Source organism: Peromyscus californicus, unplaced genomic scaffold (genome assembly GCF_007827085.1).
Source record: "Peromyscus californicus insignis strain IS unplaced genomic scaffold, ASM782708v3 Scaffold_13__1_contigs__length_99412109, whole genome shotgun sequence".
Classification (NCBI taxonomy): domain Eukaryota; kingdom Metazoa; phylum Chordata; class Mammalia; order Rodentia; family Cricetidae; genus Peromyscus; species Peromyscus californicus.
In genome coordinates, this window is record NW_026294424.1 from 39,376,445 (window position 1) to 39,520,623 (window position 144,179).

The 144,179-nt window shown below is 42.2% G+C and overlaps 1 protein-coding gene and 1 pseudogene across 1 annotated transcript; one reads left to right on the top strand and one right to left on the bottom strand.

Moving 5' to 3' along the window:
• Positions 1 to 19,755: 19,755 nt before the first annotated feature.
• Tapt1 (transmembrane anterior posterior transformation 1) lies at positions 19,756 to 71,605 on the bottom strand. The gene is made up of 14 exons (XM_052734868.1): positions 71,401 to 71,605; positions 63,074 to 63,204; positions 49,572 to 49,690; positions 40,493 to 40,655; positions 39,627 to 39,762; positions 38,446 to 38,543; positions 38,207 to 38,276; positions 33,852 to 33,932; positions 31,122 to 31,231; positions 29,429 to 29,488; positions 29,016 to 29,084; positions 27,054 to 27,130; positions 23,421 to 23,581; positions 19,756 to 21,834 (listed from the first exon to the last, which is right to left on the bottom strand). Exons 1-14 carry the CDS (start codon positions 71,588 to 71,590, stop codon positions 21,605 to 21,607), a joined length of 1,695 nt encoding a protein of 564 aa, XP_052590828.1. The 5' UTR covers positions 71,591 to 71,605; the 3' UTR covers positions 19,756 to 21,604.
• Positions 71,606 to 71,870: 265 nt separating this feature from the next.
• Positions 71,871 to 94,625, top strand: LOC128108390 (peptidyl-prolyl cis-trans isomerase A-like; annotated as a pseudogene).
• The last annotated feature ends 49,554 nt before the right edge of the window (positions 94,626 to 144,179 follow it).

Here is a 144,179-nt window from a genome sequence, read left to right on the forward strand (position 1 = left end):
AATCCAGCCTTAGCTTGGCTTGTAGCTAGCCAGCTTTACTTAATTTATCCCACCTATCTTTGGCCTCAGGACTTTTATCTTTCTCTATTCTTTATACTTTTTCTTTCTTTCTTATTCTGTGTCTGGCTATATAGCTGGGTGGCTGGGTGGCTGGGTGGCTGGGCGGCTGGGTGGCTGGGTGGCTGGGTGGCTGGGCGGCTGGGTGGCTGGGCGGCTGGGTGGCTGGGTGGCTGGGTGGCTGGGCGGCTGGGTGGCTGGGCGGCTGGGTGGCTGGGCGGCTGGCACCTAGCATCCTCTTCCTTCCTCTCTTGCTCCTACTTCTTTTCCCAGATTGCTCCTTCTACTTATCTTCTCTCTCTCTTGCCAGCCCCACCTATCCTTTCTCCTGCCTCACCATTGGCCATTCAGCGCTTTATTAGACCATCAGGTGTTTTAGACAGGCACAGTAACACAGCTTCACAGAGTTAAATAAATGCAACCTAAACAAAAGTAACACGCCTTAAAATAATATTCCCCAACAGTGATGGTACATGCCTTTAATCCCAGCACTCAGGTGACAGAAGGAAATAGATCTCTGAGTTCAAGGCCAGCCTGGTCTAGAAAGCAAGTTCCTGGACAGCCAAGGTTAGGCAGTGGAGGAAACCACTGAAAACAGAAAGCTGGTGAAGACGTAATTAAACACGGGGCCCATATTCCATCCCCAGCAACTTGGCAGCTTTGACCACATGGTTCTAGCTTTAGAGTCAAGGATAGAGGAAAGGAGTGGTGGAATCTCCTTCCTTGACTAAGGGAAGCCGCTGAGGCCAGGTGTGTGGCAGGGGTGTCCCTGTGTGGAGGCCTAGAGAGGCCACTGTGTGAAGCTGTGAAGGAGGCATGGATTGCCTTGGAGACCCCAAGATGTTAGAGATGCCAGAGACATGGGATACCTGCCAAGAAAATTTGCTAACAGGAAGTGGAACCCGCCTAAGAGAAAGAAGTATGATGCAGTCAACAAAGCTGAAAAGAGTTGAAGATCTGAAGAGTGTTTTGACATCAGACATGGAGATGCAGAGTTTGCAGTTTGCCCAGCTGGTTTTCAGCTTTGCTAAGGTCCATATTTCCTCACTATGCCCTTTTCCCTCCATTTTGGAACATTAATATATATCCTGTGCCATTATATGTTGGAAGTATGTGATCTGTTTTCTGATTTTGATTTTATAGGGGATTACAGTTAAGAAATTTCATGAATCTGAGAAGAGACTTTGAATTTTGGACTTTTAAACATTTTTGAGATTGTGATAGCCTATGGGGACTTTTGAAGTTGGACTAAATTCATTTTGTATTATGTTATGGCTACAAGCCTATGGGTGTCAGGAAGTGGAATGTGGTAGTTTGAATAAGTACGGCCCCCATAGACTCATGTGTTTGAATGCTTGACCCTTAGGGAGTGGTACTATTAGGAAATGTGGCCTTTTGGGGGGAAGTGTGTTACCAAGGGTGCAGGCTTTGAGATCTCATATGCTCATGCTACACTCAGTATGGCACATGGTCTCTTTCTCTGCCTGCAGATCAAGATGTAGAACTCCCAGCTCCTTCTCCAGCACCATGTCTGCCTGCAGGCCACCAGCCACCATGGTTCCTGCCATGATGTTAATGAACTAAACCTCTGAAACTGTAAGCCATCCCAACTAAATGTTTTCCTTAATAAGAGTTGCTATGGCCATCATGTTTCTTCACAGCAACAGAAATCCTAACTAAGACACAGAGTGTAGATACAATAGCAGCACCCTACAAACACAAAGCAATATTGTCTGCTGGGACCTCAGTGACCATCCTGGCTATGCAATGAGATCATGGGATGGGGCTCTTGGTCAACTGTAAGTGGCTAATTAAAAAGATATCTTAATGTCCTTGAATCAAAACAACAGAGAGGGGATGTATAGCTGAAGTTTTCCTGGTCCTGCCTGGCCCACAGTCAGGACAAATCTCTCCCACTCTCATCCCCCAAGTAAACACACAGAGACTTATATTACTTATAAACTGTATGGCCGTGGAAGGCTGCTTGCTATCTGTTCTTATATTTTAAATTAACCCATTTCTATAAATCTATACCTTGCCACGTGGCTCGTGGCTTACCGGTATCTTACATCATGCTTCTCCTTGTGGTGGCTGGTAGCGTCTCCCTGCCTCAGCCTTCTACCTCCCAAAATTCTCCTTCTCCTTGTCCCGCCTACACTATCCTTCCTTTCTGGCTACTGGCCAATCAATGTTTTATTTATCAATCAATCATAGCAACATATATTTACAGCATACAGGACTTCCCACAGTAGGGATGTGATGTGCTCTAAGAAAAAATCCAAGGGTTAGGAGGCTATATATAAGAGCCAAGTCTGAGATTCTAGTCCCCAGTTAGGAACCACTTCTGCAATAAACACTGACTCAGTTTCCCAACAGGGATCAGGAGCTTCTTTGTGGGGAGGGGTGATTATCTTGTAGCCTAATTAGTAGGAAGTTACACAGCCTCTGCAAAGTGGAGGCAAAGACTACTTGAGGATCATTTATCTATGTTAAATTGACAGAACTAATTACTTCTATTTTAATTGGGAAGTCTCTGAAATTTAATTTACAGTGACAGCAGAGTGCTCTTCTCAGGGCAATGAGGTGAGACTAACCCAGGGTTGTAGATCAGGGGCCTGCATCTGGGTGAGCCTTTTGCCACTAGTGTGAGATGTGACCTAGGATGGGCCATCTAACCTTTCCAGGCCTTACCTGGCCTTAAAAGTGAGAATAACTAAACCTATTTTATCTACTAAATAACATAATCAATAAAAACTGAGTCAGAAAGTATTAGGCCACATAAAAATGCCAAGGTTTGATCACCATTGCTCTCCAGAGGCCCTACCTTCCAGGAGACAGGTGATTATTTACTGATTACTGTTTCCTACAAGTCTTTGAGTGAACACAGAGAAACAAACAGACTTGCATTTCCATAAATGAGCTGCAATTTTTTTTTTTTCTTGAGACAAGGTCTCACGGTGTTTCTCAGGCTGGCCTTGAACCCCTGGCCTCAAGGCATCCTCCAGCTTTGGCCTTGTAGATTGCAGGGCATATAGGTGCATGCCACTTCATTTAGTTCAATTAGAGCAGTTTCTTTTTTGTGAGATTTATTTAATTTCATTTTATGTACAAAAGTGTTTTGTCTGCATGTAACCCACATGAATGCCTTGTGCCTAAGGAGAACAGAAAAGGGCATTAGACCATTTTGGCAGGATGCTTGATCCCACTGTGAAACTCCAAGATTGTGTTAATAAAATTGACTTTGGATCAGGGGGTGGAGCCAGTGAGTAGTTGACAAGAATTAGCCATAGAGAGTATGGAGGACCCAGTGATATGGATAGAAAGACACAGGAAGGAGTGGGGAGGGACTTAGAGACTTGGGGTCTTTTGGGTTTGGACAGTGTGGAGAGGCTCACTCTCTTGTTGCATCTGTGGCTGAAAAGCAAGTTCAGCTGACTGCTTCTCAGCTTCTCTGATCTAGCAGGTTTTTACCCCAACATCTGACTCCTGAATCTTTATTGGTAAGTAGAACAACTTAGATAAAAAACAATATTTGACCTTGTGGCAGTGGCGCATACCTTTAATCCCAGCACTCGAGAGGTAGAGTCAGGCAGAGGCCAGCCTGGTCTACAGCGTGAGATCCAGGACAGGCACCAAAACTATACATAGAAACCCTGTCTTGAAAAATCAAGCCAAAACAAAACAAAACAAAACAAAAACCAAAAACAACAACAACAAAAACCCAACCAACCAAACAAAAACAAAAACAATATTTGGCAGCCATGGCTATGGCCTCACTGTTGATGGTGGGTCAGAAATTCTACCAGGCCAGGTCTGTGTAGCTGGGTGCTAACTATGGGCCACAGGGTGCAGAAGGTAGTTAAAATATCATAGTGTCAGGTATGGCTGCTAAACAGACATAAAAGCAACATTTGGCATCCCAATATGGGGCACAACCACAAAATCAGAGAAGCCACACCAGCCAGCTACAGCTCTTGCTACTATCTGTTTCAGGTACCAATGTGGGGGTGCTCTTCCTAAGGACTGAGGAGGATGGGCTAGTACTTGGGAACTGTGGAAGAGACCTTGAGCTCATTGCTGCAGAGAAACTGAGAAGTCAGCAGATCTGGAGAGACACCTGGGAAATTTTTAAGCAGAGATATAAATAATATTAAAAAGAAAAATCTTCCCCACATTAAGAATGGGAAATATCACAATGCAGGAAGTTAGGACTTTGTATAGTACCACTGTGGGTGACCTGAAAATGGAAAAAAATATGCAAAATGAGATTCGACTTAACTGGGATTGACATAATGTTGAGTATAATCACAGTTTGGTAAATCACATTTTATCCTTAAAAAGGTGATTTTAACTGTGCCAAATACGAAAAAAAAATTGACTTATAAGATACTGAATTTTTAAAAAGATTGACTTCAGCTCTGAATAGAATAGCATCAGATCCAGATGTCAGACAGACAAATATTAATCGAATCTTTGGCTTTTGAAAATGTTAATTCAGAATGTAAAAGGGTGATTAGGCCTTTAAAGGCAAAATTCACAGCAATAGATGAATGGATTAGAAATACAGTTGATATTGGATCTAATGCTTACGATGCTACTTTGATAGGAGAAGTGATTTCTAAAAATCAAAATGTCAGATGTTTTAATGGTGGTAAGCAAGGTCATCTGAAAGGGGAGTTTAGGCAAGGCACACTTAAAAACATTTTTTTTTCTAGAGATATTCCAAACAGAAGGCCCCAACCTTCTGAAGTGTGCAGAAGCCGTGGCAAAGGCCATCATTGAACTAATGAATGCAGATCAACAAAGGGCAAGCAAGGTAACCCTTTGCCATTGGGAAATGCCTTAGGGGGCCTTCCACAGGGCCCAATATCAAATTTGGTAGAATCATTCTCTGTCATCATGGGAGAAACTCATCTACAGAGCAATTAAAAGACTTAATGACTGTTGTTAAAACCACACTGATCTCCACGTGATCAAAGACAGAACAGCTTCAACAGATACAACAAAAAATTTAGGAGATGCCATAAAACAAGTATTTGGGCAAACTGCTATAAATGATCAGAGACCAAAACTAAAAATACAAATAAATGGCATTGAAATTATAGGTTTATTGGACATAGGTGCAGATGTAATAATAATTTTACCCAAATCTTGGCATCTGGATTGGCCTCTTCAGGAGGTAAATATTCAACTTCTAGAGATTGAAACTCTATCTCAGATAAAGTATGAGAAAGATTGAGTGTATGGGGCTAGAAGGACAGACAGGAAAATTAAAGCTATACCTGTCTGACATAGCAATGAACTTATGGGGACGTGATTTGTTGCAGCAATGGAAAATACAGATTAACATTCCTCCAGCCTCAGAAACAAACTATAAAATAAAGAATACTGCTGAGAAAATTATTAAAAAGTATCATCAACAACAGTCACAGACTGATTTTTTACAAAGATTGACTTCAGCTCTAAATAGAATAGTATCAGATCCAGATGTCAGACAGACAAATACTAATTGAATCTTTGGCTTTTGAAAATGTTTATTAGGGTACACAATATTTTGGGGAACACAATACCACCACAATGAAATTATAAGGAAATGTGCTACTTGTTTTTTGTATAACCAAACTCCATTACCTGTAGGAAGTAACCCAAAAGGTACTCAAAGAAATTAAATTTGGCAAATGGGTGTGTTTCATTTTGCAGAGTTTGGAAAATTAAAATACATGCACCATACCATAGATACATATTCAGGATTTCAATGGCCAACTGCTTTCAGTTCTGAAAAGGTTGATTCTACAATTACACGTTTATTAGAAGTCATGGTTACTATGAGGATAACCCCACAAATTAAGACTAACAATGCTCTACCATGTGTCTCTAGTAAAATGAAACAGGTTTTTTTTTTTTGCATATTACAGGTATACCACACAATCCTACAGGATAAGTAGTTATAGAAAGATCTAATTGAATTTTAAAAGTTATGATTAATAAACAGAAAGGGGTAATAAAGAACTCAAAAGATAGATTACATAGTGCTTTATAAACTTTAAAAATTTTAAATGCTAATGAAAAAAGAATGACAGCTGCAGAGAGACATTGGATAGTAGAAAAAAAACTGCTGAATTAAATCAGTCTGTATATTTAAAGTTGTGTTGACCTCAGAATGGAAACCATGATCTGTGTTATATTGGGGAAGAAGTTTTGCTTTTGTTTCCACAGAAGAAAAGTCATGGAGACCATCAACATTGATAAAGATTAGATTTGAACAGGAGAAACCTCCTGATTAAGGAGAGGTGATAGTTCATCAAACATCTTGGTCATTCTAATCCAAATTAACTTATAAGACTAACAAATGACTTTCATTTGATCAGGTATGAAAAAAAAAGGAACTCTCCAAAGTTAGGTTTGGGGCAGGGTTTTGTTTTTGTTTTTCCAGAGAATAAAAGCATCCAGTTAAAGGAATCCAAAGACCACTGGATAAATGAGACATCTGAAGAAGAAGGATGACTCATCAAGAGAAAATGTCCCAAGAAAAAGAGGAAATTGGCCTAATGGTTTAGCCCACCTCTAACAGTAGCATTTCATAAATCTTCCCAAATGCTTGTTTTTGTTGTTTTCTACAAACATAAAAAGGCAACTGTTTTTTTATGGTCCCAATTCAGTTAAAAATCAAAGTTGACTTTGGAGTTGGAGCATGGCTATCTCCTTCTCTAAATCCAAGCATGCTTATTAAAGAAAAACCCAAAATCTCTGTCTCATGTCAGAAGAGCTGGTATGGGACAGAAGAAAATCAAAATTAAGGGATTATTCTATTGCCACTAATCTCATAATTCTTTGGTTTTATTTTGACTCTTTAAAACTTTTCTTAAAAATAGAAATATTATCTCAAAATCTATAAAATTATTACATATGTATATACACATATATATGTATATATGTATACACACATGCACACACACACACACACACACACACACACATATATATATATATATTTACACTACTTTCTGTCAGGATACTAGTAGTCATACAGAGTACTAACTAATTCTAGAAATAAGCTTTATCTAGCTTCCTGTACATGTTTTGGGTTTGAGTCTGAAGCAGGTAACTAGGAACTAAGTTTGTGTGCTCTGGATGTACTTAATAGATTGTGGTCCTTTAACCTTTCAGAGATCTGCTCTATATGGCATTTAAAATGTTTAAGTTTTCTGCAGTGACCTGTGACCATTCCTAACAGCTACCTTTGAAGTCTCTGAAAAGAAGATGGGCCTCTGCAACAACAAATCCACCCAGACTGTGATAATGCCATTAAACTGACAAATACCACCCAAAGATCAATTTCAGACTATAAACTGCTCAAGACAACTTCAAAGTGGTTAGCTAAGATGGTTCAGCCTCATAGACTACTCCAGCCAGGACTTCAGAAAAGCCCTGCATTTTCCATCATACAAAGACGGGACAACAAATGATACAGCTAGCTCTCCCAGAACTTGACCATTATCCCAATTTTCTCAGGGTCTTCTAAAGATACTATCACCCCCAGACAACAGGAAGTAATTTTAAGAACACAACACCCACTTTCCCAAGAGGTGGGATGGGTTGTTTAGTGGGTTATGGATACTTGTCACTGTTAGGGGAGTTAGTTGCAAGTTGTTATTGGTCATGGTCACAGAGGAAACTGAACAAAGGAGGTTGTATTACAGGATTTCTTTCTTTCTTCCCTTTCCTTTCCTCTATCCTTCTTTCTCTCCTATACAAAAAAAAGGGGGGGTGGGGATGAAATATAGGAATGATAGGATAAAAGGGTAAATTATTAAATCTATTAAAAAGCAACTACTAGTCTCAAAAATTTTACATTGGTATGGATTTTTGTATATTGATACAAATTTAAGGTTATTTTTTGTTGTTGTTGGTTTTTCCAGACAGGGTTTCTCTGTAGTTTTGCGCCTTTCCTGGAACTCACTTTGTAGACCAGGCTGGCCTCGAACTCACAGAGATCCTCCTGCCTCTGCCTCCCGAGGGCTGGGATTAAAGGCGTGCGCCACCACCGCCCGGCGAAGGTTATTTTTGATACAACATACTATATGTATGTTTCTACTCTTGTTTAAGGTATTGTACTTACTGGGTTCATTTAAAATTATAAAGTTCTAGTCCTTGGAAGCTATTATTACAAACTGTTTAGTATAATTAAGAAATGCAAGCTAGTAGTTAGTCATCTATAACAATCAAACTTGTAGTCATGTTAGGTATGTTTTCAAGGTTTAACAGATATATTTTAGATAGGTGAGCTTCAAACACTTCAAAGATCTATACAATATGGCATCTAAAATGTTTTAATAACGTAAGGTTTTTCATGACAGTGAGACACATCTGCTCCTGGTAGCACCAATCTGCTTCAGAGATGATGATAGACATCAAATAGCCTCCATATGAAGTTTACTTTCAGTGTGGCAAAGCTAGCCTCTGGGCAAGAAAATGCCATTGCCTCAACTGCTGACAGTATGCTGTCCTAATTGGACAAGCAGGACACAAAAGAAGGAGATGACCAAACTTTGCCAAGACAAGGTAGGCTAGTCCTTCAAAATTCCTGCTTCACAGAAAAGTCTCTCAGATATTCCAGGCCCATAGGCCAAAGGTGGATGCTCCAATGATGCAGAGGAACCTTGGGTGACTATCCAGGCAGCCAGCTGTCTCTGTTATTTCTATGGTTTTGGAAGTTGTTTGCTTTGTACTTCCTATTTCCTCGGGTAATATTTTATCCTTCTCCAGTCTCTGATGGGGGTGAAGACTAAATTAGTTATAGTTTTACAGTTTTCCTTGTTACAAAATTCAGAAAAGAAATTTACAAAAGAGATGTAAAGTTTATAAAGGTTGAGAAACATAAAAGCTTAAGTTATTTATTTATTTATTTATTTATTTATTTATTTATTTATTTATTATTATTATTATTATTTTGAGACAGGGTTTCTCTGTGTAGCTTTACTCCTTTCCTGGATCTCACTCTGTAGACCAGGCTGGCCTCAAACTCACAAAGATCCACCTGCCTCTGCCTCCCGAGTGCTGGGATTAAAGGCGTGCACCACCACTGCCCAGCTTAAGTTATTTATCTGAGAGAATGTTTTGAGGTCTAAAAGGTTATTTTTAGGCTGGTAATACAAGTTATAATAGAAAATTGTTTAGGTGTAAAACTTTGAGCTAACCAAGATAGGATAGAAAATAGAGTACTTTCCCAGAATGTGCCAAATACTAATGGACTCAACATTATAAATGTAATACTTATCTGATAATTGTTCTTATTGTATATAGTTTTACTATATTAGAGTTAAAAGATTTCCTTTTTATTTAGACAAAAAGGAGGAAATGTTGTGGGATATTTGATTGCACTGTGAACCTCCAAGATTGTGTTAATAAAATTAACCTTGGATCAGGGGGCTGAGCCAGTGAGTAGTTGACAAGAATTAGCCTTAGAGAGTATGGAGGATCCAGAAATGTGGATAGAGAGACACAGGAAAGAGTAAGTATTAGAGATTCAGGTTTTATTGTTTGTTTGTTTTTTTTCAAGACTGGGTTTCCTGTGTAGTTTTGGTGACTGTCCTGGATCTCACTCTCAGACTGGCCTTGAACTCACAGAGATCCACCTGGCTCTGCCTCCCGAGTGCTGGGATTAAAGGTGTGTGCCACCACCGCCTGGCCAAGATTCAGGGTTTTTTAGTTTTAGCAGTATGGTGAGGCTTGCTCTCTTGTTGCATCTTTGGTTGAAAAGGAAGGTCAGCTGGTCGCTTCTCAGCTTCTCTGATCTGACTCTTGAATCTTTATTGTTAAGTAGCACAACTTAGATAAAAACAATATTTGGCGACCACGGCCATGGCCTGGCTGGTGATGGCTCCAGGACTGTCATTAGAACCATTGTGAGGATGGGACACAGAAACCTGGTGGAGTACTGCTCCAAAGGACTCTGGAAGATGCTGGCAAAGACAGAAGTTTCTCTACTCACGGGAGACTAAGCAAAGTCCCTCTTGGGGTGAGGAGAGATGGCCATTTCACCTAACTCTTGTGTCTCAGGCTTAGTGGGGCAGCAACAGTGGAGGGGAACGAGAGGTGAGTACAACATTCAATGAGGCTGGGTTCAGGTCACTAAAGTCTCAGTGAACTGTGGTCATATTTTGGGAGTGTCATCAAAGTGATCCAGTTTCTACATGGCACAGCTGCTCTGAGCAATGTGGGGACACAGGCAGGTGGATGACTTTCAACAGAACCTTAGGGAGCAGGTTTGGTGACTGTGTTTAGGTAGACACCAGTACAACTCATCCTACCAAGAAAAAGAAAGCCAGTGAGCTGCAGTGGAATGTATCTGAAGAAACCTGTGAGTCCTGGTAGAGAACCTGGAGTGGGCCAGCTTACAACCTGTGGTTAGAAGGCTGAATTCCAGGAGGGTGGGCCTCCAAGGATGGAAAAGCACCCTGTCTCAGGCTAATGCTCCCTGACGGGCCTCTGTCGCTTTGCTCTTGTTTTCTGAAGGTGTGTGTTGGCATATGTGTTCCTATGGGTATGCATGTTCATGAGCACAGAGGTCAGGGGTCAATGCTGGATGTCTTTCTTAATATCTCCTCTTTTTTTTTTTCTTTTTTGGTTTTTCTAGACAAGAGTTTCTCTGTGTAGCTCTGGCTGTCCTGGATCTCACTCTGTAGACTGGCCTCAAATTCATAAAGATCCACCTGCCTCTGCCTCCTTGAGTGCTGGGATTAAAGGCATATGCTACCACTGCCCAGCCCCACCTTACTTTTGAGCCAGGGTCTTTCACAGAATCTGGATCCCATCAATTTATCTAGACTGGCTGGCCAGCAAGTCTAGATTCTCCTGTCTCTACTACCTCCTAAATGCTGAGATTACATGAAAATTCCCATGTCCAGCTTTCATGTGGCTGCTGGGGATGGAACTCAGGTCCCCATGCTTGGGTCACAAGCATTTCAGCAACTGAGTGCTCCCCTTAGCCCCTTCATAGGCCCTGGGTTCGTTTCTGAGACAGGATCTCACGCAGCTCAAGCTGCCCTTGAATTTACTCTGTAAGCAAAGATAGCCTTGAATTCTTCATCCTCCTGCCCCTACCTCCCAGGTGAAGGATTTCAGGGGGATTGACAGGGCTTTCCTGCAGCAGCCCAAGGCCCACTGTGGAGGGCAGGGCCTAACCGGCTTTCCAGTAGCATCTTCAGACACTCCAGAGTGCAGCTGACCTGGCACTGGACATGCAGCTGGCCTTCCTTTCCTCACAGGCACCTTCACACATGCACACACTGCCTTCTTCTGCTGTTCCGTGTCTCTTCCTGATAGTTGCCTCCCTTAGAGTCTTTGCTAATGGTCCCTGGTGACATTTAGGGCCGACATGTTCCAGGTGGGTGATTATGCTTGGGATAAGTGAATGTTTTCTGAACTATGAGATATACTCCATTACCAGAATATGAAATCAATTTAGCATGTTAAGGCCAGCATTGAAAAACTATGACAGAAAACAATAATATTAATCAGAGTAAAGGCAAGTGTTTATTCCTTTCTAGATATAACCACGCATGTATACTCGGGCTTTCAATGAAAATCTTATCTCTTATTATGGATTTCAGTCCACATTTTTGAAAAATGTTGCTTTAGTCAATCATGGGGCTGAGGTCCAATTTCCCAGCTTCACTGATTAAGGTTGCCATAGGATTTCTAGTTAGTGTGAGCAATGTTTCCAGCTGCAGAGAAAGTGTCTGGGGAGCTGCTGCCTTCCTGATTAGGGGACAGACATGGAAGGAGCATGACATCTGCTTCTTCCTGCTTTCCTGTCTTTAACACAAGTGTGATGCTTTGAAATGCAGCAGCCACCTTGAGACCAACAGGGGAAAATGGACTTGACCCTGTCAGCTCTGTACCCAGCATTGCCAGACAGCCACGCTGCTGAAGGGTCTCACTGTGTGAGACACACGGCCCCAACTGGCCCCTTGCTAGAAACTGCTGGTGTTTGCTCACCTACCACTTGTGGTTGTGTGAGAATCCAGTTTTAAATGCCTCCCCACCCACCCAGGGTTTAGCCCAGTGCGTCCCTGCCCTAGACACACCCTCACACTTACTCTCTCTGTGTTTGAAGGTTCTTCTGTCGTGACTCTGTACCCACAGTCATGCCGACATATTTGATTTATCTTTGGAGCCCCTCATCACTTCCCATAAAAACACAGAGTTCAGTGGGAGTCTCTAAACTCTGAGGCAGGTTATTAAGTGGGTGGGGAGGGGCACAGAATGACAAAATGGGAGAATCCTCATGTTAGCTAACTCGTTAAGGCATGGGAGCATCTATGCTCACTGTGGAAACAGAGAAAGCAAGGTTTAATATAGCCAGGGAGTCCTCCAGTACTTTCCATTTTTGCTTCCCCAGAATTCTTTTTTTAATCCCCTGCCTTAATCCAGAGCTCTTGCATATGATTTGCTCTTTTCCACCCAGGCAGTCTGTCTCATAGACATGTCACATGAGAGATGCTTCATGAATCCACTTTGAGGCTTCCTCCCAAAGCCCTTGAATTTAACATGTTAAAACCTTTTCCTTTTTTTTTTTTGTAAATAGCTTATTTCAAGAGTACACATTCAAGAGGGCCTAGCCTATGTTGGGTGGGACAAGGAATTTCTACCTCTGTAAGTTCATTTTGATGCCCTAAGAGATGGGTTGAACCTTCATCATTTTTTTTTTAAATGATCAAGAACAATGTTAACACCAAAAGAAAAATGTACAGTATGAAGACGGGGGCTAGAGAAACGGCTCTACAGTTAAGAGCATTTTGCTGTTTTTATAGAGGACCAGAGTTTGGTTTGCAGCACCCACATTATACCTCCAAATCTGGTTCTGACACCCTCTCCTGCCTCAGCAGACACCTATGTACACATGCTTATTCATGCACACACTCATACACACAAATAAAAATCATAAAAATCTCTTTAAAAAGGTATAATGACACTATTAAGTGAGGTACAAGAAATTAAAAAGTATCTACTATACATATTACATACGTTAAAATATTTAAGCATACTGCTCGAGCCAGGTCTCCTGTTCCCAAGGCTGCTGAGAATGTGGGCTCCAGGCATGCTCAGACCCTTGCTGCTTGTGCGAGGTAGTTAGGCAGCACATGTCGGAACTTCCTGGTAGAAGGAATTCCAGATCCAGGAAAGGACTCCAAGGAAATAATCAGAAAAATGCCCAAAGTAAAGGAACTCTTCAAACAAATTATGATCTGGCCGTACATGGAATTCCACACTTTTGAAATTCCACACAGCTGTTGAAAATATTTTAAATTATTGACAAGGATGAATGCTCACCACATGTAAAATAAGGGGAACATACTCTATGCCGGCATATATGATAAGCTCCTGTTGAGATGTATTTCCATGTGGACACCTGGACCTGTTCGTGATAGTTTAAATGTAATTGCCCCCCATAATCTCATAGGGAGTGGCACTATTAGAAGGTGAGGCTTTGTTGGAGTGGGTATGACCTTGGTGGAGGAAGTGTGTCATTGTGTGGGTGGGCTTTGAGGTTTCCTATGCTCAGGATACTGCCAGTGTCTCAGTTGACTTCTTGTTGCCTGTAAGATGTAGGACTCTTAGCTACGTCCACGTGTATGCTGCCATGCTCCCCACCATGATGATGATGGACTGAACCTCTGAACTGTAAACGAGTCACTTTAATTAAACGTTTTTCCTTTTTAAGAGTTGCCATGGTCATGTTGTCTTTTCACAGCAATAGAAACCCTAATTAAGGCACTGTTCATGTATTACCAGTAGCAGTTGGAAGGAACAGATGCTAAGCTAGATGGTGAAGCTATAGGTATTCTTTTCACTGTCTCCACATTTCTTATGTATTTATTTGTGTGTGTGTGTGTGTGTGTGTGTGTGTGTGTGTGTGTGTGTGTGTGTGTGCAGGTGAGTGCAGGTGCCTACGGAGGCCAGAAGAGGGCATCAGATCCCCCAGAACTGGAGGTACAGATGGTTGTGAGCCACCTGACATGTGTGCTCAGAACCAAACTTGGGTCCTTGGGTCCTCTGGTAGACCAACAGATACTTTTAACAATGGAACTATCTATTCACCCTAATTTTTTTTAACAGTCTTAGGTCTTTTCTATAGTAAATCAGTAATACTTGAGGATCTAAACTAATAACACCTTTAGAATGTTTGATATTTGCTTGAGTTAGAAAGGGGCTTGCTCTCTGCACATCTTCTCAGCATGGAGACAGCAGTGCTGAGCATATTCTGCCCATGAACCCGATGCTCTTGATAGTAAGCAGTACCAGGCTCTTATGGGGCTCCTCCTGCCCAGGTCTGACTTAGCACCTATTGGAAATCCATGACCTCAGCTGATGTGGACATTATTATCATCAGCCCTATGGTACACAGCCTGCAGTGTCAATGAGAAGTCAAGGAGAGACGACTTGAAAAATACTAGACATCACATAAATCCATGCTGTTGCTTAATGATTCCTTCAAGAGAAAAAAAGATACTTCAACTGCATAAGCAAGGTAACCAGAACAATCCATTCCTAATCCAACTCTAAAAATAACACTCTGCAAAGACCGTCTATGGAGAATTTGAATCATGTGAGAATCTGGAAAATGTAAACTGACAGGAGAGTATAAGGAACAGAAAACCACTTATCTGGGCATGCTTTTGTTGGACAATGATTTGTGTGTACTGGGGACAGTTCTCACACAGACTCTTGCCCAGGGCTGTCCTAAGGTGGTCTGAAGCCCACTCTGTAAGCAGACGGACCCTGTGAAATCTTGGCCCCCTACCTCTGTAGCTTAGTTGAGAAAAGTGCTTTCTTTACCTCAGCTTCCACATCTGCAAAATGGGGGCTTTGCAGAGACATAGTGCAGATCGAATGAGGGAATGCATTAAAGGAGCTTTGCATGGTGGCCTGTGGTAGAAGTTCAGTAAGTATTGGTTTAAACATCATTGTTAATACTGCAAGACAAAGCTAGATGGCAACTGATCAGAGGTACTGAGGAGACATTCACTTGGGGGACGAGGTTGAATGCCTTGTTAGAGCCACTTTAATGGTGAACTTCCATCAGCTCAAAGCTCACATCATCTCTAAGCTTATGTTTGAAGGCAAAATGAATCGTGTTTTTATGGCCATTGTGATTGCGAGGGAAGGAAGGCTACATTCTTTTGTGTTCTTCAATTCCATATGGTGCTATACTCTGACTCATAAACATCCCTCAAAGGCCTGTGTGTCAAAGCTTTGGTCCCCAGCTGGTGCTGTTGAGGGGACCTGCAGAATGTGCGGCTTTGTGGGAGGTGCTGAGTATTTTGGAGACAGGCCCCGGAAAGGGACTGTGAGACTCACATACCCTGTTCTCTGGGTTTTTGCTCTCTGGCTGTTAGGTAAGCAACAGGGACAATTGACCATGGACTGGAACATGTATAATTGAAGCCAAAGTAAACCTTTGCATGTATGACTGAGGTAGACAATGATAGCCAGTTGCCCATGCTGGGTGGAATCTGAACTGGCACAGCTTTCTATCATCTCACCAAGGCTTTAGGAACCTGTCCTGCCCCCACAGGAGAGTGCTCAGCTCATTATAGTGCTCTGCATGGGGTTCACAGACCCAGGTCCCCTTCCTTGATCTCATAGAAATGCTTGTCTTCCACCGAGGGCCCATGAGCAAGGCCAGTCTGACTCTGGGAGTCACTCCTGTAGAGTGACAGATTTGAAGAGGGTTCATCACGTGATCATCCAATGAGAAAGAAAATCAGCTTTGCCTACCAGCTGGTGTCAGCACTAAAACAAATGAACCAAGTCTGGGTTCAGAATCCTCTGTCTAGGTCTGGATCACCAAAGGATATTGGAAGGTACCTTCAGGACAGTCTGGAGTCTTGGCACTGCCCTAACGTGACCCCAGGTCTGTGTGAGCCCATTGCATCCCACACAGCTAACTCTCAAGCCTCCCTGATCCCATGGCAGCTGAACTAGGTCCCTGGACCAACCGTATCTTAACTTCTCTGGTTCTTACTCTGGTGTGAATAGCCCCAATGGCCTCCTTACAGGATCTCCTTTCCCCAGTTCTTCTCTTGCTGTTGGCACAGGTCAGGACTGCAGCAAGGGCCTTAATGTTCTGCTCTGCTACCTGTGTGGTGGGCACACATGACTCTTCCTTTCTAGGTTGTTTCTAGTGGTAGGACAGGACAACAGCATGCACTCCATAGGGGGATGAAAATGAATGAAGTGGTGTGGTAACAGCACTGTGCCTTTACACAAAAAACTCCAAAAGCTATTAGGTACCAGTCCTTCAGAAGGCCAGCAGCCTGCCTTGAACAGATTAATCCAATAACAATGCTCTATAATTTACAAAGCAGCCTCTTCACCTATCCTATGTATAACAACCCAGTTTAAAATCCCACACGAGCTCCCCTCTCCCCATCCTGCACCCGGGGTCAGGTGCAGGATCCTCAGCAAGGCATTAAGAGCTCTCAAGTCTTGTCTCCATCTGGAGCCCCCTCTTTGTGCTCTCAGCAGAGGCTGGCTCTCAACAGGCACAGTGTGTGTGTGTGTGTGTGCGTGTGTGTGTGTGTGTGTGTGTGTGTGTGTGTGTGTGTGTGTGTGTGTGTGTGTGTGGAGGGGCTGAGGCTGTCATGCAGACGTACTGTGTGCTCTTCCTCCTCCAGTGACAACTGCCCCATGCCCCCCCTCCTTACCCTAAGTCCTATTCTTTCAAGCACCCTAAGTGCACATCTGGCTCCTTTTTAGTTCTCCCAACAAATACTTCTCGCCACCTCGGTCAGGAGCCAAGTGTGCTAGGGCTGCAGCACTCAATGTGGCCGAGCCTGTCTGAAGAAGGTGGTCTTCTGTGACCAGTGCCTGTGCGACAGGAACACTTGCCACTGTGTGCATTTAGCTGGTACCTCCCACACCCACTAGACAATATCCTCCCATGAGTATACAGCATAACTTTTTCATTTTCGTGCCTCAAAGGGACTGGGAAATGGATGCCTATGTGTTTTCCTGTCTGCATTTCCCTGTTCTGGTTAACTCTAACGTGGCACACATCTCTAATCTTCCCAGTATTTATATTCCTATGTAGACATAGTTAAAACAGGAATATACTTATTCAGAATAATTGCTGTCTACACATTTGCTATCCACTTTGCACCTTGATCACTCTGCAAGTTTGTTTTGCATTCCTAATCTAATTCCTTAAAAAAGATGTCAGCTAGCTGGCTAGCTTAGTGAGAGACCCCACCTCAATGAATTAAGTGGACATCAGCTTCAGCCTTCCACACAGATGCATACCAGCATACATGTGCACTCCTACACAGAACACCCACATGCACATGCATGCACACCACACACAGACACAGCCAGGTGTACCCTCACAAACTGCCTGGTTTCCTTACTGCTAGATGAGATTCTATGTTCAAAGCAAAATTCTACAGATTGATGCCCACTCTTCTTTTTCATGACTTCAGCTACATCTCAAGTGTGGCCTCACCAGACAGCAGAAAGCCCTGCCTCTCACTACCCCGCTCATAGTTCCTTTTCTTATTGAAGTTTAGATGCCTTGCTTGCTCAGTAACCCTGGGCATTCAGTTCCCTACCTGTGAAGCAAATGTTTGGGGATCACTAAAACCTCCTCACTGCACCCATTTCTTCTGAGGAACTCCTCCCCGTCACTGACACTCCTTCCCTGCTTAGGTGTTTTACAGGAAAACACTAAGCCAGTGGCTCTCAACCTGTAGGTCACGACTCCTTTGAGGGTCAAACGACCCTTTCACAGGGGTCACATATCAGATATCCTGCACATCAGATATTTACATTATGATTGATAACAGCAGCAAAATTAGTTATGAAGAAGCAACAAAAATAATTATATGGTTGGAGGTCACCACAACATGAGCTGTATTAAAGGATCGAAGCATTAGGAAGGTTGATAACCACTGCTCTAAACCGTCCTGGATGTCTGAGGCATTTAATGAATACCACATACCACACTGAACTGTACCACAGGGCTAACTTCAACAAACACTGGAATGGTATCCTTGATCTCGAGATTTTCATTGCTCTTTTGGCTCATTAATTTTCTTTCTACTTCTTGCAGTTAGGCTGTACTTCCCAGTAGCTTTTCTGAACTTTATTTTGTGTGCATGGGCATGCTTCTGTGTAAGTAAGTCAGAGAACAACTTGTGCAAATTGTTTCTCTTCTTCCACAATGTGGGTTCTGGGGATCGAACTCATGTTGTCGGACTTGGTGGCAAGTGCCTTTGCTCTCTGAGCCCTCTTGCTGGCTTCTTGTACACACTTTTCTGAGATAAGGGGCAAGAAGTACCTGCTCAATAACAAGGCATGCAAGGCATCATCTCTGAAAATGTGGGGAGTAATGAGCCTTACTGTTTCCCCTACTGACAACTCACAGTGAACAGGGGACCTGCAGGGAGTGTTTCAGGAGCCTGAGTTTCAGAGATAAGTCTGACTCTCACTTCCTGTTACCTAATGCTGTCTTAACAGATCTTCTTGGACTTGTGGCAGCACAGACCTGCCCATCCCAGGCTGAGAACAGAGGCCTTTCCTGAGCATGTTTCCCTTTCAAGACAGCCTGATTTTTCTAAGCTGATCAGCAATTTTGCTTTTCAGAGGCATCCTGGGCCTCAGTTCCTTCATCATGACCCTGCCACTCCGGGGTGTGGTGCAACAAACCGACGGTTGGGGCCAGCCATCCGCTTTGCTGGGTACCAGCTGGCAGGAGGGGACAGACGTGAAGGGGACTCGCAGCACTGTGTGTGTCGACTTGAAAATGGCATATTCCCTTCTCCTGCATCGCATCTGCCTTTGGTGCTTGGGCTCATACCATGAAGCTTGCTAGTCCTCTACACAACATGCAGGAAGGCCAGGTTCTGGCTCTCTCTCTCTCTGGGAAACTGCCATCAGATGACCTTAAGTAGAAGGAACAGGGAAAGAGCAGCTTGATGCCACAACGTCAACTTTGCTATCCTTGGCTGCCATAAGCCTGACTGGGCACTTGGTCACTGGCCAGCTGTAGCCAGCAGACATGTAAAAAAACAAAAAAACAAAACACACACACACACACACACAGATCTGAGACATATGAAAATACAGTAATTTAAAACAAACGTGAACTTATCTCTGCTGAGCTAACGGATGTGGCAGGGCAGCTGCTAACAGATGTGGTAGGACAGATGCTACAGATGTGGCAGGGCAGATGCTGAGGAGTCAGTTCTAACATGCTTCTTTCAAATGCCTGCACAAGACCACACAGGGAGCCAGGGTAAATTCATCAATAGCGTTTGGTACTTTGATCTACAGGAAAAGCTAAAATGGGTCTGACATATGTCGCACCTTAACTAGACTATTTAAAAACCAAAGTACCGTCTTGAATGTGATTCTCATATAAGACAAGTACATACTGACACTGTGACATCAAGATCCCTGTTAAATGCAAACATCTTCATGTAGAAAGATACTAAATGGTCTATGATCAACATGCAGGCTATTCTTCAAAAAATAAAATCGCAACTTTTTTTTAATCATTTAGGACAAGAGTAACTAAACATAATTAACACAGCCCTAGTATTTGTAAACTAGAAATAAGTTTTACACAATGAGACATCCATTCCATCAAATATAATAGTAATTGTTACTAAAAGAAATTCATTGACCTTTTTAAAAAAGATTACAAAATTGAATTTATTGAGTTTCACACAAGATGCACTTATAAAATTAGTACTGAATGCCGTTAGGACAGAAGTGAGTGTTATCCCCACTCCCACTAGCATCTGCAAAGGAAATGCATTCTTCAGAAAACAACACAGAAACAGAAAATTCAAGCGGAACTGAGGAGACATCTAGGCCATGTTCTTGTTCTGAGAGGGCTGAGTTTGGCAGAGCTTTCTCCACACTGCTCCTAGCTGAAATGGACACTTTCTTGTTGGTAAAAAGAATAGTTTAAAAATGGGGCCCCACTGAAACAAACATACACCAAAGAATGAAAATGTTCATTTTAAACTTAAAACTGCTTCCTGGTTTCACAAGGCATATATATCATTTCCAACAGCTATCTTTAGATTCTGTTAGTGCAAATCATTAGAAACTCTCCTTTATTTCAAGTGCATAAGCCAAAGCATCAAAACTAGTTTTACATTTATCCAGGATACAGGAAAACCATCTAAAACTTGCCATCTGTGCCCAAAATGTTTGAATAAGAGCCGAGTTTCATAAGTGGTACAGCAAAGGAAATCAGTTAAGAGTACCATCTTCCAGATAGTTCAGAAATCAGATACGGTCAATTTTCTTTTAAGAGAAGTGCAGAAAAGGTTCTCAGGATAAAAATGGGGTGGTGAGAACTTGCCCCTGGATGCCACCAACTAGTAATGAAGCAGGAACAGCATCTTTATCTCAAAGAAAAACCCCAAAGCACCCTTTGGGTTGCTATTCCCAGTATCCAACTGTAGTATCCTCTTGTATCTGAAACACCCTTTTACAGTCATGGAGGGACTCTCCCAGCAAAGGCACCCACTCTCCCTTTCCCACACAGAACACAGAGCAATGGAAGGACATGTGCAGTCTACAAGCCCGGCAAGGTGACGCTGCTCAACCCGCTGTGAACACTTTAAAACTGCTACTCAAAACAAAACTAAAACCAACAAACCAGCCTGTCGATGGCAACCACTTTGATTTTGTATATCAACAGCTTTTCAACAATTCAACACCAAATCTACTGACTTGTAATAACTGATGCAGCTTTAAAGTGAAACTGGAGAAAATGTCTACAGTTGACATTGCTCTGTGCCCTCACTGTAACTGCCTTTTACTGGGTCACTGCCATTAAGAACCACACAGTTCACACTGCTGAGAGTAACTGAGAGAGCAGGAAGCATTTCTCAGTGACACATGACCTTCATGAAGTAAGAGAATGAAAGGGCCGAGAGCTCTGTTTCCTCTAAGATGCTGTTAGTCATCATGTGTTTAAGTAGCCTTTTATTTTGCTTAGTTTAGATGTATTGCCAAGTATGACTCTGGTGGTAAGAACATTTATCTGGACTTATATTTAATAATTTTTTTTAATGCTTTGGCAGATGGAGTCAAGTTTGGAAAGAGTTTGTGAAAACTGTATGAGACTAGAAAGGTATTCATGGTAAAAGCTTCACAGTTTCCCAGGTATGTCCTTATACTGAAGAGGCTTGGAGGAAAATCCAACATTCTGGAAGCCCAGGCTGACAACGCATAGGAACTCTTGCAGTGCTCTGGCTGGGTGCCGGAAGTGCTGCTGCTGTTGGCCAAGCAGGAGGAAATGTTCACCCTCCACCAGCATCCCAGAGTCAAGGCCAGAGGCCGGCGCTGTCCCGTGGTCTGCCCTTCTGCCAGGCCACAGTACTGGAGGAAAGATACTAAGATTTGCTTGCCATTAATAATTTAAGTTTTTAAATAAATATTTAAGTGCCATTTTTAGCAAGTGTGTCCTGGCAGACCAGCATCTGTGGTCCCAGGGCCCGGCATCTTCACCTCATTGGCTACAAACTCAGTCAATCCGGTTCCCACAGATTGTGAACCTGTCTATCTCTAGCAAATCTTTCTTTGAGGATCTGTGTTTTAATTCAGAATTTTCCTGTGTTATGTCCTTCTCATCGCCATCTGGGGTTGTCAGAAACTGATCAGAATTGCTGGTCACAAGTAAGGGTATGACGTTTTCTTTCTGATGAACAGGCTGGCTGGTGATGGAAGTGGACAGGTTTTCTTCCGTGGAAAGGCCTGTGGGAAAGCAGATCCAATGGATTAGGAAACCATTTCCCTTTGGTTACAGTAAATACTTATCAAACACCATGTTTTCAGGGGTGATGAAAAGTATCCATTCTTTCCTCTTAGATAAAACAAATGAAAACTAAAAGCATACTGTGTACGCTGTAATTTATAATAAAATTCAGGGGCTAGTCATACTCTGTTCATCCAAAATTTTACCCACCCCCATAGGTAACACTACCACTTGATTCTGGAAAGATCCTCTCTCTGTCTTTACAGTTCCCTCTTATGCCCTCAAACCATGGCTTGAGTGGAAAACAGCCCTTGCTCTGCACTCAGGACTCCCTCTGGAAGGGCTAAGTAGACTTGAAGGTGCTCCATCTCCTGTCTGTACACTTCAGCTAGTCTCAGACCACTTGCAGGAAGGCCACTTCTGAAGGAAGGCCCCAGCCCCTCGCCCCAGCCCAGGAATCTAGGAGGCTGGCCTTGGAGGCAGCTGAGTGAGACTGGGACCCACTGACCTCTGAGTTATAAATTCACTCCCTTCCCCTTTCCGTCTCCATTTCCTGCCCCAAGGTGCTGGGGCCTGGACCCAGGGCTTCATGCTTGCTAGGTTAAATGCTCAACCACTCAGCTAACATCCTCAACTCCATTCAACCACCGCCCCCCCAATTTGATCTTTTTAAGGAAGCTTTAAACCAGAGTGAGCTGTACATAAACTGCCACTAACATGCAACCTGATGGTTCTGCCACGTGTGCAGTCCTGCTGAGACCCTGCAGTCTTCTGTGACTCTGAGAAGGTGAAGAGCTAACACTGTCTTCAGTGTTGACTTCTACCCTCTTCAGGGCCTGACTTCAACAACCTCCTGAATCATCTCTAGCTTGCAGTCTCTTGACCTCTAGGGCATCCTTCACAGACACTCCTCTTACATGCATGTAACCTGTGTGTGACCTGACATGACCCTTCATCTGATGGCCATCCTCCATTAGACCGGTTCCACATTTACTAACTTCTTCATGTAAGTCAGAGGACACATGCTGATGCACTTTTGATCTTTCGCATCACGAACAAACAGCACTCACACGTTCTTACAGTGACTACCATCTAAAACCTTAGCTCCCACTTTAGCTTCTGAGAAGACCCACAGGAGAATGACCTGGGTTCATACCCTGGAGCAGCTGGTCTCCTTTGCTCTGTCTGGAACCAGCTTTACCATCTCCAGCATAGCTGGTCCCTGTCTGGATGCACTGGCCTCCTCTCCCTTTCAAGTCTAAGGCAATGACCTCTGGAGAGTGACAGGCCCCTGGGTTCTGGGGAGGGACATCAGTCCCGTTATTCTTCCAACACCAAAGTCCTTTCACTGGCTGTGTGTGCAGCGCTTCCTGTCCCTGACAGCACTCACTGCGGCCTGACACACGCTCTACTTACTGTTCTTCCTCTCCTCCCAACAGTCCAGATGCGGTTCTGTCCTAGAACAGAACTCTTCAAGGACCCAACAGTGAGGTAGAATGAAGCGCATCTCTAAGCATCATTTCACCATGGCTGAGTACTGATTTACTAGGAAGAATTCAGAAGATGAACTCTGGAGCCAACATACCTTGAGAGGACTTGCACTTGCTCTGGGATTTACTGGAGGGTTTCCCGGGAGTGCTGGCTGGGGGAGGATTAAACAGCTTCTCTTCCATTTTGGCTTCCTTCACATATTGACATGACTTCCCCAACAGCACAATGCTATTAAGTATTTTCAGGGAGATCAACCTTAGACAGAGAACAGAGTTGTGGGAATTCATGTAAACCAATGCAAGCCGACCTCTTAGCCTGCTTCTGAGATGCAGGCCAGGGTGAGGGGATAGTCCCAGGAGTCAGAGGACCTGTGCTGGTGGAACCTGAGTTCCCTGCACAAAGCTTGAGTTTCCCAAGGTTCTTTATCACAGAGGAAGACTTCTGATATGTTCTAATTCATGAGAAATTCTATCAGCCAGCAGCTTTCCTAGTATAGATAATCCAACATGTATCCTTTTACCATAAAACAGGTAGATGCAGATGAGCAAGAAATAAAAGACAATTTCTAATTCCCTATGTGGTATCCAGTATATTATCAGCCATTTGCTCTATGTACATCATCTGTATCTTCTTACTGTGTAGAAATGGGGTCTATTTACAAGGTTGTGGTGGAGGCAAAGTGGGAGCAAGAAGAGGAATCTGGGCTCAGTGTGTGAGTAGAGTCCTTTAAGGACCCAGGCAAAATCCTCCACAACTGATCAGAAAGGAGAGGACTGGGAGAGGCTTAGAGCCATGCTCAGCACAAAGGAAAGTTAAGTCTGTTCCTTATTACTCTGCTGTTGTTACATACGTAACCCCCTCCCACACACACACATTATATATATATATATATATATATATATATATATATATATATACACACATATACATATATATATACATATATATATATATGTATATATATATATATATATATATATATATATATATATATATTGTACAAATGTTCTTCCATGTCAGTTAAAGTTCCTATGTGATCTCAAGAATGCTTTGTGGTATGGGCTACAGAACAAAACTCATTTGTAATAGCTCCCATTTCTGGATATCTGGATTATTTCTAACATTTTGCTTCTATTAAAAAGTTTGTAATTGGCAAAATGATTTAGAGATCGCAGCACCCATTCATATCTTCTCACATACTGTGGGCTGTGACTGACAGCTTTAGCATGAGTGAACAAGTAGGTTGCTGTTTTTGTGTCTGAGATGAAACACTGTCAGTAACACGGAATTACAAGCCAGTGAGAATCACCAGCGGCTTAACATGTGAGTCAACATGTAAAATAGACGAGGATTCCTGTCTGGTCCTCAGGCCTTTCACACAGGGTTTCAGAACTCGGCACAGATGGTCCCACAGCCCCACAGGTGCAAATCCACTGCCAGTTGTGGGGCTCCCGGCACCATTCCCTCACTCCTTCCTTCCTTCCTTGCTTCTGTGGTTCTGCCTAAGAGAATCCAAACTCACCAAACTAATCCCTGATTCTAGATTCCAATCACCCTTTTCGCAGGCCCTCATCTCTCCACTCCTAAATGTTCCCTCTGCCACAAGCTTCTATCACGGTAAGTGACTGTTCTATTCCCTTCTCTGCTGAAGCCCAGGTTCTCGAACCACACTTGAAGCCGTTCCTGTGTATTTCCTGTACAAGCCATGTGCATGCAGCTGACAAGTGCAACCCTCCAGTACTAGCACTTGCATTGCAGCCTTGCAGCTTTTCCTGGCAGGGCCACTGCTTCCTGACTCACTGTTCCTGCTACACTCGGCCGGCCCGTCCTCCACACAGGAGTTGAAGGGCTCTTGCAAAAAGCCCTTCTGGGAGAATCTGGAGCTATCTCCCTGTCAGCGACCTTCTTACAGCCCACCCTCTAGGCTTATACCCTGTATTCCCTGGGTCAACCAGGCTTTCTGCTCACAACTGAAGCAGTCTTCCCGTCCCTCTCCAGCTCTCCCCCCACACCCACAGTTTTGCTCACTATGCTTACTACAACTATCTCTTCAGAATGTGTCTCCTGTCAGTCCCTTTGCACACTACAATTCTAGTGACACTGGGGGACAGAACTTGTCTTGTCTTTTTTTTGGCTGACCCTTAGAACAGCATGGACCCTGGCAGCCAAGATTGCTGAATGGATGAGGAAGACGTGCTGGTCACATCTTCCCTCCACAGCTGACAAGCACACATCAAAACTGAGTTCTGATGACTTTGCCCAAAGGGAAATCTGGGAAACCCAGAGCTGAGCTGGCTTATGTGAGTGCATGGGCATAAGTGTTGGAGAATGCCATCTGTGGGACAGTACAGCCCTGAGCACCTCCAGAGGAAAAGGTTGTGGGCAGATAAGCAGAGCAGGAATGATTTTGGCCCTAACTTCCCACAGAGTCTGGTTCCAAAGACATCTGTGATGGCCCAGCTTCATGTTTGAGTGTTCTGTATACCCTCCTGGTCCCATGTAATACCTGGCATGTGACGGGTTTTCAAGTATGCTATATTCAAGGAAGGAGAAACAGGAGTTCACAACCAGCCTTTGGTGAGTAGTGAGCTCAAGGCCAGCCTGGGCTAAGTGAGATCCTATCTCAAGAACAACAAAAAAGTGTGTTCTGGAGACGTAGTTCAGTTAGCAGAGCATATACTTAGCATGCACAAAGCCCTGAACTCAATGTCCAGCACAGCATAAACCAAGTATGGTGGTACACACCTGTAATCACAGCACTCAATCAGAGTTATTTCTGGTGTCACTGCAATTAGTCACCTCACCCAGACACAGCTCTGAAGGAGGAGGGCTAAGACAGGCACTGGGAAGCACTTACAATGAGTGAGGGATCTTAAGTGCAGCCCACAGGAGTGACCATGTCTGAGCTGTTTGGACAGTCTTGGGTACCTGTCATGTTCCAGGCAGTATGTGGATACCCATCACATGCCAGGTATTACATGGGACCAGGAGGGTATACAGAACACTCAAACATGAAGCTGGGCCATCACAGATGTCTTTGGAAACCAGACTCTGTGGGAAGTTAGGGCTGAAATCATTCCTGCTCTGCTTATCTGCCCACAACCTTTTCCTCTGGAGGTGCTCAGGGCTGTACTGTCCCACAGATGGCATTCTCCAACACTTATGCCCATGCACTCACATAAGCCAGCTCAGCTCTGGGTTTCCCAGATTTCCCTTTGGGCAAAGTCATCAGAACTCAGGAGGGCTATTTTAGTTCACTTCTTGAAAAATCAAACAGTGGCAAAATAACATTTGACAACATCATTCTCTTATTACCATTTATGATTAGTATAAACTCAACTGTTTACCTCCTGCCTGTGTTTCCCAACCAGAAATGTAAGCTAGTTGGGATCAACAAATTCACAGAAGATTCAGTTGGCATTATTAGGTGGATATGACACATGCCCAGTGTGCTGAATATTAAGCTTGGCAAGCACACAGGAAAATTAAAGGTGTTTCTAAATATGAAAAAAATGAATGCGATGAAAGACTTTCCTCCCAAAATAAAGTATGGGTGGAATATAAATCTTGAACAAAAAGACCTTATTGAGAACTTTTGGTTAACAATTCAAACTTAAGCACATAGAAGAGGAGAAATATTTTTGGGTGCAATTAGCTTCTATTACATCTTGCAGTTATACACACTTTACTGTAAAGTCAAAACATAATCAAGAACAGTCAATCTTACCCAAAATAGAAGAGTATGACACAGGCATAGGACAGGATTCCTTGCACTTTAATTGAGCTTGTTACAACTCTGATGAGCTAGCCAGAAACAAACCAAAACACAAAAACACACAGACAAAACACAACCATAGAGTTATTAGTTAATATTCAAAAAATATTTTTTTCTTTCTTACTTTAACATTTTAGAGTATACTTGCATCTAAGTCCAGGAGGCTGGGTCTAGACTTTCCAGTTCATTGCCAATCTGCCTCCTCCGGCATCTCTGCCGGCTTGGGTTTCATAGGCAGCCCCAGCACGCAGGCAGCTGCCACAGACTCTCAGAAGTCTGCTGCGGCCCACTTCACCGATGGAGATTTACTTACATCTAGCAGAGGTGCAGAAACTCAACCTACAAGGTCTGTCTGAGGAAGCTCATCTAGTTGTTGCTAGAGATAATCCTGGTTGGGCATTTTCTTCACTTTTCCTGTCACTGTTCAAATTCTTTAAGAGCCCCCAATAACTTGCAGGGAACATAGAGCAAAGGCAGACTTACGTTGTTTAAGAAACTAAGCACACAATTAATCACTCAAAAGCCATGTGGCTCTGTCTCTTTGGTTAGTCAGGGCTAACACCTAGCTTCTTATGAAAGAGAAACCTAGACACAGAAGTATTATCCCTGGAAGCCTGTGGAATGAATCTGGTGGGAGCAGCTGAGAGAAAACATTTACACATTACAGGTCCAGGTCCTGGGAGCAGCTATGAAAACGAAGCAGCGATAACTGGCCTCACCCAGTGATGTTAAGATTCTATCGTGATGCCTTCAATAGAATTAAAATGCTACACACGAAAAGAACAACAGAAATGGGACATGGGATGGGCTGTCACATGTCCAATCTGGTTTCACTGTGAGAAAAGCACCATGGAGCCCTCACCTGTGCCACGGCTTCTAGCAGAGAAAGGGTTGCTACTACCATTCAACTAACCCTTTAATTAAAAAACAGCTGCACAATCTAGATTTACCCTCAGGACTGAATATATCATGTTTCTAATACCAGGAAATACACATAGAAAAATTCAACATGCTATTTTTTTCAATTTCTTTAACTTTTACTAAATAACCTTTAGAATCTAAGTTTCTCCGAAATTTGTTTTTCTGAAGTAAAAGAAATTTGTATTACTATATCATAAGCAATTAAAACCATAACATGTTTAGGGTATGGTTATCTGTTAAGTTGTTGAAATTTAACATGAAACCTATCATCACCCACCATCTAAAAACGTGGGGTAAAATCTAAATACAGCTGCTACGACTTCCAGCTTTCTTGTACATTTGTCAGCTGACCTGCACACAGCTGCTTTCAGGTCACGTTCAGATGCTGGATCCAGGAGGGTAGAAGGTGTAAGCACACTGCAGGGCTCAGACCTGCTCACCACTCACTATGCATTCTGCGTTTATTTCCTCAGCATATGTTCCCAGCACTGGATTGATGGCACCTAGCACCTCACTATCAAAGTGCCCGCTAGAAACAGGACGAGCTATGCAGCCACCTCCATGCTCCAGTAGACACAGCAATGCCCACCTCCGGGTGTATCCATTAGAGAGAAAATTCTTTACTCAATGGATAAGCAAAAGAATAACCTCATTGTTAGGAAAGCTATTTGGATAAGCAGTCTCCATGATGTCACTTTTCTGCTGATAGCTCAAAATCCAAAGGAATAATGAATTTAGAATTTAAGACAAACTTCTTTTGGGTTACTTACCATTTTTTGAAATACAAAGACCTGTTGAAACAGACTTACTGATAATACATACTGATGTTTTATGATGATGGCCATCTCATTATGAAAACAGACTTACTGATAACACATACTGATGTTTTATGATGATGGCCATCTCATTATGAAAACAGACTTACTGATAACACATACTGATGTTTTATGATGATGGTCATTTCATTATGAAAACAGAAAAGCATAAACTTACTAAGACAGCTAGCGGGAGAGGAATAAATCCCATTCTCCGTGCTACCGAGTCACTGTAGTCTGTATATGCCTGCAGAGAATGGAGAAAAGGACTCACTCAGTTTAATTAGCATCTAGAAAGTACCATTCACTCATCAGCAGAAGCTCTGAACAGGTGTGGTACAAACTGAAGAGAACGCAGCACCTGCCCCATAACTGAGCAGAAGGATGCAGGAACCTAAGTGGTCACCACACATTTCAAATAAGAAGTTATATCATTGCTAAAATGTTGCAGAAACATACAGCATTTAATGTTATTGCTGTATAAATATTTAATGTCTAGAAAAAGACAAGTTCAAGTCTATAGTTTTATCTGTAGTACATTTAACCACTAGGGAGATAATTTCAGACAACACCTTTAAATGAAATGCTCACATTTTTCTGTCGGCTGCTGACAAGGTCAAATGCAAGGCTGGCTCTATACTCACTGTAGACCTGAAGGCAAAAAAAAAAAAAAAAAAAAAAAAAAGGTAAGATGCAGTCTACAACATACACACAGTGGAAAGGTTTAGGCTTTGTAGATAAAAATGCTTCCTACCTGCGGGGCAGCTACCCACCAACCCCACAGTTCCCCAGAGTTTTCTTGAGTGAGAGTAGCAGGAAATATTAGATAGAAGGATTTAGAATATGAAGATAAACAAATAGAAAATACAGGATAGCCTCCAAGAAGGCCTGGAACCTATTCCAACGAGCCCTGACTGTCTCTGCCCTAAGGTATTTATAGAAACGCCAAGTGGTAGAGCAAAAGACCTCCCCGCAGCATAGCCAAGTGCAGACCACCTCAGACACCAGCACTCAGGCCCGTGGTCCAATCATCCTCTCTATGAAGACCTGCTGAGTAAAGCCACTAAGAACCTGAAAATGGGCTTCCACACCTACCTACTCAGGGAAAGATGCTAATGAGCAACCAGACATCTACAGCTTGAGGAAAACGGTTAGCTTCCCTGAGCTGCTACATTTTTTTTTTTTTTTTTTGGTTTTCGAGACAGGGTTTCTCTGTGTAGCTTTGCGCCTTTCCTGGTACTCGCTTTGGAGACCAGGCTGGCCTCGAACTCACAGAAATCCGCCTGCCTCTGCCTCCCGAGTGCTGGGATTAAAGGCGTGCGCCACCACCGCCCGGCCTGAGCTGCTACATTTTAAAGGCTTTGCTCTAAAGAGGAATAACAGCCAATGACTACAGTTCCCAGAGTTTGGACTTTAGGGAGAAGTGGCCATTTTAAGCAGTGCTATATCGAAAAAATAATTCTGGAATTTTGAGTGCACAGTTAAGTATTATAACCGTGTATTTAACCACAACAATAACACCCTTCCAAAAAAGGATGCTGATAGTGAGTGAGACAGAAATGGGCTGGACCTTATCAGAGCCATTGTAGCAGCCTCTAGGGAGCATGACAATTGTATTCCCACTAAAAATGGCATGAACTACCTGAATCAAACCTTTAATTTCAGGTACTGAGAAAATACCCTACAAAAAAGAAAATCATCTGTATTGACAAAGCCAAGAGAGAAAATGGTGAATTCAGTTTTGATTTCTGCTTTGCTGAAAGGACAGAAACATGCTTCAAGCATTTAGAAAACCAGAAACAGGATTTTGCAACTGGTACTGCATTCACTTTTGCGCTGAACAATAAATAAGTTGTCAAATATGATTGTCAAAAATATAACTCAAGAAAATCAAGGAAGCTGCTGAGCTAACTGTCTCTGTTTGGAACTAAGGCTGAGGCTCTGACAATGACACTCTCCACCTCCATGTACCTGTATACTGATTTATAGCCGAGGAGCTAGTTCTAAAGGTACTAGAGAAAATGGTTACAACATAAAGAAAATCCCCCAAAGCTTCCTCAAGTGAGTTCACAAGTAAAATGTACAGCTTGTCTCCTAGGACTTAGGTACCTGATTATATTCACAGAAAAAAACAAAACCCAATTTCTAAATAGGAAATATTTTGATGGTTCTATTTTAAAATAGATCCAGTATGATTTTAATAATAAATACAATAAACCAAAGGTTACCTTATGATAATAATGAGTCAAGGAAACATTAAATAGGAATTGCTAGAAATACATACATCTGCAGTGATGTCATTGAATTTGGTGATAAAGGCGTGCTTTACAATATCCACAGCAATTTCTGACGCGATCACCATACAGACATCGGGAAACAACACCCAGAGATGATCTATAAAGCAGGTAAGAAACAGACAATTAGACCTCTTCATAGAAATAGAACCTGTACCTCAAGCTCCTAGCAGCCTGGAACCTCCAACAGGGCACACTCTAGTATTTTCAATGAATAACGGAGAACTAGCATTTTATTAATTAGAACCTTCATGGCCAGAGTAACGTTTTACCAAGTTAAAGGATAATTAATGTTTATCCGGTGTCCTAGCACCACTTCACATGCAGGCCAGCATCCAGAGGCCTTTCCTATGAGGAAACCACACACTGGAGAGATGACTAGGTAAGTGGGTCCTTAGAACACCTAGCAGATGTGTTGAAGCCCTTTCCTCCCTGATCACCATGGCTTAAAGAGCTGGTTGTTTTATTTCACAGCACATAGACATAACTTACTATATCTGCTTATTTTAGTAAGACTTCAATTCAGTACTACATAACTGATAAACCCATCCACAGGCATCCTCCCCAGGTCCCAAACAAGAACCGAAGAAGTGCAAAGCAAAGATGTTTAGAGATGCTGGTTGGGGCTTACAGAAACTCAGCATGGACTACTGGAGGGCAGGGTTGCCTACATGGACAACAGAGGGAAGCTTTTCTGAGTCTAGCAACTCGCTGAAGCTAATAGGCTCCTAGGACTCTTAATAGCAAATGCTGCCATCTCCTGCTATGCTCCTGGGAAAATTTTCTAAGCATCTAAAGCCTAGTTTCCTCATCTACAAAATGAGACTAATAGAATGTTTACATTTCATTACTGTAAGATTTAACTGAGATACTGGAATGCAGCAATGTGCTTTCCATACAAAATAGTACTTTTGCTGTTAGGTACCTTGGGCACAAAGGGAAAGCAATTATAAAACAAAACCGAAGTATGAAAGCACGATGTCCAAACCAGTGAAAGCATCAATGCATGGTGTTCCCTTGTCACTGCACAGTGGAGGTAAAGGAGGTTTAAGGTATGATTACGGGAATTCACACATCCAGTTCTCAGATCGATCGGGCCTTCCTCTGGCATAACAATTCTGTTCCTTTGGGACTAATTCCGTCTGGGCTCCATTTCTGGGGCCAGTCACACATGCCCACTCTGTCTTTTGTGGAAACTGTTAGCTGATCTTGTCAACACTATGCACCAAAAGCATCCAGGTAGAGGCCAGAGAAATGGCTCAGTGGGTAAAGGAACTTGCTGCCAAGCCTGACCACTTTGAGTTCGTGCCCCAGAGCTACCACTGTGGAAGGAGTTAAGTGATTGTCACAAGTTGTTATCTAACCTCTGCATGAGTGTGCAAGTGAGCATGTGTATCCACAGGCATGAGTTAGGACATGTGCACACACACATGAGTGTAAAGCTAATATTTTTGAAAGCATGTAGATAACACAAAGTCAGGTGTGTAGCATGAGGGGCTTTCCCACCAGAGGTCAAGTGGCCTTTGGATCTATTCAGATTAGAGCTGTTAAGATCTACAATTTGACCATACAGGTTCTGTAAGAAAGTAACCCCTGGAAATGTATTTCCAAACTCAATATCACTTTATGTGTGGTTCTAATTCTTCAAATATCCCTGAAAACAAGCCACAAGTCAAGGTAGCAAGAGGCTTCAAATGCTTAGGACATCCACAATGTTGGAAGTCACACAAGAACTATGAAACATTGTCTGTTCCATTAGGAACGAACTGTACATTAAGAAAAAAAGCCTGCAAATGACCTGAGCTATCGGAACAAGTTCTGTGCTGCAGTCACCTCCTACCCCATCAGCCTGCGAGGCCTGTGAACTCCTCAGCACTTTTACAGCTGTCCTGGGCTGAGCCATTTGCCTGGGACGGGGCATAGCAGTGCCTGGCTGCTAACTGAACAGGTGAACATTTGTGGAATTCTGACAACCTCTTGTCAGCCAGATTCAGGAATGAATATAAGCAACACAATTTATTGACTTTAATCTATTTCTAAAATTCACCCTCACTAAAAAAAAAAAAAAGGTAAATGTGAGGAAGAGCGAAGGCTCTAACCTAATGGGACCCAGAGTAACCACAATAGCTACAGCTCCAAGAGGGCCCTGAGCTGCTGCACTTGGAGTATGCTTAGCCACATGAACATCTGCAGAGACACAGGTCTTATGAGAAATGACAGCATCCAACTCCATAGAGTATGAAACATCCATTCCCCTGGAAGAGCCATTTCAAATACACAAACATCAGTACAGACAGGCACTTCAGCACTGACTTTACTTCATGTGAAAGAATGATTTTTTTTTTTAAGTTTTTTGAAAACTAAAAAAGATATGGTTTCTCTGTGTAGTCCTGCTGTCCTAGAACTTGCTCTGTAGACCAGGCTGGCCTCAAACTCGGAGATCTGCCTGCCTCTGTGTCCCAAGTACTGGGATTAAAGGCACGTGGCACCACTACCCAGCCTTGATTTGTCTTAAGAGTAAAATTAGCCAGGCAGTGGTGGCACACGCCTTTAATCCCAGCACTTGGGAGGCAGAGACAAGTGGATCTCTGTGAGTTCAAGGTTAGCCTGGTCTACGAGCCAGTTCCAAACTGTCTCAAAAAATAAAAAACAACAACAAAAACAAAAACAAAAAAAGAGTAAATTTAAAGGACACCATATTTGATCCAAGAGGCACTTACCTGGATTCCAAGAAAACTGTTCCATGTTTCTTAAGCACACTATTAGCAAAAGCACATAATTTGTGAATCGTTCCTTAATATCTTAAAAAAAAGAGAGAGAGTTGAACATTAAGTGCTAAAATGTATTAAATAGGGAAATAATTAAATAATTCTATTAAAACATCTGTAAAAAAAATAGTGATTTTTGGAACCCATGGGGTTCCTTTTTAGATACCAAAATTCACAGTGCTCAGGTCCCTCATACCAAACATTGCACTATCTACCTGTACATAACCTATCACCTTCTGTCATATGCTCCAAGTCATCTTTGTATCTTAAGTTGTATCAAATACAATGTACATAGTTGTTATGATGCATTATGTAGGGAGTGGTGACAAGGAAAGTCTTCACATGTTCAATGAGGATGTGACTTTCGTTTAGAATATTTCCTACAGCCATGGAGGACTCACAGCTAATTGTGTGTGTGTGTGTGTGCGCGCGCGCGCGCATGCACGTGTGTGTGCATGTGTGCGTGCATGCGTGTGCACATATACCCATGCGTGCAAGCCATTACTTTGTTTCCAACATATTACCAGTATGGGATTTAAAAAAATTAAAATGTTCAAACTGGGTCATTAAATGCCTCCAACAGTCTTTGGGAATATATGACAAGTGTTTTCATTTTTATAGAAGAATAAAAATAAAATAGAATCATAGAATAAAATACAAGACTTTGGGTAAAATAAACTTGTGTGCTTCCAGGAAATATCTAACCTGGTAACAAATGTGTATGTAATTTCTTTCTTAAGAGAATACTTGCATTGTAATAGCATTGCTTGGTGGTAGCCAGGGGATTTCTTTTGTGTGTGTGTTTATAAAGAATTAGGTTTCACAGTGGTGTTTGCCCTAAGTTAATAACTGGCTGATTAATTGGAATGAATTTAATGAAAATAAAGAACTGACTTCTTGTCAGAGACAATTTATATATTTAATTTTTTTCAGCTGTTTTCTTCTTAGGAGCCCAAGATACCACATAGTCAAGAAAAAAGTACCTGTGACAATGAGAGTGTACCATATGCGTGTGTCTGTGTAAGCCTGGAAGCTGTGGCTAGAAACTGTCACTCACGTAGCACAGCTTCCATCCCACCTGACTGTGACACTGCCTGATCAGAACCCTGCACCACCACGTCACCTCACTGTCCTCTGTGGGACCGACCATTCTTTTTTTCCATTCCCCACTGTTGTTGCTCCACACCACAACTGGATTTCCCTCCATTGCAAATCCTCTCAGGTGAGCTACCTTTACTGTCTGTGCCTTCCCCAAATTCTTAAACTCTTCCAGTTAGAGCCAGTACCTTTGTTCCAGAGTCACCAAGCTTCTCACTTGTGGGTCTGAACTGTACCTTTAACCCTTGAGCTCAGTGGACACACATGCTGTGCAATCCATGAAACCAGAGTGTGAATTCTTAAACAATACCAGTTGCAAGGTATAGATAGCAATGAATTTTGAGGTTCAGAGTACAGATATACCCCCTGTGAAATGCATGACAGAACTGGAAAAGCATATGCGGGGTTTTCAAGTGCTCATTCTGACAAGCTCACAACACAGTGCATACTCTTTCGGATGATTTCAAAGGGGATGCAATTTAAAGTCTGTCCTAGCATAATTCCTAGCCAAATCAGTTCAAAGAGAGGAAATACTCTCTGTGCTTCCTTAGAGGTGGATCTGAATTCATGGGGGTGCTTTTCTTAATGGACCTTTAACTGGAATTCTATACAGTTATTCACAGATCTGTCTCTGTATGTATGTTAAATTCTTTCTAACTTTCACTAACAAAGTTAACAAAGCAATGTACTCATTTTAACTGTCCCACTAAGAATGGCTGTATAAGACAAACTTGGTTCTTAACCCAATTATCTGGAAGGAAACTGAGCATATCATTTGAAGCAAGCCAAGCAGGCTTCTGAGCAAATGGAGCCTGAGCAAGACCAGTATTTAGGCTTGTATCCACTCTCGCCCATAGAAGCTGCGACACACAACCCCCATAGCCATTTCAGCTGCGAGAGCACCTAGGGGAGCGGAAAACTCTCTTCAGGGGCTCTTGAAGAAAACAGTTCAGAAAACAGGTGATTCAAACTATGAGAAAATGAATAAAAACCAACCATTTGACGGATAAATACAAGTTTATAATATGAAAAATGGAGATTTTAATATTATGTAAAGTTGACAAGATAAAAATTTTTATTACAAAAATCTACCAACGTAAGTATGTAAATGAAACTATGGAATATTAAAATGAAGTTTTATTCTGGTACTTTCTACTTTTTTTACATTTTAATGTTTTACATACATCTTGAAGCCAAGACTTTATTTACTTACTTAAACTGTGAGCTTTACTAAAACATAACTCAAATCTTTAAAAAGTTTTTTTCATAGTAAAGCAAAATCTCATATAAATGATGCTGTGGCTCAGAGCTTTCAGATCCATCATGGACAGCCTCACAGAACTGCCTAGACCTTATTCATTTTCCATTTGTTCTTCTTATTCCTTGAAAAGTTCTCAAATCTACAATTCTAAACCGTTTGCTTTAATTTATTCATGCATCATCATTTTTGTCATGAATTTCCATACAATGAAATGCACAGATCTCGAGTACATAGGTTGGTAATGTCTGGTGCCATTTTAACTAGAAATGGAAGAGTTCTACCATCAACAAAGTTTCTCTGACCCTTTCTCCAGTTATGTTCCATTCCCAACAAGTAACCACTCTCCTTTCTGTCATCATAAATTAATTCTGTCTGATCGCAGACCTCAGACAAACGAAATTCAATCATACTTTCTGAGGCTGGTGTTTGTTTCTGTGATGTACACAGCAGGATAGATCACTAATTCATTTTTCCCCTTCATTTTACCTTGTTTGGTGTTGTGTGAATGTGTTGATGTCTGGACAGTGTATGGGGAGGCAAGAAGTGTTGTTCCTCAGGATCCATACACCTCTCTTTTGACAGGACTTTCATTGTGCTGGGGGTCACTGAGTAGGTCAGGTTGGCTGCTAGCAGCCTCGGGGAGGTGTGTGCCACCACACCCAGTTTTATATGTGTTTTCACAATAAAGCTGGGTATTCAGGCTTGGGCGGCAAAGCACTTTAGCAACCAGGCTACTTCCCCAGCCTCCGTTTTCCTTTATTTGCTGAGCAGTATTACATGGCTTATACGTACAACCATTTATTTATGTTCCTGTTCATCCTGGGTTGTCTCCACTTCGGGGCTACTCTGAGTAGAGCTGCCACAGTAACTCCCAGTGCTGAATTACAGGGTAGTGAACGCCAAAAAAGAGGCTACCCCAAAGCTTTCCAGAGTAGTTGCAATGTTCATAGTCAAACTCACCACCAAAGCACAGAGAGGTAGTTAGTCCCTATCTTCCCAAGTTTGGCATTGTCAGGCTACAAGAGCATTCTGGTGGCCATGCAGTGATGTCTCATTTGATTTTCCTTTGTATTTCCCTAGTGATACTTTCCCTAATGATCCGAGGCACCTGCGTGTGAACGTACTGGCCATTTATATTTCCATTTTCTAGATCCAAGTCTTTTGCTATTCTAAATCAGATCACTCTTTTATAATTAATTGGCAGAATTTGCAACACATAATCAGGGATGATAAAGTCCTTTTTCAGATACATATATAACCTCAACTTTTTTCTTTTAACATAACTCTGCTCTGCCTTTTCATTTTTTAAAAATGCTTTTCCTTCATTTTCATTTTGTGTGTATGAGTGTTTTACCTGCAAGTATGTCTGTGCTCCAGATACTTGCAGTACCCATGGAGACCAGAAGGGGCGTTGGATCTTCTGGGGCTGGAGTTATAGACACAGGTCTTCTCAGAGAGCAGCCAATGCTCTTAAGCTGTGTGAGCCATCTCTCCAGTCCCAGCCTTTTCATTTTTAATCAGCATATATACATTTTTTTAATTCTGAAATTCAACTTATATATTGTCCTTATGGTTAGTAATTTTTTTGTGTAGTCTCTAAAAATGTTCCCCTATACAAAACTTGTGGATATAGTCTCCTATATTTTATTTTAGAAATTTTAAGATGTAGCACTTATGCTAATGGCAACAAACAGTTTTGAATTAACTTTTTTGGAGGAGGATGGGGTCAATGTTCTTTCATTTAATATTTATCCAGATGTTACCACTACTAGGTGAAAAATACCTCAGTAAATACTGATCTGTTTTAGAAAACACAATTTTTAAGCCTTTAAAAAATGTTTTAAAATACAACTACTTCTCATTAAGATGTTATTCAACATTTGTTTATGGTAATGAGTCACCTTCAATGAATGCTAATTAGAGCTACAATCAGAATCTGACTACTTACCACTATTTGACATCTGAAAGAGATTGTTCTTTTCAAACTTCTTGAAAACACTTCCTTTAATTTCAACAAACTGAAAGAGCAACAGAAATACCATCTTCGTCACTTTAACAGTTGTAAAAATCAATCTCTCCACAAAAAGCTTCTTAGGATAAGAGGAAACAAAGACTCTTTTTACATGCACAATATTAGTGTGACCGCCCTTCCTAAACTAACAATACAAAGTACAATTTTGCACTTACATTGTTGGACATCATGATGGTAAGCAGCGACTTGTTGTGAGAGTTAAAAGCCACATTGAGAGTCGTTGCTTGAACCATTATGAGAATTGCATGTAGAACTAAGAGTAAGTCAAGGAAAAAACTTGTTTTCAGAAAATTATTAACACAATATCAAAAATGGGAGAAATGATCTCATTTTTCTAGATCAAATCTGACTGACAAATATTTTCTTATTGTCACAATTTTCCTATTATCTATTTGATATAGATTTGGTAAGACATATGGACACCACAGGAAACAAGCAGAAGCAGAGGGAAATCTGTACATCCATTATTTAGAACTGAACCCCTGGCACCTAGCACAATGCTTAAGAATTAAGCCCTCAAAAAGGTGCTGAATAAATTGAAGAAATTATGGTGAATGATGAGAGGAAAGAGTAAGATACACACATTCTGCATTATGATAATTCAAAGTTTTAAAAGTGAACACCAAAGTTAGTATAGAGTTGCTTTTCTTTGGTTACTCAAGTGATAGAGAAGATTAAAATGGTAAGAAATGTCTCAGGCTGTTCTTCACGTCATGCAGAATTATATCCTATTGCCCACAGAATAATTCACCTTTGTTCCACTAAAATGGGAGCAAGCTCTGTCCCACTTTGTTCCCAAGTATTAATTTCTTCAATGTATCAGTGACAGTAAGGAAAAGATATGACAGAGTCCTGTGAATGTGTCCTGCTTTCATAGATATGCACATGTATGTAAACCTATGTGAGTGTAAACACAAGTATGCACACATGCACAGGCACACACACACACACACATACATTAGAAAGTACTTGTTCTCCAAAAGAAAAACTTGAAGCAAGAGAAACATATGTGCACACAGACACACAAACACAATCTCCAAAACTGTATCATGCAAATTACAACCTGAAAAAAAAACTTGAGAGTCACACAGCTATGAATATTAACTACAGGCAGACATCAACGTTTCCTTATAATCAGTCAATCACAAGGAAAAGTAGTTGTGCATCCAGAAGGCCTTAAACTAATTTACAATGGATATTAAAACCAATTTTTCAAAAGAAACCAGGGATTTCATTTTAATCTACACACATACAGCATTTCATGCAGGGACAGGTAAACAAATAAAATAGGGTAGAATCACACTGGTGGCTGGAATGTTCACGTCTACAAGGATACAGACATAGAGAACAGCCATAAAAAAGTGAGGGATGACTCCGATGTGTGCTCTTTTTCTTTCTTTAGGCTCGGTGGCTGTCCAGTAGAGAGCATCTAAGATATCTTGTCCAAATGAAGAGAACAGACGATCGGCTACCTGCAGAGGGAAATAGCAGACCCGTTTCCTAACTGCTCAGTTAAGTATTTCACCAGCCACCAGATGAAAAGCAAATATTGAACCTGATTTTACGATTCTGGAAGGGAAGCTGAAGAGGAGCAAAGCTTATAACTTCCTCCACTTACTCCTGGCTTATGCTGAGTACTCCATACATATGTGGAATCACAATTGGCTTAGTCAAATTAGCCATTTGTAAAAAACAAAAACAAACAAACAAAAACCAAAACAAAACAAAAACTTTAAAAAATTGGGAAACTTGAAATAAAAAGTTCAAAACAATTTATGTTTAGTAAAGCAAGAACATAATTAACAGTCACTCAGACTCTTTAAAGTTCTTATAAGAAACAAAAAACCAATAGGTAAGTGGGTTTGCAATAGATTTGCAATTTGATAGTGTATGTTCTCAAAACTGTGCAGGCAGTGGGAAGCTTTCCTCTAATTGGAGGAAACGCCTATCTTTGAGGAGCTGCTCCCTTCAAGCATGATCCAGGACCAGTGGTTCAGGCGTCACCTCAATAAAAGCTTAGCTCCCAAAGCCCACTAAATCTGCACTGTCCCAAGATCCTCCAGTGAATGACGCCCCTTTCCCAGAAGCTACAGCAAACCTTCTTTGCCCACTTCCTCTATACTGTTAGACTTGACGTCTTGAGGACTGGCCAGTCTGCAGGCAGCAGGACCAGAGCGAGCATGCAGGAGCAAGTGGCCTTACCTCTAGCATGTTGTAGATGATATAGAGCTTGATGACAGACTGCCCTCTTATCAGGTGGTACATCATGGAGTAGTCAACATAGTGCATCATAAAATAGCAGATTATCAAAATGACACCCTTCAAAATGTCACACACCTGTGCAGGCTGAAGCAAACGTCTGTCCCTGAAACACACAATGGAAACAGGGCTTTTACTCTTGGTGTTCTCAAAGCAAGTCATCTTTACTGGACAAACAACAGCATCCCAAGGTCACAGTGAAAATCAGCTGACGTTATAAATCTTAACAAAGATGGTCACCCAGAAGACTGTGGAGTAGGACACTTTGTGCTGCATGCACAATATAAAGATGTTAAACTAGAAGTGGATGAGGACTGAAGAGAGCGGGCAGGCACCTGCTGCTGCTGGTACTTTAAAGCAGCAGCTCTCCGGGGGAGGCAACCTCACCGTACTTGTGACCGCTGGATCAGCCTGCACAGTCCAATGGGTGTTTTGTGCAAACCAATCTGCACCTTGTCCACTGTAGTCAGCAACAGCCCTGGCTGGCTACACAGAGAGTCTGAGGCCAGTGCTGGGATTACAGCCATGCCTAGCTAGCTCCGGATTGTTCACAGTGGTTCGAAGGACCTCATATCTTTACCATAATGTAGGCGCCTCCCTGAACACATCCTATAATTTTTCCAGCCCATTCTTGACAAATTTCTACTCTTTTTCAACTACAAGCTGGCACAATGTACATGTCTCCTAAGTAAAAATGTATCTGCTTTATAAATCCTAAAATTTTAGGTGTATAGTTATATCACTTGATATTTTGGAGAGAGACAGTCAATGTGGCCTCTGTAGGGTTGTGTCAATTTACACTTCTGCTAGCAGCATATTGAGAAGCCTGTGGTCTATGAGCTCCAAAACAACTCATGACCAATTTCTGAATTTTTGCCAGTTGCCCTGGTGAAAAACAGAACCCAATATAGTTTCAGTGTTACTTTACCTCAGGAGTAGAGTTGGTACCGGGTGAAGATCAAACCTTGCTCATGCTAACGAAGTGCTCTGCCACTGAACCATACCTCCATTTAAAATAATCTTAAACAATATTTTGAGACAAGTCTCATTAAGGTGCCCTGGAAGGCCTTGAACTTGCAATCTTCCTGCCCTGGTCTCCTAAACAGCTTGGATTATAGGTCTATGCTATCAGGTCTTGCTCTGAATGACTCATTTATATATTTAAGATTTATTTAAATTTCCAGTGAATCCTTTCCTCATCTTCTTTTCTTCTTTCTCTCCCCCTCCTCCTTTTTTGTACTAGTTTGAAGGACAATCTTTTACTGTAGAAGTTAGTTCTTTGTAAGATGACTTGAATTTTTCATAAATAAAAAATGAGTCGATTCTTCCTTCTGAGACCAGATCTTAAAAATTAAGCCTAAATTAAGGAAGGAACAACAAGATGGAGAAAACAAACAGGAAAGAAATTTAGGATTCCCCTTTACTGGACCTAACATTTTTATGACAAGAATGAATACATCTGAGTCTGCTGCAGGCTTACTCCTCTGGATCAAGGTTCAGACTTCTGTTTGGGCAGATTTTACCTGCAGCACACTCAACTGTAAGGACCAAGTGCTTGCTTTAGGAGCTGTGGCCTCTTCATCTTCACCAGCAGTGACGACTCTAAGCAACAGTGTGAGCTGAACTCATTTGCTACTGGGCCCCTGACCTCTGAGCCACACACCAGACCTCTTGGGAGTTTCTTGGCCATCTATTCTGTTCAGCTCTTCTCAGCCTGCCCATATGAGCAGGGCTTTTCCAAAAGAACACGCAAGTCTCTTAAACTGTTTCTATAACTAGGATGAAGTACTGGCTCTGAAAGCAGCTGTCACAGGACTGCATTTCCATGGGTTACCAGTAAGTTTGCATACAATATGGGACACTGCAGGTATGAAACAGACATATCCAGGAAGGGTTCTAAGTAGATGGGAAGACATTCTAGTGATCCTACATGGAGACAGACCTGGCTTTGTTAGTCAGATCACAGGTCCTCCAACAGATGTAGAATTCTGACTGATTTTTCTTTGCAGCTCAGGTTAGAGCTCTGGGCAGAAATACACCGAGCACACAATCACCACCATTACTTCTATCCCAACTTTCCTTTCTCCAATGCTGATCTCCCCTCCTACAAAGATTGTGGCCTCATTCTCATGGGAAGCAGGGTATATTTTATCTTCAGCTTCCCACATACCCAACTTAGAGCACAGTTCTCTGCCAAGGACTAACTGATAATCCAGGAGATTTCATGCCCCACTCCATACAAGGCTAGGACTGGGAGCAGTGATTCTTCTGTCAAGAGCAAACACATTTCTATTTCAAATATCAAGAGGAGACATGATGAATAGTCCTGCCTTCCTGGCCTATGGGTGGTTGTTGCCCCACTGACGGCCAGGGAACATATTGAGAGGCATCAATGCAGGCATGGCTCTTAACAACCACAGACTTTTGAAACTTTAAAAATGATCCTGCAAACTGATACAAATCAGCAATTCATTCCAACTTGTTAGTAAACTTAAATTATATAATTTATCATTTGGAACAGTTATCGTGTTAAGAAACAAACATATCTCTCATTTTATTAATTTATAAAATACACAATAAAAAGAAAACAGGACAAAAGACACTGCACTGGTTCCTCAGCTATCTGTCACTGCCTGCTCTGGGGAAATCTTCCACTGCTAACTTAACTGGCTGCTCTGGTGATTACAGGTTTTCAAAATTAAGGACTGCTATTCAAACACAACATAAAACTTGTTTCTCAGTCCCTGTAAACAAGGATCTTCTTTCCACATGTGCCTGTTAATAAAAAAGGAAAGTAGCAAAAACAAAACAAACCACTCCTCAAGTAGCATCTTAAAAGATGCCTGTATGCATGACAGCTTCTCCAAGATCTAACCTCACAAATGAGTTTATCTAATTAAAACAACTTGAACCAATCACAGCATTTGCTCCTCTCTACCAGTATATTTTTAGACAACTATCAGTAAGCATTACAAACTCCATAAGAAGCTTATCTATAATGCTGCCAATCAATCTGGAACGGGCATCTGAATCTTTCAGGCTGACGATCCAGTTACGATGGCTGTTAAAGAGCAGTTATGGGCAGTTCCTTTAGCAAATGCTGGAAATCTCAAGAGCATGCTGCACAAAGTAAAAAAACAAAACAAAACAAAAAAAAATCACACTAATCTAATTTAGCTTTGAATAATAGTTTGATTACATGTCATGGCATGACAAGATTAAATAAGATACACAATAGAAATTAAAATAAAAATATTTAACACAATTTAAAAGATATTCAAGTTAAAACACCTATACAGAAAGTAGATTCCCTGCATTCTGAAATTTCACCTTTTAATTCCTACAAATAATTCCACTATACTTTTGCAGTTACTACAAATAACAATTTCATGTAATACATTTTACATCTCGGAGCTGTTTAAAGTCTCATAGATCCATGGAAGTAGAATTATATGGCAGAGTATGATGCTCACTGGGAGGCATCCTCACCCTTGATATCTGCTGTGAAAGTGAAACTGGTACCAGCAAGATCAAGAAGGAAGAGGCAATCATAAACCCAGCCCCCGGAGCCGTGCTGCCCAGTTCATTTCACCATGGACACAGGCCAGGTGTTGGCATGACTCACTTCACTGTAAAACACGTGTGTAACTGAAGGGGGAGAAGGACAAGTACTATTGAGATTTAAAACACTATGTATTTCATGTGGCTCACATTTTTTAAAAGAGAAGTCCCTTTATAATCTTAAAGTAAACTAGAATAAAGTACTAAGATCAAGATGCTCTCCTGACCTTGGAAACTGAATATTTTTGAAGTTTGACTGACACACAGCAAAAAAATAATCTCTTAGCATTTTATACTTGATGACTAACATCTTTTCTTGTACCTTGAATTAATTATATTAGAATGAAGTGGCTGATTTATGAAGCTGTTTGTTTGGAACAACACAAAATAAAAGGGTGCTTCTAGGAACAAGCGGCTGGGCTGAGCCCTGGGGCAAGGACTGAGGTGTTTACTGCCACAGAGACCCACAGAGTCATTAGAGATACGTCACAGGTGATTTTCATGGATGACAGTGTGGTCAAACACTGTGAGGATGTGTGGATAAAACTTAAGACCCAGTGAGGACGCTCCTGAAGTTAGGGAATCACATTCCCTCAGTGCTTCCATCCTCAAATGGTTCTGTGGCCTATGCTGGTGCTTTTGCTTTTGTGCGGAGATTAATTTGGCCAAGAGTATAGAAGGAAAATCAGGGTTTACTCACCACAAGGAGTCCCTGTGCCACCACACTCCATCCTATAAAGGAAGTGAAAGTGCTCCTCCCTTCGGTCTGATTTACAAGAGAGAAAGAAAGAGAGAGGTTGTAATGTTGCTACGCTACTTAGAGCGTCATGCTGAAGAACATGGGGCGACAAAACCTGATGCTATGAAAGCTTTCTTGTAACAGTACACTGCTCTCCACTGGTGAACCACACCATCAGCCCTGGTAAGAGGGAATAATGGACGTACTTGTTTCCCCAACAAAGATACCAAGAGCTATCCATACATGCTCTTGTGGTGGCATTAGTTACTCAGGCCAGAGTAAAGGCTTAATTTTGTATGGAAAGAGAAAAGCCTATTTATTGTGCACATATAATGTTATTTTGAGAATAACTATGTTGAATGAGGTAAGGCACATAGAGGAAAGCCAACAGGTGAAGAAACTCAAGAATTTGAAATCCATAGTTCTTTTGGGAGATAAGAACTCTCCTATGGGGTAAACTCTCAAAAGAAAAGATACTCTCCTTTCCTAAAAGAAGAAAAAAAGAAGTCAATGAAGCCTTCAATAAGAGTCATGTCTAAAACAAAGACAAGGGATCAGAAAATTTGTTTGCCTGAATTTTATTTACTCTAATTGTAAAAGAAAAACACCCTCATATTCTTAAATCTAGTCAACTCATTTATCCCTGTATAACGTTCTGCAGAGCTTCCTTTACTAATAGCTGTCAGCTCTGGGCTGTCAGGTCTGGGCTCTAGATTTGACCATTTTCCTCTGCAATCTCATTCAACATGTAACTTAGTGTGACACAATTCTAAAGCACAATATAATGGAAATTTTAGGAAGAGACAGTATTCCCACAGATACTCCATAAATTATACATATATTTGGTATTTTTAACATATTTCACAAACTTGGAATATGTTAAACTTAGAAAGACAGTATTTGATAAGCCCAGAAAACTCACATAATGTATCCTAACCCAATTCTGTTTCTATGTCTTCAGTCATTGAAAACACACATCATCCTAATCTCTAAACTGAAGCTATCTTATCCTATCTAGGAAAGGAGAAAACTTGCTTCTCATGACCCCAGATGCATCTCTCTGTCTCTCATTCAACACTGGGTAGCAGGGGTTAAGACTGTTAATTCATCAGAAACAGATTCAACCAAGTCTTTCTAAGATCACTGAGAAGTGGTATAAACTTTCCACAGGAGCAGTGCAGCATCCTTTATAAGCAGCACACCCCACCGTAGACTCACAATAACACCCCAACAACATCCCCCAATGAACACAATTTTAACTGGTTGAGAGTTGGCAAAACAGTCAAAAGGAAGGCTGAGTTACTGAACAGGCTACAAAATCTTCCTGGTTCTCACCCCTTGTTAAAGGCAAAGCCTCTGTTCACTCAATTGTTAACCAGTGGCAACAAAAACCCAAACCTCAAACCAAAGTCAAAAACCACATCAAGATAGCAGAAGATCTAGAAATAGGCTGAAAGCAGAAACTCTGGGTGAGGGCATCCTTTGCTTTAAAGTCTCTCACAGATGCTGACCAGAGAGAACTACAGGCAGAAGAGGAGGAAACACTCACTCAAGGTAGCAATGTCAAAAGACATCGTCCTGCTATAGACTACTCTTGCCATGTTGGGATTTAATTAACAAACACAGCTTTCTTCTATTTTTAGAAAAAAATTAACAAAGAGACTAGGAAGATATTTTTTGACAAAATATCGAAACGGAAGAGATGAGAATGATTAACAGCTGTGAAAAAGCATCCAATCAACGTCTCTGTAGGTTTCCAGTCAGACTGAAGGAAAGAGCACTTTTTGTTTGCTGAAAAAGATGGAACATGAGACAGCTATAGGCAAAACAAATGAAATAATCTTTAAAAGAAGTACAGATATTGGAAGGGAGGCTGCAAGATAGAAAAATTTGGCTATTTCTAAATAATTCTGTAAAAATAAAATGTATTTGGGTATTCCAGGAATACTTGAAAGGTCATAGGCATAATATTAATGATAGTTTTGTTCAGAGTCACTTTTCACAGTATAATATGTTTTCAGTTCCATGCTTTAAAAAAATTAACAGAGACATTATTTTCACTGTTCAGAGAAAATAAACTGTGGCTCACACTACTCTAAACACACATTGTTTAACTCATATATAAAATATTGAAGGTACTAAGATATTTAAAGCAGTACTTCTTCATATTTTCTGTGATCTTGCCTGCTCATATAGAAGTTTCAAGATGGTTGAAATTCTGCTACACAATTTTAACTGTATTCTTGTGTATCATTTATCATATAAATATGAGTGATAGCATGAAATGTAACTCTTCAGTTAACCTATACTGCAGACAGAGTATTAGAAATTGTTTATAATAGGCTGCCCCCTACAGTTCTCTTAGCTATAAAACCACAGAAAGAGAAAGTACTTTTTAAATGTGACTCAAGTTAATTTAGGCTGAAAAATGCTTCAAACTAAATTTTAAAGCTATCATTATGTGCCAAAAAACTTACACTACTATAAAAAGGCTGACTATAGGAAGCACCAATCATTTATGTGAAACAAACTCGAGTAGATGATTTAAGAATTCCTATTTGCTACATCACCTCTTAATATTCAGAATGGAAAGGTTATGCTAGATGCTACTTACATGTCCTGCTTACCCAACTGCCAGAGAAACACAGAAATGACTTTGAGCAGAAAACAGTGTTAGATGCCTGAAGAACAAGGTATGTCTTCAAATAAGATGAGTTTCACCCTCGAGAGACTCTTGAGAACACTGACATGCCATTATCAGGCAGTGTACTTATGTCACCCATGTGCTACCCACATAGAAAGGGAGGAACCAATCCAGAAGAAAGAGTTGCTAGGTTATAAACCCTTTTAATGTGTCACCTAAGTGTGCCAACAGCTGACCAGAACATGCCATGGGTAGAATATGAACATGTTTAACACTGCTGATCAAGGAATAAATAAGAAGTAATCTCACTCACAAAGTCCATGGAAAACACCTGCAAGTTATTTTATGTCAGGTTGTTGCATTGGATTAATCTAATTTCCCTGTATTCACCCTCTTTATTCAGCCATACATGAAGATTTGCAATTGGTAGCATTTTATAGATTTTTTTTTTTTTTTTGCTTCGGAAAAGGTAACTAATATGCCATGATCTCATCAAGCTCTCAATAGAGAAACCAGCAAACGAAGGTGAGGCTGTGAACAGTAAAGACCGTGCCACAAAGGTCTTCAAAGGCTTACTAATGAGAATAAGCATCCTTGAAAACTCTCCTCCAAGTAAAAGGAAATACTTGATAGATCCTAAACTGGTTCTTAAACTCCTAAGACGATCTCATCAAGTTAACTTATGGCTAATAAAGCGTGTGACATAATTCATATCATTCTGGAAGATGAGAAAGATTATAGACACAAAATAATAACTTCTATAGCACTGAGGTAAGCTGAACTCTTACAATGGTTTTATTCTCTGCAACCTTGCTAAGAGTAATTTCTATTCCTTTCACAACCTGATCATTATATTATTTCTATTTACATTAGAAGCATTTCTTCCTTATCAAAATGGATTAAGGATCATTCAAAAGGACTATATTTATTATTATTATTATTAAGTATAAGCTCATTTTCTACTTCAAAAGAAACTTCTTTGTGACTTAGTCTTTTAAACAAAAGTTACTATTTTGACTATGTACTAGTAATTTCTTAACTCAACTTTGGTGGCTAAATTGTAATCCCAAGTATTGTGCTCCATTAAACATTCACTATAATTAAATGGAGTTTCACAAATCATTGTCCATTTCAGCATTTTAAAATTTCAAACTGAAAGAGAATATTTTTAAAGTTACAAAGGTGACACTTGGTAGACTCTGCTAAAGCTAAGCAGTGATTTATAAAGGATGACCTCACAGTAGAGTGGAGGCATGCTGTTCGGCTGTCAAGAAGGAAAACTGCAAAACCAAAATTCCTACTCTCCTGAAGAACAAAAGCACCCAAGCTTCACACAGGCTCAACAGTCCACCTTTCTGTTTGGTGGAGCAGAAGTGAAAGAAACTGGCATTTACTCCTGGATGCTGTAGGCAGGCCCTCTGCCGGCATGCTTTCTCTATCTCCAGGTTTCTGGGGGCAGGTACTGAGCTCTCAATATCCTCTTTGGACAGTTGGTTAACAACCTTAGCGGAGGCAGGCACTCACCATAACCCACTAGCGATCCAAGTTGGTTTGGGCTGCCTTGTCTTTCCTATCCGAGTGATGGCATCATAGAGTTCTCTACTGCCATCAACCCAAAGTCTGTGACTAAGGATTCAAAGGGCACTAACACAGTAATTCTCAAGTGAACTAGAGGAGGAAGCCTGCAGTAAGGGCTCCTTAGGGGATTCTGATAGCCACCTCCCCAGACTAGAACCTGGACCTTTCTCTGATGAAGCCCAGGAGGCCTCCTAACCCCCATTCGGGGGGGGGGGGTTAAGAACAGGGCCAGTCAGTCTCTACTTGTAGTCCCGTTTCTCTTCTGCTCCCCCACACAGCCCTCCACCTTAGTGTCAGTTTACTGGCTAAAGCAGTTCTAGTTCAAAATCTCTGGAAAAGAAGACATATATATAATATTATATAATATAAATTGAATAGATAAGCAGTGTTTAAAGACCTGTGAATGAAACTATATGAGTCATCTTTATTCTAACAACCCTACAAGTTCTAAAAGTAAAGAAATTGTTTGCACACTAAAAATTGTAAAGAGCTAAACTTACCGTAGGCCATAGCAAGGCAGAGTGAAGAGCCTGAACAGCGCCAGGAAGACTCTTAAAGGAAGCAGGGTGAACACATACAGAAAGGCATCGAGGCACAGGAAGATTCCAAAAAACATGAGCTACATTGACAAAGGAGTGAAGGAAAAAAAGAGAGACATATTCTTTAGTTGTAGATACAAAATTCAAACATTCAGGCTGTCTAAACTTTATGAAAAATTAATTCCTGATTATTTGGTTTAAGAAATAGCACAATGTTAGGCCCCAGTTGCCAGCCAGCAGGGAAAACTCCTGCAGGAAGCACCCTCCCCCCCCTCCCCCTGCCACCAAATCCCCCATCGGACCCTGCAATCTATCAGTTCTACACCTTGCCCCAATACCCATCTGCCTGTGACCCCAGTAACTGCCTGAGACACGGAAACCTAACCGCCAGCTCTCACTGGACCAAGAGGTGAGTGACTCTTCTCCCACCCAGAGTCCTGCCTCTAGGACCCAGGCCCTGGGACATGCTTCATGACTCTTCTCAGTTTTCAGTTTACCGTCCACAGGAGCCAACTACTCAAAAGATGAGCTGCTCAGACTCAACTGATGTGACTTTCTGGTTCTTCTTAAAATATTAGAGAGACTAAAGTCTTTCAGACAAGCTTCCTCCCTTTAACCTTATTCTTCCACGTCTGTTCATCAGGAGACTGGATAGCTACAGTTTTAATTTGAACAGTTTTTGTAAACTGGTTACTAAGTTTAGCATAATCTTGAATGCATGGACAGCTGCTATACTTGGAGGGCCTTATTCTGATTAACTGCAGAAAATAGTTACTAATTTTTTAACCTCTCCCCTGTTTCTTATGGATTTATACTTTCTATTTTCACCCATTAAATTTAGCAGAATACTTCCTAAGGGGAAGGTGAGGTCTTTTTGTAGCTGGAATTAACTGAACCTAGTTTACCAAACTCTGCTTCACAAACAGTGATGACTTTCTGTATGCCTGACATACAAACATGGTCTGATGAATTTGCTCTCACCACAAAAGTCTTCATAACTTCAGACAATAAACTGTCCGGCCTGTATGCGTTATCTAAATTCACCCTGCCATAAGCAGACGTTTCGCACAAAACTCATGAGAAAGTTCTAACTTCCAGGCATGGGATCTTTAAAGAGGTGATTCAAGTGAAAAGGTCGTTAGGACAGGTCCTGATCCAACATGACTGCTACTCTGGAGATGCCAGTTGTGTGCCTTAGCCTTTAATGGCTGAGGTAGCTCTCCAGCCCAGAGCGGGAATTGGGACACAGAAACGGAGAAATGACCATGTGAGGACCTTTGGAGAAGGTGGCTGCCCACAAGCCAAGGAGAAAGGCTACAGAAGACACTAACTCTGTTGACTCTTCATGTCAGGCTTCCCCTTCTGCATCCCTGTTGCTTAACTGTCCAATGGGAATACTTTGTCATAGTAGTCTCAGCCAACAAATATATACATATTTAAATGAAAGCCTATATTAATTTTTGACAAAATCCAAGAAATAAATACATTATCTATACTCCAGATTTCTTAATCTGAATATACAGCTTTCTTCAACAATCTAGACTCATGAACAATGAAAGCACAATGTTAACCTAAGTCATGTGGAAGTCTACCGTTTTAAGGCTTCCCTCCAGGAGAGTCACTCAGATGCCGTTATTGGTGTAAAGTGCTGGTTTTCATTCATGTTTTCGAGTTATGCAAAGGAGTACTACTGACTGAGTAGTGGTCCTTATTTATGACTCTCCTGCCCTTGAGAAGTCTTTCCTATCTGCAGATTCCAAGAAGAATGTCGGGTATGTCTACACAAGAACACAAAACACTAAGGAGTGTGTGCCTGTCTCATGAGCTCATGCTGAAATGAAGATGATATTCCTTCAGCCAACAGCCCTCAAACTGTGAATGTAGGTATGTAACATGCCCAGCCTAGTGGGCACAAAAACACCAGGAAGCAGAATGTGGCTTAACTATCAGCAAGGGTAGCAGTCATGTTGGTGCAGGGCTAACACAGCTGCTTGTGCAGGCGTAGGAAAGGTCCAATGGCCAAACCACCTTGGAGAGGTTTAGAAAAAGCCTTAAATAACTTGTGAGGAGATGAGCATGTGCCACACATACAACATGAATTGGGCAGAAGACATGGCCTGGCATAGGGGGTAGGAAGAAAGCCTTCAGGGCCATGAGTTGCCAGCAGGAGCACAGAGGTGGACAGTAAAGAGGAGGAGAAGAAGAAAACTCCTTTAGCAGCTCAGTAGATTTTGTGTTAGTACCATCTATGGTGCAAAGCAGTAGCAAAAGTCCAAAGGCCTGCCTTTCACATTGTCAAGTCTGTGCCTTAAACCAAATGGCCTGTCAATATCCTTCTTACACTGTGTAGGTCCTATTCCTGGACCAATGGATCTGGCAAAAGATCTCATCACAAAGATAGAGGAGAACATGTGGCTGCAATTTAAAGCCATTTCAGCTGAGGATAAGTGTTCACAAATGTGAGAATACAAAATGCAAAGGAAAAGCAACACAAAGCCCTTCAGTTTGGAAAGGCAGAAATAGAACAGTCCTTACCACTCTGACATTACATTTTCTCCTAACCAGCATTCTTCTACATTCATTACAAATGTAAAGGAACTAGAGATGAGTGCACTAGCCCTGTGCAGAATATAATCTGTCCCTCATCCACTGCATGGACACGGCGCCTGAGGCTGCTCTGGTCTCCTGCCAGTGTCCACAGCGTTCCAGGCAAGCGTTGGTGTTCAGCACTTGGTGCTCCTCTCAGCTCCTGAGGAAATGATCACCTCTGCTTGACATATTCGGAAGCCATGGACGTGAGGGCTGAATGCTGGCCCAAGGATGTGCATTAGCAAGGGAACCAGCAAGTCTGTCTAGTCAGATCAAAGGTCCTGTTCTTGCTGCTTCAAGCAATTCAAGCAGAGTTTCCACTATTTTTACTAGTCTTATGGGTTAGGTTGGGTTTTCTTTTGGCTAACTTACCTTGCAATCTGTTTACTATCTTTAAAAAACACAAGAATTTAATGAATCTCATATTGTGACTGGCTGCTAGCTTTAAAATATGTTATAAAAGTTTGAGAACACATCAACATAAATAACATGTACTTTCAAATCTTAGTGTGGTATCTTGGGAAGGCAGTAATTTTTATTTCCTTTTTATTTAGACTAACTATAAATTACTTAGCCATTCATAAGTAACTGTGAATGAATTCCTTCTCCACATACAAGGTATGACTGTAAAGTTATACATGAATGACACCAGTGACATATGCAACTTTTTTTCGGAGACACAAACATCTCCTGCCTTCCTTGAACAATTCATCCAAATTTCAAAACAAATGTAATGCTCTGACCACCACAAAACCAGCAGTGATTTTTTTTTTTCCTTGTTCTTTTGAGACAGGGCTTCCTCTGCGTATCCCTGGCTGTCCTGTCCTGGAACTCGCTTTGTAGACCAGGCTAGCCTCGAACTCAGAGAAATCCGCCTGCCTCTGCCTCCAAAGTGCTGGGTTTAAAGGTGTACAGCACCACGGCCAGGCCTCCCGCAGTGGTTTTGAATATGCCTTTAGGTCACAGTCTGTCAGAACAGTGGATTGTCACAGGATGTACATCAAATTCTTGATCCTTGTCACTTTCTTCCCATGTTTCCTTCTTCAGCCCTGCTACTGCTGTCCATCTTCACCTTGCCCATCTTAAAGAATGGGGACTCTCACTTTACCTGTCTCACCTTTACAGCAAAGATGTCATCTGCTTGCACTTGCTTTATAAGATAAAAAAGAAACTAAAAATACTGCAGAAAAAAGAACCCCCAAAGCAAAGTGTAAGGACAATACGTATAAAAGAGAATACATACAGGAATTTTGGGCTTTTAATTCTTTGTATTCAGTTGCTCACGTTTTCCCAGAAAGAAAGAGACAAAGGTGACACAGGTCTTAGGTGAACACCTTCCCTGGACCAGGTCACTCCTTAGTTTATCCTTTCATCCTTCCTTAATTAAACACTGTAGAGCTTTGCCTAGGCAGAGATTTTGACGACTGAATCAAGTACATGCTCAGAGGCAGGCACAGTGGTGCACACCTACAGCCAGCACGCAGGAGAGTGAGTGAGGAAGGAGGCACAAGACCAGCGGGGCTACATGCTGAATTCCAAGCCAGCTTGGGCTATATACAAGATCATGTCTTAAAAACAAAAAAGCACCAAACAAAACAAAGACAAAAACACCAAAATATTTCCCCCAGCAAACAAAACAAAAAACAAAAGAGCAAGCAAACAAATAACAAACAAACAAACAAACAAAATAAAAATATGTTTATTGCTTTAAAAAGGTCAAAGTTGGGGCCGGAGAGATGGCTCAGCTGTTAAGAGCACAGGCTTCTCTTTCAGACGAACGGCGTTCCATTCCCAGTACCCACATAAATGCTCACAACCATCTGTAATTCCAGTTCCAGGTTATGACACCCTCTTTTAGTCTCTACAGGCACCAGGCATGCAAGTGGTGCACAGGCATATATCCAGTCAAAGCACCCATACATGTAAAGGAAAACTAAAACGTGTTCTCAGTGAGCCCATGAACCACTCATCGATGCTGGCTCAGTGTCAAACTCAGCCTACGACGGTAGGCAAGTTAAAGTCTGGCTCCTTCCGGAGCAGACACTGCAGGCATGGAGGCAGTGGGCCGCTGCCGAGAGCAGTGCTGGAGCACAGGGGAAGTTCTTCTTACAAAGGTCAGTTACAAGTCACAAACTGCAGACACTCCATTTTCACATAATCTCTTCAGTTATATTCTTAGAGCCCAGATTGATCAACTGTGGATTTAAAAAATAAAAAAACTTCAAAAGCAATGGTGGGCTTAATTAGTGAGCTGGCCCCTGCAATTCCTTGAGTGAAAGCAGTCAAAGGACAGGAGTGTTTGCTGGTCTGACTCTAGAGATCTTGTCCCTCAGGCCCATTGAACCGAGCTCTCCAGGTGTATCCCGTCTCGCCACCTCTGCAGGCAGGCTACAGCACCGAACTCGGCAGTGATGCTAAGGACACATTCTTTGAGCAGTAGGGGCATGGCAAAGATGTTGGCCAGTCTGCAGGAAACTGCACCATAGTCTATGCTCAAACTCACTGCTGAAGTCCTAGTCTCCTACACTAAAAAAAAGATTCACTGTAGGCTTTGAACACCCAATATTCTATGTTAAGGACATTATAGAGCGGTAATGTTCCTGTAACACTGTTGGGCAATAAACATTAAATATTGAATGTGAAAAGTTCTACAGCTGCTCTTAAGCATTTACACAGAACCTACTAACATTACTCTTAGCCATTTGAAAAATACTTGTCTGAAAACAACAAAAGCATAGCTTCTATCCATGGGGATTTTTTAAAGTTCAAAATAAAAATCTCCGGGGCCCTCCCTTAATGCCATTTGAAATTTCAAAATAAATAAAACTATGGCTAGGAAGAAGCAAAACCAGTTGTGGAATGTATTTTTTCAGAGCTCCTGTGAATTCTGAGCACTGTCTCCTCTACAGAGGCCAGCAAACATCATCTACTATGTCAGTGGGTTGAAGTCTGGAGTGCTAGCTGGAGAAGAGGGTAAAGAGCCTGGAAGAGCTCCCTCTCTAGCCCCAAATGCCACTTTTTCTAAAAATATGGTCCTACACTTGGGGTAAAGAGATCCTTGGGACAGACACTCCACGGGGTGTTAATGGAATACAGCAATAGTCAACAGCATAGTGAGAGAGGCCAGAAATCCTCAGGACCACTCACTAGGCATATCCTTTCTAAAAATTCAGTACTAAAGTAACTATTTTGGAAACCCCGGGGAAGAATCTGGTTTGTGTGGCGTTTGTGTTGGAAGTGGCGAGGGTATTGAGTCATATGCACAAGACAGTCAGGAAAGCTTTCCACAGAGGGGGCAACCCAGAGACTAGACCTTGCTAGACAGAATCAAGAGGACCAGAATTCCACACACACAAAAAAATGTGCTTCATGCAATGTGGGGTGTAGGCTGTGGGTGCAGTTATATAAGAGGGATAATACTATCTTCAGTTAATAGCTAAGGAGCTCAACTTCTTATCCAGAAGTTCTTAAAAAAAAAACCCACATGTAGGGATCTGACTTTGAAAGCAATTGCTGCACATTTAAGGACATCTCCAGAGTAAGTAATTTTCATGTCCCTAAGAAGTCTATACTCAGATGGTCAACAAAAGGACTGCTGAGTCAGGTTCATATGTGATGGGCAAGTTTATATACACATTTGTAAACCCAGAAAGCAACAGAATCTCAATCAATGCATCACAGTCATCATAATCTACATCTGGTACACACTTAACAGTAGACATACTTTATATAAGGTAAATAAACTGAAGAATTTCATCTGTAGAAAGGTTTTTGCACAATGAATGACCCTACTATTTTCTGGCCTCTCTTATTTGATGGTATGTCCTAGGCACTCCACTTATGCTAAATTGGTTAGAATCTTCACAATACACAAGGCAGAATTACTACTTATTACTGTTAATGGGACAGACAGGACAGAGAGGGTCTTGCTGAGAGGCTGGCCAGATGCAGGACAGTCAGAGTGCCCTTAAAGCTGTAATAGGATGAAAGGTACTTGAGTCCTTCACAGCTCCTGCAGATGAAGGCAGCTGACGCAAGATGACAATGCATCTTTTAGGCTCAGATCTACTTTTAGGAAGAGATCAGCTTTGTTAGGCTGGCAATACGTAGTCAAGGCAGTCGAATCAAGACGGCCTGAATAAGGGACCAAAATGGCATCATGTAAGGTGTTCAAAGCCAACAAGGCAAAAAGAAGTTCCTGACCAATAGCCCTTAAGTTGTAAGTTGACAAGCAGTCATCTTTTAATTTGCTGGGTGGTCTTATGTGCCCAGGAGGTAACAGCAACTTCACAATGAGGTAGCTGGGTCCCATCACTGGCTGCCGTCCCATCATATCAAGCCTTATTTCTGAGGGGGCTGGTGGTGTTGTCATCATTGCCTCAGGCAGGGATGATACACCCCAGAAAGAAGAGGAGGAAGGTCTACCAAAATGCTAAGGTCCAGTTGGCCTGTACTAGCCTTCCATCTTCCCAGTAGCTCCATAAATGGGGATCTGGGCAAGAGTGTGTCCCAGACAAAGGAAGGCTGCATCCCAACATGGATTTAGAAGGATGTTTCTATAAATGCATTATCATGGAATGAGAAACCAAGAGGATGACCAAGAAGTAACTGACACAAACAGGGGTCTGAGTAAGGAGTGTATCAGTTTCATTATGAAATCGAGAGCTGTTTCACTAAAATAAAGTGAACCGATAGCTACTACTAAGTTTTCTTTATATATGTCTTATGATGAAACAAAAACAGCTTTACATGATGTCAAATTAAGTTTATTACTATGAAATGAACTTCTGAATTATTCTGTTAAATGTTAACCTTGTTTACTCTCAAAAAAGTGCAAGAATTATGTTCTAATAGATAATGAAATCTTCTCTTTCTTGGGATTTTTCTGTTACCATCTATTTTTCCTGTTTCTCAGAAGCAAACTCATTCAAGAGTCTGTGGTGTTTCAAATGAGAATGGCCCCTTAGGCTCATGTATTTGAATGCTTGGTCCCTAGTTGGTGGAACTGTTTTGGGAAGGATTAGGAGGTGTGGCCTTGTTGGAAGAGATCTGAAGTTTCAAAAGTCCATAGCAGGCCCAGTCTCTGTCTCTGCTTTGAACTTGCAAGTAATATATAAGGTCTCAGCTACCTGCCCACCTGCTGCCATGCTTCCCACCAATGATGGTCATGGACTAACCCTCTGAAACTGTAAACAAGCCCCCAACAAAATGCTTTCTTTCATAAGTTGCCTTGGTAATGGTGTCTTTTCAAAGCAGTAGAAAAGTAACTAAGACAGGTTCATATACTATTAGGCCTCTTAAGATGACTCTGTCCATCTTTTCATCTTAGAAGAAGAAAGTAAAGTCCTAAGGAGACTCAGAGGAGCAGGCAGCTGATGGTGGATCACATGCTTCTGGTGTTCTGGGAACCCCTCTCCCTTCTTGTTAACACTCCATGCTTAGTAATAACACAACTCCATGCCTCTTGTGGATGAATATGAAGGGTCTACAACAGTTTCATGTGTTAGATCATTTGGTTCCCAGGTGATGCTACTATTTTGGGAGACCTTGAGACCCTGGGAGATGGGGCCTAGGAAGGAGGTAGGTTATGGAAGGTTTATCCTTAAATAAACCTGTATTCTATTCTGGACACCTTTCTGTTCTTTCTCTCAGCTTCCAGTTTGCTCCTGACACCCACTCCCATCACTAGGTTCTGGCTCACCAGTAGCTGGGAAGCAAGAGTCAAGGTCTATGTACTTGTACTTCTGAAATAATTTGAACCAAGTAAATTTTGTCTCCCCTTAGTTGTTTATGTCAGTGTCAAAATCTGACCAACACACAAATATCATTATTTTTAACCTTCAACCTGATAAATTTAAGGCTCATAAAAACTTGTGATATTTGCTAGAGGCTAGAAAAATCTCAATTTGGAGGTGGGTCTAGGATATAATTTAGTGATACCTGTTTTCAGAGGACAAAAACAGGACTGAGGTGCTTCAGTGGTAGGGCACTTGCCTCAGCACACCTCCCTCTGCTTAATCCTTAGTATGACAAAATAAATAAATAATAATGAATAAACAGGTGATTGATAAATCAGTAGCTGTATTTAAGACTGAACAGTGGAGCTTAGTTTGCATTAAGATGTATTTAAAAACTGTAATGTACAAAGTATGGTAACTGTGAAATAAATGACTGCCCAAAGCATGCATTTACAAGGTAAAAATATACTTTCATTTTAGTCTAACTTTTCATAACAGGTAAGGTTCATAAACAAGTAATTTTTGTAAAAGTTTCACAATAATAATTATTGTAACCTATATCTGATATATGTCCAACATGAGAAATAAAGAACATAAGAGGTAGATAAATCAATTGTAGATAATGGTATATAAAAAGATATGTAATTAAGGAAGGGTTCTGAGCTTTCTATGCTCACTTCCAGTCCACATCGACTGTTGCTGTCCTAGTTTTTCAGAAGCAGAGCTCCGAGGCTAACTCAGTAACTGTTCTTAATCCTTTCCTCTGTTGCTAAAACCCAACATTCATCATCCTAGTCCCTCATAGAGTTGGGGGGTGGCCATGTGCTTATTTAGCCAACAAGGCACAAGTGGAATGTTGGGAGTTCAGGGAAAGCTTTAGTTCTCTAGGAAGGGCATCAAAAGGTGGCAGGCAGTACCAGCCCTTCCTTTTTCTTTTCTTATTATAATGCAGATTTAATGACTTGTTGTTGTCAACTTTCTATTTAAAATCAAGAAGCAGGAAGATCAAAAGCTAAGTAACGAAGACTGGGTGAAACAAGGTCTTGGAGTTGTTGCAGGTCACTAGCCTGCTGGACCAACTGAGACCTCCTCTGACTACATTTGCGCAAAGGAAAGGAGAGAAAGTGTGTTGAGTAAGTCTCTACCAGCCTGACTTTCTGTTACACAGCTAGAGTACTCCTAAGGAATACATCTTGGTAGTCTCCTCCTGAAGCTACATTCTAAACGCTAAGGCAAAATCTAGATGAAGCCCATCTTCTAGTTCTTGGTGGCTCCTTGTTCACACCCATGTGCCCATCTCTGCCTCCTTCCAGCACCTTCACCCATACCACCTGGTGCATGCATACATACCCTATGATGCTTGTTCACAACCTACCTCTTTCTCTTCCTAGCTTTGCCACACAAATTTCCTTCCCAGGCTCTGCCTCAGTCTTCTTCTGCAGCTCACCTTCTAAGCAAACTTTCCCTTCTTGAAATTCCTGAAAGCAGCATTTTACTTATACAGCTTAACGGCACTTACCATTCTATATCTTCAATTATAATTACTTCTATATACAATATTTCCCACCATGCTAAAATATGAGTTTTATATTTATCTATTTACTTCCATGCTACAAATGCCTAGGATATACTATAAGTACTTAAGAGCGAACAAATTAATCAATAACTATGTGGTCTTTATCTCTTTAAATTAGCATATAAATTGGTCAGGGAATTTTAGAAAATGCTATGATGGGCAGTTTTTTTGGAATTTTATTTTTTGCCAAATTTTAATTTTTGCAAAATTATTTATTACAATTTTAGGTTCAAAGAGACGACAAAATTGGCCCTTGGACAGAGATAATTGCATATGTGACACACAGCCAATCATTCCCTAGCACTTGCTCCTACCAAAATACGGGTGCATGAAATCAGTTTGCAAGTCAGCACAGGAACTGCCACATAGGGCAGAAGACACAGGGCTCTGTCCTCAACTAGTCTCCAGTTGTATCAAAAGCTGTGAACTATGAACCAGCAACAGGCCATGTTACCTAATGTGCCTGTCTGGTAAATCCTTTATGAACAAGATCAGGTTTACCCCAAGAGAGCCTGGCTAAAAGGAAAGCAGGAACATCCGGCTTTCCCTAGGTTCTCTTTCTATCCGTGGTTAGCAATCTGAGAAAGGCTGACAGACAATCACTCTTGCACGGTTGGAAAGTTATGTTTAATGAAAGTAAAGCAGGAGATAAAGAAGGGGCCTAGGGGTGCCTTGGAACCAGGGCTCTCCCAAACACCTCCCGCTATGTCCTGAAAGCTTAGAATGAATCCTGTGGATGAAGAAATTCATCTTGTTCCACAGCAGGGCACTCCTAGAAAGGACTGGTAAAAAATTGAAAACACTTCTATAAGGTTCAATATGTCACTGATCCAGAAGCAGGAAAGCCAGGCACAGGAAGGTGAGGGAATACCCCAGGAGTCACAGCTAGAAGCTGTGGGGCTGGGATCTGAAGCCAGTGTGGCAGCCTGGCTGGAGAGCCACTGCACTATTCTGCCTCTTGCTTTTTCTTGCAGAGAATGCCAGTCTCCTCAGTTTTATGGGACACAGAATGACACTCCCAAAGTAGACCAGAAGCACTCAGGAGCAGACCTCAGAAGAGTCCCAAAGCTGGGCAGGACTGGGAGGCTTGGGTAAAAAAAAAAAAAAGAAGAAGAAGAAGAAAGAGAGAGAGAGTGACAGAGACAGAGACAGACAGACAAACAGACAGACAGAGAAAAAGAAATTCATCCCCACCCAGACCAAGAAGTACTCTAAAATGTCTGGGCCTTGTCCCAGGGGAAGAAGTTTGAAAAGGAGTGTTAATGAAAAGTTGGAAGCACTGTTTCAAACAAAGGATGTCAAGTGTAAAGTTGTTCATCTGCTGACATATCATGCAGTTTCTGGGATTATTTTGTTCCACATTAGTTCACAGGTTTGGTAGAAGATACTGAGCTGATTTCCCTCAGCCTTAAAGTATGAACAGTAATGTTTTATACTCCTTGCAGACTTCAGAGAAGCACAGAGCTCTCTAATTGCAAAGTATCGCTTCCAGATGTTATTTGAAAAATACAGTATTTACCAAGAAAATGGCCAATAAGGTATTATATGTTGGTACAGACAATGTTAACTAAAAGGGAGGAAATCATTTAGATTAACCTGAATGCCAAACAGTCTCCCAGGCTTTAAGTGAGGTCCCATTTTCATATTAGCAGTCAAGGAGACATGTATTCAACTGAAAAATATGACCCTCTTCTGAAGCATTCCTCATGTTCCTAAAAGACCTACAGCCAGCAGTCCTGTTCGTGGAAGGCAAAACCACTGAGAAATGAATGGTAATTCAAGTTTGGGATATTATACATTTAACCTTCATACAAATATATGCAGTTCTATGAACAATACTAACTCCTGGTACAGATTCTTTCTTTAAAAAGGCAAATCCTGATGACAACATACCTCATGCATTACTTAACCCAACAGTGGTCTCACAGTGGATCCTAGTTTAAGATACTTGCTTGTATTAAGTCTTATCTCTTCTGGCAAATTTTATTAGGACACACAATATATCACCACATGTGGGCATTTTCTCACCATGAAACATGACATCTGCTTGCTATGAAGGAAAATGATGTGTACACTGCGCTTGCTCTGATGAAGAAAAGAATTAATGGATGCTATAACAAAGGGATCAGAGACATAGGGCCCCACTGTAAGGAAGACCGTGGATGCATTTATGAAGTTTGCCTGTGTTTGCAGATAAATCCCTCCTAGTTTTTTTCCAGAGAAAAACTGTGTCCAGGACTGCTCACTGAGAGAAAATCTTTCCCCACACAGAGGCCTAAGGCTAGATGAGTATATGTTGGTCCTATCCCAGACAAACTAGATGTCAACAGACTGCCTTCCCTCTGCCCTGCACTGTGTCCAAACACTTCTAGCCTACGGTCTATCATTGGAAAAGAGAAACAGTGAGGTCTAAAAGGCAACCAACCGAAGAACTGGTTTCATGGTCTACTTTCTTCTGTCTCACCTTGCCAGCCCCAGACAAAATTCTAGCCGAATCCCCAAACAGAAAATGCAGCTACTCTGGTGCTGAGGAAGGGACGCTGCAGAGTCCTCCCTGCCCCCCACCTCATCCATCAGTCTCTTGGGCTCCTCCATGGGATCGAGCCTTCATCCTCCTTAGAAAGACAACAATGTGTTGATCACTAGGCATGCACAGGGCCACTGCCTCCTCCTCAGCAGTCTTCTAGCTCTTGTCCCAGGACTGACTCCCTCAAACCTCAGCAGGTGGTACTCTACCAAGAGCCTATACAAAGTAAAGTTGCTGAAACTGGCTATCTACACTTGCTGCTTCTTCGCCTCAGCCATAGTGGCTGGCTCGTGGCTTCCCACTGCCTGCCACACCTCTTGCTTCACAGTGCACCGAGCGAGCAAGCTGGGAAGCACAGTTCTGAGGAAGCAGCTAGACCCGACAAGCCTTCTGTTACTATAAAAATCCATGAATTAGCTCATACATCTTTCCTTGTAATAAGCTCTAGAATCTCTCAGGACTCCTAATGCCAGCAGCATTAGAGGAAAAGGGCTTTCCTGTCCTCTGACTGACCTCACAACAAGCTACTGAAGACTTAGTGCTGTTTTTCAGTATCTCTTTAGCAGGACGCTTTCTGTGACAAGGCTTAAACAAGTCATCTTTTCCTTTGAAGGTCTGTCACTTCTGTGTTCAAACATGTGGCTATTCTAAGAAATTGGAACCTCAGAGAAGGCTGAAATCAAATACCTTAAGTGGAAAAAAAAGGAAGTGCTATTCTAGAAACACACAACTGAAGGGAGCTGAAGAACAGCTCAGAGAAAGAGTAAATCCTGGGATAAAGCTGCTTAGACAAGATGAAAATGTGGGAAGTTTAGTAACTAGCAAAATGAAGGTGTGGAGAGATTCAGTGATGTTCCCCTCATACTAAAACCAGCTGTCATAAGCTGCTCTCTACAAGCAATCCTATATCCCCAAACATGTTCAATTACTTACCATGTTACTTCCAATATTTTAAAAACTCAACAGACGTTCTTCACAATTTTTTTTTCATAATTAAAACTTTCAAATGATGTTTGGAAATGAAAAAAAGTACCTTTTCCAATTCTCTTGGTATTCGCATACAAGTGTACACTCTTTCTCTTCGCTCTGTATACTTGGCCTCGTTATGTTCGAGGAAGTACCCTCTTGTTAGTTCAGCACTGAGGAACCTCAATAATGAAAGTTCTACAGAAAAAAGAAAATGACACAAAACAAAAAGAACAGTGTTTATCAAGGAACTCACAGGTGAGCTGGGGCCATAGGTAATACATATAGAACAAAAGGAGAATGCTACAGTCGATAGGTCTGTGCCTAGAAGAGGGACACCCAAATGACTGGAGGGTGCGGTTGGGGAATGATTGCTGTTGCATAAACTGAAAATGCCAGAGGAGCATGGAAGGGATGGTTACTAAGAGCCAGAAGTCAGAACATCTTTCCAACCAGTCCTGGCTCTCATGGTGTTACAGGCCTGGATGGTAGAGACACAGAAGAAAGAGTAGCATTCCAGTAGCCCAGAGCCCTGGATGACACTGCTATCAGCCCATCACTATGCCAGGGCAGCCATGCAGACCCAGGCCAGCTGTCTCCTGCTCAGGTGAACCCCGAGATCATGCAGAAGAGAGCCAACAGCAGCACTCCTCTCCATGAAGGCTATGTGAAAACTTCCCACTGCCTTGAAGGCAATAGCTACACAAATCGGAACCTTCCTTTCCTAGGGTTGGCCGCCTTGTCCATGTTTCCTTTGCTCCTCAAACATAGATTCATCTAGTTTATATCAGTAGAGAAAGGCAAGGTCAAAGTAGCTGAAATATGTACCGCTCTGCTGGATTTCAGGTAAGCAGTTGAGGTGGAGATGCCTGACCCCATTCTTTCTGGTATGCCATGCTTCCATGGCACCTCAACAATCTCTCCAAACCCCTTACCTGACCATCACTGTCTCACTCTACAGGAGGCCAAACTTTCTTCCAGGATAGGAAAAGTTTTCAAATCATCTCTGAGCCTACTCTGTGATCTAACAGACGTAGTACTGAAGCACTGGCAAGTGGGGACAGTCAAATGTGTCTCAAAAGGCCCTGCAATGACAGAAGCAGGTCTAGCTGAGGTTCCGAATAGTAGCCTTAAAGAGTTCACTTCAGTCAGCACTGGAACGAATCCCTAGCTCCAGGAGTTCCACATCACATGCCTGGCTTGTTTTGCTTAAGTGGTATGTTCTATGTAAGTATACACACACACACACACACACACACACACACCCCTCTAAACATAAAACTAATAATGTATTTGCAGAATTGGTGATACACTCAAAAGTATCTGGGCTTGAAATAGGGAGGTTAAGAGTTCATGGGAAGAAATGCCACCATTTCCCCATAGCTGCTTGGTACAGGGCAGGCAGGGTCACTGTGCACCCCAGGCATCCTGCTTTCCTTTCTCGGGGTATTGCAGTTAAGTCACTGGGTGAAGTAGACACAAGATACAATGTTTCTGCTTATATTAGCAGATGCTCTGACTTAAAGGTACCATATAACCTCATTCATACAGGATACCTGTAGACTAGAAATTTTCTAGAACTATAGAAAAATCTTAAGAGAAAAAGAAAGCCCTATGTGCTGCTGCTATACAAGAGAAACGCTAACACTGTAAGGCTATGCTTATACCGAGTTCAGTGCCAACTTTGGTACTTCCATCTCATCTTATTTAACACTGATTTACTTAAGATGACCTATATAAACACAAAAGTAGGATTGATCCAAATGCCCAACATTGGTGGAACTTAATAAATATCAATGATACACTTTTAAAAGACAATCAACTCAGAAGTGGAAAGACGAGAATATAAGTCCCCAGAAGAGAAGAGCTGCTGGGTGCTAGGGCTGGCACCATTCTGAGTTGGCAGGGAGTGGGCAGGGAGCAAAGGCTCTCCAGCCTCAGCTGTGGTCCTCTGCGATCATGATTATAAATGACAGCCCAACGGGCCTGGGCCTAACCCCTGAGAGCAGTGCCAAGGTCCCATCACAGGGATGGGAGGCTTCCTGTCTCCAACAAGAGACAGAAGCTGGGCATACCAGGAGTCTGTCATCTGTGTGAAAGAGACACACAGACAGGTCATTATACTTTACCTTTTAAAGGGGCAAACTGAACAAAGAGGGTTGGATATACCTGTTTATTGGGGAAATTCTCTGCCAGAGTGGTGTCTTCCTTAGTGACTGCAGAGGTTAGTTTTTGATATATTTAGTGTTTTGTTGTGGTCCATAAAAAGAATGTGGGGTCAGTTGGAGAAGGGGATCCAGTACCAGCTCTCCCATATTTGAGGCCCACAACAGTCAAGTCACAGATCTCAAGTTCTCAAATGAGAAAACAGCCTACCGCCAGCTCTATAATACCTGTTTCTGTCTTGCCTTCCACACAGATCTCTGAGGCACTTGACAGTGTTTGTGTGAAAGCAGATGAAAACCACAAGGCATGATGCAGTGTCATGAACTACAATTCCTTTCTATATATTCACTGTAATATTAACCATTTCTGGTGTGGTTGCTACCTAATATCTATTAATGCTATTTCTGCAATCCTGGTTCTATGGTGAAAAGTATCAATAGTACATTTAACGAACAATATAACCTAAATTAACTAGATTTCATAAACAGGCTATGAAATAAACAAAAAAAAGTTTCAACTCTATTATAAATACAAAAGAGGACATGTGAGTAATCTACCTCTAGAAATACAAGAATCTTAGTGCTAAGCATCAAGTTAGAGTCTATAATGCTAAAACACTAAACAATAGAGAGCACGCTTTAGTTATAAGCATTCAAAACTGTAAAAGCAGTTCTACAGCTACGGCTGCCTTGCAGATGAAAAAACCAAGGCACAGAGAAGCAAAGGACATCTCCAAAGTTACACCCAAACCAAGTGACAGACCAGATTCAGAGTTCTGGCCAAGGGGGTACTTTTCACTACTAGATTACACATTCCAGTACTGTTCTCTCTTGGGAGATAGGGACTTGCTATAGCTGGCTGGTCTAGAACTCACATAGAGACCAGGCTGGCCTCAAACTTGCAGTGATCCTCCTGCTTCTGTTTCCACATTACTAGAATTATAGACATGAGACACCATGCCCAGCTCTCAAGTGCTTTTTAAAACAGATACCTGTACTCCTTCTGAAAAATCTAGTAACCCATCAGTCCCCATTCTTTGTACTTCCACAGAACCTGAGCTCACATCTGTGCAGCTACACTAAGCCAGTGTACCATATTTTTCTAATGTCCATCCTGAGCAAGTTCTAAATGTAAGTCTCTGCACACAACCCATACCATGTAATAGGCTGGAGAATGGTTTTCAAAGGTACAGTAAAATAATACTAAAAACTAAAAACCAAAGATTCATGGTATAAAATATCTTGAAGGCCTTATCTTGCCTCCTTATCAACAATTAAGAGAAAAGACCCTGTTTAAAGGGATGGGATCCTTCCACTCTGAGGCAGCTTACAAAGGTCTTGTGTTCAACGCTTCATATAATTCTTACAACAATTATAACTAAAAAGGGAAGATAACAGTATCCACATAATACATATGAAGACACTGAGAAAATTAACAGACCTATCGACTCACTTAAAAAACAAATGTGAGAGCGAAGTCCAGAACTCTGACCTGCAAATGCAGCATGCTCTCTCTTCTCACCATGATTACATTCAACCACCTAGTTATTTGAGAGAAAAAGACCTGGCCAGAATCTGCTTTTGATCCATGACAAAGGAAGGGGCCTCCCCTGCCTTGGACCTGACCTGTTATGTTGGCCATGCTGCTTATATGGCATTGTTCCCCCCTCACTCCCTGGAGAGGTCGTACTTCCTCCTGAGATGTTCAGCACCCCAGTGCACTGTGGCTTTGCTAAACTTGCTTTAGCGTTCTACAGACCTAGCTGAGCTTACGTGTACTATAACTTAGGGTATAGTCTTTTGAAAATAGAGCTATTTTACTATTTAATCATGTGTGTCTATATTAGAAGATTGTAAATATTAACAAAAGTAAAATAACACCGAAGTCCAAATCAATGCCACCAGTGTATTTTAATGAATATTCACCTCCTATCACAGAAATGCTCTGTAATCCTATACTTTAAATTGAGAAATAAATGTTCTAATTCTTTTCCTCACTCCTGAAACACCAACTATTAATCTTCCTCACCAGAGACAGCTTGCTTTAGAAACTAGAAGCTAAGATAAAAAAGTATTTATTAAAAGTAATGAGTAATCATACATATATTTATATGTTCAGCAATATGTCTAAATATATCTTCCTTAAAATAGCACTGCACATGAAAAAGGCAAATTGGAAAGGAATACTGGTTGATTGTTATGAAACTATGGAACACGCATGTCTCCAGCCTTAAGGAAAGGAAGTGTTTATAAAGTTTAAACACATACCTGAAATATTAAACATACTTTTCTTACACACAGGCATACTTTTGTACAGGGAAACTAGGAATCAACTTTTCTAGGAGACAATAAAATAGGAGTGTTGCCCGCCTGAGCCAAATGTAAGAAAAAGAAACATTTTGCATACTATATTCAAGTTCTTGTTTGTTTGTTTTGAAGACATGGGTACTCCATGTAACCCAGGCTGAACTTGAACTCCGGATCTTACTCTGCCTCCCACCCTTTAAAAAATGTTTATGGTCTCATTTAGGACAGTAAAGAGAAGAGCAGTCATATGTCTAGAGATACAAAACGGTATAAAAATGAAAGCAACATCTTGGTTTTTTTTTTGATTTTTCGAGACAGGGTTTCTCTGTGTAGTTTTGCGCCTTTCCTGGAACTCACTTTGTAGACCAGGCTGGCCTCGAACTCACAGAGATCCACCTGCCTCTGCCTCCCAAGTGCTGGGATTAAAGGCGTGTGCCACCACCGCCTGGCTGAAAGCAACATCTTAACACTAACAAAGCGAAGGATTAAAAGTGTGAGAAGTGTATCAATAATCCTGCAGCCAGCTTAAATTTTCAGGTCACAAACAATAGGATGTAGGGAATATGAATTGTTTGAATCCCATTGACAATCTTTGTGGGAAACTTGTAACAGAAAACCAGTTGGCTTTTCTGTTTCAGTTTTCTTTCTTCTTGTGGAGCTCCAGCAAGATGTGTGAAGGCGAGGAGGGGAAACAATAACAAGGGTGAGCTCCCTAAGTCACCATTACAGAGAGAACACTGTCACAGCACTGTTCCATCACAAACATCACTGCTGACCACACCTGACAGCAGGTGTCTCACTTTACAAGCTATGCTTATCTGCTCACCTCCTACACTTGCCTTATTGGGAACTGTTCCATGCTCCTGGGCAGGTGTCATGTTTATCTTACACCAAACTTCTGTTAAGTCTCCATGGAGAGTAAGACAACTAAGTTAGATACGATTTGGTAGTGGCTTGATGAAGCACAGCCAAGTGGATTAAGCAAGCAGTCTAAACAAAAGCAATCCAACAACTGAACCAAGCTAAGAACACAGATTGCCTAATTTTTAGTCCAAAGTTGACTTGCTGGGCATTAGTTCCGAAAGGGCAAGTACAGCTACATAGACTCTCTCTCTCGTCTAGAACTGCAGATGAGTCAAACGGGGAACAACACAGAAACAGAATGATATGCACTACTTACTATCTGGTCTATGTCCAAAATTTTAAGAATATGAAAAAGAAACAAGGTGAGACTACAGTTCTTGGTGATCACTACTCCCAGAGTTTGAGGTCAGTGTCCAGATACAGGAATGGTGAGTGGGTATCCATTTCTAACTGTGTTAAGGTGTAAGTACTAGTATCTGTTAGACAATAAATGAATATTTTATGTGTGTGTGTGTATGTGTGTGTATAAAATACAGATGCTGCTGAGAATAAAATAATAGCAGAGTCTGCAAAGAAACACAAAGAAAACATAACTGACAGATAAATGCGTGCCATATTTATAGCTGTATATACTCAAACTAATAAAATATACATATACATATATTTTTTCCTCAACAGATGATTAGGAAGGGCAGAAATACAATAACAAAACAAACCTTGACCACTGTACTTCACTTTATTTTATTCAAGGTATGAATAAGCACCTTAACTGGATATTCATTGAAACAGAATCCTAGACTGTTAGGACCGACCAACAAATGTCTTATAAAGACGCCCCGAATTCCTTGGGGAAAATGATAAAGGGGACATTGGAACTAAGTGATGGTTGGGGCCATCAAGACCCCAAGATTATGACTTTCAAAATGAACAGCAAAGAATGCCCTGGCTTGCAGAGGGAGGACAGGGCAAGTCCACAGGAGCCTTTCCAGAGAACAGGCAAGTAATGCTTCAGTATGAGCACTTAGTCTTAGGAGACTGACATGGGGAGAGATGTTTCCAGCTTGACACTAGGTGGTGCCCTCTGGCCTAGACAGTAAGTTTCCTATATTTTAGAAAGGAGGCAAAAAAAAGATAACAGAGCAGTGGAAGAAAGGAGCGCTGGAGGTGAACAAAGAAAGAATGCCTAGATTTCTACTCTGGTGGAGATGCCGTTGCCAAATGAAGCAACAGTCACAGGTGGGCAGGCATCAGCAACAGTGAGGGATGTTTGAATCTGAGAACACAGACACCAGGGGACTGAAGGGGGTGGTTCACACAGAACCCACACAGGAAAACCACTGACTGGTGTCTCTAACTGAAATGTTCCTGGGATGCTTGCCTAGATCCCTAATGTCACCTACCAAAACAGGAGGAACCACTATCTCCTCCCTTATACAAGACTGATGGGACTGAGGGAGAAGAAGGGCCATCGCAATAGCTAAGGCTGTGTGTCTCCTTAGGAAGGACTTTCTGCCACTAGAGGTTGAAAACTCCAGCTTTTAACCCATTAAGTATACACTCTGCTCAGCGTACCACGTTGGTGAAGAACAAATGTGTGCTATGATGTCAAGCTTATGTAAGTCCAAGTATCCAGCTCCATTCCAGAAAAGTCCACTTCTTCAGAGGTTTAAGGTCTGTGTTCACCAAAGGCTCTTCACAGCTTCATTTTTTTTTCCTTCACGCAAACAATGTAAGGTTTCAATAGTAACGGCTTTCTCGGAGCTAAAAACTGTTTCAAAGAAACTGTCCTGAAACCTGGTCACGTTTGCTTGCAGTAGTCAAGTAGTCTTAGTAAATAAGCAGCTGAGAGATGGAAGACTCTCTCTTACTTAGGTCCTGCCAATTCAGAAAGCAAATACTCTTGCAGGCCAGTGTTTAACTGACAACTAAACCAAATAAAGAATGCTGGAAAAACTTTAAGTGGCTAATCGAAAAAGGCCAAACAAGGCACAGCCTGCACTCGAGTTTTCAAAGACATGGAGACCCATGCAAAACTCTACATCCAATTCTGAGAAGCGGCAACTCTATCAGGATCTATCCACCAATCTTTGGTATTCCTATAATTTCAACACCCACAGTGAATGGTAACTTGAATGTGTGTTTATATAAGCTGCAAGACCTAGAGGCTAACACAGTCTGTATTCCACTGTATTGGCTTGGAATCAGTTGGAAGAAATGCCATCAAGTTGCTGTCCAAGAACTTGGACTTACTATGTAAGAATTAAAATGTAATCACTCATATATCCAATGAAATAGACACATCAAAATCTTCCTTTTTCTTCCGGGCTTACTACGAAGCTTCAGTATGAACACCAAAGCTATTAAAAATTCTTTTAAAATAGTAAGACCCGAGAACACACTGGATTCCTAATACTTTAACAGTACGCTTTAAAGTGTTTATGGACGGTGGGACTCAAAAGTGGTACATATTTTCTTGTGTGGCAAAACTATTTCTTCTGGTTTAAGTTTCAATTTTAGGAAAAGTCCACATGTAACATTTTAAGGGGTGCCGCACATCTCTGAGCCGGAGAAAACTACTGAACTTCACGGTCACGGCCACTGTCAGCTGAGTCTATAAAAAATGTACTCGGAGGGCAAGTTAACAGGTTTCCGAGGCTCAACTTCGCATAAAACACAGCGGGGGGAAAAAGTCACCTTGTCATGGACATCATCTAGAAAGCCCTGCGCTTCCCATTTTTTTTGACCTCTTTCGGAGGTGGGAGACGCCTGTCACTGTTGAGACCGGCCGGGAGCAGTCGGTGACCAGGGACAGTGGAGCTCCAGGGCGCACCTGGCTCGGGGATGGCCGCGGGAGCGTCGGGCCGCGCGCACCAGCCGCCGGGGGAGCTGTCACCGGCCGCGGGGACTCGGGAGCCACAGGAGCGGCGGCCGCTCCGCGCGCCGACTGGAGACTGCGGCGTCCCGGCCACCTCAATCCCGCGTCGGCCCCTGGGCAGCCGGCCGCGGCCTAGCGCCGCCCGCCCGCCCGCCCGCTCGCCCGCTCGCTCGCCCGCCTCACCTGCGCGGCCGCGGCGCTTTTCCCGCCGCCGGTCGCTCTCGTAGAAGCCCAGCGTCTCGGTGTGCTGAGGCGCGGGCCCGTGGCCGCCGCCGCCCGGCTGCTCCGCCTCGCCGCGGCCCGTCCGCTCGGTGCCGTCCGCGCCGCCACCGCCGCCTTCTCCCGGGGCGGCCGCGTCGCAGACGCCCGCCATGTTCCGAGCGCCACACACTGTCCCCGCCACCTCCCTCCAGCCGCCCGCCCGGCCTCCGCCTCCCGCCGGCCCCCTCGCCGCCTCGCCCCGCCCCTCGCCCGAGCCCGGGCCGCCGCCATCCGCAGCCCGCCGGCCGGCGCGCGCCATTGGCGTCAGCGGCGCGTGGGAGGCCGCGGTGGCCGCCGCTACGGCCGCCGCCATCTTCTTCCTGCCGTCGCCGTGGCGCGCGGCGGGCTCCGCGGGTCGGGCCGCCGCGCCGGGCTCCATGCTGCCGCCGGCTTGCGCGGTGGGGGACGGCGGGCGGCGGCGGGGCTCGGCGTGGCTGTCCGCGCGACCCGAGCCCCTGGGGCCACTGCGGTGGCCCGAGTGCGCCGGCGCGACCCGCCTGGCTTTGGCAGCGCGGCGACTGAGGCCGGGCTCCAGCTCCGTGGCTCCCGCCGGCGCCGGCCCGGTGGCTCTGCTGGCTTGGCTGCATCTCTCCTGCATATTTATGATCGTCTGTCACATTCCCTGTCCGTGGACAGGGTCCAAAGCCTAGCTCGGGGGAGCGTGCCAACAGGTGGGGGACTCGGGCCGACGGGCAGTGTGCTGGATGCGCCTAACGCGCCGCGGACATTCTGGGCTGCCTTTCGGGAATCGGGTTGTGTGACGGCGGTGGCAGCCAAGGTGGCCTGGTTCTGTCACCTGGCCACCGCTTTCCTTGGGGGCTGTGACCATAGCCCTTCACTGATAGCCGCTCTGAGATCACCCGCTGCGGGCTGGGTGAAGATGAATCCGGCTCAGCCTGGGAGACCTTCACCCGGGCTTCCCGCGTGATTGCTGTGCGCTCCAGTAACCGGCACACGAGTGGCCCCTCCATTGCCTTCTTGCCCACTTTGGAATTTACCTGTATCGTTGCAACTTTTTAATGAGCAGAAGCATAACAAATCCCTCTCCACGCACTAATCTGCCCTACACTTAAGCCGAGAACCGATGGAACAGGTCATGGTACATCAAGGAGATCCTGAGGGATAGCCAGATACCCCATTGTAAACTCCCAGTCTGCAGGACTATGCGCAGCAGGGTAGGATGTGGGGAGAGGAAGGGTTAAAGAGGAACTTGAAAAGTCCAAGAAATGCCAATGCTAATAATCCATTGTAAGCTTTACCTTGTGGAAACCCGAACAATGCAGAAAATATTTTTTAAGTCCGCTTTGGCTATATTTGGTCAAAATTGAATCTTAAAGACAGTGCCCTTCACAAATCTTCAGAATCATGAAAATCAAAAGACACAAAGTTTTATAGCCTGTAAGGTTCCTTCCAACCTAGGTTGTATTATCCTCCGATACTGTGCAAACAACCCTCTGTTTTACTGGCTGATTGTTAAGAAGGCAGCCGATTTCATTGCTTGCTTGTTCCAGTGTCTGTGTCCCGCATCTATCTGCTTATTGCCCCTGCCATTCACTTATTTTCTAGAAGGGAAAAAAATCCCAAATTTCATTTGCTGAGGGAGCGTTTGTAGGAATGGGTTTCTCTCATTTTGTGTCTCAGTTTTGAGGAAAGACGCTATGTTTCGAAGGCTGTTCCTAATCTTAAATAGTCAAAGAGGGAGAGACGGGCCCTGTCAGGGAATTAAGCCCTGTCTCAGAAGTGAAGCACATGAGAAATTTAAGGGCTTTCTTTCTACTAGGTTTGCATTATTGTATCTGACATGTGAAACTGCGTGATTTCAAACTCACTGTACACACAAAAATGCTTTAAATTCAAACAGCATTCCTCCTTTGTATAGGTATCGATAATTAAGTACCTGTTGTATATTCAAAGTTTTTTATTCATTTCATTTTATTTCTGATTTTTTTTGGGGGGCGGGGAGCTGTTTGTTCGTTCTTAATAGGGTCTCATTACATAGCTCTGGCTGCCCTGGAACTCACTATGCTGACCAGGCTGGCCTCAAACTCACGGATAACTGCCTGTCTCTGTCTCTCCAGTGCTGGGCTAAAGGTATACACCAACACCCAGCTTCCCCCCCCCCCCATTTTAAAGTTAATTTAATCTATTGCAGTTTATTCAGAATCCAGGAAATAGTGCTTCTATCATACACTTAGCAGCCAGGTGTGGTGGTACACACCTGTACTCCTGGCACTCAAGGTCAAGGCAAGAAGATTAGCAACTGGAAGCTAAACCTAGATGGCATGAGACCGTCTCCTTCCAAACCCCCAAATAATAAATAAGCACCCAGAACCCTCAAAATTGGGTTACAAAGAACCTTAAGATACGAATAGCTTACATAGTACACAACCAGGAAATCTCTGAGGAACATTTAAGTAGTAACTAAACATAATCTTTATAGAAGAAAGACATAGGCTTAAGTTTACAACACTATCATTTAAAAACAAGAGTTTAAATAGCAACCCTCTCCAATAAAGAATCAAGTATTTTGCATTGAGTTATAGTCTAGACTGGGATGATAATGGGCTACAGTAAATTTAATTCTGCAGGCAAGAAGCATGCTGCTGACTAGGTGTTAATGAAAGGCATTTCCCAGCCAGGCTTGGTGGTGCAGGCCTTTAATCCCAGCATCTGGAGGCAGAGGCAGAGGTAGGCAGATCTCAAGAGTTGGAAGCCAGTGTGGTCTACATAGTGAGTTCCAGGACAACCAGAGCTAAATACATAATGTGGCTCTGTCTCAAAACAATAATAATTAAAAAAAAAAGAAGAAGAAAAGAAATCAAGAAAGGAATTTTCTATTTGTATGAAGTAATTTTAATAGATTGGAGGGAAATTGAGAAGTTGGGAAAAGTATTATTATATCCATTCTGTGGCTATTGTATTTTGAAAATGGCAAGACAGAAAACCACTTTTTATTTGTTTTTATTGTATGTGTTTGAGTATTTTGCTTGCATGTATGTTTTGCCTGCATGTATATATACATACCACATGCATGCCTGGTGCCCATGAAGAGGACATCTCGTCACCTAGAGTTGGAGATACAGGTAGTTGTGAGTCCACATGTGAGTGCTGGAAACCAAACCTGGGCCCTCTGCAAGAACAGCAACTGCTCTTAACCATTAACCATTGAACCATCTCTCTAGCTCCAACTTTCCTTTTTTTTTTTTCTTTTTTTTGTTCAACAGTTAGGAGCACTTGCTGTTTTTCCAGAAGACCTGGGTTTGATTTCCAGCACCCACATAGGGGCTCACAACAATCAAAACCCCCAGTTTCAAGGGACCCAACACCCTCTAAAGCTCTAAGTGGGCACCAAGCATGTATGTTGTGCATAGTCATACATGCAAGCAAAATACCCATATACAAAAAAAGAAAAAAAAATAGAAAAATGGAAATTTAGTAAGATGTATACAGTTTTTAGAATAAGTTGCCTAATTCCATATTTCAGTTAAGATTGAGTAGTTATGATTTTATGATTAGAAAATACATAGACCCTACTGTTTAAGAACCATGAGTTAAAGAAAGTCACAATATCTCTTAAATCCTTACTGCTTTGTGTACAAACCAGATCCTTATGATTTGCTTGCATGTATGCTTCACCTGCAGGTCTGTATGTGCACCACATGCATGTTTGGTGCCCATGAAAGCCAGAAGAAAGCATCTGATCACCTGGAACTGGAGTTACAGGGAATTGTAAGCCAACATGTGGGTGTTGGGAACCGAATCTGGGTCCTCTGCAAGAGCACCATGATTCCCTAGAATGATGCTTCAGTGTAAGCGATTTCTCAGTGCATTAGTTCCTTCAAGGAATAGTATGGCAATGAGTATGCTGCTTGTGGTTACAGGACTTGGGACTGACACTATTGCAACTACACATTTAGTTGTGTGACCCTGGAATTAACATAGAGGGCAAAAGAGTACTATTTCCCTTTTGTGATAACTCCTTTATGATGTTTTCAATTTTCAACTGTAAAGTGGTTTCATCTCCTGATAGCACATCCAGCATATCCTTTGCCCCTAAATGGCTTGACATGAGTTCTTTACACTTTTCCTAAGTGAAAAAAAATCTTTAATGAAAACAACCCTAATAATGGAAAGGCCTGGACTTTCTCTGATTCTAACTGGAGTAGTGTTTGACCAAGTGAGAAGGGGTAGCCCCTCTGCTCCATTTTCCTTACTATGAAATCACACTTGGGCCAGACGGTAAAGTCTCTTAAAACATCAAAACTATGCCACAGTCTATGTATCCTCTGGTTTAGATCCTTGTGCAACTTGGTTAAAAAAATGTAGATTGCCCTGTTGATGATACCAATATTTGTAGGAAAGTATGAAATCTTTAACTAGAATCACTTTGTTCTTGGTCTAAAATTTAAATGAAAGGAATTAAAATACAGTAACTATACCGATAAAATATCAAAGATTCCTGTATCTTTATGTGCCTTCATGTTCTGCGCACTACTTCCTTATTCCTTGATCTGGGACACATAACTGGTGGATGCAGACTGCTGTGCCTGCCTCTAAGGCTGTGGTTTGCTTCTTCAGCCTCAGGTTCCCTAACTACCAAGGAACACCAGGAGCAAGTTTCTAAGATTATTCCAATGAGTGTTCCAGGAAACAGTGCTCTAAGGCGGCATTTTGGAGTGGCTAAAATGGTACTTAACATGTTTACTGTGTAGTGCATTCCAGTCATGTAGATGCAAAGACAAATTAGAATTTACATGTATAGTGATGTGTGTCTTTACTAGGAATCCACTTTGACAATACATAGCTTCTAGTTCTGGAACCATGAAAGCCAATATTTAGTTTTTAAACTATAGCCCTGAATTTAATTCATTTGCTATTTTATCTGCAGAGAGAAAGATTTTTTTTCAAGATTTATTTTATGTGTGTATGGATGTTTTGCCCTTGTGCATGTATGTGTACCTCGAGTGTGCCTGGAGCCTGCAAAGACCAGGAGAGGGCATTGGATCCCCACAACTGGAGTTACAGATGGTTGTGAGCCATCATGTGGGTGCTGGGAACTGAACCCAGATAGTCTGCAAGAGCAGCAAGAGCTCTTAACTGCTGAGCTATCTCCCCAGCTCCCGATTGTTTTGGAAGTAGAGTTTCATGTAGCCCAGGCTGGCCTTAAAGTTAATGATCTTCCAACTTCGACCTCCTAAGTGCTGGTATTACAGATGTGCTCCACCATGCCTAGCTTAAGAGTTGAGGTTTTGTTTTGTTTTAATCGAAACAGCTTTGCTGTAAGGTTAGAAATGAAAATAGACTGTTGGGTCTCTAGTAAGTCTTTGAGCTAAATTGAAGTGATTTTATTATATCTCTGAGTTTCAGTAATATTTTCTACCTTTGAAATGTTCCCTCTTCCCACGATTGATTCTCATGTTTTTATCCTCTCTGGGTTTGTTCCATAGAAATTAACTTAATTTGTTTCTAGAAGAAGTAACCACACTGAATAATACGCCTTTTAATTGTAATGTACCCATTACAACAGTAACCAGCAGAGTTTTATCCCTAGGTATTTCTTTAGCATGAGAATATGTGACTGAGAACACAATAATTCGAACTCTGAAAATTACACAAAATATTCTTCTCTAATAACCCCTCGGCTAAAAGGGGTATTTAGCCAAAGATACTGAGTTCTGAAGACTGAAAAGCAGGTTCTGTTTATGTGATAAAAGTGTGAACATAATCCATGCTCTGCTAGACGAGAGAATTTTAAATTTTTAATCAGTATGGTTCTGTATATGCATTTAAATTTTTAGAAAATTCTAAAATACTGATGAAAGGGACCTAGGTAATGACTTAGCAAGTTCCTAGTTCCAGGTTTCTATCTTTGAGACAAAAAAAGTATTTCTCATTACAATTTAAAAAATAGACATGTTGTGTTTAGACCTGTTTTAATCACTTAGTTAAGTAAGAATCTATTTACAGAAGAAACTCAAATCTTCCCTTATATTTGTTTTTATTTTGTTTTGTGTAGCTAGAGTTTTTCTGCCTGGCCCACAGTCAGGACAAATCTCTCTCACCCGCCAGTCCCAAGCCGCTCAAACCCGATCAAGTAAACACAGAGACTTATATTGGTTACAAACTGTATGGCCGTGGCAGGCCTCTTGCTAACTGTTCTTACAGCTTAAATTAATCCATTTCTATTAATCTATACCTTGCCACGTGGCTTGTGGCTTACCGGTACTTTACATCTTCCTTGTCCTGATGGCGGCTGGCAGTGTCTCCCCCCTCAGCCTTCCACTTCCCAGCTCTATTCTCCTCCTTGTCCCGCCTATCTTTCTGCCTGGCTACGGGCCAATCAGTGATTTATTTATTGACCAATCAGCAACACATTTGACATACAGACCATCCCACAGCAGTTTTGTTTTAATTCTAGCAAGCAAATCTTTCCTTTTAAGATTCAGGAGGCAGAGAGGCCTTAACTTATCTCTCAGTTTGAGTTGTTAGCTTTTCAGGGTGCTTCATTATTCCTCAGGCGTGAGTTATTTATTGCTTCCTTGGGCCACTCATCAGACAGTAGCTGGTAATCAGCAGACTTCATATACTATCTCGGACAAGTATTTCACCGTTTTCTAGTGTTTCTAGTGGAAGTGCCGGGTTAGGAACTGAGTAATTGTTCTCTTCTCTCCCTGTAAAGTTCTTTGGTCTCTGATCCTGCTCTTGTAACTACCTCTCATTCTGTTCATTCATCAGTGCGTCCGTTATACTGTCTGTTCATGTCTCCCCTGGCTTCTGAGGTCCTGAAGGGAATGTGCTCTGGTTCACTCTACAATGTCACCTGTTCTTATGGGAACCCAACTATTCATCTCCCACTTTTGTCTTGATTACCACAAATCATTACAAATATACAATAAAATTTCCGATTTTCAAAGCAATCCTTTTAGTTTGTGCCTTCCTAGTTTCAGAGATCCATCTGCTCTCCAGTCGACCTTTTACTCATACCTCTTCTAGCTCTTTTCTGGGGTTGAGCTTCTATTCGTAAAATGCTTCTGCTCCTGACATTTCTTGTTCTGTCCACTTTCAAGTAATGAACAACTTACTTGGCTTTCATACAGTAACCTAGGAGGGTAGTCTCACAGAAGAGAGCAGTGTAGTGGTTACGTTTTTAAAACAGCAATAAAAACAAAACATCTGTTGTGGCTTTAGCCAAACAGTGTTTGAGGACAACTTGTATTCTTTATTATGCTTTGCCTAAGGTGATACAAAAATTAATTCCCATCCACTTGAGCACGTGTCCTTTCATGGCAGATGCATGCGAGGTTAAAAATGTGGCACATATAATTCCCATATAAAGTTAAAGCTAAGCTAGACACGGATCATTATTCATCTTCTTAGTGCCCACTCTGACCTTCCATTTGTATATTTAGCTAAATACATGGCACCACTACATATGTAAATAGAGATGTACCTACAGTGCTGCAAACCATTTTTAAATATTTAATTTTGATGTTCATTATGGTGTTGGTGTTTATGATCTGACAGCTGGCTAGACACTCCTTTCCAGAACAATTCTGTTTTATAAAATTTGGTTTTTACTTTTATAAGCTTGATAGAAACATTGCATCTAGTTTATCTTACTGTCACCATAAAAGTCAGTCTCATGCGGAGTTAAAGGCACTAAAATAAATTGATTCCATTGGCTTTGAAACTGAATGGAACTTGATGTTTTCGTTCGATCTGCATTTTTTCCTAACATTTAATCATGCCTCATGGAAAGAGCCCCCTGGTGTGATTAACTGTGGCATCTTGTAGGTTGTATAACCGGTTTCTCCCTTGCAAATAAATACTTTCTTTGGTATTAGGAGTATTTTGCTTTAAAAGTCGCTAATTACACGTGTTTTACTGGGGCATCATCCGTTAGTCCTTCAGGGATTTGAGTAAACACAGGTGGACTCACCCATGCAAGCATGTGTTTTTTAGCTAACAGATGGTTTCTCAAAACAAACCCTGTTCTTTTTTTTTTTTTTTTTTTTTTTTTTTTTTCTGTGTCAAAGTGAGTAAAATAGTTGTTTGAGACTAGAACATAGGCTGGGATTTTCAGTAGTGACAAGAAATGTTCTTCAGAAAGTTGATGGAATATGGCAGGGGAAACTTCTAACTTGGGGCTGGGAGACCTGGGTAGGAGGCTGGCTACTTCTAGTCATGAGACATGCCATGTGCTTGTTGGCCTTATTTTCCTAATTCAGGTAGCAAAGGACAAACTAGATTCTCAAGAAATTTCCTTCTATCCGAAACTATGTGATTGCAGCTACTTGCATTATTTTAGGCTGTCACTTTTAATATTAGTTTTGCTTGTATTGGACCATTCTCAGCTGTACTGTTTATCTTGAACAGCCTACCTTCAGTCAACAGACTGTAGTGCTCTTTTCCAGCGAACACTGTTGATTTTTTTTTTTAATGTGGTAGGCATTGTACAAATCCCTAGCCTGACAAGATAAATGAGAGGCACATTCCACCCTTAAGGAAATACTAGAAATAGATGTAGAATTTACTTAACACACACACACACACACACACACACACACACACACACACACACACACACACTGAGTAGGAGGATGAGCAGTAGATGAGGTATCATGGTAGTGCAAAGGAGAGACTGACTAATTGTACTTTGAGGGAAGCCAGAATGACTTAAAGGAAATGGCCATTGACTGGCTTTGCAAAGATGAGTTTGCCAAGCAGAAAACAGGGAGGGCCAAGGAAGGCATCCAGAGGGCCTACAGAAGAGGTAGACAAATGTGCAGAGTGAGATAGGAAGATACAACAGTCTTGGAGTTGAACTTGGAGACAAAGTTTCAGTGTCCAGATAATCCTAAAGAAAGTGCTATGAGGCATTGGCTAGGTGGAAGAATGGGCAAGAATGGCCGGGAAACAGGATGAGGAATTGGGAGATTTTAAAAGGCTGCCAACACTGCCTTCACCTTCACAAGCTGAAGAATATTCACAGGATATTTTGGAACTCTTACTTACTGGGATTTGTCCACAACAGCTGGGTGGGACAAGCTGAGTATTAGCCTGTGTTTATTAAGCACAAGCTAATTATTAGTGGTGTCCTAAGTCTTATTCTCAATATCTAGTTAGGAAAATTTACCAGCGTCTGGCTTCTTTTTTCTTCATGAAAAGTTAGGGCAACATTTGTGGGATAAACATTTTAAAGATTGTCTTTGTATGGCTGTAAGATAGTCACTAATTAAGGAGGGACTTTTTCGAGGGATTCAGATACATTTTCCTAACAGGCAATGTGATCATCACATGCACAACAGCACCTTTCCTTCAGAGTTCTACATCAAACCATTTTAATCATTGAAAAGGTAGAACGGGATGATGGCTTAGGAAGCCACTTTTTGTAAATTTTGAAATTCTAGAAGATCTTGAATATTTCTAAATTCCAAGAAGTGAAGTCCACTATCTGATTTTCTGTCTCAGTGTCAGCCCTCTCCCCAGACAGTTATGTGGGTAGGGTGAGGAGTATATGTAAGCTTGGAATGAGACTCTCTATTTGATCCATTTAATTTAGACACTTGTTATAATGTAAGTGCTTTTGCTTTTACTTTGGCAATTGGCGTGCAATTTTAATTAGCACTTGGAACACAGTAGAATGCGTTGATGAGGCACAAGACATGAAGAAATACGTTCATAATGGCCTGCCTGAGGACTCTGGCAGCATCCGAAAGAGACACTGTCTGTGTAATGCACAAGCTTCTGAGAATTCACCCTGGCTGGCATCTACACTCTTGAAAATTAATCATCTCAATGTTTTCAGATGTCAAAATATTGGCATACAAAGTGTTGTCATCTATGCTACACTGAGAATATTAATTTCTTACTTGTTTTGATAAAGTGGCTGATGTATAAGGAAACTATGTATTTTTTTCATCTCCCCACAATTGTCCTCCAACTTTGCCCTTCTAGCTCTTCCTAAATCTTTAAGCGCCTCATAGCCATCTTTCACCACAATTTCCTCTCTGGCCATCTCTCTTCTGTTTCTAACTACTTTTCATCCTTCTACAACTTCAGACTGCACTGCATAGCATTTTGTTAAAAGTGCTTCCTCACCCGGGCAGTGGTGGTGCACACCTTTAACCCCAGCACTCGGGAGGCAGAACCAGGTAGATCTCTGTGAGTTCGAGGCCAGCCTGGTCTACAGAGCAAGATCTAGGACAGGTACCCAAACTACACAGAGAAGCCCTGTCTTGAATAAATAAATAAATAAATACATAAATAAATGCTTCCTCTTCTGTTGACCTTTCTGGTAGCTAATATTGTCAACTTGACAGGACCTAGAGTCACCTAGGAGAAAAGTCTTTGAGCACGTCTTCAAGGTGGTTTCTGGATCGGGTTAATTAATGTGGAAGACCCATTCTGTATATGGACAGCGTCCTTCCATGGTCTGGGGTCCTAGAATGAATGGAAAGGAGAAAACCAGCTGAACACCAGCATTCAATGTTCTCTGCTTCTGGACTGCTGATGCAATTTGAGCAGTTGCCTCAAACTCCTGACGCCAGGCCATCACTACCCTCAAACTGGGAGCCAAAGTGAACACTGCCAATAAAGTTCTTCAGTCCGATGTTTTGCCACAGCGGTGAGAAAAATAGCCAACGAAGTTCTCAATGCCACCTTTGTAGGATCCCTGTCCCCGTATCTGTTTTTTGTTTTGTTTTTTAATGGAATTCAGCTGAAAGGTGCAAAACAATGGAACACACACACACACACACACACACACACACACACACACACACACATACACACACACACACACACACACACCATAATTGCACTGATAGAGGATGTATCGTTCTCCTTACCTGCCCTGGGGAGTGGAACCAATTAACTTCTTTGAGCTTCCTTAAATGAGGATAATAATACCTGTTATGCAGGATTGTGGTCAAGATTAAATAACTTCCATCCATCAACTCAACATGTATAGAGAGCCCTACTACTCATTGGTAATTATAAGTATTATTTACTACACTTGGTAAGAAGAACATGAAGGTGAATAGGCCATGACCTTGTCCTAAAGACTTTATGAGGAGGGACAGACAAGAAAATAGACAACTGCAAAAGTAATTATTGATGAATGAGCAGGATTTGTGAGAACAAGGGTTCTAGGCATTGGAGTGATAGCATCAGAAAGTGGAATAGAGAGTGAAATTCTCAGACTACATCAGTCAGAGCAGTGCACATTCGAAACACAGGGAGAAACACAGGGAGAGCTGCAATGTCTCTGTGATGGTGTGACTCAGTTGGAGCTGTAAAGATCAGGAGAGGCCGGTAAGCCAGAACCTGTGAAGGGCACAGGATCCGATTTGTGTTTTAGGAAGATCTCTTTCTTTGGCAAGGTGTGGAGTACTTTGGAAGAGTTCAGTGAACCAGTATGACCAGTTAAGAGGCTGCAGTTAGACCAGAGTGAAAGTAGCACAGGCAGGCGTGGGAATGGGGAAGACACAACCCACTGAGAAACTTAAGGAGCCAAAAAAGCGTGGAGGGGGGGGTCACAGAGGGAATGAAAAAAGGAGGAGAAACTTTAAGGAAGATTATAGGATTTTGACTTAGGCTGATGGTCTACTCTGTGACATAGGAAATACAAGGTGGATATTTTATAAGCTACAGTTGGTTGCTATGTCTTAAATGCCCCTTCCAAGAAGTCATCCTGGAATTTAATTGCCATAGTAGGCCTTAGAGCTGGACCTTATGTAGTGATTAGGATTTGGGGGCTGTGCTCTCATATCTGGGTTCATGCATTTACCATGGGAGTGGGCCCTGTTGTGGACACTCCACCCTCCTTTCCTCTCTGTCTCTCTCAGTCTCCCTTTCATGAGCATGTGAACATGCATGCATGTAGCTAGAGCTTTCCTGCCTGGCCCACAGTCAGGACAAATCTCTCTCACCTGCCAGTCCCACAGCTGCTCAGACCCGACCAAGTAAACACAGAGACTTATATTGGTTACAAACTGTATGGCCATGGCAGGCTTCTTGCTAACTGTTCTTACAGCTTAAATTAATCCATTTCCATTAATCTATACCTTGCCACATGGCTCGTGGCTTACCGGCATCTTCACATGCTGTTTCTCATCGTGACGGCTGGCATTGTCTCTCTGACTCAGCCTTCCACTTCCCAGCTTTATTCTCCTCCTTGTCCCTCCTACACTTCCTGCCAATGGCCAATCAGTGTTTTATTTATTGACTAATTAGCAACACATTTGCCATACAGAACATCCCACAGCATTTTCCCTTTTCTTTTCTTAAAAAGGAAGGTTTTAACCTTTACACATCTCCAAAGTCAGCTTGGTATATTTGGGAATTTGGGCATAGCTTCTCTTACTACTTCCTGCTGGAGGGGGGCGCTGTATCTTATGGGGACACAGAATATTTTAGGATTATGGAGTAGTCCATGAGGGTGTATCGTCTGAGCCAGTTGCCTTGAAAAGGTTCTGGATGTTGGATCATCTGGGCCATGGTGTCATCGGAGACCTTTCAGGGGGTCTTGGCTGGTCAAACCTGATGTATCTTAATCTGGAACAAATCCATAGCCTCTTGCTTTCTGTGGGAACAAAAGAGACTCTTTTCTAAAGCAACATATCCTTATATCCAAATTTTGAAGTCAAGGTATCTTTAAAGTATACATATTGGTTTAACTCAGCTTCCTTTACAATCAAATATCTCTCTGCAGTTAAGAATCCCAAAGACAACACAATCCAGATTCTCTGTGTAATATTCATCTTTACGTGGCTTATTTTTTTTTATTAATTTTACTGTCTCTTTAAAGACTTTATTTTTAAAACTATGTATTTGTTTCTATAACTGTATATATCACCTTTTTGTCTCTTTCAAGCCTACGTATATTTTACACACATTTAAACTATTACATCTGAATCTGTCTTATTGTGAATCTGCTTTAAGCTGCAGCAGCTGTGGCTGCTGGCTCTGCCCACCTCAGCTTCCCAACATGGCTACGTTTACCACCAGCTCTGGGAGCTATCGTGGGTCTATGCTTTTATCCAAGCAGCGTGTAGCCCAGAAACCTCTTTTTTTGTTTTGTACTAGCAAAGGCTAAATCCACCATGCAGCTTAATGTGCTACTTGCAGAGGCCTCATTCCCGCCATACGGCAGCAGGTCGAGCATGCACGCTAGGAACCCACAAGTAGCTCAAACCAGCAGCTGCTGCTCATTTGAGAGAGACAATTAGGAACTGTTTTTAGCTCTGTTTTAGAATCTTTTCTCAGTTTTTAGGTGGAAACTCTTGCCCACGTTGGGCGCCATTTGTAGCTAGAGCTTTCCTGCCTGGCCCACAGTCAGGACAAATCTCTCTCACCTGCCAGTCCCACAGCCGCTCAGACCCGACCAAGTAAACACAGAGACTTATATTGGTTACAAACTGTATGGCCGTGGCAGGCTTCTTGCTAACTGTTCTTACAGCTTAAATTAATCCATTTCCATTAATCTATACCTTGCCACATGGCTCGTGGCTTACCAACATCTTCACATGCTGTTTCTCATCGTGACAGCTGGCAGTGTCTCTCTGACTCAGCCTTCCACTTCCCAGCTTTATTCTCCTTCTTGTCCCTCCTACACTTCCTGCCTAGCCAATGGCCAATCAGTGTTTTATTTATTGACTAATTAGCAACACATTTGCCATACAGAACATCCCACAGCACTCATGCACATACTTTCTCACCATGTTATGATTCAGTTGAAAGTAAGTCTTCCCAGCTGTGATGGTTAATACTGACTGTCAGCTCGGAAGGGTCTGGAATGACATAGGAGAAAAAGCTCCTGGCATGCCTATAAGGGAGTCAATGCATTGTGTTAATGGAGGAGGAAAGACACCCCCCCCCCCCCACTTCTTCCCCAAACATAGGCACCAGCATTCCCTGGATTGAGGTCCTGGGATGAATCGAAATAGGAAAGCAAGCTGAGCATGAGCAACCACTGCTTTCTGCTTTACTGCTGATGCAATGTCAACAGCTGCCTCACGCTCCTGATGCCATGCCTTCTCTGCCATGATAGACAATACCCTGGAACTGTGAGCCACAATAAACCCTCTGTAATGATTATCTTGGTTAACACAACCTAGAGTCACCTTGGAAGATAGTCTCAGTGAGGTGTTGTCTCTACTGGGTTGGCCTGTGGGCATACTTGTGGGTATTAAATTAATTGATAGGAGAGGGCTTATCCGACTGTGAGTGGTACCATTCCCTAGGAAGAAGATCCTGAAATATGTATGAGTACAAAATTTAAGCTGAGCACAAGCAAGCAAGCATGCATGTGTTTATTTCTTTCTGCTCTTGATGGGATGTGATGTGACTAGCTGCTTCAAGAGTCTGCCACTAATTAAAGACTGTAACCTGACATTGAGAGCTAAAGTAAACCCTTTTTTCCCTAGTTTTTTTTTAAATTAAGATACTTTATCACAGCAACATAAATGAGCTAGAGTACCCTCCTTTCTTTAAGTTGCTTTTTGTCAGATATTTTATAACAGTGGGAAAGTACCTAATGCACCAGCTTTCAAACCATAGCCAAACAAATTTCTGTTGTTTGTAATTAATCCAGTCTGTGGGTTTTTGTCAAGGCAACAGAAAAAGAAAACTAAGAATGTGAGGGCTATAAAATGAGTCTGATATGGAAATTAGGATTTGGGGTTACCTTTTGGAGAGAGTAGGGCATTTTTGGCTTCATTATTTTGAGCTCCTTATATATTATGTCCCTGATTCTTTTCTTACTGCACATGAAGACTCTATCATCATATGGCATATCAAACACTGATGGACTGTGGCAAAGATTTGTTCTGGGAGAACTCCATTACACCATTTAAATTCTTTCTTCCATTTTCTATATGGCAGATTTAAATGCTGTCCTCTTGGTTTTTATTGTACCAATATTATTCGCACCAGGACAGAATCTTTCTCATGTGCATTTTACAATGAAGTCTTGATATATCAACTTCCTTTTCTTTGTCTTTCAAATGTCTTCAGTTTAACCTTTTTCTATGCTAAATCTCATTGGAAGTTAGATAACTGCTTTTATTGTGTCAAATTTACAGCATCAATTTAGACATCTAAACTTTCATCAGATTATTTTGATTTTTCATCAAGTTACAAGTAATAATTTTTTTTGTCTTTTTAGTTTTGCTATTTTCAGACGTATTTTACTTTAAATTAAAGCCTAATATCTTCTTCAGATAACTATTTCAGTGTCGAAATTTACCCATGGCAAGTGATTTTTTTCTTTCTTTTTAAATTGCATCTATTTATTTATTTATTTATTTATTTATTTATTTATTTATTTATTTATTTATTTATGTGTGAATGCACAATGGAAGTCAGAGGATAACTTGTAGAAGTGGGCTCTCCCCTTGTACCATGGAGGACGTGGGGATGGAGCTCAGGTCACGTGGTCAGTCTTGGTTGCAAGTGCCTTTAGCCTCTCTGCCATCTTTCTGGCCTGTGATAGGTGATTGTGAAGCCTCCTTGCTGTCTATAGGAAGTTTTGCTATGTGTAGTTTGACCCTTGTCGGTTTCATGCTAGTCCCTCAGATCAAAACTGCCCCCATGAGCATCAGTATGGTAGATGTGCTCTGGGATAGCCCAGAGGGGATGTCCAGGAAACAGGTGTATGATACAAGACTGGAGACTTGATAAAAAGATCTGGGAAGTAGATCTGGGCCCTGTGTCATTTTCATTTGTGTCTGAAACTCCAGAGAATGAATTACATCTCAGAAAGGGGAACACATCATGAGAAAAGATCACCCTCCAAACCCAGTAGGGTCAATACTATTGTAGTATGAAATAGGTAGAGAAGGAATATAACAGAAAGGAAAGGCTGCAGAGAAACTCACAAGAGGGAGGAGTCTAATCAAGGAAGAGGAAGTGGTCACTGAGGTTGGCTGCTGGGAAGAGGATACATACAGAAGTATGCTGTTCAGACTTAGCAACAACAGCGAGAATGCCCCTGTCCTCACTGAAAGCTATCTCACGAGCAGAGAAAGATATATCTGCAGCATGTACACGAGTTGGGGGTGGGGATCAAAGTGGAGATAATTAAACTGGTAACACTTGCCTGCAAAGAGGGAAGTGTGCTTATTTCTTGACTGGTCTATTTGTTTCCCTTTGATGTGGAGGAGACTTGAGCATAGTGAGGTCTTAAAGAGCTGGAAGGAAGAGGATGAGAGTTGGATTTCCTGACGAACATAGTAAGAACCTAGTGTCCTCCATAGGGTGGATCTTATATTTGTCTACCTGCCTGCAGCTCCATGGCTGGGGACCCTTCAGCAGCCTGTGCCCAACGTCATCCACCGGGCTCATCTAATTATACTTCTACGCTGATTTCCCCTTGAGCCTCTGATTCTTTCTATGGACCAATTATTAGCCAAATCCTAGTTGCTTAACACTTAAAATATTCAGTGGGCTGGAGAGTTGGCTCAGTCCATAAAGTGCTTGTTACACAAGCTTGAGTTCAGATCCTCAGCATCCACATTGAAGTATGGGCACACAGTATATGCATATATTTAACACACATCCATCTCACTGAAAGGAATCTAGTCCTAACCCACAGTCCTGTCACTGCCTATTACGGCCCTTCAGAACTACTGCTGTCCCATAATGCCTTCACATCAGAAAGGATTTTCTGTGCATGCTGTCTAGCTATGGGCTGAGTGCATAATTACCACATGTGTGGAGGCCCATCACACACTGGTCGGATAAAACAAAACCAAGTCCTCTGCTATGACCTTGCCACCATCATTCTCTTTTTTTCCCCATGGCTGTGCAAATTACAGCAAAATGTATGCTGCCTCACACAAACCGGACAGTGGTCAACATATACATCATTTGTGTTCATCAAGCAAGACTCATTCACCCATATCTTCACTGATTATTGGGCATTTCCTAACACCAGGCACTTTGGTGAGCCGGGGAGCTCACACCATGAAGAAATACAAACCTAGCCCTCAGGGAGCTTCATGGCTAACAGATAACTCAGTTCATTTTGCTGTGCTGCATGAAAAGATTGGCAAAGAACCAGTTAGTTTAGGTTAATCAATGCTGGTAAACTCTTTCCTCATCCTTGTCCTCCCCACTTCTTCCTATTCCTTCACTCCCTCGCCCTCCCTTCACTCCCCCCTCTTTTTTTCTCCCTCCCCCATGGAATCTACTGACAAACAGATGAGTCCTATCAAATGTGAAATGCACTCTTCTTACCCAGCCTCTCCCCTGCCAGATTACACAACCTCAAAGGTTAACTTTGTCCCTGAGGCTGGACAGGTTCCAGGACTCTATGTAGCTTAAAGGAAACTTGTCTGCTTATATAGATGGGCTGACAGATCTCCAGGACATTGAAGGAAGGGCATTCTCTTTGAGTCCCTTTGTGTTTTCAGCTAGCATCCCCCTTCCATCCTGTTCGGACACTGTGTTTGTTCTTGTCATTTTGCCTTCGGGACAAAGGGCAGGACGCCTCTGTTGGCTGATCTTGAGTCTTGCATGCTGACTTGACTTCTGCCAACCTGAGTTCCTGGCATGAGGATTTTTTTTTTTTAAAGTGGACTGACTTGTCACCATCTGCAATCTTCACTGACAAGTTCTCAAGCCTCTTTTTTTTTTTTTGCTGGCTCTGAGGTAACCTCAGTCCCGACTTACCACTGTTTCTGGCTTCTAGTGGTGGCACTTGTCAATGCAAAAACAAAACAACAACAAAAAACCCAGCAACAACAAAAAACAAAAAACCCCACAGCTCTCAGCTCTCTTGCTTAAGCAAGTTGAAATGGAGACCAGACCTGAAATTTCCCTAGCTAACAAAGCCAGTTCTACCTTGAAGATAAGCTTGCTGAGACTGAAAACATGATCAAAACATAGCTTGGGCTTATGATTTGTAAATGCTCATGGTAGAGAAAAACCAGACTTACGCTCAACCAGTCTGAAGTAGCAGTCTGACATACACTTAGCAATCTCAGGACTCTATATTGGGATGGACAAAGTAAGACAGGTGTGGGACTGCAACCAACCAGAGTCGTTATTTAATTCCATGCTCACTCTGTAGAAGCATGTCCCCTGGGCTTCTCTGCTGGAGCCCCAAGCCTCTTCCGGTTTTGTACTTCCAAATCTGTGAACTATTGTTTGCTCAAACTCTTGAGCATTTTAAAATTATGTCTCTATTTAAATAAGAACAACCAGGAGTGAAGGTGGGGGATGGTGGTAGGGATAAATCCTGTGGACAGCACTTCTGAAAGAAGACCTGGATGCTGTGGCAGAGCTAGTGGCTGTTCTCAGGGTTCTCTCTTCCCTATGGCCTTTGTGCTCTGTGGGAAGACTTAGAGAACTGCTCTAATCCAGCCCACAGCTATTGAGTCCGTGGAAGTCCAGCCCGATCTGCTGACCTCTTCCCCTGTGGAGATTTGTCTGGGGAAGTGAGGGACTACCTTGCAATTAATTAATTAATTAATTAAGCAAGCAGGATCTTTATGGGTTCCATGAAGCCTCTTTACATTGTGCTCTTAAATTCCTTTTAGTGTGTGTGTGTGTGTATGTGTGTGTGTGTGTGTGTGTGTGTGTGTGTGTGTGTGTGTGTGTGTGTATGCCCTCAGAGGCCAAAGCGTATCAGATTCCCTGGAGCTAGAGTTACAGGTGGTTCTGAGCTGTCTGACATGGATTCTAGGAACCAAATTCTAGTCCCCTACAAGAGCAACAAGTGTTGTGAAGTGCTGAGTGTCTCTTCAGCCGCCTCCATCGTATTCTTTTAATTTTCACTAAGTCCTTCAGCACAGCATAAAGCCTCTTGTTTCATATGAGAGGCACACAGTACAAAAGAACTCAGTGGCACTACTGTGTGAAGATCTGTACCAAACACTTTCTTTCGAGCAGACAGTGATCCAGCAAAGGGCTGACACTGCTCGTGATGGAGAGGAAGGAGGGCAAGGCTGACAGTCCAGGAAAGCATTTCCAGAAACTGCATAAGGATGTCTCTCACTCTGCACAGTTAGAAAGCATCAAAGGACATGACGCTGCTGCTCTTTCTGTCACGGGTTCTAATTCCCTTCCCTGGTCCTTGGAAACTAACCTGTTATCTTATCTCTTGCCTTAACTACAGGCACCTTAAAAGTGCAGTTAGTTTCATTCCCCTTCTCCATAGCAGTTACTACTGCTCTGTTGTGCCCCACAACATATCTTTGACTGGTTCCGGAAAAAGAGAATAGAACAATCTGTAGACAGAGGAGACAGATGCCTAGTTTTATCCCATTGCTCGGTACTCATCAGCTTGGCCTCCCCAAATTGAGGTCTCCTGTGCTTTGGTTTTCTCCTGTCAGCTCAGGTGCACAAGAGCTTTTTATCACATCACAGTGAGGATTAAGTGAAATAATGCGTGTAAAGAGATTGGAACAGCGGCCGGTGTGCATGGTGGGCACAGTAAGCTGCAGGCACCATTAAGAAAGCCTCCTAACTGGTCTTTCTGCCTTCTTCTTTCCCTGCTTTGCTTCTTACACGGAAGATTTGGTCTTTGTAGTAGTATATGTTAACGAAGCACTTCCTGCTGGAACAATTCCCATGATCCTCTGCACCTTCTGGAGTTGGCCTTGGATATTTCCTAGCCTCCTCTCCCTGCAGGCAATCTATGCTTTCTTGGTGTTCACATGTCTAACATGTGCACATGCAGCTCTGGGCCTCTGGGATCCCTGCCTCTAATATCTCTTTTCGCCTTTTCTCCTTGTGTACTGGCCAGTCTGTCAACTTGACACAAGCCAGGGTGATCTGGGAAGAGGAGAACCCCTACTGGGGAAATGCTTCCATCGCATTGGCCTGTAGGCACATCTATGAGGTATTTTCTTGATTAATGTTTGATTTGATGTGGGAGGGCCCAGCCCATTAAGGGCAGTGCCACCTCTGTGCAAGAAGTCATGAGATGTATAAGAAAGAGGGCTGATAGACAGGTGGTGGCAGCACACTTGATAGGCAAAAGGAGGCGGGTCTATGGTTGGACCTTATTGGACTCTCTTTGGACTGCCAGCCCCCAAATAATGACATGGAGACTTATTATTAAGTATGTAACCTTGGTCTTTAGCTTAGGCTTGTTTCCAACTAGCTCTTATAACTTAAATTAACCTGCTTTTATTCATCTACATTCTGTCACATGGCTTTTTACCTCTCTATTCTGTATGTCCAACTTCCTCCATGTCTTGCTGGTATCTTCTGCCACACCAGATTCCAACCCTGAGTTCCTCTCTCCCTGAAAGTCCTGCCTATTCTCTCCTGCCTAGCTATTGGCCACTTGGCTCTTTATTAAGCCAATCAGGTGCCTTAGGCAGGTGAGGCAAAACATAGACACATCTTCACACAGTGTAAACAAATATCCTGCAACACAGATCTCTGAATTTAAGGCCACTTCATCTACAGAGGGAGTTCCAGGACAGCCACAGCAGTAGGGAAACTCAAAGTCAGCTCAAGACACCCCAAGACCAAGTTCTCAGCACCAAGGAGATGCATTTGCTCCTGAGGGGCAAAGGGCAGGGAATAAGAGACAAAGACTGGAGATAAATGATGAGGGAGAAGGGGACAAGGGAGAGAGGGACAAAGGACTGCCTCTGCGTAGGGAGGAGACAGATGTGACCCAGAGGCAAATGGTGGTTTATAAAGGTAAAAGGGGAATGCCCTGTTAGGATGAGGTGTTTAATTTTAATTGGGTATGTTAATTAGGTGAGCCGAAGGGGACTTTTGATTGCTGGACTTCAAAACTCTGACAGCTGGACCTTGGTAGTCAATCTCAGAAGGAAGAAGGGGCCAAATAAGGGAATAGACCTTGGGGGCTAGCTTTAGGAAGGTAATCTAATGGTTTTTAGCAAGGCAGAGGGAATCAGGGAGAAGGGCAAGGCCTGCCAGAGCCATGTCTGCCAGGCCTGGGCTGGCTAGGGTCCCTTCAGGGGCTACACAGAGAAATCCTGTCTCAGAGAAGAGAAAAAAAGAAAAGAAAGGGAAGGGAAGGGGAGGGGAGAGAGGAAAGGGCGAGTGAGCAAGCCGGTAAGCAGTGCCCCTCCATGCTCTCCTCAGTTCTTGCCTCCAGGTTCTTCCCTTGAGTTACTGCCCTGACTTCCCTCAGTGATGAACTGTTTTCTGGAACCCTAGGATGAAATAAACGCTTTCATCCCCAAGCTGCTTCTTGGCCGTGGTGTTTATCATAGCAGCAGAAAGCAAACTAAGACAGCTTGGCGATCCGTTTCTGCTTCTCTTGCTCACAGTTCAGAGCTGCTATGCTTAGTGGAAACTGCCAAGTGTCCGTCCTCACCACCAAGTCTGCCCCTTGTTTCTTTCACTCTTATTTCTTGGTATGTGTCCTACACTTAGCCACCTACCATGTCACAGGCAGCTTGTGTGACACCCCGTGACCCACGCTCCACAGGTGGGAAGCCACCATTGCCTGTTTTGCAGCGTGGGCTCCTAGAGCACTTCTTTGTGCTCAGAGCTCTTCCTCCCCTCCCCAGATGACATCACATCACCTTCCTGTGAACTCCTAGCACAATCTCTAAAAGAGAGGAGCAAAGTCCAGCTGTCTCGCCAGCTTCTGAAAGTGGTTGAAAAGGAGCAAGAGGGATGCGATGGTGGGGTGTGTGTGTGTGTGAAGCTGTAAGAGTGGAATTGGCTTGTTTCCGTTACGTGTGTCTCAACAGCTTTCAGAGACTTTGGTGCAAGTGCCAGACTCTAGGAGATTCCTACACTAGGGATTGCTGTTTACTTTTTGTGCTTACTTCTCTCTCGGGGAGGCTGTTAAGATAGGACCTGGTTAATGACTCTGAAGCAGTGAGATAAATATTCTTCCTTCTTGGGTTACAGAACTTCAGATAGAGGACGGTCTGCCCTGCAGTTGGTCACACTGCTGCTGCTTTTTCTTGAGGTGTTTAAGGGATGATGACCGAAGATGACAGGAGCTTGTCAAGGGAAACGACAAACACCTGGTTTGGGGATCTTCTAGCTTGGACTTAATATCCTTGGCGATTTTACGTCTTCATTTTTGTTCAGAAGCTGTTAATTGTTTGATATATAAATATATATGTATGGCTTTTCAAGACAGGGTTTCTCTGTATAACAGCCCTGACTATTCTGGAACTTGCTTTGTAGACCAGGCTGGCCTCGAACTCAAGAGATCCAACTATCTCTGCCTCCTGAGTGCTGGGATTAAAGGCATGTACCACCACTCCTGGCTGTACTTTCTGCTTAACTTACTCAGTTGGAATTTCCTCTGGCTTTGTGAATTCATCCATATAAAGAAGGTGATACTTGAAGTAAATGCTGCTAGCACTCACCTGAAGGCCAGGTTTGCAGATAGCTAAAGCAAGGCAGGGGGTGGCTAAACACTGGGTTACAGGCTCTTACTTGAAACAGAAAAGAAACCCTAGCTTTGCAGGTGCCACTGTCCCCTGTTGCCACTTGCTGCAGCTATGGTCAACCCCACTGTACTCTTTGACATCTTGGCCGATGGCAAGCCCTTGGGCCACGTCTCCTTTGAGTTATTTGCAGACAAAGTTCCAAAGACAGCAGAAAACTCTGTGCTCTCAGCACTGGAGACAAAGAATTTGGATATAAGGGTTCCCCCTTTCATAGAATTATTCCAGGATTCATGTGCCAGGATGATGACTTCACATGCCATAATGGCACTGGCAGCTGATGCATCTACAGAGAAAAATTTGAGGATGAGGACTTTATCCTGAAGCATACAGGTCCATGGCAAATGCTGGACAAAACACAAATGGTTCCCAGTTTTTTATCTGCACCGCCAAGACTGAGTGGTTGGATGTCAAACATGTGGTCTTTGGGAAGGTGAAAGAAGACATGGACATTGTGGAAGACATAGAGCACTTTGGGTCCAGGAATGGCAAGACCAGCAAGAAGATCATGATTTCTGACTGTGGACAATTCTCATTCTTTTGACTTGTGGGCTTCTTACCCACCAGACCATTCCTTCTGTAGCTCAGGAGAGCACCCTCACCCCATCTGCTCACAATACCCTGTAATCTCTGCTCTCACTGAAGTTCTTCAGGTTCCAGATTCTCCTCATTCTTCTCCAAGTCTAGATGGATTGCACAGTTAAGTTTATGATAATGAATAGAAACTAAGTAAGAAAAGAAAAGAAACTAAGGTGAAGAAAGACCTAAACCTTTCTTTTTTTTGTTGTTTCTATTTTTAATTGTGTGTGTGTGTGTGTGTGTGTGTGTGTGTGTGTGTGTGTGTGTCTAAGTGTGGGTTTGTATGCATGAGTCATGAGTTAATGCCAATGGAGGATAGAAGAGGGCATCTGAACCATATGCCCTGGACCTGGAGTTATAGGCAGTTGTAAGCCACCCTACATGGGTGCTGGGATCCAAACTAGTGTCCTCTGCAAGAACACTATGCTCTTAATCACTGGGCGATCTCTCTCCACTAAACCTTTCTTAATCTCTGTATAAACAATCTCAAAACAAGTGGCCAGAGCTACTCACAGTGGGCTTCACTGTGCTCAGCTAGATAGCTTCCAAATATGACTCCCTGACTCTCTCAGAGATTCCAGAACCTCCTAATATCTCATATAAGCTCCCAGTCTGTTTCAGCTTGGACTTCTGCAGAATAGAAATCTCATAAATCCAGAGGACTTGACAGCATACACATGGTAATACCTCCCCATATTAAAGGTCTCTGGAAAGATCCACTGTGTTATTGAGGATGTTTGGTGTCCTGCTATCAGAGTACCCAGCATTCTACTCCTGAAGGTGTCTTCTCTCTCTTCAGGGGAGATTTCTATCTCTGAGATTGCTATATCCTGGATGCCTGAATAAATTCTTCCAGAAGTAGCTTTACACATGATGAAAGGTCTCAACTGAGTTTGACAATCTTGTCTTACAAATGATTGGTAGGAATTTCTTGGTGTGTGAGACAGAGATCTGCAGATGCTGTTTCAGTGGCCCCTGCAAACAGTCTGTAACAAATATACCACCAAGAGTTTTCCTCCTTCTTTTAGAAATCTACCACAGGGGGGAAAAGAAACAAAAATCAGTTAGTTGAGTGGTCTCATTCATTCGGGTTCTGGTTAAAGTCAGAGAAGGTCCTGATCTCAGGGCTTTACCCACGGAAAGACCTGTAAGGCCTCCTACAAAATAGCAATGCCATTATCAAAGGGAGCTGTCTGGAAAGCCATTTTCTAAGCGGAGATGTGAAGCTTGAGATGTAGGTGTGCTCATAGTGAGCTGGAATTTTATACCAATCCAATTATGTGGGTGTAATAGCATGCCTGCTGGGTGGAAATTTTTATGAAGAGATGAACACAGAGGACGGGTGGGATGGTTGACTCAGTGCATAAAGGCTCCTGTCACCCAGCCTGATGACACCAGTTCAATCCCTGGATCCCATGTGATGGAAGGAGAGAACTGACTCCAACAAGTTGTCTCCTGACCTCCACACATGTGCCATGGCATGTGCAACCCCCCTCCCCATCACTTACATACAAAAATCTAATAAATACATGTAATGACAGTTAAAAGAAATCATTTTTAAAAAGCAATGAACATAGAAAATCAGTTCAGAGCCAGAATTCTCTAAGAGGCATATCTTGACATAAGAAAAGATACAATTAACTTTTGAACAAAAACTTCTGTGGTGCAGGGTTGGTAAAGTGTTTGCCGTACAAGCCTGAGGACCTGAGTTCCATGCCAAGCACTGGTCTGAAAAAGATGGATGAGGTGCCAAGATATTGTAATCCCAACACTGGAGGGCAGAGATAGGAGATAGGTGGATCTGACTGCCTGGCCTCCAGCTTGAGGGGATTGGCAAATACCAGATCCCCTCGAGAGATCTTGTGAAAGGCATCTGAGATGCAACACAAGAGGTTGACTTCTGGCCTCTATATGTACATAAGTAACCCACTCACACCCAAATCTTCCAAAACTGAGATTCCATGAGTCCATCCATGAGACCATACAATGTCACAAAGGGACAAAATGGTTAAGACTGGAAATCTTGCTACAGTGGACTATGGTGGTCCTGATCAATGGGGCAGTGACAGAAGACAGCAGTCAGGTTCCCAAGAGAAAGTCACCACCACAGAGAGCAGAGTCTGGCAATGATCCAAACTCCATGAAACAACCTCAACTCAAGGTAAATAAGCTGGACTTGGTACACTTGAGCCTGAATTCCTAAGACTCATAGGTACCGTGACAGAAACTAACCATCATTCTTACTACAATGAAGAGTCTAGACATCCCATGGCTTTGTTTCTGTACTAGTAAACTAATTATAATGGCTGACACAGAGGATATATTTAGGAGGAACAAACAGAGAAAGAGAGGATAAAATGTGTTGTCTTAGGATTTCTATTGCTGCAACAAAACACCATGACCAAAAAGCAAGTTGGGAACAAAAGAGTTTATTCAGCTTATCCTTCCACATTGTTGCTCATCACCTAAGGAAGTCAGGACAGAAACTCAAGCAGGGAAGGAATCTGGAGGCAAGAGCTGATGCAGAGGCCATGGAGGAGTGCTGCCTACTGACTTGCTTCACATGGCTTACTCAGCCTGCTTTCTAACAGAACCCAGGACCACCAGCCCAGGGATGACATCACCCAAAATGGGCTGGACCCTCTCCTGTTAATGACTAATTGAAAAAATGCCTTACAGCTGGATCTCATGGAGGCCATTTCCTCAAGTGAGGCTCCTTCCTCTATTGTGGCTCCTTCCTCTCTGATGACTCTAGCTTGTGTCAAGTTGATACACAAAACCAGCCAGTACAGAGGTGAAGGAGATGTTGTGACGGTTCAGAGGAGAAAAGAGGAGGGCTGGAGGTGACAGTGATGGAGACTCAAGGAGCAGGAAGTGAACGTATCCTAACGTGGTAATTGATCAGCTCCTGGGGAGCAGTGGTTTATTTGTTTGCTGTTCGTGTTATTGCTATCATAAATGGCAAGGGTTAGATCAAGTGGCCAATTATTATTCCCTCCTCGGTGCCACTTGTTCCAGCTGTTGGTGTCTAAGAAGAAAATTATGAAGATGGAGCCTCGGTTAGCTTCACTGCCTCTCAGAATGACTGTGGTTATCATTCTGAGTTTATCGAGTGGAGTCATTGTTTTAATTTGCATTAAGTGGCTTTTGGCTATGCAAAGATCCAATTACATTAAAAGCTAGATACCAATTGGTATAGGAAAACAATTATCTAGAGATGGCTATGACATTAAAAAGAACAAATGTCTGACTGAGAGTTTGCCAAAATTTCCATTGAGTTAATTCTGACTGCCAAAGAACCGGGGAGGGGGTACATAAAAAATAAGAAATATAGACAGCCTTGGCCAAGTGATATATCCATAGATTAAAAGGCTAGAGGACATCTCTCTTTGTTTTATTTTGTTTTTAAGCTATAATGCTCCAAATTAGAAAAAAAACTAAAAAAAAAAAAAAAAAACAAGAAGCACTAGTACTATGCATTACAATAATGTATTGTATTTATGTACATGGTAAAAGCAGATAGTACCCCAGCTGTCACCTCTCACTAGGCAGCACTCTATCGGTGACCATCATTAACAGATTGGTGGGGATTTTACCAATGCTCTCCTTAAAGAGATCCTGTCCATGGTATGGGATACATGACAACACATTGTATCCTCTCTTTCTATTCCATCTCTTATAATGTCTTATAAATGTTGATAACTTAGGGCATAGCTTACCAGTTAGTTAAATGCTAGAATTGTGGCTGGCAAGAGATGTGGCCACACACTGAGTCGGTAGGCAGTAGCAATAAAAACAACAACAAAACAAAACAACAGGACAGAATTCTAGGAGCACTTAGAGGGGGCGCAGAAGGCAGACGCTAGCCAGGAAGATGGGAAGGCTTGGCAGCAAAGGCTTAGCAGTCCACTCACTTGGTAGCCCACTTTCACTGCTCTTACATTTCCATGCTCACCACATTTGCCCTACCCGTTACTGACTCCTTCTCCCAAAGGTCACCAGCTATCTCAGTTAGGGTTTCTGTCGTGATGATAAAGGCTGGGACCAAAAGGCACCTTGTGGGGAGGAAAGGGTTTGTTTCACTCCCACCTTCACATTATCGTCCATCATCAAAGGAAACCAAAGCAGAAACTGAAGCAGAAGCCACAGAGAAAGGCTGCTTACTGGCTTGTTCCTCCTGGCTTTCTCAGTCTGTTTTCTTATAGGACCCAGGACCACCAGCCCAGGGGCAGCACTGCCCCCCAGTAGACTGAGTCCTCCCACATCAATCATCAATCAAGAAAACACTTGACAGCCTTGCCCACAGGTCAGTCTGTTGGGGTCATTTTCTCAGTTGAAGTTCTCTCTTCCCCAATGACCCTAGATTGTGTCAAGTAGACATAAAACTAACCAGCACATCAGGAGACAACTATGTGGTATGACATTTATTTTTTTTTTTTATTTTTTATTTTTTATTTTTTTGGTTTTTCGAGACAGGGTTTCTCTGTGTAGCTTTGCGCCTTTCCTGGAACTCACTTGGTAGTCCAGGCTGGCCTCGAACTCACAGAGATCCGCCTGGCTCTGCCTCCCGAGTGCTGGGATTAAAGGCGTGCGCCACCACCGCCCGGCGTGGTACGGGAGGCAGAGCCAGGCGGATCTCTGTGAGTTCGAGGCCAGCCTGGGCTACCAAGTGAGTTCCAGGAAAAGGCGCAAAGCTACACAGAGAAACCCTGTCTCGAAAAACCAAAAAAAAAAAAACAAACAAACAAAAAACTACATAATAGTAGCCGGGCGGTGGTGGTATGACATTTAATGGCTTCTTTTTATTTTGCTGTCTTTAATGGCTCTTGGTGTCTGGCATTGTCAGCCAGTCTGCTTCATGAGCCTTCTTTATGGGACTGGGTGAAAAGACACTCCAGTTCTTGCCCTGAATTCCACACTGACTCCCTCACTGAATTGTGGACATTGCGGACATTGCCGATGGCTCTTGTTTTTTCTGTTCCTCTCTGCTGTGCAGTTTCTAGTTCTTGGACACTTGATTCACCTTTAGGGCTTCCACAGTGCTCATTATGAGGGGGACTTTGAAACACATAGATATTTAGAGACACAAATAAATATATGAATCTGGGCCCAGCTTTCTCTTTAGTTTTATCTTTCAATCCCTGCAGCCTGCCTTCTGGATGTGTCCTCTCTGTGCTTCATATTTAGTGCATTGGTAGCTCTTCATTGACAAGTCATCTGGAAACATGCCTCTGCATGTCTATGAAGATGTTTTCAGAGAGACTGTACTGAAGAGGAAAGACCCACTCTGAAAGTGGTGACACCATTCCGCTGACTGGGAGCCTGGATTCTGGACTGTGTACAAGGAGAGGGAAGGAGAAAACACTGACCCCCTACATTCAGCTCTGCTTCCAGACTTTGGGCACAATGTGACCATCGCCTCACATTGCTGTCTTCCCAGCTGTGATGGCTGCCCTCAAACTGTTAACCAACATAAACTCTTTCTCACAACAGCGAGAAAGTAGCCGATGTACATGACATTGCTAAAACGGAACTTGCTTTTTTCCCCAATCGGTTTCCTTAGCTACCTAAGGGAGAACTTTCCAAATATGTTCTCTTCCTGCCTTTTCAGTCCCTTCTTCCAATAGGAAAGTAACTGTAGTTTCCTAAACTACTTGATATCACACTCCTCTACACTATTAAAACCACACTCTCTTCCCCTGAGTCTTTCTTTTGGGCCCTAAGTTCCCCTGCCTCACAGGAGACTCTTTTTACTCCATGCTTCAAAACTGGCCTTGAGTGTGACTTTCCTTAGGAAGTACTCTTTAGCAAGGTCTGGTTCCCCTCTGCTATTTCCTAGAAACTCTGCACAGAATTCACCATTTTATAGGTAACTGGCTTGTATCCCCATCTGGATTGTGAGTCTTCAGGAGAGGACTATGGTTTTGATCTCTGCACCTCCAAGCACTACAGGTGGACAGGTGTGTCCAGGTTTTTTCCTCTTATCCAAAGAGTTGAAAACAGGTTCACAGAGATATGAAAAAGAAGCAAGTGTATAGTTATAGAGGTATATACTGTCAAGATTGACAATGGGCCACACAAGTGCGAATATTCAAGGGCCCCAATTATTGTTCCTATTTGGGGTATCTTTTTGTGGGGTTCAAGTGAAGGAGGATTGGTTATGAAGTGGGTAGCCTTAGTGGTTCTCTGGTTTGCTTGATAGATTAGGTCATACCACCATTTTTCTACACCATGTGTCCCTTCCCATAAAGTATCTAATTTTAATCATATACATACCCAATTATGCATAGGTATAAGATGGTTAATGGGAGATTCCTCCTAAAATTTTGCACTCCAAAACCAGTTCAGGCCAGGTCAGCTCTTCTATTTTTCATAACTGGAAATGTTGGGAATATATTTAAATAGAAACCATCTAAATTTGATTGTTACCAGGAGTGAGGAAGTGTATACTATTGTTTAGAGATAGGAGTGTGTGGCTATATGCATGGAGTAGTTGAGCAGATTCTGAGATTGGTAAGTGCATTGTTTAGAGAAAGATGGGTTTGCATAGTGTATGCATGTGAAGGTTGTAGGCTGTCAAATGCTGTATTACAAGGAGAGTGTGTGCATAACCTCAAACTCAGTGAAGGTCTCAAGAAGACTGTCTCTTATGCTTGCCTGTCTCATAAGGATTAGCAACGGGTTTACACACAGCAAGTGCTGAATGGGTACTGAATTGCTTTTTCCTCTTGGCTTTTTGGCTTATTTTGTCTTCTTTATTAAGAAATTTAGTTGTGCAAGGCTGGCCTCAGATTCCTGGGTTCCAGCAATTTTCCTGCCTCAACTATGCAAGTGCTGCACTTGCAGATGGTACACTATATCCTCATTTAAAAATGTTCAGTGGAAAACTGTTTTTGTGGGGGGTGTGTGTGTGTGTGTGTGTGTGTGTGTGTGTGTGTGTGTGTGCACGCACATGCACTTGTGAGTGTATGCATGCATCTGGAGGTCAGAGAACAAACTGGTTCTCACTTCTCATCACATGGATCCTGGGGATCAAACTCAGGTGCTCGGCTTAGGAAGAGTGCTTACTTGCTGAGCCATCTCGCCAGACTCCTCAGGGTTTTGTTTGTTTGTTTTGTTTTTTGTTTTAATGATGGTAAACCAAGACAATTTTGTGGCCCTAACCCCAACCCTGATTTCTCCTCTTACTTCCAGATTCCTGTCTTTCCTTCACAGTATCATATGATGCTTAGCAGGCTTAGCCCAGGTGGTTAACTTCTCAGCAAGGGTCTGGATTCCTTGGCCTGCCATCGTCTACCTCAGGGCTCTGTCACTCACCCATCTGCCCAAAGCACAAACATCAGAAGCGTCCTTAATTTGTCTTTTTATTATATTCCACATTGTCTTAGTTAGGTTTCTATTGCTTTGAGGGACACCATGACCACAGCAATTCATAAAGGAAAGTGTTTAATTGGGGCTTCCTTATAATTCAGAGGTTTAGTCCATTGTCATCATGGTGGGGAAGCATGGCTGCATGCAGGCAGACATGGTGCTGGAGAATAGCTGAGATTTCTACATCTAGATTGTAGGCAGCAGGCAGAGGACAGACACTGGGCTGGGCTTGAGCATTTGAAATCCCAAAGCCCACCCCGCAGTGGGACACTTCCTCCAACAAAGGCCATACAGATTCCAAGAGGGCTGCACCTCCTAATCCCCATCAAGTAGTGGCCATTCCCTAATTACCAAGCATTCAACTCTATGAGCCTATGGGGGCCATTTCTATTCAAACCACCACACACATCAAACTAAGCAAAAGTACCCTAAAGGCTTCACCTTATCATGTGTGTGAAACTTAGGCATTTTCCAACTTCTCTATCTATCCACATTGAGCCAAGTCATTGTCTGTTCTCGCTAGACTTTGGGTGTCTTCTCTCTGACTGCTACATGTCCATGTTGCCCCTCCATGGTCAGTCCTTCCATAGAGTCCAACTCCTTAACCAAACTTACCACACCCTTCAGCAGTTTTTCTGTACATTTTCTATCATCTTCCTTCATGACTGGACTCTGTCTGTACAGCTCCATTTCCTGCACTCACCAGAGAGGCACCTTGGCAGGGCTTTCATTGGCTGTTATGTCTGCTCTGAACACTCTTCTGGAAATTTCTATGGTCATTGTATTGCTTCCTTTCAACCTCTTCAAAGCAGTCACTTCTGAAAAGAAGACTAATGACCAACTTGATGAGATCTACCATCATTTGGGATACCTACCCCTGGGCTGTGGGGATTATTTTGATTAGGTTCATTGAGGGAGGACCCACCCACTGTGTGGTTCACTGCTCTCTGCTTCCTGACTATGGAAGCAATGGAGACCAGCTGCCTCAAGCTTCTGTTGCTATGACTTTCCTGCCTTGATGGACTGTACTTTTGAACTATAAGCTCTTGAACTGTCAGCCCAGAGGAACTCCTTCTCCTTTAACTTGTCTTTTTGCAGGGGTATTTTATCACAGCAGTAGAAAATGTAACTAAGACATGCTTTAAACAAATTCCCGAATGACTCCCTGCTCACCTCCCCTGTTTAGTTTTTCCTTTACTGCATGAGCCTTAACATTTGTATGCATTTATCAAGCATCTCTTCTCCTCAGTATATAACCTTCCTAGGGATCAGGTTTTTGTTCATCATGGTCTTTTCCCCCTCTACAATGGCAACATCTGGAATAGCTCCTGGAATATAGTAAATCTCTTTGAGTATTTGAATGAAGTTGAATTGTTCTCAGTCCTGAAGATGATTCACCCTCGACTCCACAGTTGAGCCCCTTATGTGGAGTCACTAAGCCCTTTGGAGTCAGCTTTGTGTTTATTCTCTTAACATTTACTGAGTGCAAACTGCCTTACAGTGTGTTTATCACTGGGCTGCTTACTTCCCACAAGTGCTGTATCCAACCAGATAAGTGATACAGCATGAACTCTGTAAGCTCTAAGGCACCACACAGATGTCACTTGTCTCCCAGCACAGTGACACTAATTAATGTTGCTTCTACGTCCAGTTCCAATGGGAGCCTCTAACTAATCTTCATGCTTCCACATTCTCTCTAGATAATATATTCTGCACCCTGCTGCCCATTTAATCTTCTTAACGCATTGCTGCAATTATGTTCTCTTCCTTTTTAAAAAACATTGATTGCCTTCCAATTTCTGACCAAATAGTCCACAATCTCCTTGGCTTGCATCTAAGACCATCTTCAACCTGGCTCTTCACTGCCTCCACTGTTCCTAATCAAAACCTTTGATTTTCCATCAAACATATGGCCTACTTGTCTTTCCCTGAGCATTCTTGGCTTTCCCCTTCTGTACTCCATGCACGTTTTTTTCTATAATTGATGTTTCTTGAATTGCTTTATGCACATGCAAGGGATATAAAGCTACCATCCCTGGGTTTTTCTACTTGTTCATTTGAGACAGGACCTTGTGTAACTGAGGCTGGCCTTGAACCCATGATCCTGTCTCCATCTCCTGAGCACTGGGATTGCAGGTGTGAGTCACCATGCTTGGCTCTGGGATTTTCCACTTTCAGGTGATCTTTCTGAACTCTACTTTTAAGGCATTTCCTTCCTACTGAGAGAATATTCTTCTCTTCCCTCTGTAGATGAATTTCTATACAGTCTTATTAAGTAAAAAACATGGGCCAAATATAGGGGTGAAAGCCTTAGAGATTAGGGAAGTAGTGAGAGCCACCAATCACCTTACCTCACCAGCTCTGTAGCTTCCAAAATGCCAGATAAATTTATTGGGGTGCATAATATATCAACCACATTCCTCCTTTCTTTCCTTAATATGGAAAGAAACGAAAGAGGTGCAAATGACATGTTTGGTTGTGTCCATCCCATCTTTCACCATCCTGAGGTGGAGGGTGGGGCAAGTCTGGCATCTGCTTGTCCAAGTGTCTCTAATTGTTTATTCTCCATTCACAATAGGCCATGTAGATCTCTCTGAGATCCCCTGACCAACAGTCTATATTCATGGCTCCCACCTCCAAGTGTGATGGTTAGTTTTGATTTACCATTGTGACAGGATCAAGAGTCACCTGGGAGATACACTTCTAGCAGCACAGGTGAAAGAGTTTCTAGATTGGTTAGTTGAAGTGAGACTACCCACCCTAAATGTGGATGGCACCATTCCATGAGCTGGGGTCTTGGAATGAAAATGAGAAAGCCTGCAGAGCATCAGCTTTCCCCTGTCTGCTTCCTAGTGGTGGATGCAATGGGACCAGCTATGTCACAATCCTGCCACCATGACTTCCTGGCCACACTCTCGTCCAGGATTAGCTGGATGAAAGTACTCCAGTACCATACCCTTTTTCTGTGTTTCGTTTTGTGCTTCCCACAGTTGGTAATTATTCCTATTTTATTTATTAGATCCATTCATCCTTGCCTCCCTTCTACAACTAGAATGTAAGGAGTCTGAGGAGCAGTGGTGGTTACCTCCTTGATCTTCACAGTGGTCCCAGAGTCTAGCATATTGCTTGGTGTGTAGCAGGTGCTTAGTTAAATATCTGGAAATAAGCGAACAGCTATCCTAGTAAGGGTTTGTTGTTTGAAAGTATAAAGAGAGAACCAAATGTCAGGGGCCATCCACTGCACGTGCAGTTTGTTAACCTGGGAGAAGTATGCTGTGGGGGTTATGGCACACAGTTATGACATTTAGGAAAGGGCATTCAAACAACACCACTCATTTGGCATAGAGTATCTTAGAGATTCATGAAAATCTTTTAATGTTGAGTGTCCTGATAGTTGCATGACTATAATCAATGCTATAAATCAATGAATTGTTTATAAAAAGTGGATGAACTATATCCTATGTGGATAATATAATAAAAGAATGATAGAAAGTAAAAAAATAGGAGTCTGAAATAAAAATTTCAGGAGACAAAAAAAAAAATGACTAAACAGTACCATTTCACTGATGCCTAATTTTGGTTGTCAGCTTGACACAACTTAGAGGTGGGACCCTCACATTGAGAAAATGCCTCTATCAGGTTAGCCTGTAGGCATGGATGTGGAACGTTTTCTTGATTGTTAATTGATACAGGAGGGCCCAGCCCACTGTGGGTGGTATCATCCCTAGGCAGGCAGGCCTATGCTATGCAAGAAAAGTAGCTGAGTGTGACCCTGGGAGCAAACCAGTAAGCAGCATTTCTTCATGGTTTCTGCTTCAGGTCCTGTTTGAATTCCTGGCCTGATTTCTTCTGTGATGGATTCTGACCTGGAAAAGTAAGCCGAATAAACTTTTTCCTCCCACAATCTGCTTTTAGTCAGAATGTTTTATCATTACCACAGGAAAAAAAAACAAACTAGAACAATCCCTCCACCATGCATATTCCCATACTCAAACAGTATTCATTTATTTAAATTTTTAATTATATTTACTTACTTTTTTTGTGGTGTGGGTGTGGAGCTCAGGAGACAACTTTTCAACTGGGAGTTGTTTCTCTCCCTCCACCACGTGAGACCCAAGGTTTGAACCTGAATTGTCAAGCTTGGTGGTAAGCATCTTTTTTTTTTCTTTCCTTGAACCATTTTGCCGTCCCTAGAGCAATATTGATTATTGTCTCATGTGTTAGGCACAAGGTCAGTGACCAGGGATGAAATAAGGAATCCATGGTCCCTGATCTTAAATTTTCATGTCTACCATTCTCCACTGAACAAGAACAGAGAAAAGTGAGGCAGAGGTGAGGACCAGGGCAAGTTTCCAGTCAACTCTGTAATAACCCCAGAAAGGTGAAGTCTTGATATTTAAACATTAAAAACAATCTGTAAGGAGAACACAGAAAACATCTCCGTGGGGATCAAAGTGTCCTTTCTTTAAAGAGGAGAATTACCACAGAGAAATCAGAGCACAGTTCCCATCAATCAGTTGGTTTCCAGTATGAGTTTCTGACGTGGGAGATGTAAGATGCCAACACTAAGAGCACAGGGAATGTTTTCCATTTAGAAATTGCAGCAGGCCAGTTCTTCAACGCTCTGCCAAAAGCAGCTCTGCTAGCTGCTCCTAGCACAAGAGGACGTGAACAATGGAACAATCATTGGGGACACTGGAGTTAGAAGACTGGACTAAACACTCTTGCCCTGCTCCTACTAACTCCAACTTCACCTCTTGCAGTACCCCTCACCCCCCATCTATTGGAGACAGAAGTCCATATCTCATGGCATTATAGATTGAAACAGTTAGTCACTGCAAAGTACCTCAAAGAACTTGTCTTTACCATCTAGCATACAGACTAACGTTAGCCATCAATAATTGTGGGGGCCAAAGAAGTTGTAAGGCCTTACTCAAGATCAGAAAGTCTGAGCTTGCTTTACCCAGCAGGGCTGCATAATGGGATGATTTGGCCAAAGGTGTGGTTAACAGGTGTTTTGAAGGGTCTACACTTGGTTGTACGTTGTGCTTTGCTCTTGAAAGGGGGAGGTCTTTTGCCTCTCCCCTTGTTTGTGTATGAAAAGCCCATTAGGAATAAACTCATGGCTGCTGGGTATTGACCCAGGGCCCTCCCAAAGCTGTCCTGTGTCTCTGTCTTTCTCTCCATCTAAGTCTGTATTTCTTCCTAGCATGTCTCAATTCTTCACTCCCCTCTTCAAGGGACCCTTCAATAGGTTGGGGTTGAATCCCAACACTGGGCCCTGACAAACCATGTGGTGGTTGGTAAAACTGGTTATGTATCATCTAAGTCACAGTATTGTCATAAGGAATAAATAATGTACGTTTGTACATGTGTAAGAGTTATGAATATTCATGTCCACTTCCAAATTCATGTTGAAAGTTAATCCCCACTCAATGACATTAAAAGATGTGGTCTGTCTGTGGGAGATGGTCAGCTCCCTTTTTATAATACAAGGGCTCTGAGCTAAAGGAGGCACTTTCTTGCCACAAATGCTTTTCCTTCCATCATGTGAAGACACAGCATCTGTTTCTTCTGGAGGATGCAGAAGGCAGGCTCCCACAGACACCACTTCACTGTCACCCTGACCTTGACCTTCATGGCTTCCAGAGGCTTGATAAATGAATGTGCATTGCTGATAAATTGTCCCACTTGTGTGTTACAGAAGCACAAATAGCCTGGAAGAAAGAAAGAGAGAGTGAGTAAGAGAGTGAGTAAGAGAGAGAGAGAGAGAGAGAGAGAGAGAGAGAGAGAGAGAGAGCGCTTAAAACATTGTAGGGCTTAAACAAGTAATTATTGATAGATACAAAGTGTATCTTGCTATAAAAAAAACTCTCAGGCTCTTATTTTACTAGTAATTCCCCCAACAAGTTATATTATTAAAAGAGTCTGTGTTCTAAGTAAGGATGTCTCAGACTTTCCAGATCAGTATTTATGGTGTCAATCTTGAGCTATTGGTGAAGCTTAGTGCTGACCAAACAGGATGGATGGATGCTGCCAGTAACTACACCTGACTCTGCCACACATGTCTCTTTAGTGAGAAATTGTTTGTAGTCTTGGAAGGATCCTGTGTGGTTAGTTTGTTTTTCTTTGCTTTTCTTTCTTCTTATTTCCTTCCCTTCCTTCCTTCCTTCCTTCCTTCCTTCCTTCCTTCCTTCCTTCCTTCCTTCCTTCCTTCCTCCCTCCCTCCCTCTCTCCCTGTCTCTCTCTCTCTCTCTCTCTCTCTCTCTCTCTCTCTCTCTCTCTCCCTCTCTTTCTTTTTTTTTTCCTTTTGCCAACTTAACACAAACTAGGGGTTTGGGAAGAGAGAACCTCAACTGAGAAAATGGCTCCATCATGTTGCCTGTAGGCAAGTCTGTGTAGGCATAGCTTTGATTAATGATTGACATAGAGGGCCCAGCCAAGTATGGGTGGTCCCACCTATGAGTAAGTGGCCCTGGGCTATATAATAAAGCAAGCTGAGCAAGTCATAGGGAGCAAGCCAGTAAGCAGCATCCCTCTTTGGTCTCTGCTTCAGTTCGTGCCTTCAGATTTCTGCCCTGACTTCCCTTCAGGATGGACTACAAGCTGTAAGTTGCAATAAACCTTTTCCTCCTCAAGTTGCTTTGGGTTATGGTCTTTATCACAGCAATAGAATCAAACTAAGGCAAACCCCAAGGAGGGAAACGAGAAGAGGCAGACAAGTGTGAATGAAAGGATTTACATAGCGGTAGCAGCCATTTCCCAACAAGTATCATCCTAAAAGAGGCTAGCTGTGTTGGTTCAAAGTATCTGGAGACACCCACCAAAAAAGATCCTATATAACCAGAGCTGCAAAGAGAGAGAGAGAGAGAGAGAGAGAGAGAGAGAGAGAGAGAGAGAGAGAGAGAGAGAGAGAGCAAGCAGCTGACATAGCCTCTTGCCAATGCCTCCCATTCAAGACAAGATTAAAAAATAGTTTGCCAGAAAGTATTGACCAGACAAGGAACTGGGTCATAGAAAAGACCCTGGCAACTCAGCATGAAGAGAAGATGGTCAGTGTGACATCATGGATCTATAAAAGACACAGGCTGTTTTGGGGAGTATGTGGGTGAATTGTAAATTGCATCAGCCTAGCTATTATTGCTCTTGACAATACACGATTAGTCATCTTGGTTCCAGCGGACGGCACAGCATTCCAAAAACCACTTTGTAGTAATTATGGTATGTTAGAAACCCTGCACTGTTGGAGTAACTTTCTGGAAGATCAGTGGGTAAGTTTCAGAGCAAACTAACCTGGGTCATTAGTTGCGGTGGCTAATCTTGGTTGTCATCTTGACATACCTGGGAAGAGGAAACCTAAAGTTGAAGAATTGCCTCTGTCAGATTGCCCTGTGGGGGCATTTTCTTGATTAATGATGGTTATAAGAGGGCCCAGCCCACTGTGAGCAGCACCATTCCTAGGCAGGGTGGGCCTGGCTATGTAAAAAAGCTGGCAGAGAGTGCCTGGGAGCAATCTGGTTAGGGGTGTTCCATGATGCTCTCCTTCAGTTCCTGCCTCCAGTTACTGCTTGAGCCCCTGTCCTGACTTCCCTCAATAATGGACTATAACCTGAAAACTGAAACAAACCCTTTCTTCCCCAAGCTGCCTTTGGTCAGAATGCTTTATCATAGCAACAGAGAAGAAAACCAGAATAGGAATGAGTTAGTTCCTGGTCATTAGTTAGCCTTAAAATGGCCGATAATGAATTGGGACTTAACTTACTGCTCTGTAACTCTTCCGTCCCTTGTTGATATATTGCAGAAAGTCTGATGGCTTTTTTAGGGCAAGGAATTTGGAGACTATAGCTGGTGAAGAGAAATGGGGGAGGGATTGCACAAATTTATGCCCTTTCCAAGAGAAAGAACACTGAGCTGGCAGCAGGAATTGACTAGTGGGAGTGGCTTCTATGATCCATTTCCTGGGGAGTTTCAATGAAAACCTTTTCAATAACTCTGAGTCCTAGTACATTCTGTGCTACTGTAACAGAATACCTCCAGCTAGGTAATTTATAAAGAACAGAAACATTTTGGCTCGTATTTCTGGAGACTGACTAGCCCACTATCAAAGTGCTAGATTTTAGCAAGGACTTCTGTAATGCACCACGGCAAACTCACTCTTGTGAGACTGTTTATAAAGGCATGGACCTGTTCAAGAGAAAAGAGCCCTCCTGGCATAGGTCCTTCTCATTAGGCACCACCTCCCGGCTCAGTCACATTAGGGATTAAGTTTTCAACACTCAGATTCTGGGAGTGCACCTTCAAACAACAGCAGTGTATTAGTCAGAGTTCTCCAGAAAAACAGAAAAGCAGGGTCATAGATCCTTAAATATTAATGCCTATGATTTTATGGATATGATCTATCACATGACTGCTTGCCTGCTTGCCTGCCTGCTTGTCTAACCTATCATTTATCTATCTACTTTCCCTTGTGGAATGGTTGTGGAGGATTACTGGCCAAATTTTGTATAGGCCAAATATTGTCTAGTCCACCAGGTTGAAAGCCTAGGAAGGAGTTGCAGTTGAGTCCAAAGGCCATCTGCTGGCAGAATTCTGTCCTGTTTGTTGAAGATCAGATTTTGTTTTAGTAAGCCTCTAGCTGATTGGGTGAGGCTAACTCATATTACAGACAGACAGCAACTACCGTATCCAAACTCTACTCATACAAATATTAGTCTCATCCAGAAAACACCTTCACACAAACTTCTGGGATAATGTTTAATGAAACATTTGGCCATAGTAGCCAGATAAACACTTTATAACCATTACATAAAGGAATGTGAAACATTATGGTAGTGGTTGTTGATGCTGTTATTTGTATCTGAGAAAAAGCTGCCAAGATAGCCAAACAGCCAAAGGATGGAGACAGATTAAGATACTAAATGAGGAAGGGTGTGAGGAATGGAAAGGTATCACCTCTCACACACAGAGGTTTATAAAATCTCTCTCTCTCTCTCTCTCTCTCTCTCTCTCTCTCTCTCTCTCTCTCTCTCTCTCTCTCTCCTCTCCAGAACATTCAAGGAAGAAGGCAGAATCAGGCCTTTCATATGAGACACACTGAACTCCAGACTGTTGTCTTCTGACCATAGCTGGTCCAGAGCAGGCTCAGCCTGGCTTTTCTGTCAGGATTCCCAGTTCTCCACAGTGGTTGTCACAAATTTCTCTCAGTTCCTTGAAGCTTCAGCTTTGCCTAGTCTAGCTTACCTACCAGTATGCAGGGGTACAAAGCCTCCAGGTCTGTAGCATTGCCCTGAAAACTGCATATGCATCCTTTCTTTATTCCTATTGTGTTGAGCTGGTCTTGGATTTTGCCATGGCCAGCTCCCTGGCTTACATACTTAGTCCTGTCTTTTCTATCTTCCCGTCTGTGTAGGAGTCCTGGTGTCTGCAGTAAATGTATTTGAGTAATTAGACATTAGAGTCCCAATTCTGCTATGCTAGGCTCATGCCTGATAAGTCTGATTATTGCTAAGATTTTTGTAACTCAGGCAAAATAAAATTAAAAAAGAACCCACATCCCTCTGTGTGTGTGTGTGTGTGTGTGTGTGTGTGTGTGTGTGTAAAATCTCACACTGGTACATTTGTACTGCTAAGTTAGCCGTGCTGACAGAAAGAAAACGAGTGCATGAAGTGCAGACTATTTATTGATTAAAAACAATGAAAACATGAAGTACTTGTTGGCGAAGGGACAGAATTCTTTGCTGTCTGTATTAACCGTTCTTATGCATGAAGCTCAGGAGGCCAGGGCAACCAGAATCACATGTATCCCCTATCAAATGCAGGGTGTAGACAGAAGCCACACTGGCGAGATGATGAGGTTTTCCTTTTGTATCTTCCATGTCCCTCTGCTGGGCCTACTGTCTTGTCCATTTTTACTATTGTCCAGTTTTGTGAGTTTTGGATGAGACACTTGCTTATGTAATTACCAGCACAATTATGATATAGTTTTGCATCACTTAAAACATTCTTTCTTGCCCCTTTGCAATTAATATCTATTGGTGAAATTATTAAGGGTTGGAACTTCCAGATCAAAGCTGGAATGGCTACCCACTACAAATATCTCCAGTCCCCAGACTCAGGAATCTATACCTCTATGTTCTCTTGGTATAGACTAATACTGAATGTTCTTCTGTGGAGTCACATACTGTTCATTTGAATGCTTTCGTGTAGTACATGCTGTTTTGTTCTTGGCTTCTTTCCCTCAATATAGTATTTTTGAGATCTATCCATTGTGTTGCATAGATCAGTAATTTGTTCCCCAATGGTACTCCTTGTACCAGCCATTGCTAACGATACAGGAAAAATCAAAGAAAACACTAAGGACATTTTACACTTATTTACACTGGATATTTACGTTGTATACACATTGCAAGAAAACTATATGCCACAACCAAACCACACAGTGGGTTGTTTCCAACAGTTGGTCATTATGCATAAAATTGCTATGAACATTCATGCACACAAACATAGTTTAATTTATTTTTATTGTATCTGTACTTCTTTACTCAAGAGTGAGATGGAATGCAAATTTATGAGAAATTGCCAACCTGTTTTTCACAGCAAAGTTGCTTCATGGCTTCTCCAACACTCGATAATGCAAGCCTATTTGATTTTTATCCATTCTATGAGAAGTAGAGTTTTATTTTGGTTTTAATTGAATTTTTGCGAGTTAGTTGCCTATCCATATATCTTCACTGTGAAGTATTTAAATCTTTGTGCACATTTTAAATGTGTGTTTACCATCTTGCTGTAGAGTTATAGAGTTCCTCTTGTATTCTGAAGAAAAGTACTATGCCAGATATATGTGTTGAGAATATTTTCTTCAAGTCTGTAGCTTGTCAGTTTTTGGTGTGTATGTACATGGTGTATGTGCATGGTGTACCTGCATGTACGTATGTATGTTCACATAATTATGGGCTCATGTGTGTGTGCAGTGTATATAAGCTAAGGTTGATGGTGGGTGGCATCCTTTACCTTTCTCCATCTTATATATGGAGGCAAGGTCTCTCTCTTGAAACCACAACTCACTCATTTGATTAGCTTAGCCAGCCAGCTTGCCTTAGGGATCCCTGTCTCTGCTTCCCTAACAATGGGATTACACACAGTTGACACACCTACACAGCACTTATGTGGGTGCCGGGGAGCCAAACTCTGGTCCTCATGCATGTGAGACAAGTTCTTTACCTCACTGAGCTTTCACCCCAGCCCACTGTGGCTTGCCTTTGCATTTTGTATAGTGTCTTTTAAAAAGAATAAGCATTAAATTTTGACAAAATCAAGCTAGTCAACTTTTGTTTCGTAGTGCATCTTTTGTGTTCTAACCTAAGAAATCTTTGACTAGCTTTAAGACTACCAGAACGCTTTTTATATTTTCCGAGAAAAAAAGCATTAGAAGATCCCCTTCCCTTCTTTATAGAAACATAAAAGCAGCTCACAGATGTTTTATAGTTACAATATTGTCTTTGGGTCTCATAAAGTGTGAGTTACTTTTATTATATGACATGAACTAAAAATGTAGGTCAAGTATTTCAGGAATGACACTTCTGTTGCCCAATCCTGTCATTAAAATGGCTATTCCCAAAGACTTGGCACTTTGCAGCAAAGTCAATGAACAATGTATGTTTTTATCTGGGTCTAAACTCCTTATTCTCCTGCCTTGAGGTGTCTGTCCTTGCACCCATATCACACTGTCTTGGTTTCTTATAGTTTTAGAGTATGTTTTAAAAAATCAAATGGTCGCCGGGCGGTGGTGGCGCACGCCTTTAATCCCAGCACTCGGGAGGCAGAGCCAGGCGGATCTCTGTGAGTTCGAGGCCAGCCTGGGCTACCAAGTGAGTTCCAGGAGAGGCGCAAAGCTACACAGAGAAACCCTGTCTCGAAAAACCAAAAAAAAAAAAAAAAAAAAAAAAAAAATCAAATGGTAAATATATAATAATAGTTAGCAATAATAAATACTAAATACCAAGAGAGTAATACAGCTGAGCAGTGGTGACGCACACCTTTAATCCCAGCACTCAGGAAGAGGCAGGTGGGTCTCTGAGTTCCAGGACAGCCAGGGACACACAGAGAAACCCAGTCTCAAAAAACCAAAAACCAAAAACAAACAAAAAGAAAAAAAGAAAACCATACAACTTTGGTTTGTTTGTTTGTTGTAATTCTGTCTTTTGGATCTTTTGTGAATCTTTATTTATTCTGTCTGTAGGGTCTTTTGTGTTTTATGAATCTTTGCAGAATGCCTGCTCGAATTCTTACTGGATAGAGCTGCCTCTTCACGGTGTTGATTCTTCCAGTCTGTGAATGAAATTCTCTATCAATTTACTTCTTCTTTAATTTGTTTTTGAATGAAACAAATTAAAGTTCTAATTTAAGCATGAACAGTTTTTTTTCTTCAACCTAAATAAATAGATCCATTCCTTGACTATAGAGTGCCAGTTTGCTACCTGTGACCTTAAATTTCTTAGCTACCTGGGGAGTATTCCCCTATAGCTAAAATTTTGGTTTTCTAGCTGGACACAATGGTATAGACTTGGAACCCCAGTACTCAGGAGATGGAGACAAGAGGATCAGAAACTTCAGGTCATCCTTGGATATATAAGGAATTCAGGGCCAGCCTGGTTACATGAGACCCTATCTCAGAAATCTCTCCCCACTCCAAATTAGTTTTCTTTTTAAGTGAAGTCAAAGAAGGACTGACTATCCTTTGATTGTGTTAGCACCTTCTCGAGGATGACAGTTGCTCTTGGAGCTTTTGACAGTGGTGACGGCTCCAGTCTCCCTATATCTTATTGCATGCTGCCATCTAGTGAGAGCCATGGGCTTGCGGGGAAGGAGAGCTGTGCTGGTGATTGCACATGTGTGAGTTCTGTGTCTGAATTTTGCTGAAGTTTGTGAGTCCTTCAAGTAAAGTAATATTTTAGGGTGAAAACATGGATGTATTTAAGATTTTTGGGCCAACAGAAGGCCTATATAATATGTATTTTTAGTTACTAGCATATAGAAGCATATATGCTTTTAGAGTTTCAGAAAATTCAAACACCTAAGTTTTGAAGATGTTGTCTCCTTATGCATAGTTTGCTCTGTTTTGAAAATTGTTATCATTCTCAGAGAGGGGGGAAATTCAGAAGAATGGGAATTTTCTGGAAAAAAGCTGTCATTCATGCTTCTGCTCTTCCAGGTCCCAGTGAGTATTTTCAGTCACCAATGTCACCTCTGTTTCCCCCATTTCCCCCTCCCATATTTGTCTGTCTAATTCTGGAAATTTATTTAATTTCCCAGCAATGTCTTTAGGATTTGAAATTCTCACTCATGGAAAGTAGAGTCACCTAATACAAGCAGGTCCCGGATTCCTCAGCTAGACTTGACCCCAGAATTCCATAAGACATACTCCTTCACATTATAGAAGAAGCACACACTTAGAGGGTCTTGTGGTGTTCCTGTTTCAGAATTGAGACTAAGCTGAAGTGTCTGCATGGATGTAGAAGCTCCAGATACTAGGATATGGCCTTGTCCTGGGTAGGAGACATTGAGAAGGATGAACTGGGGTGGACAAGAGCTGCCATTCAGCAGGAGAAAGATACTGTGAAGGTGGCCTCTGCAGGAGCATGTAAAGTGGTCCATAGCCAATGAAGAAGTGTCCATCCACAAAGTTTTATCTACCCAACCTTGTGGGGAAGAGGAGTTAAGGTGCCTGGTCAGGGTGTGCAGGACAAGGAGAAACAAGATTAAAATTATAGGCACAGTCTACTCTCCCTCTCTTGGCATAAATAGAGATGCCTAACTCATGGGCCCCACAGCTTTACCATCCTCCAGGATTCTAGAACCAAGGAGTTTCCTATGCAAGCAAGCCTCCTTTAGTAACTTTCACACTGTGGCAATCAAACACGTGACTAAAGCAAATTAAGAAAGGAATGCCTTAGTTTGGCTTACAGTTTTAGGGGATCATTCTATCATGGCTGGGAAGTCATGGTGGCAGGAGCTAGAGGCTGGATGGTCACATTGCATCTGCACTGTATAAACTGGGAGTAAGGTTGTGCTGCTAAATCCCAAAGCCTGGCCTTAGTGACCCCTAGTGACCTTCAGCATGGTGCCACCTCCTAAAGGTTCCATAACTTTCTCAAACAATGTCCTTAGCTGGAAGACAGGTGTTCAAACACAAGAGCCTATGGGGGATATTCAACACCCAAATCACTACCATGCCTTGTGATCCAAAACTGTGATAGCAATTTTCATATTGGCTAAATTATTGCTGTTAGTGATTAATTATTAATACCAGCCAAATATTAGTCTTTCATAGCAGCACAAGACAAGAAACAAATAGTTCTGAATTTATCTCTACCTAGTACCCTTATCTTTCAAAATGTGTAAGCAAATACTTAAAAAATTTCAAGGAGACATTGATACATTCTCTTTAATAATGATAGAATTTATCTGGCTTTTTCAAATTTTGATGAAACAAATATTTTAAAGAATTTAGAAAATTTTGTTTTTAGTGTAATATTTTTATTATTTGAAAATTTCATATAATGTATTTTGATCATATTTATCTCTTACCTCACTCCTCTCCTTAACTCCCTCTGGATCCATCCCCCATCTCCTTTATTTTTTTAAATTTAGAATAAAACAATATAAGCATAAGGGAACTCTGATTTATTCATTAGAGAATGAAAATACAATGACTAGAGAATAGTCTGAGCAACAGTCTAAAAACAAATATACCACAGAGCAAGGTGTCTGACAAACTAAATTAGAAATGCTGAAAAGAATGCCCATATTTTCATAACTTAAGTAATCAACAGTTTTCAATTAAAAATGTATATCCCAAGAAGAAATCAAAATAAAATATATGAAATATCAAGCTGAGTAACACTACAAATAAAAGCTAATAGAATTCAGCGATCACAATAATTTAAATTCATGACTTTAATAAAAAATATCTAAAATTCCCAAACCAAAACAACAAACCCTACTTTGTCTAAGAGGTTAGGAAGAAAATGGCAGAGTAAGCTTAAAATAGAAAAAGCAGGCATGGACTAAATAGGAAACAAACTAACAAACAAAGCATTCATTAAAACTAGTCTTTGGAAAGACCAAGAAAAGCTTCCAGCAATGACTATTAACATTGGTAATGGCAAAGGAGAATTAGCAGTAGCAGGAAAAAAGGAATCCCTGCTGCAGAGATTAAGGATATCATCAACATGTGCAAGGCATGGTTCCTAGCACTCAGATACTGCGCTGGCCTTTACGTTTGTAGGGGCAAAGTGCCAACCTCAGTATTTTCTTCCTCACCTTAGTTCCTTTTGATTTACTCTCCTTCCCTCCTGCCTTTCTGTCAAGATTTCCTGGTTTGCAGTCCTATATTCTCCTCTCTCTACAGTTTTTTCTTTGGCTATTATGAACCTGCTTCTGTCTGTATTGGTCAATGGATTCTCTTTTTTTCCTTATTAAGAATTTTTTTTTATTCATTTTACATACCAACCACAGATGCCCCTCTCTTCCCTCCTCCCACTTCTTCCCAGCCCTTCTCCCCCCAACCCATCCCCCTTTTCCTCCTCTGAAAAGGTAAGGCCTCCCATGGGGAGTCAGCAAAGCCTGGTACATTCAGTTGAGGCAGGTCCAACCCCTCCCCCTGCTTTTACTCTTTTGCTATAGATTGATTTGTTGCACTTTTCCTGACATGTTGGACTCTGTATCTCAATGGCAGAATTATTTTGATTTTCTACTTACTCAATTGCATGTGGCTATGAAATTAAAACTCGTGGGCAAAATTATGCCATAAACTCAATTAGAAAAAGTAATACAGTTTGATTCTATTTGTTAAAGAAATAAATACAAGTTAAAAAAAATAAAAACAACTAGGTTGGGGTCCTGAGTCAGTCAGTAGAGTATATACTAGCAGGGAGCCCTGAATTTAATCATTAGCAGCATTTAAATTGGGTGTGATGTTATTTACCTGTATTCCCAGAACATAAGTAGAGACAGGAGGATCATAGGTATAGGAATTAAAGGTCATTAAGTAAAAACAAAAAAGATACTATCAAAAGATATCACAAACTATTTTGTGCCCCTAAATTTGGAAGTAGTTTTTTAAGTTTGCTGAAATATATAAAGTACAAAAGGATTTTTGAGAACACAGGAAAATCTAAAAAGTCCTGTTAGCCTTAAAGAAATAGAATCCTAGCTGGACATGGTGGCACATGTCTTTAATCCCAGAACCTGGGAGGCAGAGACAGAGTTTGAGGTTAGCCTGGTTTACAAAGCAAGTTCCAGGACAGCTATACTGTTACTCAGACAAATCCCCTCTTTTAAAATAACAAACAAACAAACAAACAAATAATAAATAAATAGGATCCCAATATTGCTAGCTTTGTGCAACAATTTCCTCTTAATCGAAATCTTCTATCCAGGAAGGAGGTTCCTAAAGCTTAGGAACTTCTAAAGGGAGACTCATTCAGACTCAGGAAGTCAACAACTCACAAGTGTTGTTGTAGGACCATGAGAGGTGGGACCAGCTCTTTTGCTGCAGTGGCCAGTGAGGGGCAGGGCCAGCTCTCTCAGAGCCAGTATAGGGTAGTGTTGGCTCAGCATGGCCTTCGGATATCAACATGCATGATTTCTATGGTCCTCTGTGGTATCTTGGGCCACAGAGATCAGCACAGACCTCAGCTGCAGCACGACCATTGTAGGTAGAATTTTCCTGACCTGCCAGCCCGCTGCCAAATAACCATACAGAGACTCAAAGTCTGTCTTTGTGTTGTCCACACTCCTGTAGGTAACCACAACATACTTATTGGTTTGCCAAGTTGGACTTTGGCTGCATCGTTACTTTTGGTCTGTAGTTGGTTCCCTACCTGTGAGAGGACAGGGAAGCCTTGTGGGATGGAGTTGTTCCTGATCCCCCTGAACCTGTCAGGGACACTCAGGAAACATAGATCTTGGATTTGAGATTGTCTTTCCAGATGATTCTTGGAGATGAGCCATGGGAAATGGTTACCCCAAAGGGAACAGAGGGTCACAGCTCTTCACCTTTGAAATTTCCTGAAGCATGAGCAAGGCATGAGACACAGAAGCGGAAATGATCACACACACACACACACACACACACACACACACACACACACACACACACACTTTCTTGAGACATGGTCTCACCATGTAGCTCTGGTTGTTCTGGAACTCATCTATAGAGCAGGGTGGCCTTAAACTCAGAGATTCATCTGCTTCTGCATCTCAAGTACTGGGATTAAAGGTGTGCAACACTACACCTGGCTATGTAGTCTACTTTAATTAGTGCTTTCTTTTGTGTTTAATAATCATCTCATTTTAGATGGAACAAGGGCAGTCATACCTAGGTATGCAGGCTCTAAATAAAGATCAGAAGGAGAAATTTTGTAAAAAAAGATCCTGGAAAATGGCAACATCTTGGGAATATTTGTAGCCCATGTGGACTTTATTGGATGCTACATAATTACTTGAGTACAGACGTCATGTAAGTTTATTGAACTGTTACTTAAACTATCTGATTTTCTTACCCAAATAAGCTCCTTTTCTGAATTCTTTCAGAGTATTATTCTCTCTCTCTCTCTCTCTGGTATAAGGAAGCTAGAGAAAGACATTGGATGGTCTGCTCTATCACTTTCCACTATATTCACTGAAATTACAGTCTCTTATGGAACCTGAAGCTAGGCCACTGACTAGCAAGTCCCAGTGACACTGTTACCTCTATTCCCAACAGTGGTGGTATTACAGGCATGTGTGGCCATGATTGGCTTTTTCTATGGGTTTGGGGGATTTGAACTAAGGTCCTCTTGCTTTGCAGTAAGTGCTCTTATCCCCTGAGTCATCTCTTCAGTCCCCAGAAGTCTTAATCATCCTACATTCCATGCTTACATATGCCCCACTGGAATCAGGCTTTGTGCTATGGATTCTGCATGTGGCTTATTCATGCTTACAGCCATGCCCAGAGAAGCATTCTTACACTCTCTATTTGACTTTTGTGCAAATGGTCCAAAGTCATACAACTATGGAGTACAGAGCGAGGGTCAAACCTTCATCAGATTTGATTTGACTCTTTTTGAGATGGGTTCTCATGTAGCCAAGCTGGCCTTAAACGTTTTATGAAACTGACATTGAACTGGTCCTTTTGTGGCTACCCCCTGAATTTTGGGGTTACAGGTCTACTTCACCATTCCTGGTTTATGTAGTGCTGTGGATCAAACCCAGGCCCTTATATATTCTACACGAGTTCTCAACCAACTGAACTACATCTCATCCCCAGAGCTTGGTTCTTATTTACTATCTCCACTGCATCTAACTATGGATTTTTTTCTTTCTTTTTTTTTTTTTTTTGGTTTTCGAGACAGGGTTTCTCTGTGTAGCTTTGGAGCCTGTCCTGGAACTCACTCTGTAGCCCAGGCTGGCTTCAAACTCACAGAGATCTGCCTGCCTCTGCCTCTCGAGTGCTGGGATTAAAGGCGTGCGCCACCACCGCCTGGCGGATGTTTTCAAATTTAAAATGACTTTAAACAATCTTTAGAAACAGTCCCCATTCACCAGATAACCAGGATGTTTTCCATTCTTCTCACCTAAAGCTAGATCTAGCTTTGATTTCTTAGGGCAAATGAGTGGGTTGGGGTTCTTCTTTGGAAAGCCAATAAAATGAATCTGGCTGAAGTCAGAGAAAGGGAATTTGTTAGAGGAATGTTACATGGATAAGTGAATGGAGAGATTGTGGAAAACTTGGCTGGGAAAGGGGAGTCAATACAACTGCTGGCTATTGGCTAGCTGTGGGTACATAAGCATTAGGAACTCTTCAAAATTAAGGGCAGTGCTCCTGGGGTAATCCGCTTCAATGGCAGGTTGGATCTGCATGGCCTAGTTGAGATGACCTGTTTTCCCTTACGCTGTACAGAGGGGTGAGAAGGCAGGTTCTGGTGAAGGGAGCTTCTGGGTATTCAACCTAAAGGAATGAAGTAGTAGGAAATTGGCAGTGGCTTGAATGAGCCACATGTTTACTTCTGGTGTGACAGAATGGGGAGGAATGCATATGGGTGAGTGAAAGGAAGGAAGGAATGAGAAGGAGATGGACTTGCACACTACTGAAACAGATCAAGTAGGTGGTAATGGAGATTCAAGCTGGGGTAAGGGAGGAGGGTGAGGAGGGGGCAGGACTTAAGAGGAAACTCACCAGCAATTTCCTTTCTCTTTCTCTCCTTATTTCTTAGGGGTTTTAAAGGATTATTTCCTGCTCAGGTTCATTTCAGCCACTTTGGGAATCAGAGTTGGTTATTTCCATATCTACCTTCAACTCCTGACTCTGCTTTCAAGACCTAAATCTTATCTCTATGTAATTTCAGTTCCCAGTATTTCTTTTTTTCAGAAAAGATTTATTTATTCATGTATTTTACGTATGAGTGCTCTGTCTTTCATGCACACCAGAAAAGGGAATCAGATCCCATTACAGATGGTTGTGAGCCACCATGTGGTTGAGAATTGAACTCAGGACCTCTGGAAGAGCAGTCAAGTACTCTTAACTACCCACCTCCCCTGAGCCATCTCTCCAATCCCCTGGCTCCCAGTAATTTCAATCCAAATCATTTTACTTTTGATAGAGACTGAAGCAAGTATGGTTTGTGCTTTGTAATGGAAACATAATTTTAGCAGTAGGCCATTCCCCTTGACCATAAGCAAAACCAAACCTCATATTAGCTTGGATTTATTTTACTGTTAATATTATTTATTCTTTGAAAATGGACTAATCCTAATTAACATGTGAATTGTCTGCTCTGGAATGACCAGATATTACATCCTATTACATTATTGAAATCATTTGCATGGTAATTATGGCTTAGCTGTACTGGTAATTGGAATTGTTTGCTTTATGGTAATGTTGTACAATGGTTGCTCATTAATCACAGGAAAACTTTGCAAGATGGCAGTGTTAAGGAAGTAGGGTACACACTTCTAGTAAATGTGTTGTTGCTGTAGTTCCTAAACCAATGATCCATTCCTAAACCAATGTCATCTTCCTTCTGATGTTGAGTTTCCAAATAATTGATGCATCAGAAAAACGATCCAGATAACAGATGTGTCTTGCCTGAGGAAATTGTATTAAAAAATGTAAGAGGTGACGGCTCAGTGGACAAAGTGCTCATGGGTAAGTGTGAGAATGGCAGTTTGGGTACTCAGCACTCACTTAAATTCTGCTGGGTAGTTTTATGTCAACTTGGCACAAGCTAGAATCATCAGAGTAGAGGGGACCTCCATTGAGAAAATGCTTCCATAAGATCAGGCTGTAGGCAAGCCTGTAGTGCATTTTCTTAATTAGTGATTGATGTGGGTGGGCTCACCCTATTGTGGGTGGTGCCACTCTAGGCTGGTGGTCCTGGGTTCTATAAGAAAGCAGGCTGAGCAAGTACCTTAGTTAGGGTTCCTATTGCTGCAATGAGACACCATGACCAAAGAGCAAGTTGGAGACAAAAGGGCTTTATTTAGCCTACACTTCCACATTGTTGTTCAGCACCAAAGGAAGTCTGGACAGGAACTCAAACAGGTCAGGAACCTGGAGTCAAGAGCTAATGAAGAGGCCATGGAGGGATGCTGTCTACTGACTTGCTTCACATGGCTTGCTCAGCATGCTTTTTTATAGACCCAGGACCTCCAGCCCAGGGATGACACCACCCACAATGGGCTGGGTCCTCCCTCACTGATCACTAATTTAAAAAATGCCTTACAGCTGGATCTTATGGAGGATCAAGTGAGGTTCCTTCCTCTCTGATGACTCTAGCTTGTGTCAAGTTGATATAAAACCAGCCAGTATAACAAGTCAGTAGGCAGCACTCCTCCATGGCCTCTGCATCTGCTTCTGCTTCCAGGCTCATGCCCTATTCGAATTCTTGTCCTGACTTCCTTCAGTGATGAACAGTTTTTTGGAAGCATAAGCCAAGTAAACCCTTTCCTCCCCAAGCTGCTTTGGTCATGGTGTCTCATCACTAAGACAGTGGACATTGATAGGAATTCCAGCCACTCCCTCATGATCATGCATGCCTTGGCGAGACACTTAGTCATTTCTGCCTAGTCATTTCTGGGTCATACGTCCTATGTAATCCACATGCTGCAGTGTGACCATGTGATCTATGCGCAAGTGTGGAGTAGCCACGTGAGCCCATGTGCGCATGTGCGCATGTACAGGGTGGTCGTTAAAAGGCGGATCCCATGTCCCCTCCCCCTCCTCTTTGTGTGTCTTTCCAGCAGGCCTGATCACACCCTGTCCTTTTCTTATTAGTGGGTTTTGTTGTGTTCCTTGCTTTTTCCTCGCAGGGTAGGAGCACTGCTAAAATCAACAGACATGACAACCCTTCTGTAATTCTAGCCTAGAAAGTCAGAGACAGCAAACAGGCTAGCTAGACTACTCATGTATCATCAAGCTCTGGGTTCAACTGCAAGGCACTGCCTCAGTAAACAAGGTGGAGAGCAATTGAGGAAAACTCCAATGTCCACTTCTGGTCACCACACACATGCACACATATTTGTGCCCACATGTATTTGAACACCCATACCCATGCACACCACACACAAATATACATGAAAAAACTTCAACAGTGCAAATTACTCCCTTTGTCACCCTCCTTTCTTCTATTTTTTTTTTTTCTTCCTCCAATTTGATAGAGTAAACCTGAAAGCAAGGCCAGGCTTTCAGAGTGATTGTGGCACATTTATGTGTTTGCCCATGTGGTCAGTTGTTAAGTACACCAAATACAGTATAAGGAAATCTGTTAAGAAGAAAGCCAAAGCAAACAGTGCTGTAGCCTTCACTTTACAAGATTTTTTTTCTTAAATCTATTTCTTTTTTCTTTTTTTTTAATTTAAGTTTTTTTTCCATTTTCCATACCAACCACAGTTCCCCCTCCCTCCCTCCCTCCCCTCCTCCTGCTCACCCCCCTCACCTTCCCCGAACCCCCACCCACCATCCACTCCTCAGAGAGGGTAAGGCCTCCCATGGGGAGTCAACAAAGTCTGGCATATCAAGTTGAGACAGGACCAAGCCCCTCCCCCCTGCATCAAGGCTGAGCTCAGTATCCCTCCATAGGGAATGGACTCCAAAGAGCCACTTCATGCACTAAGGATACATCCTGGTCCCACTGCCAGTGGCCCCACAAACTGCCCAAGCCACACAACTGTTTCCCACATTCAGAGGGCCTAGCTTGGTCCCATGCAGGTTCCCCAGCTGACAGTCCAGAGTCCATGAGCTCCAACTAGCTCCGGTCAGCTGTCTCTGTGGGTTTCCCCAACATGACCTTGACCCTTTTGCTCATATAATCCCTCCTCCCTCTCTGGGACTCCTGGGAGCTCCACCCAGTGCTTAGCTGTGGATCTCTGCATCTGCTTCCATCAGTTACTGGATGAAGGTTCTTTGATGACAGTTAGGGCAGTCATCAATCTGATTACAGGGGAAGGCCAGTTCAGGGACCCTGTACACTATTGCTTGGAGTCTTAGCTGGGGTTGTCCTTTACAAGATTTTTTAACTTCAATGTGCCATAACGCAATGAAAATATTTAGTGTTTACAATTTTCTTCAGAAAGGCTGATTCAACAAAATCATCAAAGTTATATGATAGTTGGAGCTAGGAGGTTGACTCAGCAGGTAAGAGCACTTGTTGCTCTTGCAGAGGACCTGGGTTTGATTCCCAGCACTCACATGGTGGCCATCTGTAACTCCAGTCCCAGGGGATATGATTCCCTCTTCTGATCACTGTGGACCCAGGCACACACATAGGGTATATCCATATGTGCTGGCCAAACATTCATACACATAAAATATATGGTAGCTTTGTTCTCTGCTGTCTTGAATTGGTGCCTTCCATGTCAAAGCACTTAAAAATGATTTTTGTAATGATGATGGAAGACCATTTGAAAGGTGATTATCTCTCAAATCCCCAAATGTAAATGAGACAACCACTCTTTTCACTTGTGATTCCCTGATTTTTCAAGATACACCTTTCCCATCCCAGCTTTAGCCTGGTAGTCTGCCTCATTTCTCCCTGGTTGTTTGGGTACCATAATAAAGATGGTTTCTTATTCTTAGCCTTCTCTCTCTCCCAGAATTCCCCCTGGCATGCCCCACTTAGCGGATGCAGGCAGTGGACCTCTGACTTGACTGAATCATATTCTCTTGTCCCCTTAATTCAGGTCCACATCTAAGACCCAATGCTGAGAAGAATGGATTATGAGTTATTTAGGCATATAGAATTGCAGGTATTAACTTGAACACATATTACTTTAAACTGGAATGCTTAGTAAATTCAAAATTTCCTTATTACATTTTCAGTGTAGTATTATAGTGAAGACAAGCATTAAAAAGAATAAAGCAATTTTCCCTGATTATCTGAGTCTAGCAAGCCAAACTATTCGCTAACACTTTTATAGTGTACTTACTTTATTTTTTCTTAGACAGACAGTGTATTTGAAGAGCAAATATTGGAACAACCAGAATATAGAATTATAGTTATATTCTTGAAACATTCTCGTTTGCCTATGTGTCTTAGGTTGTTTAATTATAGGACTTTTCTTCAGAGAAGTTGGGTATTTATTGAAGCAAGACACCTAGGATGACATCTTTGGTAAAGATACATTTTCTTTGACTCTGTAACTACTGTAAATATCTTGATTCTTGAGATGATTTTCAATATAGCATAAATAAAACATTATATATAAATATTATACATATATATGTATAATAGTGGCATGGATGTTATCAGGAAAACCAACTGCTTTTGAATTGAATTGAAGGGCTGCTTGACAGGAGGAAAGACATGGCTGGTACTACAAATCCTGTCCAAGAACACATGAATGGGAAGTTTACAGTCCTGGAGAGGGAGCCTACTACTATTATTTTGCTAAATGGACATAGAATCAAATTGCTCCCTAAATGAACATCTCTCTACCTGTAGATTTGTGTAATGGTCACACCTCATCATAGAAGAGTGCTGTGGGATGGTCTGTATGTCAAATGTGTTGCTGATTGGTCAATGAATAAATCACTGATTGGTCAGTGGCCAGGCAGGAAGTATAGGCAGGACTAAGAGAGAGGAGAATTGAGAGAACAGGAAGCTGGGTGAGGAGACACTGCCAGCCGCCATCAGGACAAGGAAGATGTAAAGTACCAGTAAGCCACAAGCCACGTGGCAAGGTATAGATTAATAGAAATGGATTAATTTAAGCTGTAAGAACAGTTAGCAAGAAGCCTGCCACGGCCATACAGTTTGAAACCAATATAAGTCTCTGTGTTTACTTGGTCGGGTCTGAGCGGTTGTGGGACTGGCGGGTGGCAGAGATTTATCCTGACTGTGGGCCAGGCAGGAAAACTCTAGCTACATAGAAGTTTCTTTGTGCCATGGGTGCTGGCTAGTGAAGAAAGTCACACTGGTTGAAATGCAAAGGATAAGTAACAGTGAAGTGCTCAGCCACAATGGGACATCAATATCATAGCCCTTCCCAAAGGTTGAGGAACTATTACTGAAGAGGGGCTCGAAAAGACTGTAGGAGCCAGAAGTTGAGAAAGACTGGAGCAAAGCAAAACCCTGTTTTTTGGACACAGCGGGACTGCTGCACTCACATTGTGTATGGTCGCCTGCATTAATCAAACCAGTCAGCATGCTAGCATGGGGGAGGAGCCCTCATCCCTAACTGAGGAACTTCAGACAGCTAAGGGCTTCTGGGGAAGGAAGAGTCAATCTTCTTTAAGGGTGTGGCTCCTGGTAGGCCCACCATGCTCCAATTTATGGCTCCACATTTAAAAGTATATGGACAGCACACATTGGAGCGAACAGATTATTTTTTTAAAAAAATACAACCCAAAATTAGAGGACATAAAATTGGGAGGGGTAGGGAGGTGAGGGCAGATCTGTGAATAGTTGGGTGAGGAGTTGAGGGTGAATATCATCAAAACACATTTTATAAAACATCCCAAGAATTAACAAATACATTTAAAAAATATTGTAAATAATTTTTATAAAAATTTCAAATATAAAACATATTCATTAATATAAATAATTATATGATATTATTTATATAATATAATATTTATGCATTATATTATATGTATTATAAATATAAATTATAAATATATAAATTACATTGATATAAATATATTGACATAAATAAATATATTGATTATTTAATATAGTAATTAAATATGATAGTGACTATTTAAATGATTGATGCTCAACCTTTTATATAAAAAACTTCTGATGATTGACTGTACAATGACATTTAAAAACTCTTGTAATTTAATAGAGAAGAATATTTGATATTATCCCTGAGTGCACAGAGCACAATGTCAATATGTCTCCTTATAGACGCTGTTGCTAGTTTAAATATCAAACTGCCTTTCCTTCCCATGAAATTGTGACATTCAACATGCATTGATGTAAGGATTTCTGCTTTGCACCTACCACCATAAAGTAACTTAGACCATCTCTGAAATTTCTTATTAAAGAATTGATATAGCAATGTTGTATATCTAGGTGTTGATATTTCAAGTTTTTCCTTCCCAATCCCATTTTCTTAATTTTTAATCGAACTATCAATTGACATCCTTTCCCCACAAATGAGCATATTTTCAATTTGAACAAGGTAGTTGAGATAGAACAAATGCAATTTAAAAAGCCTAACATATACTGTGAAAACTGTACACAAAAGACCATGGAAGGCCATCAAAGCCCACACCATGCTACACGAAATGTCATTATTAGCATAGGTAATTTGATCTAGAACACAAGTCCACCTTCTCAAATGTGATTATTTCCTTAGGAACTGTAAGTTAGGAATGACGTTGCCCAATAATGTTTTAGAATGTTCTAGAAAAGTAAAACATTAGTTATTCATAGTTAAAGGTCTCTTTGATAATGTCCTTCTTAACAATTCCTTTTTTTTTTTTTTTTTGGTTTTTCGAGACAGGGTTTCTCTGTGTAGCTTTGCGCCTTTTCTGGAACTCACTTGGTAGCCCAGGCTGGCCTCGAACTCACAGAGATCCGCCTGGCTCTGCCTCCCGAGTGCTGGGATTAAAGGCGTGCGCCACCACCGCCCGGCACCTTCTTAACAATTCTTTATGGCGCTTAAAAAAAACAAAAACAAAAACAGAAAAAAAAAAAAAAAAAAACCACTACAGCAATCTTACTAGAAACGCAGTGCTTTCGAACCGTAAGGGCTCCGGTGTTTGAACGCTTGGTCTGCAGCTGGGTATGGGCCTTGAAGCGGGGCCCTAGCTGGAGGATGTTGGTTACCAGTGGTAGCTAAGCCTCCATTTTTCTTAGTTTAGCCTTACTTCCTGTTGTTTTCTCTCTTTCTGGCTGCAGACACAATGTGATCATCTCTTCACTGTCCTGTAGCCATGCCTTCTCCACTGTGATGAGCTTTGAACTGTGAACTGAAAGAAATCCTCTTCCTCGAGGTTGTTGCTTGTTCGGTATTTGAACACAGCAGTGAGAGAAGTAATGGACACACTTCCACTCTCCAAAATGGCGTCTGGGTTACAGAGTACGTCTGGGTGAAGTGTTTTCGTCAGGAGAGGGGATTCCTGTGGAAAAAAAAAAATTGGTAGTGTCAAACCAGCACACACACACACACACACACACACACACACACACACACACACACACACGGGTGGGGGGAGGAGAGCGAGAGTGAGAGTGAGAGCGACGACTTAGCTGAACCGTGAAGAATGCAAATGTGACTACATTTTTTTCTGGTCCTAATGATATCACGGAGCCACTAGACGTTTTCTAAACAGGGGCTTCCTTGGAGATTTCCTTCTTATTTAGATCAACAGAAGTCTGAGGCCTCACTTTGAGATGGTGTCTAAACAGACTAAGTGATACAACCTCCAAGTGACAGAGCTACTGCAATCGCAGACTCTGCCTGTGTGATTCACCACACTGTCGTCTTCCGATGTCCCCTCTCTCTTAGGCCTTTTACCCTTTGTTTATACATTCAGAGTCCTCATTTTCTGCTACGCAGAAGCTAGGTGAATGACACCTTTGCTTCCCACGGCATTAACGACCAGCTATATTTCTAGGCTACACTGTTCTTTGTGCAGTGGTGCTCTTTATTCTGGCAAGTTCTCAACCATAGAGGACTGTCTTCTCCCAAACCTGCTCCTCCTCTGAAGTGCCTCACCTCTGTAACTGACTCGAGTCAGTTCCTCAGGCCAGAAATATGCAATCGTCTTTCCTTCCTTGTCTCTCTCCAAACATGTAATCATCAATCAGACGGAGGTGCCTCCTCACTACCTATTCCCGCCAGCATCCCTGTTCTGCGTTATCGCAGTCTCTCCCTATGCACGGTCACAATCCTTCCTGCCTCATTTCTTGACTTCTGTCATCACTCCATATCAGTTTCCCAGGGCTGCTATATAAATTATGCAAACCGAGTGTCTTTAAGCAGTAGAACTTTAGTCTATCATAGTTCTGGAGACCAAGAATCTAAAATCAAGGTATTGTCATGGCCACATGCTCTTTGAAGCATCCAGAGGAGGCTCTTTTCTCTCCTCTTCTCCCATCTAGTAGCCTCAGGTGTTCTTTGGTTTCTGGTTGTATTACTCTGCCATTCTGACGTCTGCCTGCTTTGTCACAAGGCCAGCCATTTACTTTTTGTTTCTGTTGTTATTAAGACATATATTCTCATCTATGAAGGGACACTAGCCAGCTTGCAAACATGGCTCTGGCAGGCCTTGCCCTTCTCCCCATTCCCCCTGCCTTGCTAAAATCCATTAGCTTACATTCCTAAAGCTAGTCCCCAAGGTCTATTCCTTTATTTGGCTATTTCCTCCTCCTAAGCTGACTACCAACATTCAGCTATCAAAGTATTGAAGTCCAGCAACCAAAAGTCCCCTTTGGCACATCTAATTTACATGTCCAATTAAAACTAAACACCTCATCCTAACACAGGGTTTCCCCTTGTACTTTTATAAACTGCTGTCTTCCTATGGGCCACATTTGTCTCCTCTCTATCCAGAAGCAGTCCTTTGTCCCACAGGACAAATACCCCCGGCCCCTCTCCCTTGTTCTCTTCCCCTTCTCTCTCATCCTCTATCTCCTGTCTTTGTCTCTTCTTTCATAACCTTTGTCCCTCTGGGGCAAATAAATCTCTTTTGTTCTGAGGACTTGGCCTGGGGCGGGGGAGGGGGGGCACTGAGCCAATACTAATCTCTTTCAATCTATGTGTCTTCTTTTTTTTTTCCTTTAGAAAATAAAAAAAACAAACCCTTTTAAATGATATATACATGTATGTGTCTCTGTGTGAGTCTGTGTACATGAATGCAGGTGCCCTTAGAGGTCAGAAGTATAAGATCCACCTCCAGCTGGATTTATAGGCAGGTGCTAGTGTCCTGATATGGGTGCTGGGAACCAACTACAGGTCCTCTGAAAGAATAGCACGCTATTAACCATTGAGCCATCTCACCAGCTTTTCAACTTTTTTCTTTTCTACAAAGACATCAGTCCTATTGGACATGGACCATCCTGCTTGAAAATGACCAAATCTTCAGTTGATTATAATGCCAAAGACTTTGTTTTCAAATAAGGTCAGATTCAAAGGCAATCACTAAATGTAGGAACTGAACAAGACTTTTCATGGGACACTAACAAATTATCATTTCCATTGCCATTGTTTATTCTGCAAACTAAGAGACACAATTCAGCAAAGTGGATGAGAGAAGTAAGAAGAAATACAGAGAAAACACAAAATAGTGTGGAGAGTGAGTCAGTTGTATGCTGAATACAGGAAAACATATTATCTTAATCATTGCTCTACAGCTGTGAAGAAACACTATGACCAAGGTGCTCATAAAAGAAAGCATTTAACTGGGGGCTGGCTTACAGTTTCATAGGGTTAGTCCATGATCATCACATTAGCGAGCATGGAGGCAGGCAGGCAGGCAGGCAGGGACCTGAAACAGTAGCTGAAAATTTACATCTTATCCACAAGATGGAGGCAGAGAGCAAGACTGGGCCTGGTGTGGGCTATTGAAACTTCCAAACTCACCCCCAGTGACATACCTCCTCCAACAAGGCTACTCCCTGTAATGTGTCCTAAACAGTCTACCAACTAGGGACCTAGCTTTCAAATTCATGAGCCTATGGGGGCCATTCTCATTCAAACCACATATAGATGTTCATATTGACTCAAGTCTAGGATCTTGTCTGTGGTTCTATCATCTACTGATGTCCAAACTGTTAATGAGAAATAGCAAAAAGAGTAGACAACTAGGATAGCTGAGGTGATTGTTGGCTAATAGACGACTCTCCAAAGTTAAGGTGTGCACAGAATTGAAGAGAAAGACAATTCATTTATCTTTTGTGGGTCTAAAATTTATTAGATATTTATTAGCTTCAAAGTGATTTATATATTGTGTGGTAGTTTGAATGAAAATGACCCCCATAGGTCCATAGGGAGTGGCACTATTAGGAAGGGTGGCCTTGTTGGAGTAGGTGTGGCTTTGTTGGAGGAAGTATGTCACTAGGGTGGGCTTTGAGGTCTCAGAAGCTCAAGCCAGACCCAGTGGCTCACTGTCTCTTCCTGCTGTCTGTGAGTCCAGATGTAGAACTCTCAGCTACCTCTCCAGCACCATGTTGGCCTGCATGATGGATGCCATGTTTCCTGCCATGATAATGGACTAAACCTCTGAAACTGTAAGCCAGCCCCAATGAAATGCTTTCCTTTATAAGAGTTGCCATGGTCATGGTGTCCCTTCAACAGCACTAAAACCCAAACTGAGACTTATTGTATCTTATTAGATCCTTTTTTTGAATATCCCTATGAATTTGGTACTCTAATTTTGCAAATAGTGAATTGGTTATTTCACTTAACAGTGCTCATAACCTTGAAAGACTGACAAAAATGGATAGACTAGTAGAGATTAGAATTTTCTCTCACAGTCTACTATTAACTGAGGTGCTCCACGGCATCAGAACTGACATTGATAACGTTCCTTTGACTTTTTCTTCATGGTTGAAGGACGGCTGTGACAACTACTTCTGTCACCATGTCTGAATTAAGAAAAAGACATGGCTGGAAATGTATTTGTCTTTTTTTTTTTTTTAAAAAAAATTGTCATTGGAGAAAGAAGAGCATTGACCAGAGCGCTCTCCCAGGTCTAGAAGACTCCAGGTCACATGCTGAAGCATTGTCACATGGCTACATGTAACATTACATGTTACATTAATGCACGGCTGTAGTACAATGAAAGGGATGCTAGAAACATATTTGCTGTCCCACAATTGTAATGGGTATAAAAGGAAATAGATGAAAATGCGTCTGGAGCTAGAGCTGGCTGTAGGAAGGACAAGCTGCCAGCTTGCTCCCTTGTTGGTATATTGCAGAACCTGCAGGTGTCTGATACTGCACCAAGGCAGAGTGGGAACTGGCTGGAAGTCCTTGGAAGAACATAATGTGACTTGGAGGCACATATCAGAGGATTGCACCAACTCCCAATGTCCTGGCCTCTACATTCCTGGGGGCGAGAGGTCAGCTAGAGCCTTTTGTGTCAGCAGGGAAGGTCTGCTCTGCAGTTCCCTATAACTTGGAGGAGAAGATGAGGGAACCAACCTTCCCAAGGGAATGACCCAGAAGATGCAAAAGATAGATCCACAGCCCATGAGTCTACACATAAAGGAAGCACAAGGTGGAGGCACAAGCAGGAGTGGGGTGGTTTCACTAAGTCTCTGTTGAAGTCAGAGATAGCTTTCTCAGACAGTGAGATGGTGAGAAGTCCACTGACAGGGCCCAAAGGAACTATGGGTACTCGCTGATGATGCCCTCCCAGCTGGAGACAGGATGGACACCCTAGGGGAAAAAAAAATCAGCTTCTCTACAAGCGGGATGTCCCTATCATGCCACAGGGTGCATAGGAAAGCATCCTTCATGTACCGCCTTCTCTAGGAAGTCATCAACCCGGGGGCGGGGGGGGCACAGAAAACAAAGCTAACTCTCCGCAGATTACCCCATCACCTTCCAAATTTAAAAGGTCAGAGTAGATGATCTAGAGGGAGCTCATGCCCTGAACTTCCATCCCAATCCTTTATGCAACCAGTAGTTTCTGAATTTGGGCAGTGTCAATGAGGTGTGGCCGGAAAACGAGACTTAATGTTTTAAATCTCAAGTTTTGAATGGATCAGGACTTTTGATAAAATGTTTGGAAAGTTATGGGACCTGCCAACGATGACATTAAAAGACTTCCTAAATAGTCTAAGTGAAGGCAGTGATTACTGACAAGCAAATGCTTTTATGTTTTATGTTTACACACCATCAGCATGGTGCAACTTGCTTGGATGGTATTGAGATGGCGCAAAACCAAGAACCACCTCTAGGTGGCGCCGAAACCCTTCCTAGAACTGGATCCTTTGAATAGTGAGGGAAGTTGGCGCAATAGATGTTATACTTGGTTGGGTGCCTTTTAGTTTGCTTGCTGAGGATGTAAAAGTATGGAATTTTGGGCAACTGGATCTTAGAGATGCCAATCCAGGAGGTCTGTAGTGGTCCTGGTGTCAGGGATACAGGCATATGCTGTGTTGGAAAATCACAATGTGAGAACACTATACTTACACTCAGTGGCCACGCCCACCCCAACGCAGCCAGACACAAATCTGCCCTACGATGTCGACCGGCTGGCCAAGAATGTCCTCATCCTCCCCGAGAAGCTGCATCTGTTACTGGTTTCTGTTCATGACATCAACCACTGCTCTTAAAAACCCAATGGGTCAGTTTTAAGATTCTAGTAATTGGGACTCTTCGATAGAACCACAATATAGGTGTTTCAGATAACAAAAACCTGCAGAGACTAAAGATGGCCAGATTTACTTCTTGTTGAATGAAACTAAGTTATTAATCTGACCCATTCTTGCCTTCACCTGGAGGGGAGTGCTAGATGAGGAAGAAAATACTCTCATGTTTCTGCATGATAAAGGCTTTCAGAGCAAAGATATTCGATTAGACTCGCACTACTGGATACCTGTGGAAGCTAAAGGGTGATTTAAAGCCAGGAGACCTCACTGAGTCCCTGCAACTACATTACAAAAGCAGGCACAGAGCCTTTGTTGTCAACTCTAGTTTGTCTTGAGAAATGAGCCATTTATTTACACTCCAAAGGACAAGAATCCAGACCCCTTCCTGTTTCACCCCAAGAGGAATTCAGGCTACCTCAGCAGGTGAGAATCCCCTCCTTGAAGAAGGGGAATGAAAGGGGCAGCATGGACATCATTTGAATTCTTGGTCCCAGGTTAGTGGTCCTGCTTGGGAGGCTTAGGAGATGCAGTTTTGCTGGAGAAAGCATGTCATATTTGTGGGGCTACTCTCCAGTGGTACCAGAAATTCTCAGTATGTGCAGGTGTGGCCCCGACTGTACCACCTTAGGAGAGGTAGTGCTGGGACAGTGGGGATGAGGTGCAGTTGTTGCAACAATCAAGTAATAACCATTGCTTTGAACTGGAGACTTCATGCGTGTACTGAGGATGAGTTAAGTACAGATACTGAAAACTTCTCAGCTGAGGGTCCAAAGAGGTATGGCAATAGAGGTGGTACATTTGACTCATTGATGGAGGTAAAAGGCACCTGGGCTGTCTAGACTCACCAGTGTCACCTGACAAGGATGTGGCCCAAAGACAGGGACCGCAGGGCCCACTTGCTGGAAGAGTTGCAGAGATCTGGGAGACTTATGGTCCCAACACCCAAGTCTCAGGAGCTATAACACTACTTCCCATTAAAGGAAAGGGTTCCAATACTCAGGGCTTGGAAGCTGTCACATTAGCTGCCACTGATTGCCGCAGTCATCAGCCTCTTGTAAGAGCTGAGGATTCCAAGAGCTGCCCAGGGCTGGGCCTCTGACAACCAACGCCCAGATAATAAACTGCCAGGCTGTGCATCTGAAGCTACAGATCTATGGCTTCGAAACCTCCAGGTCTCAGGGATTAGAGCTCCAGGCCTCTGTCTGTCATTCTAGCCCCTAAGCCTTTGGTGTCCAAGGCTCCAGGACTGCTGTGACTGGAAGAGATACTCCCCATCCTCTCCCAAAGATCCCAGGCCATTGCTTGGTAGCGTATACTTTGCTTATTAAGTATGCTGTTCTCATGACAGCACAAGAGATGCCTGGACTCACAACCGAGTTGCCTCCTTCACAACGGTATATATCTGATGCAGGAGGGAGATGGCAGAGCAGGGAAACTGACCTTATTTTCCATTCCAATCAGAAAAGAAATAGAGGCCATACTGCCAGTCTAATCACTACCTTCCTTTGCCTTTTCTAACACCCTGTGCTTATCTAGCATGCACATGATACAGGGTATGCAGGCGTTTGTTTTACAAGGAGGTCTTCGGTGCTGTATGTCTGTGTGTATGGGAGCCACTGTGTCTAGTGTTTGCCAATGTCTGTGATGTAAATTCTCTTGCCAAAATTACACAAAGTAGTAGAATACCAAATAGTTTGCAAGAAGAATAGATTGTTTCAAGATAATGTGAGCCGAACCACTGGCATATGGTTAAAAGAAACACAAGAAAACAAAATAAAAGGGAACAGATCATCTCTCTAAAAAGGACAATGAATAAAGAATAATTTCAACACAGGCATATACACACAAACTATATATCCTGATTTCTAAGAATTGGAGATTAATTTCCACCCCACTTGAGAGTAGCTACGCTTAGTAACATCTTCCAGAGGTTAGCAGGGGACAAGAAAAATGGCACCTTTATAGCAGAGACCCCTGGCAGATACTGCCTCAACCAGGTGATAAAAGTTAATTCCAGCAGGGATGCTGGAAAAACATCACATGCTCAGTTATTTAATATGATGAGAAAGGTAATTTATGCGCTCAATGTTCTTTAAATCTTGAGGAAAACCTCAGATGAGCTCATAATAGGACATTCTATAGAATACTTGGGCCCCAAGACTCATCATCGGGAAGGACAGACTGAGAAATGTTTCTCACTCAAGGAGACTGGGAAGACAGAGCAACTGCGTATATCGCGTGGTGCTCTGGACTCGATCCTGCAATAGACAAGGGATACTTTTGGAAATCAGATAAAACAGGACTAAAGCACGGAGCTCTGGTAGTGGCACCTCAGCAGTGCCAGTTTCAAAGGGGAAATAACATGGGTTTCATGGGCGTGGTGAAGCTGGGCCTAGAATGAATTTCTCTGGAGCGCCATGTGTAGAAGGCTTGGCTCCCAGCCCACCGATTCAGAGACGGTGGAATGTTAAAGATATGACACCTAGGGAAGGTCTTTGCATCACTGGTGCTGTTCCCTTCAAGGGAAGTGGCGGAGTCCCCAGCACCTTCTCCACTGGGTGAGTCGCCCTGCTCTTAGTCTGTGTGGATTCTACCACAAACCATAAAGAAACAGGACTGACTAATCATGGGCTCAAAATCCCTAGCCTGCGAGCCCAAATAAACCTTTATTTTAGAAGTATTTGTTGCAGTGATGGTGAACTAACATGGGAGGTGGGGGCGGGTTCATTGCAAAGGATAGATCAACAAGAGAAATCAGTTTATTAAAAGGCTGGTTTTGTAACACAAGGGACACTCAGAGCATGAGTAGCTCTCAAGGGGGTGGGGCTGAATTCCAGGCAAGAACACTGAAGATTTAGAAAGTGGGAAAGGGAAAGGAATTGAAGTCTCTTTGGTTGCAATTAGGGGACCTCTAACAACTGTTAGATACAGGTCACTTAGTAAACAACATCAATCTCCGGAGAGTAGAGGTCTTCAGTGGAGAACTTCGGTTCTCGGTGATGGGGTGGGCTTTTTCTCCTGTCAACCTGCACCCTGATTTAAGCTGACTGAGCAAGGACAGAGAGCCATCCTTCCTCCATCTCCTCCTGGTGGCATCCCGTTTGTGACTGTACTTTAAGGAAACATCTAGTTACCACAAGATAGCAAGAATGTAAGCTATTCTCACTGGGGGAACTGATTAGATGGATCTAGTAGTACATTTCTGAAAAAGTTTTGAAAATCGAAAATTATTTTCAGATGTATTGAGATTAAAAAAGAGAAAGAGAGAACAAAAAACCCAAACAACCAACCAGCTGTGGTGGCTCATACCTTTAATCTCATCACTCAGGAGACAGAGACAAACAGATCTCTGTGTGTTCAATGCCAACCTGATCTTCACAGCAAGTTCTGGGCCATCTAGGATTACACACTGAGACCGTGCCTTCAAAACAAAAACAAGGCAGCCCCAGTTGCAGGTTAGCAGGCAGGACTCCCACAGAAAGGCCCGACTACCACCATCCCCAACTGGACCCTGTAATCTACAAGCCTCAGTCCACCCTCCAAACCTATCCATCCTCTGAGAGAACAGCTGCTCCCTGAAACACAGACTCTGCCAGCTCCGACTGGACCAAATGGTGAGTCTTTGTTCTCCTAGCTGATCACCACAGCCTTAGGTTCAGGGGCAAAAACAGTGCCCTCATACTTCACCCATTGCAGCCCCAGTTGCAGGCAAGCCTGACTACCACCATCCCCAACTGGACCCTGTAACCTACAGGTCCCAATCCACCCCTCAAGCCCACCCATCATCCGAGACTGCAGCTGCTCCCTGAGACACAGACTCCACCAGCTCCGGTTGGACCAAGAGTTCTGATTGGACCAAGAGTTGCTCTTTGAGACACAGATACCATTTGCACCAATTGGAGGAAGAGATGGGTAGATGCCAGTGTAACATAAAGAACAATATGGCACCACCAGAACCTAGTGGTTCTACATCAGCAAGACCTGAATATCCCAATGTAGAAGAAGCAGAAGAAAATGACTTTAAAAATGACTTTAAGAAGATGATAGAGGTCTTTAAAAAGGAAATGAAAAATTCCCTTTAAGAAATTGAGGAAGTCGGGCAGTGGTGGCATACACATTTGATCCCAGCACTCGGAAGGCAGAGCCAGGCAGATCTCTATGAGTTTGAGGCCAGCCTGGTCTAGAGAGTGAGATCCAGGACAGACACCATAACTACACAGAGAAGCCCTGTCTCGAAAAACCAAAACCAAACCAACCAACCAACCAACCGAACAAACAAACAAATAAATAGAGGAAAACACAAACAAAAATTTGGAAGAAATCAATAAATTTCTGAAAGAAAACCAAGAAAAAGCAATTAAACAGGTGAAGGAAACAGTTCAAGACCTAAAAATTGAAATAGAAACAATGAAGAAGACACAAACCAAGGGAATACTGGAAATAGAAAATCTGAGTAAATGAGCAGGAACTACAGATGCAAGCATAACCAACAGAATACAAGAGATGGGAGAGAGAATCTCTGGTGTGGAGGATACAGTAGAGAAAATAGATTCATCAGTCAAAGAAAATACTAAAGCCAAAAAATTCATAACACAAAATGTCCAGGAAATCTGGGACACCATGAAAAAAACCAAACCTAAGAATAATAGGGATAGAAGAAGGAGAATAATACCAACTCAAAGGCACAGAAAATATATTCAACAAAATCATAGAAGAAAACTTTACCAACTTAAAGAAGGAAATGCCTATGAAGATACAAGAAGCTTACAGAACACTAAATAGACTGGACCCAAAAAAGAAGTCCCCTCACCACATAATAATCAAACCACTAAACATACAGAATAAAGAAAAATATTAAGAGCTGCAAAGGAAAAAGTCCAAGTAATATATAAAGGCAGACCCATCAGAATAACACCTGACTTCTCACTTCTGAAAGCCAGAAGGTCCTGGATAGATGTTATACAGACACTAAGTGACCAGCCCAGACAATTATATCCAGCAAAATTTTCAATCACCATAGATGGAGTAAACAAAATATTCCATGATAAACCAGATTTAAACAATACCTATCCATAAATACAGTCCTGCAGAAAGCACTAGAAGGAAAAATTCAACCCAAGGAAGTTAGAAGTTAGATGCACCCATAAAAACACAGGCAATAGATAATCCCACACCAACAAATCCCAAAGCAGGAAAACACACAACAGTACCACCAAAAAATAACAGGAATTAACAATCACTGGTCATTAATATGCCTTAATATCAAGGTACTCAATTCACCTATAGAAAGACACAGGCTAACAGAATGGATATGAAAACAGAATCCATCCTTCTGTTGCATACAAGAAACACACCCCAACTTCAAACACAGACACTACCTCAGAGTAAAGGACTGGGAAAAGTCTTTTCAGTCAAATGGACTTAAGAAGCAAGCTGGTGTAGCTATCCTAATATCTAACAAAATAGACTTCAAACTAAAATTAATCAAAAGATCAAGAAGGACATTGCATATTCATCACAGGAAAAATCCATCAAGATGAAGTCTCAATTATGAACATTTATACCTCAAATACAAGGGCACACACATATGTTAAAGAAACATTTTTAAGTAAAGCTTAAACTGCACATCAAACTCCACATACTAATACTGGGAGACTTCAACTCCACACTCTCTACAATGGACAGATCTGCCAGACAGAAACTTAGCAGAGAAATAAGGGTACTAATAGACATTATGACTCAAATGGACTTAATAGACATCTACAGAACATTCCACCCAAACATAAAAGAATATACCTTTTTCTCAGCACCCCACTGAACTTTCTCTAAAATTGACTCTAAAATTGTAACTCAGTCACAAAGCAAATCTCAACAGATACAAAAAAAAATGGAATAACCTCCTGTATTTTATTGGACCATGTCTTAAAGTTAGAATTCAACAACAACACAAATTACAGAAAGCCTACAAACTCATGGAAACTGAATAATGCTCAACTGAATCGCCACTGAGTCAAGGAAGAAATAAAGAAAGAAATTAAACACTTCCTAGAACTCAATGAAAATGAATGTACAACACACTCAAACTTATGGGACACTGTGAAAGCAGTACTAAGAGGAAAATCCATAGTGCTAAATGCCTACATAAAGAAGTTAGAGAAATCTCATACTAGCAACTTTACAGCACACCTGAAAGCTCTAGAAGAAAAAGAAGCAAACTCACCCAGGAGGAGTAAACACCAGGAAATAATCAAATTGAGGGTGGAAATCAATAAAATAGAAACAAAGAGAACAGTACAAAGAATCAATGAAACAAAGAGTTGGTTCTTTGAGAAAATCAACAAGCTAGACAAGCCCTTATCCAAACTAACTAAAAGATGGGGAGAGAATATCCAAATCAACAAAATCAGAAACGAAAAGGGAGACATAACAACTGACAATGAGGAAATATAGAGAATCATCAGTCATACTTCAAAAATCTGTACTCCACAAAATTGGAAAATCTAAAAGAAATGGACAATTTTCTGGATAGGTACCATATACCCAAATTAAATCAAAACCAGATAAACAATTTTAATATACCTATAACTCCTATGGAAATAGAAGCAGTCATTAAAAATCTCCCAACACCCCCGCCCCCCGCAAAATAAAGCCCAGGGCCAGATGGTTTCAGTGCATAATTCTACCAGAATTTCAAAGAAGAGCTGCATACAGGAGACAGTTGTGTAGCTTAGTCTGTTTGAGGAGCCCCTGGCAGTGAGATCAGGATCTAGCCCTGGTGCATGAGCCAGCTTTCTGGATTCCATTACCTATGGTTGGACACCTTGCTCACCCCTGATAAAGTGGGGAGGGGCTTGGTTCTGCCTCAACTAAATGTACCAGGCTTAGCTGTACCCCATGATAGAACTTACTCTCTGGGAGGAGGGAATGAGGGGTGGGGTGGAAGCCGGGGGTGGGAGGCTTCCCAAAAAACAAACTCAAACCAAACCAAACAAACCAACAAAAAACAAACCCCCCAAATAAAAACAAAACATAAAACCTACGACTCTTGATGGTAGGCCAAGCCCTCGTAGGAAGCACACAGTAGACTTTTAAGACAATAAGACAATTCTGTGTACCGTTATAATGATGGGCACAAGACATTACTCACTTGTCCAAGTCCACAGATGGTTGAGCAGAAAGAATTCTAATATGGGATGCTGACAGTAGGGGAGGACATTTGGGACGAGGTGCAGGTATAGATGAGAAACTTTCATCATCTCAAAAACTGTTATAAAAAAGTGTCTGTGTTTCAGTCTCTGTCTGCCTCTATGTCTCTGTCTGTCTCTCTGTGTCTCTGTGTCTCTGTGTCTGTGTCTGTGTCTCTCTTTCTGTCTCTCTGTCTCTGTCTCTCTGTCGTGTGTGTGTGTGTGTGTGTGTGTGTGTGTGTGTGTGTGTTTGTACTTACCCTCAGGAGTGGCTCAGGGGAGAGAGGCTACCCTCAGGGAAGGAAACACAAAATGAGATCCTTGTGGATGCAGGGTTGAAGGTACCTGTGGATGCATGACTGAATCACCTTTTCTTCATCTTTCTAGCTGTCATTTTAGCTCTTCCTTGATTCTTATCCTCTTCCTTTCTTTCTTGCATTTTTAATTATTTCTTTGAGAACATAAAGAGCTAAATGTGCACAAATTTTTGTGGCATTTACTTTTGTGTTTATTTAGCTCATAGATAGAAGGGATGATGTATCTGGACTGAGTTGAAGTTGAGATGATGATCTTGGACTAGAATATTTCCTTTGTTATCTGGACTCTTCTCATTCAGAGCTGCAAAGATGGTGACTGACTAGGCTGTCTTACCTATGTCTACCACAGAAACATTTCCCTGTGTGGTGGAGAAAGAAGGGTATCGGGATTCTATCTCTAGCAATCCACAGAGTCTATTTAATGAGCAAAGGAATTTACTTGGGGGTTAACTCACAAGACAGAATAAAGGAATTTGTTGCAGGACCTTGGAAGGGTGAGGCATGGTCCAATGCTGTTCTCTGATGAGCTCTGCCCTGGTCTATTCCAGCATCCAAAACCACGAGGTAGCAAAGAGAGAGTGCATTCGTGCATCCCAGGTCTTAAGGGTCCCCCAGTGGCCACGTCCCAGGGGCATGTACCTCAAGGTCATAAGCAGGTGTAACAGTTACCTGCTACCTCACTAGGGGCAGTACTTCAGAGCATGACTTAAACAGCCACCCACTACAGAAGGGAGCAAGGTATATAGAAATATGACATGTCAACAGGTGTTCTTGAGGCAGTCAGTGACTTCAGGGTTCTATGCATCTGTCTAATTGATACATGGAAGTAATGTGATATCAGAAACTGCCACAGTCCTTGATATTGGAGGATGTGGAACATGTTGAATGTCTGTTGGGGCTGTTGGGGTTCTCAGAGGCGATTCTGGGCCCCACCACGAATGTCCAGTCCTGCCAGACATGTAGGCTATAGCCTGTGATGTGTCTACACATTCCTCTAGTAGCACCCTTTGATGGAGGCTGACATTGTGGGCGTGGCTCAATTGTGGATGCACACATTACACTTGGGACTGGTAGTTTCCTCATGAACAATGGCAGGAAGCTAAATACGTCATGATGACAGGTCTTAGGCAATTCCCATGTGTATGGCTGATTGTATGAGTTGTGGGTTCACATGAATGCTTTTCTTAAGGAGCGAAGGTTTATGGGTACTCCGTCATGGCAGGACATTCATAACACCAGGTATGAGGCAGCTAGTATAAGCAAAGGAAGGTGTGTTGGTCACCACGGTTCATTGAGGCATTATTTTAATATGAAACACAAACGTTTACGTTTCTGTAGTTCTCCAACATGAAATTCCTAAATAAATTCCTCTCATCAGGGTCCAGGAATTCTCACTCTGCTGGAGAGAAAGCAGTCACTATATCCTGGAATGACAATTGTTCCTGGGAACCAGTCATTTCCTCTTCTCTCTATTCTGAAGAGGTTATCTCCACAGTGCAAATCTGAATCTTGAAAACCTATGTTCGTGGTGATGCTCTAACGGGATGGTCATCTGGCTGGGGCAGGTCAGGCTTGAAGCTGCAGGGTCCCTTGGCATGGCTGGTTTTGGGTTTAGTCCCTGGATTCTTCAGAAGCTGATCTCTTGATTGGAAACCCCATCATTTTTATAGTGCAAGAACATGGTCAAGGTGACTTCCCCATCTCAGAATGCATTAATTTTTTATCCAATTAAAACTTTAGACACCAGGGTCAAATTATATGTTTATAATTTCGTATAATCATTATCTCAACATCAGATTCAGTCTAGATATATCATCCCTTCTATCTACAAGCTAAATAAACACAGAAATAAATATAATAAAAGTTCAGGGCCATTAAGCTCTTTATGTTCTCAAACAAACACGGATGCAAGACACACTCATCTCAAGTCTGTGACTTGCAAATGCTGTTTCATAGAATGTTAGATTTGGCACAGATTCGGACAGGATGTGGGGTTTGCCTCCTTCGACAGAATAAAACCTGTTCAAGGTCATCTGATGGATAGTAAACACAACACAAGCACCCGGAGCCCTTGGCTGTCACCTCTGGGTGCTTGCCATATCATGCACACATTAAAAAAGCGCTAGAACTTGAGGAAAAGCCATCACAGAGGACTCATTGAAAACACTGCAATGAAAAATGAATGTATTTACAGCCCTTTAACCAACGTCCTTTTGTTTTGAAGAATAATCCATGTCTAGAAACCATCATTTATCAACGTCCTAACTTTTTCTATAGATGCTTAGTTTTCTTGAGCAAAAATCTTTAACTTTGAAATATACTGTAAAACTTTGCTTTTAGCGTTAATTGCCTGTGTGGTGCCTTCATTGTGGGGGCCGCGAACCCCCTTCCTTTTCCTCCCAAATGAGAAATTGCTGATGAACTCCAGGTTGGCTGAAGACTGATGTGTTTAGAAAAGAATTCTCAGGCAAAGGATGATCCCAACCAGATATTAAATTAACACAGGCTAGGCCTTCTGTCTGTGTGAGTGGCCTTTAAAATGCCACAGAAGCTAGAGAGAAAGTGATAGGTCAGAGAACGTGAATACAAATTGTGAAACATCAACAACAATAAACAAACAAACAAACACTATCCATGGAGAAGACAGGTCAGGTAGCAATGTGGAGGAGAAACAGGAGCTCAAGAAGGCAGACAGATGCATGGTGCAGCAGACAGGAAGCTCTTCCTCCTTCTCCTCCCCTTCCTTCTTCTTGTTTTCCTCTACTCTGTACTTTGTGTAAACACAAACTAGAAAAGGAAAGCAGAATCTCAGGCTGTTGATCTCCGAGACACACTGTCCCTGTGTGTGAGGCTGAGGTGGCAAACTAGAAGAAGATAAGGACAAGCCTTCTCTCTATTCCTCCCTGTGGGGCAAGAGTGAGATGCTTAGGTTATAAACTGTAGCGCTCAGGCAGGAGGCATAAAAAGCATTTCCAAGGCTGTGATGGGTTCAGTTAGTCACTCAAAATTCTTGTCTTTCCCCCTCTTTTACTA

What these genes read in the sequence shown, in the direction of transcription:
- Tapt1 (XM_052734868.1), bottom strand. Translation starts at nt 71,590, where the DNA reads ATGGCGGGCGTCTGCGACGCGGCCGCCCCGGGAGAAGGCGGCGGTGGC. An exon ending in TCATCTACAACATGCTAGAG is followed by an intron (nt 39,763 to 40,492) that starts GTAAGGCCACTT and finishes TTCCCTCTGCAG; the next exon opens with GTAGCCGATCGTCTGTTCTC. An exon ending in CCATCATGATGTCCAACAAT is followed by an intron (nt 38,277 to 38,445) that starts GTAAGTGCAAAA and finishes TTGCTCTTTCAG; the next exon opens with TTTGTTGAAATTAAAGGAAG.